The sequence below is a fragment of the Dicentrarchus labrax genome, unplaced genomic scaffold (genome assembly GCF_905237075.1).
Source record: "Dicentrarchus labrax unplaced genomic scaffold, dlabrax2021, whole genome shotgun sequence".
NCBI lineage: Eukaryota > Metazoa > Chordata > Actinopteri > Moronidae > Dicentrarchus > Dicentrarchus labrax.
This window is the reverse complement of record NW_026136722.1, coordinates 12,558,636-12,702,814: the sequence shown is the minus strand read 5'-3', so window position 1 is coordinate 12,702,814 and position 144,179 is coordinate 12,558,636. Positions and strand designations below refer to the sequence as shown.

The 144,179-nt window shown below is 38.4% G+C and overlaps 1 protein-coding gene across 1 annotated transcript; it reads right to left on the bottom strand.

Moving 5' to 3' along the window:
* Positions 1 to 29,132: 29,132 nt before the first annotated feature.
* hs3st4 (heparan sulfate (glucosamine) 3-O-sulfotransferase 4) lies at positions 29,133 to 107,498 on the bottom strand. Its single transcript, XM_051388084.1, has 2 exons — positions 106,506 to 107,498; positions 29,133 to 31,279 (listed from the first exon to the last, which is right to left on the bottom strand). The coding sequence occupies exons 1-2, from the start codon at positions 107,099 to 107,101 to the stop codon at positions 30,625 to 30,627; spliced, it is 1,251 nt and encodes a 416-aa protein (XP_051244044.1). The 5' UTR covers positions 107,102 to 107,498; the 3' UTR covers positions 29,133 to 30,624.
* Between the last annotated feature and the right edge of the window lie 36,681 nt (positions 107,499 to 144,179).

The following is a 144,179-nucleotide window of genomic DNA, read 5'->3' as shown; positions in this document are numbered from 1 at the left end:
CACACACTTGTCAAACAAGGCCGTATTTTCAACGCTCTGACCAGAGGCCCTCTTGTTGTAAGCTAACTTGCTGTGACTCTGGTTGGCTTTGGCTCAACACTCCTAGTTATATAAATATACTGTATTTTATGCTGTCATTGGCATGGAAAAATAATATTCCACCTTCCGAATTTCCTTCAAAAGGTGAAAATAATGTGGAAATGATGGCTGGCTTCCTGCCAGTGTGTCTGGCAGAGTTGACAGGCTTTCCTGTCACTGCCAAAGATTCAGCAGCATTTGATTTGCCTGGTGGCTAGTGCTAATTTGCCGCCCCATACGCTTACATGAAATACTGCTCTTCAAGTCAGGCAAAGTGTCTAATTGCAAAGGACTGCAGCAACCAGGGCCAACCTCATTTGTTTTGATTGATAGACAACCACCTTCATGAGAAGTGTCATAATGAAGTAGAAATTAGGAAAACGCATGTCATTTAAAGAGATGTTACTGCCTATTAACAAACATTAAGAAACAGTTTTCTAATTGTGAAGTTTTGAGTATTAGTATTATATTTTTCTATTCATATAGTTATAAGTAATTATAATTATTTATATATATTTATTATTTATAGTTTATTTCTATACCTTATTTTATTATTTTTTTTGTATCCTGTGCATCCGTTACTAAGGCACAGGTTTTATTATAAAGGCAAAAGGTTAAGGTAAAGTTAATTAAAGTTTGTAAGGTTGCTTATTGTAACCTGCATTCTGTGAGAAGAGGTGAATTCCTCTAATGTGGTTTTAATGTATTTCATTTAACATAATACTATTACTGCTATTGCCACTCTACAAGTTATTTACTGTTATGGCCATTCTACCCCAACCTGCCCACCAAGACACAGTCAGTGAGCAGAAGGGTGAAATGATCCAACTGTCTTCAGAGAACTGAAGTTACAATGCATAACCTTCATTTTATTCTTATAGTCTCTGCTGTGACACCAACATAATACAGGGCCATGACATTGAGTCAGCCAAGTGCTGTAGCACCCCTGACCCTTTGTATTGCCACTCCAAAAGTTTCTGTCTTCCTTATGTGTTCAGGTTTTCAGAGAGGAGGAGTTTTCCCTTGTCAACTTCAGCCCGACCTGGGATTGGAAACCCCTGGAAACCTACATTTTTGGATAGAAACTTTCCTTACTTTTTTAAGTACAATAAATACATAAGCCTCTTATTTATTTTGGTCAGATGTCACAAAATGTGTTCAACAATAGCAACTCAGCTTTATCTTTAGATTAGGAATCAGAGCATTGTTCCATATTCTTTTTTTCAAATTCTGTCTTATCACAAACAAATCCTGCCAAGAGGTCTCTTTGGTGCATCATAATTGGACTCATGGATTTACGCTGGATTTTGCATTACAGGCTCAGCAGAATAGACTTTAGGTTCAGTATCAACACAAGCAGCTGAACACATTCTCCATCCTGATGTTAAAGCAAAAACCATTACAGTGTATACAGGAAAAGATGAGGTCAGCACCTACAGTAGGCACTGTCTGGGTGTGCTGCATGCCTGATGTTTCATTGGTTTAATGTCTGACATACTTCATAAAAAAAATACTTATAGTTGGCCTTAAAGTTACAAGATATTGAATAAATCTCCTGCAATTAATGGGGCAACCTATATATGTTTGAATCTTTTAAAACCTTGCAACATTTAGGATGAGAGGAACAGATTTTTTAACATCTTCATCCTCATCACTGTCCTTTTCATGTTTCCACCTTCTAGGCCACCATCCATCTACATGTTTTTTCTTTTCTCCATTTTTTAACTTCTGGTTTAAAATGTACTTTGATTATACTTTACATTCGGTACAGAGCATGCAGTGCACCAAAGCTGAATTAATACTACCTTAGTAATCACATGTCATTGATCTCCTATTCTATCATAGCTTATATTCAATACACAATGTTTGTATACATAAGCACCCAGTTTATTCCAAAGGTGCTTGATAACACCAAATGGTTTGTTTGCAAATGTCTATCTTTCTACACACAACAAAGTGGTAGAAAAGCAGCAATTCACAGATGGGTGATAAAAGAAAGAAAAAACTTGAATAAATGAGCGAAAGATAATGAATTCAGATGTTTCAGGGCATAAGGGGTCACTGCATGGTTTGATGAGTATGAAAATGATGTGAATCATATGTGATGATTCACTTCATGTTGTTGTTTTTCTCTGTCACTAATATGAATGTGATTACCAGCATAAGTACAGCAAACTTTATGCTTTTTCTTGGACAAACACGTTGTAACTACTCATTACAGTACAACGTAGATGCATCAGTGTCTCTTGAGAAGTGAACCTAATGTCCTCTGTAAAAAGACATAACAATACTGTGTATTTGCACAAATCCTGCACTAAACCCCATAGGCTTATTATGAACTACCTCAAGCTATAAAGTGCACTACTTCTAAAGTGCATCAGATATATTGATTTGCTTTCTTTTTTCTGTTTTTTTTTTTTTTTTTTGGTGCTCTTGTATAAACCATTTTGGTAAACCCCATTTAATTCAAACTCTTCTGTTAATCTGCATATTCCAGTTTAAATAAGTAAAATCAAAATCTTCCTTATCCTACCTGAGAGGAACAGGCTTAATCTCTGGCTATACTGTGCCTCTGTCTAGTGTCTTCAAGTTTTATTTAATAAAGATCAGTAGTGCGGAGCAATGTGGAGAAACAACATCCCGCTGTACTGCAGGGAGTCAGGACAGAGAGTCTTCACCCACTCCCGTCAGCAGGGCAGTGGAGCAGAGCCATAGGGCACTAGCAAAAGGAAAACCGGCCTCAGTAATACTAAATTAGTGATCAAAATAGTAGAATATTCAACACAAAGCACAGGAGCAAGACTCTCTCTCGTTCTGTTCTTTATTTGGTGTAGAGTATCTTTATGTGTTGAACATGTTCATGGGTGCACTAATTAAGCATCTAAATAATACGGAAAAAATGGGTCGGAGAAGCAAAGCACATTTATGGTATTTGTGTTCTTGTCAAATATTGACAAGACATATATTTGTTTATATTCTGTACTCACTTTCTCATGGAATATATAATTAGTGTAATCAAAATATATTAGTGTAATATAAATATAAAGAGCTAAACCAACATTTTCTCTTTGTTACTTGTGTAGCTGCCAGGCTTTACATTACGGCTGAATCCATTTTTAAGTTTTATTCCATGAAACATTGAAGAATAACATAATGTACATAAAGTGGATATTCATTTTGAATACACTGAGATTTAACCAAACTATGCTGATAAGTGAAACAGGCTAAAAAGGCCAGATTTGTCTCTGTTTAAGTAAGAAATTCTGCATTTTAGGTTGTTGAAAGAGCACTGTAGTGATTCTTGAGTAGCATATTTAACTTTAGTTACAATCAATGATGATTCTGGTATTTTTGGTTCTCTCAAAAATGCACATCAAAGAAAACCATTTCCAACATATTAAAAGTGTACTATATGGTATAAATACCATATGTTGTGATATTACAAATACAGTATAAATTCAGTTAGGTCCAGTTAGTATGGAAAACAAACGCATGTAATCAGTGGTGTAGTAGTGCCTGGAGAAGGAGGTATACTCACAATTTATGGCCCCCTTTTTTTTTTTTAAGCATCGTGTCCAGCAAAGGATAAACACTCCACTCTTGCATATTAAGTCCACCAAAAAATAAGCCAATATTATTTGCACATTGTCACTGCTGCTGCCTGACTTATGCAGATTATTACGAATTTAGTCACAGAAGAGGAGCAGATTTTGCAATCAATACTGACCCACAGACGGGTGAGTCAATGGAATTGTGAAAAATTAAGTGACAAATTCTTTATTCCTTACTCCATCCACAAAATTTGACAATTATATCATGCCCTTGCCATCCTAAGAAATCAATCAGCTGGCAGAATTTAGAAATGGGTATACCCAATGCATACTGAAAAATAAGTACACTCTGTATACCTGTGTATACCCTGCACTATGGATACATACAAATAAAGTCAAACCAGAGTGGAGGCAAAAAGCTCTTAAAACTAACAGGAAAAGAATATGTCTGCATTCAGTACAGAACATGGCAAGGCTCTGCTGATTATACTCATTTACTTTGCAATGGGTTTTAAATCAAATATGATGACTTTATTTGAATTTAACTTCTCCTATTACTTCATGTCTCTTAAAAACGGAGAACTTTATATAAAATGGTCACTTTTCCTGTACTGTTCACCTTCAAATTAAAGCAGATAGCCATTGTTTCATTCAAAATCCAATGCTGGGAATACAGAGTCAATACACACACAAAACTATACTGTAAACATACCTTTGTGTCTACACTACATGCATGTGTGTTGCATTAAGGTCTGGGCTGGGATTCCTATTCCCATATGCATCTGGAAGCAGAGAGAGCTTATTAATTTCTTACATAGTTCCTTATGTAACATTAAAGCCTGTCTTGTCCTCAGTTTGACTGCTTGGCCCCACATCATATAGGATCCTCTAATTTCATGATTTTGCTGCTTCAGACTGGAACAAAAAGAATCTAGGTGTGCACTTCCAAGAGTCTGTCATACTCCTTTCTCTGCTTTAACAATGACTAGTGTAGTGCCCGTAGGAAGTATGTATTGCTATAGAAAAGTGGGAGGTTAAGTAGCTTTTTCATGGATGGCCAAATGAGGTTGTGTTTGAAGGTGTAGCAGCTAGCTACAGACGAACATCGACAGATTCCGATTCCAGTTTGTTGTCCTCACGTATCCGGATCTCCTCAGACCGGAACAGACTCAGTCTGGACTCGTTCAGTCTCAGTAACCCACAACAGTCAGTTTAGATGCACAGAACGGGACCGAACAGCCGGCAAAATCCACTGCAGGTATAAAGCCGTTCGCGCCACTGCAGGTATAGATCAGCGTGTTTCTTAAGGTGTGCCGTGGGGGTGGGCTCTGCAGTGATTGGCTCTGGTGCGCACGTGGCTATGGTGGCTATGGTTGACAATGCTAGCGGAATTCTTAAATCATTTATGAAATCATTTATTAATGGTATCTTTGTGGTCCAAACAAAGCCGACGTTGCACACCCTTAAACCACACAGCAGCCATGTTGAAACTCTCAGGTCAGTCTGATCCTGATCTGCAGAGATATTTGAGGCACACACACACACACACACACACACACACACACACACACACACACACACACACACAGACAAAGATTTCTTGCTTTTATAGAGAGATGCTGACTTGTTAAGGGGAAGATGTGCATACAGAAGTTCTTGCAGTACCTTCACAAACTGCATTGATTTTACCATTCAGATATAATAGACAGATCATTACTGTAAATAAAATTGAAGCACATTCATCTAGGGCCATATAGATCCTCTCACAGCCTGGTGAGGAGAGAGCAAATAAATGCCATGCTGTTGTCCAAAACCATCATCTCAATGCTAAAAACAATTAGCTTCAAAGGCCAACTAATGAAAAACTCTGTAAACTCTGCAATCACCAATAAGGCCAGGGTAAAGACATCAGGTCTTTGGATGAGATGCATTTTTCTGACAACACAAGAAAACCACATTAAACCCCAGTAAACTTTCTTCTGTATCACATTGCAATAATTAGAAACTACTTAGTTGCCTGTTTTATGGCTAGACGACAAGATTTCTTTCACACTCTCTGGTTTGGATAAAAAGATATATAAAAGATGGAAATGTGTTATGCGCGGAGGTTTTTCTAACGTTCTAATGTTGATGGGTTGACTCAAAAACATCAAAATATTACATGGACGGCTGCATACAGCAATGCACACACACTAAACAGACCAGCTGTTTCTGGGGGCTTTCATATCCCTCCCCAGTTCTCAGGATCTCCGCCCTGGCAACTGCGAGAATGAGTTCATTCTTTTCAAGGAGGTCAATATGAAGACAATTTTAGCCAATGATATATCCTCAGTGGTGTAGCCCAGCATTTTTCAACTGTCATCACCATCCTGGCTCAATAACTTTGAAAGATTGTCCTGGACAAGGTCAGTCCTCAGTCACCGTGCCCCAGTAGTTTCCAGCAGATCTTACTGCAATCACGGGGAGCTGGAAGGAGCTAAGGAGGCTAAAATGATCTAACACATGCTGGGCAAATTCTTATAGCAAGCAAACTGGATTCGGATAAACAGAGCAATCCCCTGCAGCGAGTGGAGTGACGAAGACAAACCACTAAGAACGAGGGAAGAATAAATAGAAAACAATCTAAGACTTCTCATATATTAGTATATGACTGTGACAATGTACAAATGTCATAATTTCAAAACCTAAATTATCAACATAAAGTAAAAAATCCCTGTTGAACTGCCATGTTTCTACAGTAGCCCAGACTGGACAAACTAAACACTGGCTCTAGATAGGGTGGGTAACGTTTTTTGTGCATTTTGTAGCCACTGTAGTTTCTCCTTTGTGCTTGAAGTGAGTGAGATGTGATCTGCAACTACACTACTAGATGCCACAACACATTGGCCCTTTAAAAGGTACATTAATGTGCTCTTATGGTGTATTGTATTTTTGTGGAAAAATACTAAACTATAATGTTGACGTGCAGATGCTGTATTTCAGTCTCCCTCTCTCTAAAGTCATTATTATCTTTTTGAAAGCTCTGCTTGTATGACCTGACAGGAAGCTGTCAGAAAAGCTTCTGAAATGGGATGAGGCCTTGAATAAATGTCCTGATAAATTCCAACTGAAAAGACTGATTCATGCTGGGTTTACATGCTGGAAACCCCACTGAGTTTCTGCTTAGACTTACTGTAAGTCTGAGACACTGTCAATTGTCAGATGTCTGAAAAGAGGGGAAATCTAAGTGACTTTCGCAAACATTAGCCAACTTCAGTCCTGTCATTTACTGAATGCACTCACAGCTACTGAGGTCGTTGAAGTATAACAGTGCAGCATACAGTACAGTACAACAAAACTCAAGAGAATTTACTGGCAACCTTGTAAATCTCAACCCTACTGTGAAAGTTCTTATATGTGTTACATGCATATTGTGTATATGTGTGTGTGTGCTGAATATGATCAAAAATGTAAAAAGAAATCTCTCTTTGAAACCCTTATGTGTAGGACAAAGCACAGCTAAGGCTCATGGGAATGCCATTCATTTTGCAGGCACTGATAAACCAAAACATGGGACAAATTAAAATGTTGGTACTAGATGAAAAGAGGATCACCAAAGTTATTACAATTTGTCCTGAGAGGGACATGAATGTGTGTAACACATTTTCTGGCAAAACACCAAACAGTTGCTGATACACTTAAAACCGCAAATGTCAACCTCATGGTGCTGGTGCTAGAGGAAAAGTCAGGGAATTACCAATGACAAATTAAGACAGTTATCTGGGGACCATGAATGTCACAAAAATGCATGGCAATCCATTCAACAGCTATTCCATTCTGGATGCAAAGTGACATCATTGCCATCCCTTGAGCCAGGCTGCTAGCACGGCTAAAAGGACAGTAATCTATTCTTGCATGTCAAATAATTTTTATTCCTTTGTATTTTCTGATCTGCTGATATGTTTTGGATTTTGGTTTGAATTGCCACAATAACAGATGGTAAAAATGCCCTTCACACTGAAAAACAATTTCCACCACTGAGCCACAAACACCTCCTGTACGTGCCCTTAGCAACAAAGACTTGGTTCTCAATTGCCAACATTCTCTCCTTTTTTTTCCCAAAGACAAGCAATATTAAAATCAGTTACATTTTGAAAGATCATTGTGACACGGTAGAATAGAAAAACCAGGGTACAGAATTAAAGAATGGCAAGGATATGAACAATTGTGAATCATCCTACAGCGAAACACAAAACAGGCCTGTCAGTCCACTCTGATTTTAGCAAACATGGATTAGCTACAGGATATCAGAAAATGAGAAAGAAGGAACCGCTTAGATAGAAAAAAAAAAAACATTTCATTGACTGGGATTAAATCATTGGGACTTTAAACATGAATAGCACTCTATGCCTCCAGTACAAAGCATAACACTCAATTTCTCAGCAGTGGCTTGACGTGGCCCGTGTGTAGCAGTGACTGTACTCAGCGGTAATGATGTTGCCTTTCACTCTAATAGACAGGACAAAGGTTACATACAGTGATTTTCTTCTGCATGATCTATATGTTTGCTGCAAATTATACTGCAAAATGTTCACAGTAGGCCAAAAAAACATCCATATCTCACCATCCCATAAAGATGGGCGACTGCAGCTGCACTAAACGAAATATGGATCGATTTTAAAAAGGTACAGTGATTGGGCTCTTTCTTTAGTTTATGACATGTTGTTGAATTATTGCAATTGGATCATTAACAGTTTTCACGCTGAGACCACAAGAATAGTGTACAGACAGTAGATGGCAATTCTAAGACTTGGAGTTTGTGTTGTGGTATACTATTAGAAAGAAATACACACAAGCACATACAGACCTTTCTATATCTATGTCTATAAACTGGCACTGAGTCTCATTCTTGTGATAAGGAATGGCAGGCCTTTGATATTAGACATAGCTGTTTGATGTATTATCTGAATAGACTTGTAAAGATGCAGACTATAAAGGAATATGTTTTTCATCCTGGGTTTATGGCACCGTTTTCTTTTTCAAACCTATATTATGGTTATATTATTAACAGAATATTTAAAAAGCATTATTAGTTTTCTCTGTGGGCATAGAAGGTAAGAAATGAAGAAGAAAGAAATGACCATTAGAAATGAAATGTGTAAAGCGTAAACCAGAGGAAAGTCTTTATTAAGAATGTGATTTATGTGCTAAATAATAAAACAAACCAAGGTGCATGCTTTTTTTATTTTTACTGATGCATTGATGTCAGATTGTTATACAATTGTGTCACAAGAGCTGGATTTAATGTGGTTTTTAAAATGTATTATTGTGAGTAAAAACCTGGGAGTGTGTTTATGTTAGTAGTGATGTATGGATTTTGGACGTCTATTAAGTCCAGTGACCTGGACACCCAGAGGACACAGCACTTAAATAAAACTAAATATCTTTGTCAATATAGTTTTACTGTATTGTTCCTGTGTATATTGCTCTGGGCTCTGCTGTAGGAGTTCTGGTCAATCTTTTGCAATCTATTCATCAATACTTAAATGCTGCAATAGAAGAATAGATTTTTTTTAAGCTGAAAAATGTTTACTACACCAATACGTCATTACAAATAACAGTGGTGTAGCAGTGCGCTGAAAAATGCTGTTTTGACAGACATCTGCCCGGCTGAATGCATTAAAACACAAACTGGTCGGTGCTCTATAAAACAGAAGCCCCCCTCCAGCATATTGCAAGTGCTTTTTTTCCTGACATTGTGGGCAAAATGCAGGTGCATTCATTATCCTGTAATTACCCTGCTGTTAGTCTTCTGGTATATTATTCATTACATGCATTCTCCACACAGCGTTGTGACAGGAAAGGTAAAATGAATGAGCGCCATAGATAGGATCAACTACACCAACCTGCACTACCATCATTAATACTGTGCTACAGCCAGGAAGTAACCCACTCTCAAGGCCACTGCTAAGTGACCGCTCTCACACACACACACACACACACACACACACACACACACACACACACACACACACACTAAACCTTGGCAATCTTATACTGAAAGAACATGAGGGCTTGTCCAAAATTGGTCGGTGAGAAAAACAAAACTCTAAAATCTTTTGTTCACATCACGCTGAGAAGATAAAATTTCAGTCCATTATTGTGGGTACAGGTGGCACTTCATTCTTGGAAGTTTTTCATTTTGGTGCAGGGAAGCGCCAACAGCTGGAAAATGTAATGTTTTTGTAAATGATGCTTTGCACTTGATGGTGAACACGATGCTTGCAGACTGATAATGTTCCAGGGGGTTGAAAGCAGGCCAACTTAGAAGGATTTGGGAGGATGTAGGAGAGAGATGGGACAGTGAATCACTCTGTAGGGATCACTGCACAAGAGGAGCAGCTCACCTAAATGCAAGCAAAGCTGGGGGAGCTAGATCCCTGTGAATAAGGCAAGAATACATCCACATTGTGCTGATCCACTAGCGATCCCTGCAGTGAACCAAGCACTGAGAGAGGTCTCATGGAGATGTGACACGTCATTATATGGAAAGGGGAAAAAGAGATTAAAGGTCCAATTGGAAAAAGTGAAGAACCATAGAGAGTGTGTGATATACATATAAAATGTAAGACATATTCTGTACATATTCATTATAACATATATAAATGCAGCTTAGTATCCCCAGGAATTATGCTCATATTATTCCTCACCTTGCAATTTACATCCAGTGCTAACATTCAGTGTCTATGCAGTAAATAGTTTTGCCCTTTATGTAGGCAGGTGGAAAGTAAAGCTGTTGAGGTCAGGATGATGCATGAGCATGTAGAGTGTTTGACTTTAATGTGGGAGACTGGAGTTCGCTTCCTGTCACATGCCTGAAACTAATGTGCGCTTGGTTTAAATGTGCCGTCTTTTAGCTGCCTAGCTTGATTTTCTTGTGCTGTAAACACAACAATGATATATTACCAGTTTTTAAATCCCAACTTGTTAGCAAACACTTCCCTGTTTACACATTCAGCACAATATCAGCATTTCTTTGTTTTTCCACCTGATTAATGGTAGTTCAATATTGACTCTCTTTTACTTCTGTCTTTGGTCTCCACCAACTCCTGAGGGAAATATCTGGCTCTTAAGTTGCTTCACTGTGTCCACCAGATAGTCGCTAACAGTATCTATCTGCCATTTGGTGATGGGCAGGAAGTGTTCAGTGGGTTTATAAGAGCTCCTCCTGCATTTGGAAATGATGCTGATGACACTGAATCCTTAACTGTTCCCAGGGCACCGCTTCCCTCCAACAGGGGACATGTGGTCGTCTTAAAACAAAGAGAAATTTGGGTTGGAAATGATCTTTTTTATAATACTTTAGTGTTTTGATATTGTCTCTGAGAATGTTATAATTAAAGAAATCAAAGTTTTGATGTAAAACCCTTTAGAAAGCAGAAGACGTAAAAGCCTTTGTCCAGACTGCTCATCAGCACATTTCAGCAAAGAGAAAATCATTACAACACATTTCACTTTTCAATGCATTTTTATGAAGTACTGCTGTGACTTTAATATCTCAGTGGTGCATGGCGTTATCACCTACTTGAGATATTTTGCAAAGCATAATCTGAATGACAAAATGTTTCACATAATGACCAATTAAATGGCTGTCTTTGTTTGGCTGCTCTCGGTGTGTCTCAGGACAACATTGATTTTGCTGCAGGTAATCTGTCCAAAGTAGGACTCACCCGTACGTTTTTCCTTCAGCCTTTAGTCCCACTTGAGGTTTGGTTCTGGCCCTCATCTTGTGCCTCTGTCTAGCAGAGTTTCTGCAACACAGCAACATTCATATTTCAACGGCTGAGTATGAATTATGCACAATAAGCAGTGAGAAAGAATTTAATGATGCCTCGCTGGTACAGTCTGCCTCAACAAACGAAGAGTGATTCCCCCTGTCTTAGCTGCGGGGATGGAGGTGCTGATTTGAACAAATCTTTGACCTCATCCTTCTTGTTGCTTAAGGTTTGCAGTCAATGCACAGGTTTGGAGAGGGAGATGGGAATGAGGGTACCTCACCCTGTCAGAATATTGATCCTCTCTGACATCTAATGTAATGATTCTTTGTCAGTAAAGAAATGACTGGACAGGCTGAATTTGGGTCGTATCACCAGTGACTTTTAATTAAGACTCCTCTGCCATCTCCTTCTGACCTCGTCATCTATATCACACTGCAGCCAATGAGAGTTGATTTTTTGTCATCCGATAAGCGAACACTTCTTCCACAGAAATTGGATGAGTTATCCTCTGTCGCTCAGCATAACCTTGATTTATAAGGCTGATAAATCCTCTGCCTTGAAATCAAATATTATTTTGCAACAGTATAAACAGATTCTGGTATGCGCAGAGTGTTTCTCTGAGTCTTAAAAAGCTCTGCACTTGCATCTCTATAAACAACAGAGGGACTGTTTGCGCTTTCTGCACAAACATTTGATTTAAGCTCCAGGACAAATTTAAACATTTAAGCATCCGTGTAAGCTAATACACACTTCCATCTGTAACATCAGTGTTTGTCAAAGACACAGAAAAATTATATCAAAGATACATCTTTGACAAATAGATTTTATAATTTAATTCTTCAACTGATTTTTCATTCAAAATCAAATAAAATATTATTGAAATTTAAGTTTGTTGTAATTTGAAGAAGAGGTCAAAGAATTTAGCACTTTGTATCAGTAATTAAATCAGATGTGACTTCTCATTTTCATAGAAGCACATTTATATTTGATTTTCCATAGAATATAATGGCTGCTCAGTCTCTGTCTGTTAATGTACAGCTAACAGCATTTGACCCCTTTAACCCTGTGAATCTACTATTATATATATTAACATGTGTTATACACACTTTATTTATATTTTAAGGGACGAATTGAGGTAATTAGTACACATAAAAAATGCATCTACAAACACACACACACACAAAATACAGATATGCAAATGTGACAATGTTAGAAAGAGTTGAAATATACAAGGATTAATGACAGTGGCCAATCCGTATCTGGCCATCAATATCCAACTCCACAGAGGCACATTATGTCAAAAAGTGCATTTATCAAGCTATACACAAAACCAATAACATAAACTGACCTTCTCCTACTGTGGCTGTAAGTGTAATGGCTTCTTCTTCTTCTAGGCCACTTGCTGACTGAAAACAGCAAGATTTTATAATCATCATCATAGAATCACCCTGCACAGATGAGTGAACAGAGTTGGAAGTTTATGTTTCACTTGAGGTTTCTTGCTGACACAGACTGACAGAGAATAATACATTGATATGATGCATACAGCTTAATCCCTATCGCTCCTTAATTCTACATATCTGAAGGTTAATATGGCATGAGAAGGTGTCTTTAGCATGGACAGTTGGTACATGCTCAGAGGTTAACATGAGATAATTTCTGCATTAGCAGTTGTTGACATATAATATTAACTATGATGACCTGGATAAAAATATGTAGGACCAAACAGAAGGAAGTGGATGTCTGAAGGAAGATTCATGGGGTTTGATTCTCAGCCAAATCAAACACTTTTAAAATTAGAAGCCGCTGCCTGGGAATCAGTGTTAAAATAGAAAGGTGAAAGGCGGCATGTTGGCCTGGTGTCGTGTTTGTGGAGGTGCTTTTGTTTACCTGTGGTGCAGATATGTATCATGACACGGAGAGCTATAATTATAATAATCGTGCCCCAATGGGTGAATAAATGCATAAATGTGCCACATTACTGGATTTCCTCATTGATTATGTGCATGAACATACGATGTGACTAACAGAGTACCACTGTCCTTGTGGCCAGGTAGCCGCAGCCATCAAGTCATTTTGTTTTTCTATTTTCAAAAATAGGCCAGAAAATAAAACACATTTGAAGGTGTGATGTTGAAGGGTTCTTCATTTTTTAGGAGCTGAAATGGTTTTCAAAACATTTTAGTTTGTCTGTGCATGGCCTCGGGCTTCCATTTGATTCAAGTCACAACACTGTGGATGCCTTTGGACATTTGGCCATAGTGGTGAGTTATATTCAGTTCACTGCAGTCTGCCTTTCTCAGAAGGAATTTTGTCTCAATTTAGGGGCAGATTCTCCTTGCTGTATGTCTGGTTTGCATATCACTGAAACAACAAGGAGTGTTTATGCTCAGAATCTTTAGCCTAGTAGCCTACGCATAGCAAATCTCCTCCTGAAACAGATCAATGACTCAGACGCTGAAGCATCTGAATTATAATTGGGAGGTACACATACTGTAGTACAATTGTGAAAACACTCAGGCCAGTTGTCCACATATTTCTGTAACAAATGAATCTGCCTCAGACAGCTGAGGTCCTACCTGCTATGGATCAAAAAAACTTCCTCCACAACGAATCCCCACCTGCTCTGTCTTTCTATTAGACCTCCATGGGATGCAGTTATTTTGTGTCTTCCGCACATCTTTCCTCATCTTACTATCTGCTGGAATTTCATATGCTGTCAATTTTCTATTCAATTAAATGATAAGCCTTTTTTTTCCCACTAATCAAATGAAGGTGTCCAAACAATTTTCAGGAACAGAGGTTATTCTACTACAATTTAAGGTCTTTTGTTCGAAGAGATTTACCTTTAAACCCCCAAAGTTTCTTAGTTGCGCTTACCTGTAAAAGATTTTATGCCATTTCTGTTCTCTCAAGAAAAAGTAAAATCAATATGTTTGCTGAATCTGTGTGCACCTCTGGTAATATGATTCTGCTTCTTCTTCCTTGATTATAAACTAGGTCTTTGAGAGCCAGTTTCTGCTACACAAATTGGCATCTCCAGCAGACAAGAGATTGTCTTATTTGTTGAAGACATTAACATATCGCTTGTTGTTTGACAGCATGGACAGCAGGCTGGGAATACCTGTGTACAGCAGTGTAATCCCAAGAAGATTCATTACACTAAACCTGCTGAAACCGTGCTCCCAAGAGGACACGTCTAAGAAACACACACACACAACTGCTCGATATCTGAGGTTGTGTTATCTTTATATTTCTTCTGTTTGGAGGAGATTTTTTCTTTTTTTGACTGTTATCCTTCTCTTATTGTCATTCACTTGACATCTATACTGCAGCATATGATGCCATACACTGAAAACAATTATCTTAATTTAAGCCAGCATATGTTTCAGTCCTTATATCTATAAGAGACTAATGATGTCTTCATGCACTAACCATATTTTTCACCTTGGCATTGGTCTGCACTGTTTTGCTTAGGAGTTGAATTGCTTGAGGCGAAAACCTGACATGACTTTGGGTCCTGCATCATTTATGCATTGTCAGCATCAGGATGCAATGGTTGCAACAGACTCAGTCTAGTGAACAAACATATTGACATGTTGCCACCTACTAAAAGATTAAATCAGAGCAATTGTTTGCTCCATATCGTTCTAATGAAAACAAATCAAATTTTTATTTAAAGTGCATTTCGCACTGAAGTCTGTCAGCAAACTGAAAACAAAGGAATTAAGTAAAAGTGGGAAAGTAATGTCATTAAAAGAGGTAGAATAAAGAACAAAAAACAGTCAAATGCCAGCACCAAAAGTATCCACGTGATACATGTGTGCATTGCATGTGTGCACGTCAAGTGAATGTGTGTTGGCGTGTGAGATTTTTTGCAGTGTGTGTTCTTGTACCTTTACGTTTGTGAGAGACAAACTGAGTTGCAGGCTTTAAGAATCAGAACTTTTTTGCTGAAAATTGAGGTGATTTTGGCAGGTACTTACAACTTCAAGAAGCTTTTCGGTTAAGGGTTGAGGTCAGAATTGGAGTTTGGGAAAGGATTAAGTTAAAGTGCTTGAACTGTAATCCTCTTCTTATTTAATTTGAAGTGACATGAACGTTTGGTAAAACATTTTCACATTAAATTATCTTTATTTAGTTATTTAATAACTCGTACTATGATGAGTAATTGTAGTTTGGTATTTTTCATTTGTTTTTCTTTTTTTTAAATTCAGTTTAGTTTCAGTTTCAGTTTTAGTCAAGCAAGACAGGAAATAAAAACCGGAAGTCCTGTATGATGAAACTTAGACCAACAGACCAGTAAGAACAGGTTTTTACTGTACTCTTTAAACATGGTATTTACATGCCTTTATACAACACATAAGTTAGAAGAAACACCCTCGATCTTTTTGATGTTGAAGTGAGAGTAGAGATGATCTGGACTGTAATAATATGATAAAAATGCTGGCTGACCCTTTTGACAAACGTAATGTTTGAGACCAGAGAGCAGATTATTGAGTCTTGATTGAACAAAGTCACTAACAGTTTAAAAGATAGAAGAAGCCCTTTAAGGCGGAAGTATTAATTCAGTCTGAGGTCATCACTGCAACCGTCTGATGTGAAAAATACTGTGTGTCAGCTGTAGAGTGTCTGCATCTCTCGCAGCCTAAAATCATGATTCTGGTCTTATTTGCATTCAGGCCCGCAATGCTTTTCATCATCCTAAGATTTATGCCTGCCACATGTAGGGTCAAGTGTACTCCTTCAAACTTTATCTCCGGGCTGACAGAGGTACTGCTGGTGCAGGAGAGGATAGTATATCATTTAGTAACATTTAGGGGAAAATTTATGTTGATAGGAAATGTAAACTGTTGTCATGACCAGCTGGAAGAGTGAGCAATCAAACATGATGAAAAGATGCAGCTGTCAGCATTCCTGAGCAGCTTTGACTGAGGTTAGATTTAAGATGAAGGAAATAATAACAAGGCATATTTCATCTTTTACTAGTATTATGTTCTGTTTAGTGCCAGCCCATTGTCTCTTATCAATCTCAATATTTTACCCCACCATGCTTTACTTCTCTTCTCTCCTGTACGTATGTGTTATGTTATTATTATAAAATAATAATTCTGTTTTTGAATAATTTAAAGGTATATAACAACATATGTCTGAGTCGCCACTGGCCACTGACAAATGACATTTCCCAGAATTCACACTATAATTTGATAAATTATCTTCTCAAAAAGTTCATGTCGGGGCGCCTGGTTAGCTCAGTAGGTAGAGCTGGTGACCCATGTACAAAGGCTGAGTCCTTACTGCAATGGCCCGTGGTTCGAGTCCGACCTGCGGCCCTTTGCTGCGTGTCATACCCTCTCTCTCTCTGCCCCACTTTCCTGTCTACCTTCGGCTGTCTCTATCAATTAAAGGCAATAAAAAGCCCCAAAAATACTTACTAATTTTTTGCATTCCTGCACTTTTTTTAAACAAAATCTATTTGAAAAAGGAATGCATACACTCTTGACACTTTTTCCCCACGCAAAATAGCCTCATTAGTGCCAGACAATGGGCCACTGGGTGTTGATTCCCTGAAGTGTGAAAGTTGCAGCCTCTCTTTAGTCTTGCTGTAAAGCGACACACTCATTTCTTTCTTCTACCTACGCAAAGCATTCTTCCTCCATGTGAACAATGTTATCTGGTTCCTTTAAGCTATAAACTAGATTTAAACTGAGACATATAGTGTATAAAGTATTTATTTTCTCCTCAGAACATGGCACACTTTTAAGCATTTTATGCTCCACGGTGACATGAATGATGATACTTATTTGGTGTCCCTAATTAAACATTTTCAATGGAAAACGTCTCTTCAACCTCCAGTATGTTGCATTCACCAGTAACTTGACTGCACCATATCAGGCCTTACCATTCTGAGCACATACGCTTTATGTGCTTTTTTTCCAGTTGTCTTGTTTCTGTAAAACTCCCTGTTTGGTGGAGGATTTACTGGACTCCTGTTGTCAGTGTCTTTCAGAGCAGTCAGTAAAAATGAATGAGTGTGTGGAAGCCCATAAACTGAAGAGAGGCTCATGTGTGGAGTACTGAAAGCAAAAACAGTCACTGTAATGTAATTCACAGCATTATGTAGAATATTACCCAATACTCACATGCAGGTTGGCTTACGAGGAAAGATGCCCAGTCAAGCTTGTATTCTCTTGGCTATGAACATTAGAACATTGTAGGGTGATTATGTTGTCAGAGACTCCAGGAGTGGCAACTGTGATTACTATCACTTTAAAAATCTCTTGCAAGCCATGCAGTGTACTGCAGTGACAGCGAGCAGTGATGGCACAGTTTGACAGAACTTGAATACAATTTTAAGAGTAAAGGATTCTTTATTGGATTATTGTTGCTAACAATAGAAAATGAAAGCTGCTGGCAACTTCTCAGAGAAATACAAACTTTGTTGTGGAACCTTTTTTTTTTTAAATGTCCAAAGAGGGAGCTCTGTTAGTGATCGATAGGTTAGGCCTATAAAAAAAAACCTTATCCCCCTTTAAAAGTTTTTCTATGATAGTTTGAGTGTACAGAAAATAACAACAGTGTTTTCTCAGGAGGCAAATAACTGTCTGAAGGATTAGTCCTAATAATAGGTCTGATTAGCAATAAGGAATTCATTTGGAAAAATCACCATTAATACAGATGTGGCCAGAAGCACATGATTGATCTATAAACCCATGTCCATTTACTGTATGCCGATCATATAGAGACAATTTCAATTAAAGCGTTTCAACTTTTTAATGATCAATAAAAATGCCCTTAGTGTCAATGCCTTTAGTTTGAGGGAAACTGGGAAGCAGTGAGCAGGTGCTGTGCAGTAATCCCTGATTGCCTGCTGCAAAGTTATGAGTATTCAGAGCATGATAATTGTCCTCAAAATACATGCATGACTACACAAAACAACACAAATAATCCCCCTTGTCACTTCTGGGACAAACAAACCCTGTATGAGGTGAGAGATTGGAGAAGTTCTGGTGTTGGTGGTTGTATGTGTGTGTGGGGGGGGGTTAAATCGATCATTTGAGTGTAAGAAGTCAGCTGGACATCCTGAAGGACCTCTAATGTCGGTAGCCTATTAATTGTTTTGTTTATGTAGCTCCAATCACAACATACCACACCTCTCCCACAGAAAATTAATGATTACTGGCAAAAGGTTAATATCCACTCAGCTGAAAATGAATCAACAGTGAATTAATGAGATCATTACCTGCATGGATTGATAAAGAAATTAGTCTTCTTTCAAAGCAGGACTTTCTGGGATGCAGAGGTATTGATTTGAAAAATAATGCATCTGTTGGTGAAGCCCTTGACCAGATGGCCTGTGCTGAGCGATCCTGACTGTTGGCGTTTGCAGCCAATGGAAGAACTGTTAGTGCTCGAATGGGATGTCCTTTTATACTTGGTGATACTTAATCTAATTTAATATGATGGATGCGACATGCTGCGTGGACTGACTTCAACAAATAAGTATGGTGTTCAGGTCTAAATTTCACAAATATGAAAGAAATCGTTCTTCCTCCCAACAATGTAAAAGTTATAGTATCAGTCTTGCTGGAGAGATTCAAGGTTTTTCTTGCACTGGCCTGTTTTTAGCAGTCTTGAGGAGCTAAACTATCAGCAGGTCCCCACAGTAATTTCAGGAGTGATTCATACACATGAAATATGTCTCTGCAGAAAATTGTACTGGGTTATTAATTGGCAGGGAGTCAGACAGTACTTAGAGAAGACTCTAGAGATGGGTTGATTCATGTATCAATTCTTCATTTGAGCAGCACTTCAAAGTTAAGCAGAAAAACAGAATTTGCAACAGAACTGAAATTTCATAGTAGTTTCACAAGATTATAGACATAAACAAAATGTTTGACAGCTGGTTACGTTCCTCCCCCTCCCAAAAATCACAAATGTCAAACTTCTCTACTTCACTATAGCTGGGCTGTCATCCCTTGTTTTTCTGTAGGAATTTGGGGGTTTTGGCAACCTTGGGGTTTTTTTTCTGTTTTTTGTTTTATCCCTGGCATTGCAATGATGGCCTGGAAACAACACTTCATGTTGGGGAAATAAAATGGGAATGCTTTGTTTTTGTTTAATATCCTATGAACTTCCTACAGTTTTCTTGGAAATTGTAGGAACTGTTTAACAGTATAAAATGTTTTGGTGTCTGTAGGGTTGGTAAGGACATCCACATTCGGTGAACTATATTTTTTAGCAATAGTGTATGGATAAAAAGACGATTGGTGCATCAACCACATCAAACAGCAAGATGATTGGTATTGATGAATGGAAGAAGAGATCTACAGTGTAGTCAAGAGATGCTGGTTCCTCTGCCTGCTGCCTCTCATCCTATTTTGTGTATTTATGTAAATGATGTAACACAGTACATACACTCTGGCAGAGCAGCAGCTGAGCTGTGCCGATGCTTTGAGATGTGGAGCAGAGGAGTAAAAAGCAGTGTGATCATAATAAAAAGCTTTTAAAGAAAGAAAAGCTAATGTGTCAAAAGGTGACTCAATTTTGACAAAGTTCAAAATAAGGTTTTGTTTTCAAAAGTTGAAAACAGAAAAAAAGGTCAGACGGAGGTTGTGCTAAAGTTCCAGTGTGCATTAATGACACTATTTTTCATTTAGCTTCTTTTTTTTTTAACGTTTACTCAAACTGGTCTTTTTCAAAACTAGATCATAGTACGAAAATATCTGTTTTTCTTATGTTAATATTAAGTCACAACACACACAGCCTGCAATTTACAGTGTAATTTTGTTGTATGAATCAGGTACTCATAAAATATTTATTGCTTCCTACTGGTACTAAAATGTGGGTACAGTGGAAGATACATAGTAAACAAGGGAGTAACAATTAAGCATTTTAGTAGAAAGGAAGATTAAACTATTTTTGTAAATACTGGGTGCTTACAGGATACGTGAATACTGGGAAACCAACTGACTTTTGGGGATAATAATGTTATCAACACTGATATTCCACAGAACCTATAAATATATAACTGCCATGAGCAAAGGGCAAAAGCATTTGGTTTTATTGTACTGTAGTCAATCCAAAGGCCATAAGCTGGTTGGCTTTGCGGTGGGCTAGTGTTAAAGCTGTTAAGTCCACTATTAAGTGCATTGCAGTAAAATGACTAAATGACTGTCCCTCATTACAGTGCCTTGCAAAAGTATTCACCCCCCTTGGCTTTTTACCTATTTTGTTACATTACCGCCTTTAGTTCAATGTTCTTTTAATCTAAATTGTATGTGATGGATCAGAACACAATAGTCTAAGTTGGTGAAGTGAAATGAGAAAAATATATACCTAAAACTATTTTTTAGAAATAAAAAACTGAAAATTGGCATGTGCATATGTATTCAACCCCTTTGTTATGAAGCCCATACAAAGCTCTGGTGCAACCAATTACCTTCAGAAGTCACATAATTAGTGAAATGATGTCCACCTGTGCGCAATCTAAGTGTCACATGATCTGTCAGTACATATACACACCTTTTTTGAAAGGCCCCAGAGGCTGCAACACCTAAGCAAGAGGCACCACTAACCAAACACTGCCATGAAGACCAAGGAACTCTCCAAACAAGTAAGGGACAATGTTGATGAGAAGTCAGGGTTAGGTTATAAAAAAGATATCCAAATCTTTGATGATCCCCAGGAGCACCATCAAATCTATCATAACCAAATGGAAAGAACATGGCACAACAGCAAACCTGCCAAGAGACGGCTGCCCACCAAAACTCACGGACCGGGCAAGGAGGGCATTAATCAGAGAGGCAGCACAGAGACCTAAGGTTCCACAGCAGAGACTGGAGTATCTGTACATAGGACGACAATAAGCCGTATGCTTCATAGAGTTGGGCTTTATGGCAGAGTGGCCAGAAGAAAGCCATTACTTTCAGAAAAAAAAGAAAAGGCAAAACCTGTACCACTCTGTGCGTGATTTGAGGCTAGGACGAAGGTTCACCTTCCAGCAGGACAATGACCCCAAACACACTGCTAAAGCAACACTTGAGTGGTTTAAGGGGAAACATGTAAATGTGTTGGAATGGCCTAGTCAAAGCCCAGACCTCAATCCAATAGATAATCTGTGGTCAGACTTAAAGATTGCTGTTCACAAGCCCAAACCATCCAACTTGAAGGAAGGAACATGGGCATGTTCTGTAAATGAAATGATGCAAATCCTCAAACAGTCCATGTTAATTCCAGGTTGTGAGGCAACAAAACACGAAAAATGCCAAGGGGGGTGAATACAAGGCACTGTTTACCAAAATTTGAGCTTCCTTCCCCAAAGCTACTTTGCTCTACCTCAGCGTTGGTGGTCATTTTGGTAGCTTAAACAATATTCTATATACTGCTCACACGTTTTTGGGGATTTTCCCAAAAGCCCCTTTGAAATACACTTTTTTCAAAACCTATGTTTTGTTTTTTTTCCCAGTTCTGTACCCAATACTTACAAGAATACTTCAAAGTATAGTCCTCTAAAATCCCCTTTTGGTACTTCCTTTTTCCCTGTAATCTTGTTTCCTTTCACTAAAGTACCAATAGGGACCAGTAAGTATTTTATTGGTACATGATTCCTGCAATGAAATCACACTGTAAATTGAGACTGTATTATAAATTGTTACCAATTTATATACGGCTGTGCTTGTAGATGTAGTGGTCACTAGCTCCTTTAAAACTGGCTATATTTTTGTTTTAATCTGTATGGGTTTTTTTTTTTACTTAAACATCAATAAATGTCAAATCGACTGGTGTCAGGAGACTTTTACAATGGCAACGGCTGCATGGTCAGATATGCGGTGAAAGGCTAGAGAAGGTAGCGTGGGGTTTGGATTAAAAAGCAGCAGACCTTGAGGACAGTCCACCCAGCCAGATCAAGTGGAGGGACCAGCTCCATCAAAAGTTGGTGCTGTCGCTCCAGGAGGAGAGGTAGGAGAACCGGTCAGGAGCCATGCAGGCCCAGCTTGGATTTAAGGCTGCTCCTGACTAATGTCCAGTCTGGACAACTGGGACTGAGGCTGGCCAAACATCGGGAAATCAGAGACTGTTGTGCCCACATCTTTACAGAGACCTGGTCCATCAACGTCTCGGATCAAGCAGTCGATGGGCAGATGTGTTCCAAGCCGACAGAGCGCAGGATGAGAGGAGGCGGACTCTGTGTTTACATCAATAATGCTTGGTGCTCAAACACAGGAAAGTGGATGGACACTGTTTCTTTTTATAGGAAGATGAAACCATATTATCATCACTATTTTGTTGCTGCTGTTTACATTAGCCCAGACACAAATTCAAAAGATGCACTGCAGAATTATTTCCTGGGTGTATGTATATGAGTATGTAAATAACAGGTATTTATACAACCTTGCGTTGTATACCGATCAGCCATAACATTATGACCACTAACAGATGAAGTGAATAACACTGATTATCTGGTTATCATGGCACCACGTGGGTGGGATATATTAGGCAGCAAGTGAACATTTTGTCCTCAAAGTTGATGTGTTAGAAGCAGCAGGGATTTGAGCAACTTTGAAAAGGGCCAAATTGTGATGGCTAGATGACTGGGTCAGAGCATCTTCAAAACTGCAGCTCTTGTGGGATACATGTCCTTGTGATGAAGTGTCCTCTATGGTGCTAATCCTAACCCTGACTAAGCTTTTTCACCATAAGTGCCCTTTTTTATTTTATTTTTTTGCCCATGCCCCTCAAACAAGCAGTCCACCGCTGCTTGGGGAAAAAAATCTCAAATCTTTGTCTGAGACCCAACACTAATATTACATCAGGTTCATTTGAGGATAATGACTCCAGTTATGCAAATGTATCACATTTTTCTAGAATTCAGCAAATGCTGAGATTCTTTCAATTTCCTTGGAAAAAAGTTTTTTTTTTTTTTTTCAGACTGTTGATTTGTACACCCCAACCCAAACAACACAACTGATGTTAGCATTCATACCACTGATCATAGTCATTGTGTTTATGGACACATACATCACACTGTTAATGCTGTATTTGTGCTCTTTTTAATTCAAGCAGCTTCAAAATCCTTGGATTTTCCAACACCACCGCTCACGAATACATCATTGTCCTTCAGCCAACTTTGAACTTTTTGATTAAGTTCATTAACACTGAGGCTTGGCTTCTGGATAAGAATCCGACTGAATCCAACCATGATGTAGTTGCCCCAGGCCTCTACTGCCTGCAGTGGGCTCATCATGCTCTGAATTTAAATAAATAAATTCGAAATTATTTTTAAAAGCTCTGTTCTCCAATTTTCTCAATGATTCTACTCTCACTTGCAGAAATAACAGTTTTGAATGAATGTCTTACATGAATACTCATTTCCCAGACATCGTTTGTGGGACTATGTCTGTCCAAAAAGGCCTCAAAAGTTCACAAAGAAAGTGAAATCAACAGAGACAGAACATATTAAATTCTCCATGACTGTCTTGTGCCAAGCCCTCAAGTTCACCAGAGTTTCTGTTTCTGCAGTGTGCTTGTCTTTTCTCAAGACCTTGAAAAACTAAACTACTGCCCTAGTGCTTATATTCTGCTGTATGAAGGCCCTCAATTCAAGGTGACAGGACCACGTTATAGAGCTTTTCTGCCAGTGGAGTGCTGGGCTTCATGACAAGCCCCTGTTTTGGCCTGCAGCCTAGACACTCAATTCTGCTCCTCAAGGGCTGGTGTCCTTCAGGTTTTTGATTCTCCTTCTGATCCTCCTTGATAGTTAATGTGCCACACTAGGTGCCAAGTAGATACAGACCAGGTGTGGCTTGTTGACTGTCAGGGAGGATCAAACATCTGCAGGACACTGGCCCCGGAGGACCAAATTTAAGAACCTAGGGGCTAGAAGAGTAGATTTGTTTCTCCCCACAGAATACGGGGGAGAGTAAATGTAACACGTCTTTTGCCAGCGTTGTTTGCATGTCCAAATCACATGCAGCTTCTTCCCACCAAGACACTTGATTTCAGAGCTGTCGTAATCCATGGATACATTAATGAACAATACTCAGAAGATTTACACGCTGTTTATTTCTCTGCACTGTAAACTCTCATCTCATTTGTTCTCCTGTTTTCAGTCTTCCTAATGTGAGAGTGAGAGAGTGTCAAACATGTCCTATTTGGCAACCAAAACACCTAAATAACTGATCAACTAGTCAGACACGTCGTCATCTTAAATTGTTAAAAAACATAATGTAGTCTGGGGAGGCCATTCAAGCAAATTGTGAAACCTTGATATGTTTCTAAATGCAATATATCAATTTACCCCTCTGGCCATGTAGAATATTTAATTTTATTTCTTATTCTGGAAGATAGTAGTAGTAGTAGTAGTAGTAGTAATACATTTATGAATGTATTCAAGTTTATTAATATTTTTTGGCACCTCTTTTTTACTGCTGCAGTTTACTTCAATGTTTAAGTCATAATATCATAATGAAATAATGCCAAAATGATGTGCCCTTGATTGCAGTTATATCACAATTTTAGGCCTCCAATATGACTGATTTCTCTTGAATGTAAACTAAAAAAGGTCCTTGGGTCTCACCTTATCTTGTAAATTAGGCAGCAAATTTAAGGTTTAAGTTTTTTAGTATAAACTGCAACACACTGGATTATTTTATTTTTTTGCTTTTTACTGCAGTTTTGTGTGTTTAACATGTGAATTAAATAAACAAACCAAAAACTGGACTGATTTTCTTTTTTTCCTTCGAATTACTGAGAAGTACATTAAGACTTAAACCAAGCCTATAACAGGACTATTTTTGAACAACCTTTTAGAGTCTGTACAGCAGTTTCTGCAAGCTTTTTTCAAGAAGCATATAGTGCCTTTTATACACCAGACTTTAATGTTCACTTGGCAGGAAGGAACTAATGTACAGCAAAATGGATCATGTATCTGACTATACTTTTCTGAACATTAAGAAAATGTCTGTAGTGTTGAGTAGGTCCATCGACTTTTGGTTGTAAAAGACTGATTTTTTTAGTTATAATAAACATTTTCTGCAATAAGATAAAAGATCTAAAATGCATTATGTGTTCCTCCTTCACAAGTTGGGCTCCTGGGAGCTGAATGAAAGTCATTTATTTTTTGTGCAGATGGAGGATGAGTTATACCAAAATGCAGTCTGAAAATATGAATCTGATATATGTCAAATTTCACACTGCCTTGCAGAAAAATAATGTGCATTTGTGCCAAAACCTGAGGCTAGAAATACACATTAGACGGACCATTTCTCTACACAACAAATGTTCATTGCAAATCCGATCTATTTAAAATCTTAAAAAAAACATTGAATTTGAAAATATTCTAAATGCAATATTACGGAAATATCCTTGTGTCTCTCATGGGTCATTATTGTGTGTGTAAAGCATTGTGCAGGTCCTTAAAGGTCTTAAATCATTTATGTATTTTTTTGTGGGGAAGAAGTTGGAGAAAGTTACAGCACATGAATGTTTTTTGAAATCCTCGTCCTTGAGGCAGAATAGGGTACTGAGAGCTACTTCACTGCAGTCACCTGGCGGTCTCTAATTAGAACAGAAACCAGTTGGATCCTTAAGACTGGGACTGAACATCCAGCTTTAACCAGTCATGCGTGAGAATTGTCTGAAAGACCGATACACTTTTTAAACCCAGTTGTAGTTGTTGTTGTTATTATTATTACGAGTATTAATAAAGGAGGAGGGATGGGGGAGACTACTGGGTTAATACTATTCAGTTGCAACTGGATTACTGCACATTAACATAGCACAGTGTGAGCAGCCAATGTGATTTTCTGCTGATTTCATTAAACATACATTAATTATGTATGCCTAATTTATTGGTCTACATTATCAACAGGTTTATCTTTCAGTGATTACTGTTTAATTGGTGATTAGCTGATAACTGGGAGCATTGATGCTGACATTATTTTGCTTTTGAAATCATCTTTGCTCAAGCAGACCTTTAAGCACCCCACAATACCTGCACTGAACACGCAGCATCTCATTAATTAACAGAACACAGAAAACTGAATTAATAGTAAACAACGGTAAGGACGGTAAAAATAACTTAGTAAACAATAAGTGTGCTGGACTGTTCTGTATTGCAGTTGCAATAATGAGTTGACCTGTATTTCTGCTAGATTGCTGACAATCAAATTAACGTTCTGGTAAATTTTTTAACACTTTCTCTTTATTTCTTATATCATCTGCATTTGTAAGTAAAATGATCAGAGAGCTCAAAGTGGTATTTTAGAGCCTTCAGGTCATGGCTGGGCATTTGCAAAAGCACACAATATTAAATAAAATTTTAGTCCCTGTAAAGACTTCCAGCTGGCCTGTGTGTAGGCAGGAATCAGAGTATAGTGGGGATGGAAACAGCACAGAGAACAGAAGAGGTTTTGAGTCAAGATTTATGAGAGGATGCTTTTCCTTCCCTGACGTGGTTGAAGAGAAAGTTCCTGATTCAGGAAGCAGCAGCACATGAAATGATTACTCATACCCACTCTGGTCTGTGGAAATGGCTGGAACTGTTGATCTGAGGATATAGGATTGTGATTGTTTTTAAAAAAATATAATTTCAGTCGTGCTCTTTGTAATGGTTTTTACAGCAACTTCAATCCTAGTTTCAACATCAGTGTCAGCTCTTAAATGGATGGAATATAATTTATACTCCACAAAGCAGGGGAACACTTAAATACATTTAAGATTCATGGAAAATTTAGCAAACGTGGAAATGAGCAGTCTTGCTGAGGAAACAAAGGAGATAGACGTTTTATGTTTGGGTTGCGAATCTCAATATGTTCAGTCACCAATGTACAGGTTGCCCTTGGCAACCACTGGATGCATTGTCCTTATTGTCTGACACCTCATCACCTCTCCACACACCTGAAGACAAAGATATTGAAAAACAGAGAAAAGGAAGGTGGGGATTGTGCTTAATCCTTAATTTGGTGATCAATAAGATTTTGGTGCATGGGTAGCAGCTTATGTCAATGACTGTTTAAGCCAACTTAGGAGCATTTCCATGCAGATACAATTGCAGTATGGATGAATGAATGATTTTGTTTGGGATAAAAAGATGAGCATTTTGGTTGTCCTACAGTTGCATTTCTTTTACAGCTTATTTCATTTGAATGGATATTTGTTTTTCAGTTTGAAAAAGCTATGTTAATAGTGAACTAACAATACACATTGTTTTGTTGTTGTTGTTTTTACAGAATTTCAAACCCTTGCCAAAACTGTACAACTTCCATCTGTTATTTCTTTTAGGAATTTGGATGTCAGTGGGCATGCATTAAAAGGGCATTTGGAGATGAATTTAGAGTGGATTAGTGCTAAGTTAGTTGTAGAAGTTGACATCATTGTGCCTCTTTACGTAGATAGTAATCATTCACTCAAATGAAGTGAAAAACCAATTAGTTGGTAGTAATGGAGACTTCACTTCTTCTAAATGTTTTTTTTTGCGAACACTGATGTTTCTACAGACCAAAGTGGTCACACTGGTTTGAGCTTTCTGTACCCTTTCATTATGCCCCTCAGCACTATATAATTATAGATCATATAACAGAAAACTGAATACAACACTTTAAAGCACCTCTCATTCACAGATTATAGCCCTTCAACTAAAAATAAACACACAAGCTGCAATTGCAAATCATTTTTGAGGTACATCCAGGTAGCTTTTCCACGCCATGAATTACCTTTTCAGCTCTTTGCCAAATTGTCAGTAATGACTGACAAATATGAATTAGTTTCACTCTGAAGAGACGGCACTTAAGCAGTGACAGTTTGATGAGCAGCCGATGCTCGTTTATCATCACACTCTTCTTCACTTGATGCTGGAAACAACGATAAACCATGTAACGTGGCATGACCCCCGCCGGGAGGAACACATGAAGGACAGCTTAGCATGTCTTTCATGCGTCGTAACTCTCGCAGGATGTATCACAGTACTCCGCCTGTACCTAAAACAAGCAAGAGGTACAAAAGAAAAAGGTGCGTATGTGTTTGTGTTAATGAGAGGTTGGATCCAAGTTTTCACTTTGGAGAGGAATTCCCTCATGTGCGTGTGATCCTGGAAATGCAAACGACAGTAGCGAGTGCATATTCATGGATGGGAAATGGAGTCCTCATCCGTCCTAATAAAACTGTAGGGTGCCTTCTGTGGATTTCTTTCAGCATCTCTACACTGAGTAGGAGGGACTGTCTGGTTTGGAAGGTGGATTATACATGTTGCTAAAGCTTGGGGGGAAGAAAATGTGAATTAATAAATAATGATAAAGGCTTTTCTTAAATGTATGATTAGCACGTCTTGCTTGCAGTTATCTTTATACAGAGTGCTGAACCTTTGTGAAACCGCTTCCCACCACAGCACATCGGCTCAGAGAATGATGAGCGTGGAGGGGGAGGAAGAGAGGAAGGGGGGGAGGTAAAAGTGCAGAGAGACAGAGAGATTGTCAAGAAAACACCAAGGGATGGCTGCACAAAAAAGCCTCAAAGTGGAAGTTGTGACTCTGGGATAGTGAGACTCAGAGGTAAGTGTTCAGGCTTGGCGCTACAAAGGGCAGTATAGTGCTTACTTTGATTGAATCAATTGCTCTGTGTAAGTAGCTGCTGGTGCCGGCCTCCCCAGGGTGACAGAGAGGTCTGCGGAGAGTGAACCAATCCAGCCATCCATGGCCAGAGAACAGGGAGGATTAACAGAGCAATGCATCATAGCTGTAGCAACCAGTGATGTGTAGCAGACTGTATTTATTGACTCATTGACTGTATTGATTGTCTCAATTGATGAAAAGTCCAGAGACAAAAGACAGACGCACAGCGAGTTATGCAAAATAAAAAATAATAAAAGAAGGGGTGATGGGTCATGTCGTTATTTCATTTCATGAGTATTTCACAGCAAAACCCTGTTATGTTCAACACAAGCATCCGCTCAGTTAGTCCTGCTGATCACAAGTGTTTGGTAGTAAACCTCTGGTTACAGCACATTTTCCCTGGCAAACATAATCTCATTCAAGTTAAGTACATACAGTAATGGCTTGGTAATTTACCTGGGCATGTATGTAGCTTTTCCTTGACAGCAAATTCTCTCTGACATTGACATTGTTCCAGCAGCAGCGGTTTATTTAACACACCATTAATCTCTAACGACAGAAGACCGCACCACAGCAGATGTTTGTTAACAAACTTACTGCTCGGTCCTCCGGTGTTGTTCTTCACCCTCATTGACATGTATTACTGTGACAAGAGGAGGGTCACGAGGCAAACAGTGGATGACTTCAAGAGTTAACTGATACGTTGGGTGCGTTTTGGCAACAGGAAATTGTTTTTGTCAAGATGCAGAATAGTCTGATCCACAGCTAACCCCTGGTATTTGTAGTACATGGATTCATTTGTCAAATTATGCCAAAACTACTGATACTGCACCACATCTGAGTGTGTGGTCATCAGTATGCTAATGTTCAACGATGCAGTGAAACAATCCAATTATTGAATGATGGCTACTGTACATCAGCTCTCTTATTGAATATGTGTGCAATTAATGAGTGCAGAGCAACCAGAATACTGACGCTTAGTAAATTAACACTTTGGTAAACTTAGACTGACAAAAAAAAAGGATTGTCTCCACTCAGAATATGAACAACTGAAAGGATGAGCACATGTCAAAGGATTATTGTACTATTATGTCTATCATTTTTCTCTTTTCTCTTTTCTAAAGCAGCAGGACAGTGTGAAAAGACATAATACAGAGCACTTCATGGCCTTAGCCATTGAAATAGAATATCTTTTTGTACTGAATGCTGGTGAGTGGGTGTGAGGGCAACAAACTGCAGGAAAGTAAAGGGAGAAGAAACAGGCAGAGTTTACCCTTAGGGCTCATGAGGTAAGGACACTTAACTCATCGCATGCATTGCCATAGTCAACATGATTTTTATATCAGCTCTATGCTTTAAAAACAAAATGAATAAATCATCTCATTTTCACAAATATAAATATATTTTATGTTTAGTATATACAATAATGATTTGCCATCATCAACAACATTAGTATTGAAGGGAGAGAAAAAAGCATGTCAGTAAACTCTTGCTAATGGATACAGACACTGCAAAGACAGCCATGATTGATTGGCGTGCTGAAGCACTCTCTCTGAAGACGAAGCGAGATGATAGTAGTTTTATTGAGAAGGCTGGTGGTGTGGCTGCGCCGTGCCATGCCGCAGTCTACTAGTCCTGAGAGCTACGAGATTCACTGTCCTCCTCCAGCTCCCATTCAAAGTTCTGGCCGGTCATTTGGTAGAACATCATGTTAAAGGGTTTGTAGAACTTGTGAAGCCGCCGAATGACGTCCGGGTCTATTTTAGGGTGAGTTCTCCCTTTAGACTTACCGAGGCATCTGGGAGTGCTGCTGTCCTCTGGCTTCTTCAGACACGGAAATCCCTTAGTTTTATTGAAGTAAAAGTGTTTGTCTGTGACGATCCGTTTTAGTCCCAAGAAGTCCTGCACTTTGGCCATCTCACCAGCGGGATCCACAATGAGCCTTTCCCCGCTGACAAAGTGCATTTGGGAAAGAGGGAAATACTGCATCCAGCTCTCCAAATGGAGCGCGTAAATTCCTATACGTAACGCACTCCATGAGGCGTCTATAAGACCCAGCGTCCGGTTCTTAAAAGCCAGAACCTCAAAGGTGGGGATCTCAGGTTTCTTGGACAAAGTCTGTGTGTAGTCTGAAATGGCTCTGGTGACAGGATTACGCACCACAATAATAAGCTTGATGTCCCTGGCCATGGAGTGGATGCGCTTTGGGGCATGGTTAGTCACAAAGTAGCTGGGTGTCTTCTCCATGGTGATCTGCCCCTCCAGCGTTGAAGGCATCAGGTCTCTGGGAACACAAACAGGAGAAGAGAAAAAAGCAGCTTAGCACAGTATTATCCTCAACACCTCTTGCAGTGTAAATGAAATACCCAAGGACACAGTGCAAGCAAATTTGGTACATTTATTAAGCAGTACATTATTTGAAATTACAAGTGAAAATAGCTGTTATTATCACTGGACATTATGTTGTGAGGAGAAACATACAGCTAATTACATCCATGGAGTAATATGCGAGAGATAAAAGAAAGAAGATCAAACGGCAGGCAAGCAAGTATGCTCATTGCTTAATTGACTCCATCTGTGTTACTCCAGGAGCTGTTTTGGAACTTTAATAATGAGTTCGCTGCATATCATTAATACTGGGGTGCCTGGGGTATTGTTTTGTCATACATTTATTATGCATGCAAGGCTCACACTCTGTGCAGGCAGTTTTATTTCTTATGCACATGCACTTCCAATGCAGTGGGTGCAGGCAGCTCTTTTCTTCTCTCTGTACTACGTTTAAGGTTAGGGGCTGTTCATTGAAGGCAGCAGTGATTAATTATCAGATTCAAGGTGATAATTTGTAGTACAATAGAAATGTCCCCGACTTGAAAAATTTACCCCGGGAATAACGGAAAGCCATTTGCCATTGCCACAAATATTATGCTCAACTTAGTCTGTGGAAATGAGTTGTAGGATATGACACTGCAGAGGCAAGTATATCATACGCACAGGAGCAAGTCTTGTTTCTACAGTTTCTATTTTTGTATCAATAATAAAGCATAGCATTTGCCTCAAGCAAATCCTTATCAAATGTTTACTCTGATGTTAATTCCAATCCGTGCTGTTTTCTTTGTTTGTAGGCTATGTGATTCAGTGCTAAATTGGTACATTAAATCCTCTGTGAGACACGTCGTTTATTTAACTACTAACAAATACTAGCACAGGAGCTCCACAATATAATGTAAAGTGAAGCAGAATCCAAGCGTACACACTGTTTTGGCCTCCCCAAACTAAGTAATATTTGCTTGGAAATTAATGTATAAACAGCCTACCAAAATCCAAATTATTCTATCTGGGGACTCACAGAGTTAGTGCAGAAGAATTCTCCATAAATTCTTGGATAAAAGCTATTTCCTTCTCCCTGCAATATCTTTTCCATTAGGCTGCCCTGCACCCCAAACCTACAGTTGTAACGATATAGTCACATCAATCATTTGCATCTTGGACATATTCTAAATTAACTGTTCTCCAGCAAAGAATCCAATTTACTCTGCAAAACATAAGAGCTGTTATGCACATATCGACCACCCTCACACACACATATGCACCCATGGATACTGGGCTGAAAGTCTCACAAGTGGCCTGGTAATTGCATCTCAGTAACAGTATTGCCTTCCTGATGGGTAATTTCCCTCCGGATTATGTTTGTCTCTTGACAGTATAGAACTGTGGTTACTTCTGGGCCTGTAATGGGATATTAAGCATATCTACAGATAGCATAGTGACTTGAAAGAGTATTAGTTTTCATTATATTCCATCACTTTTCACACTTCCTCCTTTACAGTAATGAATGGCTAAAGATTTTTGTAACCTTTCAAGGACTTCAACTCTGTCTGCCATTTAACTAAACTCCAAAGTACAGTAGGTGGTCTGAGGGTGCAGCATCACCACGTAGGTAATAAAAAAGAGCTCAAATATACCACGGAAAATCACCTTGAAACAACCGGTATCCTACTGTATGGACATGAGCTGCAGTGTCTCACTGGTAATATGCTGTGCATCTTTGGAGCATATCCAATTGACAGGACAGATGTACAATGTTCAAGGTTACCTTTTTGAAGGCGTGCACATAACAAGCTATTGTCCTCATTGCGCTCAACGCTAATCATCATACACTTAATTATAAAACAATGGAAACTGCACAAGCCAAACGCTTTGTTATGTTACTGAGGCTCCATTTTGATTGGGAATCAGTCATGGATCATGTACGTCTAAAATGTCAGTGGGACGGCGAGGCGGGACGGAAATCAAAATGCTGATAAACAAGCTAATTTCTCTGCATGGCAAATGACTCCTCTGGCCTTGCAATCTAGTGGAACTGGAGTAAACAAGAGCAAACTGTTAACTTTTTCTTTTTCTCTGCATCAGCTGCACAGCTTAACACAGGTCATTCAGGTGGGTAGGTAACTAAAATCCATAGCGCTAAAGAGGCCCTGTGAACCATCTGCTGTTTACTGCCTCAGACCGAGGACATACCACTTAACATTTACTTTCTCGCATTTCAACACATGTCCAAAGCTTTATTTACATAGAAGACAGAAGTGTGGTGATAAAGGTGCCTCGCGCTTGGAGCGTTGAGTAACATTTAATGATCTCTACTCCGAGAGGCATGCTACAGTGTGCCTGCAAGAGAATTACCTTTGTTGCATTGAGAGATATAACAGATGCAAGTAAATAATATACAGACTAATAGCAGCTCATGCAGAATGTGACTCTGTGATACTTCACTGAACAGAAAATAGTTGAGATCCATTACATTTTCCTGGAAAACATCTGAATGCAGTCTCATTACCATTCTATAATTCATAAAAATGCTGACAAAATCCCTTACAAACAGATCCATTTAATATAGCTAAAACATTATAGAGTCAGACAAATAAATAATGAAGGAGAAAATCAACCTTTGAAAATTTCGCATTGTGGTTGTGTACTATAACTTAGGAAGGAAATCCATTTCACACCCACTCCACATGAAATTCAGATCCGGAGCATGTCCAGTCGTCTCTAAAGGTTGATTCATCATTCAGAACGTGCAGTATACCAAATCACCGCAAATCTTTGTTTGTTAAGACAGAAACTAATCTTCGCAGATAATCACAACTCTTCATGCCTGAACGCCCACCGCAAAAGTGCTCTGGAACATGCCCAAGCATTTAACTCAATGTTTCATTATGTTCTGTCAAACTAGTGCACGGGGAATATTTTGAGGCATGATGAGGTGAGGGATCACGCTAATTTACATTCACAGATACTAATAGGTCCAAGCTGTTTCTGGAGGAATAGCTCTAGTTTCTCCAGAGAATCTGAGTTCTTTCTAATAAACTCTGGCAGAGAAATAAAAGCTCCCCAAGTCTCTCATTTGGATTGATCACGGCTCTGCTGCAGAGTATCAATCCGCCAAGTTTCCTCCATGTCATGTCAAATACAATCAATTATTCTAAAGGAGTCCACTCATAATAAGCTCCTGAGTCACATTTTGGAGACAGCACCAGTGATGTGGACAGACTTCTGTGATCCTCGAAATAATTCCTAAGAAATATTATGATGATACTGAGGCGTGAACTGGAAATATCTAATTTTCTTTGTTTTCTGTCAATATTGACCCAGTGACAGGGACTAATCCCTCTCTTGCAGGAATCTTTGCCCTTTGCGGAGGAAATATAAAGCTACAGTCAATTTAATACACAGTATTTTCAGAAAAACAAGTCATTTTAAGTATCATGGCATTTCCTTAATAAACCAGCACCTTAACTGTGAGTGCAAGCAGATAATAGAAAGTTAAGGAAAGGTAATTGTATTGAGTTGTTACTCCGAGTCCGATTGCAAATGTCAATTGAGGGTGTAAGCGGCTATTCATCAACAACAGTCAGTCAGGACATTTAAAGTGAGAGATACTGTGGTCAGTTTGCAATGAATAATTCCATTATTACACCGTGAGTGACATGTTTGTGATTACAGCACACACAAAGAACAAAGGCACTGGTTTCCTGAGAGGTGGAGAGAGAAAAAATGAGGTTGGTCAAATGAGTCATTTTTCTCTCTCAACAAGTGGATGCGTACATGTTTGGCACACATAAAAAAAAAAAAAAAAAAAAAAACAAGCCTACAGGCCACAGCAAAGGGTCTTAGTGGGTCTGTTATGGAGTGGGAGGCATTGTTTTGTCACGGTTAAGGTGCAACTTTTAGGAGGCAAACAAATACACAGTACGCTGCCATTCTCAGTGATCGGATCAGGCTCAAGTAATGGTGAAGAGTTTGCTTTGTTTATTGTTGTTCTAAACCTGAATCTGACCTCGAGTGTAGAGGAAGGATCCTTGAGGTGGGCTCGCCTTGATGCTATATTGGAAATAATTATGTAACATACATAGACCTATGGTTCAATTGTGGGTTTTTTTTTTTACATGAACATTCTTTTCTGCTAGTGTCAGTCAGAGAAATGTGAAAAACTGACTTTTGAATTTATACACTGTACCTATAATGGCACTGTGGTGGAAACTATAAAGGCACCTCGCCCTGACAATATACTTCATATTCTTCACACATTTATTCACAAACCAGTCCTTTTTTTCTTTTTCTTTTTATGGTTCCTGCTGAATCATTTATCCAGTACCTATTTCTTTGGTTACTTGCAAGTCCTCCAAACTAAATGACAAAATACTCTCTGTTGCCAGTATATTAGGTACACATATAGCTCAAACTACTGCAGTCTAATACAACATCTAACAATGTTCAGTTTGGTTGAAGCTGTTTCAGAGAGGACATTTTTGTGGTCATTGTGGAGGTTGTAGTTTGCGGTGCTGTTGAATTGTATTGCATCATACTGAGAGGTGTTTCTAGTATTTTGTCCACCTTGTTAACATCGAAGAGCATTAACATTCTCCTGCCACTTCTGCCTTCGACTTGACAGAACAATCGCATATTTGCATTTCTATAAGAGGTTCCTGTCAGGTAAATGCATCTTAAAGGCCCTGGAGACTCATTTTCTCTATTACCTCCTCACTGTGAGTGATAAACATAAACTTTTCTGTCAAAGTTTGAACCATTTTGGTGATTTCACATGAGAGATTGCTGCTTTTTTTGGGGGGGGGGCGTCTTCTGGCTGGTTTGAAGTGGGCTGGCTCAATTAAACAAATATGATGTGACTTACTTCGGTGCACCAAATTTAGGATTTAGCAAATATTTGAGTCAGAATCTAATGGGTAGTTTTTTTGGTTACAGTGAAATAATAATCATAATAATAATAATAATAATAATTATTATCAGTGAAATTATACATTAAATAATTTAAAACCACATCAGCACAGTCCTGATGAAGCACATTAACTGAGCTTTTAATGTTTTACTCTTAATATGCCTATTTTTCTCTTTCATTGTTGCTTATTTAGTCAAGAATATTTAGAGTTGTCCTTCAATCCACCCTAACAATGTTTAACTAATTTTGTTTTACATTCTATATGTTCATCACTGTTGTCCTTTAGTGTGCCACAGTATTCTTCTTTCTGCCACCTCCAGTCACCCAGACCTTCACATCTCACAGTAAATAAATACTAAATAAAAAACATTGCTGGGCCTGATGGAGGGATTTAAGCCAAATTATCCTTTCACAAATAAATAATTATAATAATTATTATTGTTGGCCTCTCCTGAGTACATTTAGTTTTAGCAACAAGTAAACCAAGACTGGAATGGCATAAAGAATGAAACGGTAAGACTAATTAAAACACAACACAGCCTCCCCACACTAAATAAGCCCATTATACTTGTACTGCAGGACTGTGGGCTTCAACAGAATAGTTGAGGACAGAAGTGACAGCTGGTCCTGATCAAAACCTTATTCCCCGCTCTCTTCCTGAGATCCCCTAAAGACTGTCCCATTTCCAACAGTGGGCAAGCCAGGTACTTTTCTCCCCACATCACCAGACTGCAGCGCTGAGATCTGAAGCTGTGTTCAGATGCCCTTTGGACATAAAATATCATGAGATAACACGTGGCAATGAGGGAAACTATAAGGGTGTTTGGAATCCTGCATCATTAGTCCACAACAGTGCATATGAGCTGGGAAATGAGTCTATTTTTAACTGTATTAAAGTCCGGGGAGAAAATGGCAGCAATCTTATCTCAAATCAGAGTCTCAAAGGAGGATATTGCTGTTTTCAACTTCAGCATCTAGTTTTAACATCACTGGCTATAAAAAGACACTGGTTTCTCCTCACAAACCTAGAAATAAATATACAGCACAAACCTTAAACCTAAAATAAACATTCTTACATAATGGCTCATCTGTAGCTATGAAACAACAGCAGTCCGCCACTCCTCTCAAAGATGGTTTTCTTCTTTTATTGTTCTTTGCGTGTTTGTTTATTTGCCTTTGGATGAGCTGATGAGAGCACTTCAGGCTACACTCATTCAATTTGATCACAATTGCCCTTAATATTCTGTTATTGATGTTTCCACTACAACAACAAGCAGTCGTGATGTGCTGGTCCCCGCTCTACAGCAGCAGAAAACACTGTCATTGTCAAGTTGGAACGCAGAGAGAAAACTATACCCTGAAATGGCACATACCATCTAAACAGTGTCTAGTATGTTAATTATATGCACAGGATAACAATAATAACAGGTCAAGCAGAAAAAGGTGTCTGGGTTTTTTTTAAATATCTTGTTAGTGGTGTTTCAGTTAAAACTGTAGAAGTTAAAGGTTAGACTTTTATCAGTATTAAACAACTAATTATCTTTCATTAAACAGTATTCTCTCATGGTGCTAAATAACTCTCAGAATATGTATTATCTCAAAAAAAAGCATTAAACGGCCAACTGTAATTGGAAGTCACACCTGAATACTTCAGAGTCAAAGGCTAAAATTTACATCCTGGAAATGTTGCAGATCCGGCTCAGTTAAGCAGAACCAATTAATATGACAGTTTGAACATGATAGATTTCCTTGCCTGAGAAAAATGGCTGACACTTCAGGATCCAATCATTTCACTGAAGTTGACCGCACTCTGTGCCGTGTGACCGCAGCATACGAAGCAACACTTTACATGAATTCTCCTTTATTGCTCATTCGTGACATAATTGTATGAAATTAGAAAGTATGCTTGTATTGAGTGGGCTCATCTGAGGTAACTGAAGTCCAACAATACGTGTAAAACTATCAAATTTAATTTTCAAAAAGAGAGTATTCCTGGCATTTGGTATTTTTGTTTTCTAATTACACACTGTGCACCAAGCCGGCAGTGATACAGCATCTGACAAGATTGAAGGGCATCAATTACTGTGTGGATAAACAAGTGGCTACAGAAGATATAAACTGCTTTCCATCAGAGCAAAGCCATATGGTTAAAGCCATCATCAGAAACAAATGGAATAAAACCGGTCATTAAAGACGCCAAATTAAACAGCATCTGTGTCTGATTTCATTCCTTGCAACCGAGAGCAAAAATGGTTTAATTTTGAACATGATCTGTTGATACAATGCTTGCTTCTTCCTGTATGTTGCCCTGAGGTATGTTGAACTTGGTGTAGAAAACAAAGAGGTTGTCTGTCTTTTTTTGTATCCAAGAGGTTATTGGCAGCCCCATCCGTTACATACCTGAAGAATTAACCTTTCCAGGAAATTACCTATCACAGTCACTTTTTTCTCCATTTTTTCCAATTCATTATGGAGCTGTAGGTCAGTGTGACACCACAAAGGAGGAGGCTGCACAAACTCTGTGCGAGACATAATGCATATATATATCCTGTAATAAAGACAGAACTTGATTCAGAGAATTCTGCAGTTTTCAGTCTTTTGTAGAAATTGAAGGTAACTCACAAAATGTCAGGATTAATATCAGGGCAAAATTACGGCAGGAAAAGCTTGTTACTTTTGCCATTTGTCATATCACAAAAATTGGTCATGTGTGCCATAAAACTGCTGGGAAATGTCAGCATCAGTCTGTGTCTGCACTGAGAATAGTGGGTCTACATATTTTATCAACCTTTAGGTATTTACACTTTCCACCAAGGGATTTGTTCCTTAAATGTGTTTGCTAGCCTACCATCATTATTTAAAGCTATAGTAAACAAAATGTAGCTTTTAAGCTCATTTAAACACACACACACCTACCTACAGACAACCCACACACACCCACACCCACACCCACACACACACACACACACACACACACACACACAGACACAAACATCCAATGAACACTAAATTCAGCAAAGCCACAAATATAAAACTATACCAAATGGACTTTAAATATACCACTCACTACTAGTGTGTGAGTCTAATCATGGAAGCATTTAACCCTTGGTTCTGTGTCTACTCAAGTTTGTATCAATGCTGCCATTAAAACCTAAATAGTGCTGTTCAATGCACATCTGTGTGACAATTCTCTATCATTCTCTGTTCTAAACCTGAAGCAAAACATAAAAAAATCCTCCACCCAAAGCAAACTACTTTCCTGAAACTGCTAAACTGCACATTCAATTTAAAAATCTGTACAAATTTGATTCTTGCTAAAGCTTTGTTTTTATTTTAAAGCAAGAAAATTGTTATCGAAGCATACCAACTTTTAACCCGAAAACAAGCAGATTTTCCAAGAAGATTTTAATAAATTAACAAATTAAACTTGAAAAAAAAAAAATGAAAAAATGAATAGTTTTACTATGTTTGCACTCTATCACAGACAATTTTCAAGCTCAGCAGGGATGAACGGTGTGTGTCTCGTACTTTATCTTGAATTAAAATGAACAGGGAAATGGAGATGACGAAGACACATTTTATTCACAGTCCTAAAAATATATATAGCTAACTTTCCAATTCATTACTTTGAATTCCAAAGTTAAGACTCTCTGTCTATATACAGCCTTTAATTTAATGTTTGAATTCCTCAGTGGACTAATCGCGGTGGTGTTAAATGTCTAACCTCCACAGTGATGAGAGCTACCTCTACCATGTAACTCTCTTTATTCCTGGGCCAGTGAAGATGAAGTCAGGTCTTGATCACTTGCACCAGATTGTGTTAAGTGCTAGTCTGGCAAAGACAAAGAAAGAAAGAAAAAAAGCCCTGGAAGATTCTGTAATGTGTGTGTGTTACCTCATTGTTATGCATCCATTAAGATCATTAGGCCCATATCTACAATGTCCCTTCCTGCTCTGTTCCTCATTTTCTATTAGAATTTTTTTTTTTCTAAATTGAATCATTGAGGTGATTTAATGAAGAACAGTAGTGAAGTAATAACAGAATAAAAATGTAATTGCATTGTAATTCCTCTGTATGTCCACTGCAGTAGGGCCTCCATCACCAGAAGTGCCACCAATGCCTTGTGACTCCTGTTTGACCTCAGGTTATAATGGCCACACGTGCAGCAGCAGCACACTGACATGAAAGATGGGTGGAATGTGTATTGATCCTACTATTTAAATAGTCTTTAAAATGAGTTTAAAAAAGCAAAATGTATGTGAAGCATTTGGTCAGCAATTTACAGTTGCAACTGGTCAGCAACTAAATGTGACAAATGGGAATGATTTTCTCTATTCAGAGGGGAGGAAGTCTATTGTAGCGGGTGAGTGTGGAAACCTGCTGGTGTTTTGCATCATTTCAGAGAATCCACCATCATATTCATGATCCTGTGCTGATAGCGCTTTGTAAACAGCGTATTTCATTTTAAACATGGTGTGAATCATGTGTGATAACTTATTGTACAGCATGTTGATACTGTCACTAAGTTGTCAGATGGGTAATTGCATCCTCACTGTGTTAATCCTTTTAAATATTATCTAGACTATGAGTTATACATTCCACATACGTATGCTTGTGAATGTTTTGTACTTGTATCTGGAAAGCCTCCAAGATTTTTGCTCTCAACAGAAAAAAAGAATAAAAAAGAGGAGAAATACATCTATTACTTTTGGTATTGGAGCTACCAGCTCCCTCTATCTCTATTTATTTGCCCAAAGATCTCCCACATATGTTTAATACACACAAAAAGCACTATGGTGTGTAGTGTGCAGCAAAGGCACCTTAAATACCAATCAAACACTGTGGCACAAGTTAAATTCTTTTCAGCGGCTGTGGCAGGTCATCTGAGCAGGTTGGCCCAGCACAGTACTCACTGTAAAATATTGATGTGCGCTGTAGCCATAGAGGAGAGAAAAGAATGAAAATGGGTCCTCAGTAAATATGGGGGAAAAACTAAAATGTGGTGAAACTGATGTCAGGAGAAAACTGGTTACCAGAACTAATTTTAGAATTTCCAGGAGCTTCTTGGATTCAGGATTCGTTACTGTTTTTAAACAGCACATCAGATCATTTCGTACATTAATTTGAGTCTTGTTTTGTTTAGACAATATTAAACATTCTAGCATTAAAGTTGCAGACAGTAATGCTTCTTGCAGGTGAGAAGGAAAATATAAACTCCTTCCTTATTTTCCCACTATAGAAATCAGATGTCGAGCCTAAAATATTTACTAAGTCATACTGATTAGAATAGTCTTATTATTCTTGATGCCAGTAATGTGTTTCAATCTAACTTCGTTAAAGAAAGAAAAAAGTAGGCTATCTCAAATTTAGAAAAGGGGATTGCGACCTTAAAGGTCTAGAGTGTAGGATTTAGTGGTGTAGTTGTAGATTGCAACTACCTCGCTTCAATCTTCCCCTTCCAAGCACGATGGAGAAACTATGGTGGCTGCGAAACACACAAAAATTGCAAATAGCCCTCTCTAGAGCCAGTATTTGGTTTGTTTGCTCTGGGTTAATGTAGAAACATGGCAGTTCTCCCTCTGTAGATAAAAACAAGTCATCCTAAGGTAGTGAAGGCTATTATACACTAATGAAATAATACCTATGACTATTACATTCCATTTCTGCCATTAGATACCCCTAAATGTTACACACTGGACCTTTAATGAGTCACTCTGTTAAACTGTATCCCTCATAAGGCCTAATAGTAATAGCACTTCTTGTATGGTTGTAAGTGAAAACTCAAATCATTCATTCAATCAGTCAATCAATTAATCAATCAGACACGACTGAAATATGTATGTCCAAATGTCAGGCAGTTAGCATTGCACCCACCTTTTCCAAAACAACAGACATTGATTTTTTTCTTTTTCAAAAACTGCAAAGAGAAATAAATAAATGATCCTGATTAACTCGTGCAGGATAACCTCAGCATTCTGAGAGCAAACAATTACATTGTGCATCACAATATTTATCTCGTTTCTACCCGAATGTTCTGCATTCATAAGGCTGTGGGCTGCCCTGCAGCTATCTGCTGGAGAGGTGTTGCTGCTTGCGTGTGCCGCTCATAAACATTCACTTTAATATCTGAAGCTTGTAAATAAAGCTTGGTTTTTAAAAGTACTTTTTAGTGGTAAATGCACCAATAAAGAAAAACGTTTGTTGATTCGTTGACTAATGTGGGGAGGGGGGATTGATAGAAATACCATACAGTATGTATATTCCTTTTTGTGAGAACCTCTTCTTTAATAGTAGTTAAAGTGTGTTCACTGATATGGTAAAAGTTCTCAGAGTGAAACGAGTGATCAGAAGAGCCTAGGAGACTTTTTAAGCCAGACTGCACTTTGAAAATGACTAAACCACACAGCAGTTCACAGAAACATTTGGATTGTCATTTGCAAGAAAAAAAAAAAAAAAACTATTGATTTTTCAGGTAATCTCCTTTTCAACTAATTTCCATCATTGACAACAGCACTTATGAACCGTTAAAACCTTTCACTTTGTCTTGGCCTGTTGTACCTGCTTATTGATTGTGCTGAGAAAGCTGCTGAGAATCACTATGTATTACTATTAACAATACACCCTTGAATCCTTGGTGTAGGTGAGGTGCACTGAGATTTACAGACACACACACACACACACACACACACACACACACACACACACACACATGCAGTATCTGTGTCTCATCAGAACAGCTGGAACAGTTTAGAGGAAGCTCTAATTTAAAAAGCAGCCACAAACTGAGCTGAAAAGAAGAAAATATTGCTAGAGTTGAATTATAGTTTATGAACAAGCATGTATGGCTATTTAAAAGCAAAGTGTGATGACTGAGCTGCTAAATACTTATTAACTAAAAGAAATATGTGATGCCAAAATTTCTCAACAGAGTGTCACAGCTGAAAAGTCTGCTGTATCTAAAGTTGTAAAAAATGTTGTTAAATTTGACATTGATGTGACGCTTTGATTCAGCAAACAGATGAAACAGCAAAATCATGTCCAAGATAATAACTTTCATAATAAATTAAATGTGGCAAATAAATGAGAAATAAGTATTGCTTGAGATCTCTTTGGAGCTACCAAAGATGATTTATTAGAAACAGCAGTACAGCTCCAATTAGGTTTCTTGTCAAAATGCATCATATATGCAGGGATATTTTTAAAAGTGCATCATTTTATGTCCCTATGATCTAAATTTGTGTTGGGCTTAAAGGGAGGCAGAGATGTTTGTACTGTAACATCTGGATGCAACGAAATAGGCTGCTAAGAATGTTATAATCATGCAGACAAGGCCTAAGCTGCTCCATTACGGGCTAAGCTGACCTATCAGTGGGGCTTTTGCTAATCCAAATTGTGCTTTAGCTGGCAGAGATTGCTCAATTCAGACAGTCTGCTGGGAGAAAAAAAAGCCGATATAGTTCACCTGCCATGTGAGCTGCTATCATTTATAAGATATTTATCTCCCAGTTGCTATCATATGTGCAGAAAAAATGAGTTTATTTATTTTTTTCATTTAGAAAAGCTCATTTTCATGGTGGATATTCCATTTGGTTACCATATAAATGCCAGCTATGACCAGTCTGGAGTGCCTTAAGCGTGTTTTCATTTGACACAAGCTTAATAGCTTCAGCTACCATACTTAAATCATACTCAAATGTGCTGAGTGACAGCTGTATTTACGAGTGCAGACAGGGGAAAGCACAGAAAAGGTTGTTTTATGCAAGATTTACTTGTAGAAGCACATGAACATTTCTCTTATATCTGACAAAAAACCCATGTAAGGTATTCCTGGTTTTCAGGGTGTCATTTTTGGGAATGTAGAGTTTGGCATCCTTAAATTCCTGTTTGTCTTTGGGGGTTTTATTTTTACTGTGACTTTTGTATAGAGGCCAGCAACTAAAGTTATATTTATTTTTAGGTTTTAGCTTTTATTTCCAAAGCTGGTATGACTGCAGCTAATATCAGCAGCTCACAGTCGGCTCCACAGATACAGTGTGTAAGCCAGGCTGACATGACACTGGGGAAATTAATTTGCTACAGTCATATAATGGTCGGTTATTTAATCACTGTTAGATTTAATCTAACACCTTAATCTCAATGGGTTGCTTCTCCTCCTGGAGTTTCATAGTCGCAAAAGACTGAAGGGATTAGAGACAAAGTCCACTAAAGGACCAAACTCTGCAGTATGAGTGGGTTCACTGTGCTGTCAGGAAGACAGTGGTGACTAAACAACCACTGCATTACATGTCTCTCTTTCTGTCATGCATAGTTAATTCTCAGGATCAAAGCATGTCAAATTCCCACTTTCACTGACTCAAAGATTGCAAACATATAGTGGACACACCAACCAAAGAACTGACTGCACAGAAGGTCTCTGCAGGACATCTAACCTGTTTATTGAGGCTGTTCCGCATTATTTCTGCTGGTTACAGTCCCCAACTAACACACAGATATTTTTTATTGTTGAGAAAATGGACAGACAAACACCTCAGCTGTGAAATGGCTGTTGCAAGCCATTGAACATCTCGTTGGTTTTCAATACCCAAGATGGGAGGAGATATGAGGATGTAATCCTTGAATGGATCTTGGTATAGCCCTCAGCCCTTTGAGCAGCTTGTTTGAGGACTTCTAGTAAACCCCTGTACACACCCTTAATCTCCCCAGCAGAGGTAGTTTGATACAGCGAGTGAATCTGCCATCAACACACATCACAAATGCAGGATAATGTTTTAGAGATAACTTGTATAATCCAGGCTGCCAAAGGGAGAGCTTAAAGATAAATGTGTCAAATGTTTATAGATAGAATAAAACCAAATATTAAACCTTAATCTCCAATGGCTTTTTCTATTGTTGTCATGCAAATGTTCAGCTCTATTCTGGGAGTAAAGGGAACATCAATTACAATTCAATTAAATAGAAATTATGTCCTAAATAAAACATATTTTACAGAATAATTATGAGTGTATATACCAGTTTAAATCAGCACAAAATACAAAATACTTCTTTGAATGTCAATGATAAAAGAAAATCCACGTACAATAACAAAATTTAGTGACTTAAGTTAAATGATCTTCATCCAAATGGTTTTTCCAAGTAATTTGAGGGAATGACTAGGTGCTTCAGTGACACACAGCAATTTGCAATTAATTTAGAAGACAAGGGTGTTAAACACAAAAAGATGTCGCCTGCCCTAAACACATAAACACAAGTTATCCTGTTGGGAAATGTGCAGCCACTTGACTGCTGTGTCAAGAGCAAAGTGATAAAAATGCAGCTATCAGTTTTAATTCTCATGTAGCTGGAACAGAGAATAACCTTAACAAAATCTGTTGTTAAAGCCATTTTGACATCTTAAATATCCCTTTGATGTTGGTTTTATTTCTGCTCTTTTTAAGTGGGAAACAATGTCTATCATTTAAATATTTGGTGTGCCTTCAACATACATGGTTTTGTGAGTATGAGGGTTTATGTTTTGGTATTCTGCATAGAGCATTTGGGAGAGGGATTGGTGGGTAAAGATAATGCATTTCAAAATAAAGCCACTGATTAACTCCTTAGATGGAACAGTCACACTTGATTGCTCCCACAAACAGCTTTGAGCATCATGAGGTCACATTTTCTCTGACAGCAAGTCAGAGAAATAAGACTAAAGCAACTTCTGTGTTTCTTGTAATGTTTTGTCTGGAAGATAGCTATGGCCAGACTAAATTATAGCATAAACTTTGTGCCACATGATATACTGGCGTAGTTGTCTTAGAAATGGCTTAACAGGTTTGGGCCATCACCATGCATGTTTCACCACACCTTTACAGTCAGAGGCATTGGGCAGTATTAAAGTAAAGAGCCAAGATAAGAATTAACAGCTGAGGGCCATACAGTATATGGTGTGTGGCTATGGCACTGGGGGAACCATTTGGTCTTAGGTAACATATGGTTGATGCTTAGGAAACCACACAGCCTGCTGTAGCAGCACTACTTGCACCTGAGGGTGGCAAGCATATCTCAATACTGTACCTCAACCTGCTGCTCAGCAAGTCCATTGGAAGCCTAATATGTCTAAACAATACATCCAACCAGTTTCCTCTTGGTTGAAGGTATACATTTAATTCTGCCCAGTTGTAAGCCACATCAGTTAATCCCAACAAGTGTTGATGCAAATTTGACATCATTATTACCCACCAACTCAATACCACAGCTTGGCTGTTTATTTGGCCGACATCTCTGCCAAAGAAAACTTGCTGACTGGATAATGCACTGAGAGACATACTGTGTACCACACTGCCCCCATGCACATACTTATTAACTGATAAATGCATGTTTGCAAAGCAATGTGTAGACTCTATGGTCTGTTGAACCTAAGTTCTTCCTGTCCTTGTACCATGTTAGTATTTACTGAGTTAAAATGTGGATTAACAGTTTATTTCTTCTCTTCAGCTACCAAACACATGCCTGTACACTGACTGTATCTGAATGCTTCATGTAGCCAGAGGGGGATCGCTGCGATTAAATTTTCTGATGGAATATATTTCACAAGTCTACCTGATTAAAATCGGCTAAATTATGAAGCTGAATAATAACTTCGTTTCTGCGCAGTTCTATATGTTGACAGGTGTGCAATCATTTTCTGAGATGCAAACATATTGCTGACCATGAAAATCCCTTATCAATAAACCAACACTTAAAGCAGATACACTTCCAGCACAGAGGATAAATAACTCAAGGCAAATTATCCATATGCACTGAGTAGCATGTTTTAATTACTTGTGAAACCTGCTCTGCTATCTGTAGCTGTCTGCATTTCACATCAGTATTCAATTAAGCACTGTGATCAGATGATTTGGCAGAACAAACTGCATTGCGGCTTTTGGTGCTTCTCCCACTGTAACATGAGATAATCTTACACTGGAGGTACCAATACGACATTTTTTCTAATGAATGTGGTCATATGTGGATACTTGTATCTGCATGTAATATCTAAATATGTTCTTTTTGAAACATGCCATCTTTAATAACACATGGACAATTCAATGTTTGCTCTTTTAATGACTTTAATTCCCTTTCTATCTTTCAAACAAAGGAAGACTGGACTTGCCCAGGTTTCATTCAGTGAGGCAATGAGTTCTGTGTTATTATCGTTAACCACTGTGAGCTCTTTACTGATTTATCATCCAAGAAAAACTGTCTTTGGTGTGTACACCATGTGAAGATGACCAACTCTTGAACTCTCCATGTTACGCTGCAGTGGATGTGAACCCTCCCCTTAAATGAAAGATGTTCTGGCCATTTGAAGAATATCATTTTAATATCAATCTGCCCTCATAAATCGAATCGGACACCGGGGTGTGTAAGTTATACAATAAATTAATTGCCTAATGACTCTTGCACATACAAGCAATATATTATCATGATAGCAGTGGGCTTCTGAAAAGCTTATGCTTTAGCGGAGAGCTAACAATAGAGCCTGTTGTAGCTCCCTGTTAGCAGACGTGCCTTGTAATCTTGTAATGGCATTTTGGATATCACTCACAACACAATGTGACTTCATGTTTTCTTCAATGAGGATCTATTTAGGTGATAAATGTGCAAAGAAAGCTCAAAACAACTTTGACAATCAGTTCATTCAAATGCCAGAAATGTGTTAAACGAAAACAGTTTATTTCGTTCAGTGATATATGATTATCTGTACCAGTCAGTCAGATATTTTGTCTAAATGAGGCTCAGGAGTGAAGTACAAAAACTGCTATTAAATTTGACTGTTACACCTATTTTCTGAGGAAACTGTTGCCAGAAAGGCAGTCGTTTGTGTTGTTTTAATAATTACAAGAACAGTGATACTTTTAAAACACTTATAAAAACGTATGGCTGTATGCTTGGGCTAGGCTACTTGTAATAATACAACATATACAGTAATGAAACCAGTCATTAGCACTCTGCACCATTGCACTATTGTCTACTGTCTAAAATGTTTGTTTATAGATATGTATAAGTGCACATATAAGTCTGTCTTTTTTTGTTGAACTTGTTCTGTTTATTTATACTCTTAGACTGTGTTTGTACATTGAGAGCAACGTAAAACCGGAGTCAAATTCCTTGTATGTGCACACATACCTGGCCAATGAAAGTTATTCTGATATTATTACATTTTATTAATATTAATATGGTTGGATTACCCCCAAATTAAAAGCCAGATTAAAAATACAGTACTTTAATTTATTTTTATATAAATATATATATTCCCTGGGTTGCTGTTCTAAAATCCGGGGGAAGTGCCAAAAGAGCAGAAAGCTATTGAGTCATTAGTTATATCTAGAAGAAAGCCAGTGGAATAGCTCAGAGGTCTAGTTGGAATATAAAATGAAAGGTAGTCACTGTAAGGCAGGGGCAGAGCAGGGACGTGGCTTCTGGGGCTCCAGAATGTTTTCTCCAAAGCCCCGAATCTTTTACGCTTTAAAAATTACTTTAACTTTGTGTCATTTCCCCTCAGTCTTTATGGCTGGAGCGTAAAATCAATGGAACAAAAGTTATATTATGATGTATTTAATTCACACATGTCATCTCAGTGAGCAAGCTTGCTAGATTGCTAGCTTAGTTTATGGTCATAATAAAACTGAACATAAATTATGTGAACTTTACTCCAGCATAATGCTGTTTACGTCACATTTCTACCCTGCCTATGCAATGCAACTTAAAAATACTAACACCAGACATTTTTTGCCTTTTTAGGCGACAGGAGTAAAAATAAATGGGTCATGGTTTCAGAATGATGAAGACAGCTGGAGAACAATTAGGTACAAAATAGGATGTACACTCTGCAGGATGATTTTGTTTTCCTGGGCAACTATTGTCTTTTTCCCAAATGATGTACAGATTTATAGGCATTCTATATGTCACCTGGCTAGACAAAATAGTGTATATATCTGCTGTAAATGGGGAAGAATATCCCTGCGGTGCTTTTCCCCGGACCCCCATTTGGGCTAAACACTGAATGTTCTGGCTCCACCCCTGCTGTACGGTTCTAGGTTATTTAGGGCTTTATTCAGAATTACAATGACAGTCACTGTTTTTTAGACAATAGTGCGCTTTCCAGTTTAGAGAAGGTCCTTTCCTGTGACAAAGGTCAACAACGATTAGTATAGAAGACGTTCACTGTCCTGCACAATCTTGTAGAAAGCCTTCCCAGAAGAGTGGGGGCTGTTATAACAGCAGATCAACATCAGCAGACATGTTCAATAATCACATATGGGTGTAATGTTCAAGAGTACACATATGTTTGGCCTTGTATTCCTTTGTAAGAGCAGCAGGCAATATTTGGAATTATAATCCACTATGTTCTTCACGCAGCCATTATGCAGATTATTATATGGTTGTTTTTGTTCCGTTTTAGTAGAATTGGATTCACAGTACATTCATTTTTGTCAGTTCCTGCAGTCTCTCTGAACAGATGTTGTTGTAATTAATATTACACACCACAGTCGTCTCTCACACAGCAAGGATTTATGCTTCATGGTTTAAACTGGAAATTTTAAACTGTTCTCTCCCACCACTTGTGTCTCGAAGAAATTATGAAACTAAGAGCGGTTTCAACAGGGATAATCTCAGATGAACTGACCAAAATGGGTATAGAATTATTAATGCTTTTAATGGACAGTTTTTATATCTGAGCATAGCAGTTAAAAGCCTGTTGAAAAGAAATTCCCCCTCAATTAATCCTCCGCTTAGTTCTTCACATGATCACATTTCAAATGTATGTTTTCAAGTCAACAGGCACTACTAATCTTTACAAGTCCATCTGAATGTCGTGTGAAAAACCGTCTGCAATTTGCATGATTCATGTTTATAGTCACACACTGCAGAAGCATGCAATGTGGTGCTGTTTTTTGCCAGTTGTAACAAGCTCAGGAAGACTTCTGCTGCTTTTCTGGGGGAAGGTTTGTGAGCCAGGAGAATTTCAGGGCATATTATGGAAACAATATTATCACGAGGTCCACCTGATGATTGCCTCATTATAAATGGTCTCCACATTGACTTTTACCTCAGCAAGACAGAAGGCTATTAAAAGATGCTTTATTCTCCTTCTGTATGTTCATTATTTCTCACAGCTAAGGATGCTGACATCTCAAACAAAAACCCTGAAGTGACCAGCCTCAGGCCTGTCAGAGGCAGTTGAGATAAGCCTTATATGCATTCAGTTTCTTCCCCTGTTAATATTTTGTTTACATGACCAAGAATGATGAGATACCATCATCATAATGCCATTTTTTGCACACTTCTTTTACACATCGCATTTCTTAAACTGATCTCTGTCTAACCGGGTTGCAAAGAAGGGGAAACATAGGTCTCTTTGCTGTTGCTTCAGACATTTCTGGGACAGAATGAGGAAGTCAGAGAGAAAGACTTATATTACTGATAAAGATATGGTACAAATCCCAATTGGACAGCTATGTATTCATGATGTCTTAATGTGCAGCTTGTGACAAGCACAACCAATCTTGTGACTAAGTTGTCAGACATTCCCAATACAGCCTGTAATTATTCATGTTGCTTAAGTGCTCCAAAGTAGAAAAAAGTGTTAGACTTATGTTGGGATCCAAGGATACCTTTAAATATGAACTTGTTCATTTGAAGTATTTTTGCTGGACCAAAAGGGATGTTGGGCCTGACCATGTGCTCAGAAACAAAGCAATTCTCCTGTGTCCTTGTTGTAAGTCATGAAACTTTCCTAGTAGTGGTTAGAAACAAAGGCAACACGCCTGCCAGATAACAGACCCCTCAAGAATGCAGCCAAGGTGTGTCTTAAAGGCAATAAATGGCCAAACACCAGTCTTTCATTGGTCAAGATTCCCTCTGACATCAGACCTGTCATCACGGCTATATAAACCAAAGAGATGCTCTTCCTCCCTCTCTCTTCTCTTCTCCCTTCACCTCGCTCACACACACCCACACCGGGTGATAAGTTTTGGACCTCGGTGCGGCCTGACCCGCCAACGACGCACAAACAAGGGATTATAGCATGGCACAAAAGCCTGCTTTTTCCTGCGATACCTGCACCAGCAGACATTGCACAGCAGAGACTGTTTGGACTTCAGAACCACAATCCTATCAGCCTGGCTCACAGGACCGCCGGCTGACACCCGCAGCTCACCCGCAACTCTTTTTCATCTCCATTGGACTGTTGGTAACATACTGGGCATAGACAGACAACTTAACAGAGTTAACGGCTAAACAAGGACTGTTTAATTATTGTTAATGTTGCTGATGTGTTTTATTCAGGTTACTGTGGTATTGTGATGTTGATTTGATTAACTGAGGTTACTGTAGTAACTGTAGTCTTTGAGACAGTGCTAAGGTGATGTTAGGAAATGCTTCACACAGACATCGTCTTTGCATACACTTACTCCCTTTTTACGGCACCGTTAATCTAAAAATCCCACACACACATATTTGGTCTAAGTACATACACGTGGAGAGGGATTCAAAACCTCCCGCCTCTCTATTGGTTTTGTCCCTCACCAACACGTGTTTCACACCCTGAAACATCTGGTCGGAGAACACAGGACATAAGCCTTTTATGACCCCCCCATGCACGCACGCACGCACACACGCACACACACACACACACACACTCCTTTTTCCTTTTAAGTTAGATTGTATATCTGTATTTTTCCTCTGTTTGCTTTTATTATATCTGGTTAATAAATGTTTGTGTTTACATATGCTGGCCTATTTAATTTCGTACAAGAGTGAGTGATACCAGCCTCTTCTATGTAGAACTCCAAAGGTCCCACTCTGGCTTTTATTAATGATTTTGGTTGTAATTATTAATTTAATTATTAATCTGACTTCTGAATTAATAGTTTTATGAGACTGATCAATCGATTATTGGTTATCGTTTCCCCTTATATAAGGGTGGTGCCCCGAGGATCTTTAATATTAATTAAAGTAATTTTCTATTATTTTTTGATAATTATAATTTTTGATAACCATTAATTGATATAAACTAATACAGTTAGACCACTCTAACACCCTACGTCGTAGAGCCCGACACTTACTTACTAAGTGAACCGGATGGCAAGAGAGAATGGGGCTTTTTTTCTTCCCAGCCCAGTTGGAATCCTTCATCCATAAATTTCTAAACAGCTTTTTGAGGTAAAACACAACGTGCTGGCAAACCCAAATCTTTAAAGGGATGAGGTGTTGACGCTGGACAGTACTTCTCGGTTTATGATGCTTTCTAATTGCTCCCAGGTGATTAACATGTCTAACAAGTGTGTTTACCTTAAAGGTTAATTTGTTATCCTAGACTGTGTTTTTTGATGTCCCTGACATGCTAGTAATCAAATCAGACACTTATTATGTTGATTTGATTAGTATTTAGCAACATAGTGCACCCATGATATTTCTCTGTTATTCTCAGAACAGATGTTCAGTGTAATCTGATGGAGCACCGTGGGCATGTAAAATAAGCTGTTAAAACAAATATAATGGGCTATTATATATAGGCTGCATATTTACACACTGAATATTCAGATACAAGGGGTATAATTAAAATAAATTAGTTTTTAAAAAATCCTTTTTTTTAGATAAATACTTAATTGTCATAATATTTTTCTATACACAGTGTGTTAAACTACAATATATCATCCCCAAGAATACTATTACAACATAATATTTTTAGTGTATCTCTGAAAAATCAATGCTGTAGCAAAAATAGTTTGGCCTAAATCCAGCAGGCCAGATAAAAGAAATGGGTCCTTAATATGCACTTGATGGCTATATACAGGATACCATGCAAAAAGACAGAAACTAAAGCAATTTGTCCCATCCAGCATCTTCACCAGCTGATAATGCAGCGTAGAACTATTAATTATTACAGTAGTACTTATGTAATTAAACTCCTTGACAGTTTGTTACATGTCCATGTATTTCCATTGTGAGAATCCAATGTGCTCTAGCTTTATGCTTTAATGTTTGTAGACTACTTTAAACTCTACATTTACAAGAGAAATGGATATTAGGATGAGGAATACTTTATGAGTTTGACAAATGAATCCCATCTAAATCAAATTTCTATGGAGTTTTGGAGTGTAAACTTCTACAAACCAAATAAAGGCAGAGCTGCTATGACATCGTAGCATCTTGGCTCCCATGCAGTGGATGTGTCAGTCCTGGATGTTTTCTAATGGAACCTCTAACCTCATAAAATAATGTAGCTACTAGTGCTGTCAGTTAAACGCGTTATTAACGGCGTTAACGCAAACCCATTTTAACGGCGTCAATTTTTTTATCGCAAGATTAACATTCTTTTTGGCCTAGCACACTTTGTAGTTTTTTTTACATGCTGTTGCAACAACTAGTAACGTTAGAAAAACACCACACCGGATCTAGACCGGAAACAAAACAGGCACGCTGCACACACTTGTTTAAGAGTAAGTAGTAGACGTTACGTTTTGAGTGGATGGCGAGCGCGAGACGCTGAAATGGATGCCAATAATATTCTGAATGGAAAGTTTACTTTTAAAAAGTTGCCAAATGGTTCCATTGACAAGACCAAAGTGATCTGTGTGTTTTGTCGTTGTGAACTGAGCTATCATCGCAGCACGTCTGAAATACCACTTGATGGCCAAACACACAGCTGATGCGAATTCTCCGCCCCCTCGTCAAAGCCAGGCGACAATGGATGATTTTTCAATAAAAACAACATTTGCACAAAGCAAGCCGATCCACTTTTCCATGTTGATAAGAGTATTAATATGAGAAAAAAAAATAATGGGACAAAAAGAAATCAAGGGACATTTAGAATAGATAAAAACGTGTGATTAATTGAGATTAATTGCTAGTAATAAATAATAAAAATAATAGTGTTACTGGCCTAGCTGGTAAGCTAATTAGCTTGACATGCTATTGTTTTCAGCTTAAATTAGAGCAGAAAAACACATTGTTTTATCCATTCATTACATTTTTGCCCTCATATTTCAGCTTTTGGAAAGACCGACTAGACTGACAGAATATTTGCTACACTATGATTGAACAATCATTATTTGGGTGCGGAGTTTACCAAATTATCAACTGGATAAGTTTCAACCCTAATAACTTTTATCCATTATTTATCAAAAAAAAAAAGTCTCCTTGAAGTTCTCCACACGGCTTTAAAAACATCACTTTCACTTGCAGCGAGGGTGTTTTGTGATGTTTTGATGATACGACACTCTCTCTTGCCTTGTTTTCAAGAGCGTGGTTCTTGGCCCAAGACAATCCTCCACCTCTGCTGCGAGCTGAGTGACAGAGAGTCCCGTCTGGCTGTCATCTGACCTGACCATGACAGAGAAGCACATGGCTGCTGGCTGCATACACATTCCTCTGCGCCGAATCTGCCTGTGACACTGACACTCTATCTCAGCTGGAATGAGCTGTGTTCAGACCCTGAAAGCCAACGCTACTGTCTATAGTAGAAGTAGGTTTAAGGTTGCTCTGAATACCTGTCAAGACACATCATTGTTGTTACTTTTAGAAATTTTAACCAAAGCAGCAACACAAGAAAAACACAATGGAAGCTCATACAGCCCAGCAAGAGCCCCCTGCCCCACAGCTGATAGACTCATCAAATTATAATTTGTTGTACTTATTCATAGAGGAGCTATCCCCCTCACACTGGCATTTCCACATCGCTACTCTAGGTAGAATAGTATAATCCCAAACAAAAGTAGTAGCATATTCTCATAATTAAATATTTTTACATTCAATAATTTCTTTTAGTCTTACTTCATTATAAGTACAATACAACATTAGCTTTAGTGTACCAAACCAGACTTTGCCAAGTGTATGTTAACATTAATGAAGTTGTTCTAGTGACCTCTAAATCTGATTTGATTTCAATGCATCATTTGCCAAGACACTCAGCATTGTTGGCAAGAAAGTAGCACTGAGCTAGTTGTCACTGTTTTGTTTCAATTAACATAAGCTGTCCTAAATATGCTGAACACTAGTCTTCCTCAATACCACCCCAGGGGCAATGCCTTAGAGAACAAAATAATTAACAGCTGTGCTGACACTTAAATCTGTGGTGTTTTACTGTTTTCATTATCTGTGTCAAAATCATTTAGCCTTGTCATCCCCACCATAAACAAACAGGAAATTGTAAACATTTAACCATTTTGAAACAGCCTACACCTTTTGAAGATAAATAACTTGACTTCATGGTTTAATCTTGTTATCGGTGAGCTGAATAATGACACCCCAGCATGGATATATTGTAGGACATGTTGGACAAGTAAGAAAAACAACAGTGAACTGGCCTAAATATGGAGCTTTTCTGTCACAAACAATAAATCTTCATAGTGAATAAAGTATTAAACTTTTTTTTTAATCTTCTTCATTGAGCGTTACATAAGCAGATCCAGATCACTGTCATGCATGTACGGTAAATATGTAGCTACAGCAGCAGTTGGCTAACTTAGCTTAGCATATAGAGTGGAGACAGGGTGAGACAGCTGGCATGGCCCTGTCCAAAGGTAACACAATCCACCTACCAGCACTTCTAAAGCTCACTAATTAACAATATTTTGTTGTTGTTTAATCTGTGCTAAAACGGAGGTGTGAAAAAAACAAGTCATGGTTTTACAGGGTGATATGTGCCAGATTATTTCTTGGCCAAGCATAGTGAACCCCTGGAGTGCTGTCATAACAGTGGGGTTGCTAGGAAACCAGCAGAGTCTCCAGGAAGTTACTGGAACTGGCCAAGAAATAGTCCGGCACAGAACCTCTTGTAAAACCATGTTGTTTTTACGGTACAGTTTTTTATGGATTACACAAACAAGTATTAACATGGTAATTGGTGAGCTTTAGGGTGCTGGTTGATGGAATTTGTTACTTTTGGACAGTGCCAGGCTAGTTGTTTTACCCTGTTTTCAGTCTTACTAAGTTAAGCCAAACGGGTGCAAGACTTGTAGCTTCATACTGACTGTGCAGACGAGAGTGATAGCAATCTTCTCATCTAACAGTTTCTTTAAATATCATATCTTATGTCTAAAGTTGAAATGAAGGAAAGGATTGTCCACAAAACAAAAACTGATTACCAATTACAATCACTCCACTGGTGACAGATAAGTGTCAAAGGTCCAGTGTGTCACATTTAGGAGGATGTATTGGTAGAAATGGAAATATTCATAGGTACATTTTCATCTTTCAAATAAGAATCATTGTGTTTTTGTTATCTTAGAATGAACAAATGTATCTACAGAGGGATTGGGTCCTCTTTTATGAAGGCAGCCATTTTTCTATTGAAGCCCAGAACACTGGCTCTAGATAGGGTCTTGCCACCGTAGTTACTCCTACACCCTTGGACTAGGGAGGTTGTAATCTGCAACTACACCGCTACATGCCACTAAATCCTACGCACTGGTCCTTTAAACCTCCCAGACTAAGGTTGTCGCTGTGGCACTAATCAACCAGCTGCCTCTCACAAAGTCTAAGAGTTATATCTTCTCTCATTAGCATTGTTGGCAAAGCTTGCTGTGCCAAAGGTAAGAGTTCTGCTATTTACTTTGCTTCCTACACCTAGATATTGTGGATTGACTGCTCATGTCACAGAGTCTCATAGTCATTAGAACAACAGTCAGAAGAAACTGATCAACAAACTCAGGATTTCTATAGGGAATAGAACTCCTTCATATGAAAAGATGAAATAGCCTACTGGTTCTGCATAACAATTACCAATCTAAGAGTATTTTTAAATCTGTCAAGACATAGCCAGAAAAAAAGAAAGAAAAAAGACATTGCTTATGTTTCTGTCTTATAAGCATGTTTATAGCATACTGTCATTCTGCCTCTGTTGTATATCCGAAGGCCACAGAGGAAATAAGTCTGACTTTTGTGTTATTTTCTTGAAGGTTATCCTGTGTTTCAGTTCTTCCTGCACTTACATGAACTACTTGTTGTGCTTTAACATTTGAATAAATCTGGTCTAAACGGCTGTCATTTCTCCATAGTAGAGCCATTTCAAAGGTTGCACAAAGGAGATGCTGAGGCTATTACCCGAATAGGCAGAAGTGTTTCGATAGCTGTCTTGATAGGGCGATCTTGTGAAATCTTGTGAATAAAAGTATGAAGAAAATGTCAGTCAAAGCAGTTAAATGTCATCTAAAATACAGCGTGGATCAGGGCCTAAAACTTCATTGCAGCCAATTAAAGATAAATATGCCACGGACTGATACAAGAGACGTTAGGTTATCAGGTCACTTCCATTTCATAGCAATTAGTCTGCTGTACAGTCAGAGTTCTTGTGAAGGCTGAGCTGCTCGGCACAGTGTGAGTAGCTCTGCAGACCTGGCACATGACATCAGTTAGCTCGAATCAAAGTCTCTGACCTTTGCTGCCTCAAAGATTGTCGAGTTTTCTGTACAGTGCTTCTTACGACTGTAGCGTGTACATATCACAGTGAGGGCAGATCCTGTGACCTCTGGGCCACTTTTTACTCCTCGCTTGTTGATGCCCTTCATGTTGTACAACACATGGCTTTCATAAGGTAGAAAAATAAAGAAATACCTCATATGACCTTTTGAATGTTCTACCACTGCCATTAAAATTGACCTGCTGTTCCAATTATTTGCCTCCCTTGTCTTCCAGCACACAAGCAATTGCAGAAAAAAGCTAAAGTTTAAGGGCATGAAACATAAGAGTGGGGGGATATTGTGTGAATTAATACACAATAACAGCAACATTAGCACAGTGATTGATTCACTCATACAAAATGACATCTTTTTCAATATACCTACATTGCTATTTAATTCACCTTAGCAGAAATTAGATGATATATATTGGAGGTCAACATCCGAGCCAGGCAGCATGTTCAGTTTCACCTTGTGCTTGTTATATCTTCTGTACTCGACTAACCTTTGCTCAGGTTTAAAATGATATGTTAACATTGCTAATATACATACAGCAACATTGAAGGGAATTTGTACAATTTGGACAGATTATCAAGGCCAATTCAACAAGGTCTCTGTTCCTGTTCTGCACAGTTCTGAAATAATGAATGCCATATAGAAGTGATCACATACTTACACTTCTGTGACGTTATTACATTAGTGGCAAAGAGCCATTTCTAATTTCATCAGGAGAGACTAATTGAAAAAAGCTTTATTGAATCAAACTATTTAAAACTTTGGCACTTGAAGCAAGTGGGGAGACAAACAAAAAGTAACAACAGGAGTGACAAACAAACTGATGGAAATAAAAATCCGTTTGTCATTAATTCCCAGTGGGCGTGAAAGAAGCTAAGCTGGCTGGATGGTTTAAACTGAGGGGATGCTGCCTTTTTGAGATTTAAACTGATTACATAATAAGTAGCAATCGCATGGTTAGAGGAATAACGGGAATAAAAGAAATAAACCTTGATTGATTTTATAGGAGAGGATGGATATTTAAATGAAGTGTTCTTATTGATTGAACCGCTGCAAGGATTCATTTGACAGTTCTGCTGAAATGCACTACACACATTGCCTGATTGTTTTTTTTTAGCTTCTTCTCTCATTATTGTTGAAAATGATATATGTAATCTAGGCCTGAATATTTTATACATGATTGTTTTTGCACTGGCTCCTGCAAAAATCATACCCTGATGCTCCAGAGGCTATTTTTTGTTATATTTTTTGTGCAATATCAGAGTTTATGTACTGTAATAGCTACAACTAAACAAATAATCCAACATTAATCTCCAGCCTGTAGCATTCAGCACACCAGATACTGAATTATTGATGTCTTTTGTCAGTGTTGTGAGGCAGTCATCCCACTCTGTCTGGAGTTTAACAGGTTAATCATTCAGCCACATTAAAGCTCAGGTTGCTGCATCAAAATGCACTTGAATGTGGATGATCTGATGCCATACATACAATACGCCAGTTGGGATGGCACTCTGAAGAAAAAGAAAAACAAACAATATCATTAAATATGGATGTTTGTCTTCTCTTCTAAAACAGCGTATTTGACCAAGTAATGGATTGTTCACATAGCGATTGAGACACAAAGACATAGGCTATTCAAGCAAAACAATGCGGTCCTTTGAGAGGATATGATCGCGGTGAAAAATATCTTAAACATTACCGTTACTTCTCTGCGGTTGGAAGATACTAGGGTGGAAATGCCTGGGAAGACTGCACACACACTCACAGACAAGGTTTGTCTAGAGCAAAATTTTAACTTGTGATGAACGGATTTCTTTGATGTTGTATTCTGACATCCAATGTTCATCAAGTCTGCTACTTAAAATCGTCTTTTTCAGTCCTTCAGCAGTTAGATGTGCTTTTGTAAGAAGTGCCTCTTCCATTTTCCTCCCAGTCCACTAATTGGCACAAGTGAATAATACACTGCACCAATGACACTAATAGATGTGAATGTATTGATTTTTCAGTTACTACGATGACAGTAAAAAAATGCGAATATCTGTGAGAGATCTGCTCACTTGATTGAAAAAGTATTTCAGCTTTAAGATATAGCAAAACATATTGAATATGTGCCACTAACTAAGATATAAGATATCTTCTGCATCAGTGTCGCTACTGAGCCTTTAAGTTCATATATGGTGGGGTCAAAAGTCATCTATATGGATTTGACTGCTATCAGGTATTACCATCACGTTTCTTTCTTTATGAGGTGTGATATTTGCCTTCCATGTTGCAATTTAATGTACAATCACAATTCACCCATCAAGATTATCTATAAATATTCTCCCTCTTATTTAATCTTTTAACATGAGAGCTAGAGGTAGCCTTTCCTTATTTTGCATTACTTAATTTCATGATCAACACTAGAGTATTATGCAATATTTCTTCATAATTTTATAACCTGTTTCATCTCTCTGGAAGACGTAACCTCTGTTCAATTTTACTTTGAGACTCTGCCTGAAGTGAGCAAAGCCGTGGGGCTTATTTACTCCTCTCGTCCATCATCGACATGTCAAAAGCACTTTAAAACTCCTATCACTTCATCGGGGGAAGGAGGAATTTAATGGCACAGCAAAATGAAAAAAAATATGCATGATAATGGAAGCTGCGATAAAAGGCGTGTGAATACACAGTACACTGACATGTCTACTGACAAGTGTGGCCATGTTTAAAAAAAGAGCAATATATGTACATATCCTGTATATATAAACCTGATCAAGTCTCATATCCACCAAGACCTGGGTGAGAGATAAGTTTGCACCTGCACTGTGTGGTTACCATGGTAACGATAAGAAAGGATCATACCAGGGCCATCTGTTTATTGCATAAAAAAAGACAGGAAGAGAAAGAAAAAAAAAGATTCAGATATACTAAATATAATGTGTTTTTCTGGCTAGAAAAAAGTCAGCTGATGTGAGGTTCAAGAATGGGCCAAAATTTAAAAATAAAATAAACAAAAAATAAAGTATGTGTAAATAATTGAATTTAAGTATCAGCCTCTTAAAATGTGCATTTATAATAATCAGAAATACATTTTTCAATAATGCCATACTTATTATACAGTGTAGAGTTGATACCTTGCATTATATATAAATAGCATGAATAAAAAAAGTCCACATATTTACAAACTAAATTCCCCCACTATTTCAAGCTCATGAGAGTCTCAGCTGAGGCCGACCTTCAAATTGAGTGACAGTTCATGATCATGAACAGTAAAAAGTGGATTCCTTTGAGTTGTACATGTTATCACAGTAACTTTCCAAAGCTTTGGAATGGTCACATTTTCAGTTTAATGCCTTACCATTTATACTCAAAATATAACAAATGCAAATCAGAAAGAAAACAAGGATTTAATTACTGATATAAATATACAACAAATTAGCTCAGTGAAATGAGACAATATTACAGCTGTTTTGGGAAAAGAACTGCTGTTTCATACGCTGTAATAAAGATGGCACTAATGACCCACCGGACCTGAGCAAAAGCAGACACTGATAATTCAGAAAGAAAGAAATAATGCCTCTTCTGGCAGGGAATTCCTTTGTTTAAACATTTTGATATACGGTTGTGGTTACTTAAAAGTTCTTTAAAAGCACAATGTACTGTAATACCCAGTTATTTCTGTTAATGAGAAGCCCTGGTCAATATGAGAAATAGTTTGTTTATATTTATAGGAACATAAACGGACTATTCATTGATTGGACTGAAGCCTCATAGCATTCATGCCTCAAGCTAATTTGCTTGCCTGTCCCTACATTGCCGTTAATTGCTAACTGCTGCTTAAATGCTAACACTATGAATTTTTCAGCAACCATTAATGAGCAATAGCTTAGAGAAGGCATTTAATGGATCGTCGTTGAATTATAAACCTTCATGAGTTTATTTAAGAGTGTGGCTGTGAAGGGTAATGTACATTAAGTAGTATATGAACTGTATTTACATTTTCTCAGGGAATGGTTTTATTTCAAAGGCCAAAAGGGAAACGCTATCGTTCCCTCCAAAGTTGAATTATTATGGAAATAATCTTGTCTCTCTATAAAAGAAATGAGTGTGTCACGCAGCTGAGTCATGAAATGATGGCTTACCCTTTTCGGCCAAAATCACCAGTTACTGTGAGTGTTTTATTAATCTTAGATATTATTTTTGTCTAGACAGACAGCAGAAGACATATTGCAAACTCTTGTTTTCACATTTTGAGGATTTGTTTTGGGAGTGAGGGGTTTATACATAACCTAAATATATATTTCCAGACATTAAAAAGCAGCCAAATATTTAAAAAGGTTGTAAATATCAATCATTACAAATCTGGAAATTTTAGAGCAACACTGAGCTGTGGTGTGTACTCCCTGGTAATCCTTTAAAACCCAACAAATTCAGGGAATTTCAGAAACTAATGCCATGCTTGACCGCTCTGATATGCCTATGCTGTTTTAGCACAGCAGCGTAGTGAACAGAGCCGGTTTTGACATCTAAAATCACTGTTTGTCAGCACATGTGTGACGAGACAGTCGGTTGTAATGTGCAGCTATAACAGCCTATTGGAAAATGTTCTGCTGGGGAGATCACACGCGTTCAGCGGTTTGCGGGAAGGTTGTGCTGTGTAAGCCATAATTATTTTATTTGAGAATGAAGCAGACAATAATCATTATTAAAATGAATGACAGCAAAAACAGACCAACTAATTGAGCGTGTTAAGTGTCCTCAAACCAAATGAGGTATGACTAAATGCAGCCTTGGGAATATGAAGCTGCATTAGGTTTTGGAAAACAAAGAGTCATTGCATTCTTTACCAAACACCGCAGCATGCAGAGGCATATGGTTGCGTGCCAGATACATAAAATCAGCAATCAGCAGAAAACTGCTTGCCAAAGAACAGCCCCATGTCTCCTAATGTGCTGTGACTATGATGGAAATCCTAAATAAGCTGTGTGCTGTGTTTGCCTGTCTTTTTCATTACACTGTGATGTACTGTCTGTTGAGCTTCAAACAAGCAGTGATGGCAGTCAGACACAGGAAATACAGATGAAAATACTATCACTAATTTACAGGGCTGATGTCAAACATCCCAGATAAGCCTGAGAAACAGATCCTCCAGATTTCCATACCACAGTACAGAGTACTGGTCTCTTCATGTGCTCTATTAGTTTTACTTCTTGGTGACAATGAAAGACTGTAAAAATAGACATGGTGATCAAAGGCACATGTGGGACTGGTGAGAAGAAAAAGAATTCATCAGCAGTCGGAGAAAGTGGGTCTGCTGCTCACGTCTGTCTAAAAGCAAAGTAGAAAAAACCGGAGCCGATCCTCGCACGTCTCCTCTGAGAGCCAGGTGCTCAAAATCACCTGAGGTCACCAACTCTCCTCCCACATGGGCAACCGTGCCCTCAGCAGGCGCTATCAATGTTTAAAAGCTTTATAAGCGGGGAGAGACTGAAAGGCATAAGAGAAAATTGTCATATAAAACTAAAAGCCAGAGAAAAAAAGGGGACTAGAAACTGGATAGAGAAGCGGTGTTCACTTTCCCACCTATACCTCTAAAACCACTATTTCTGAAACCTCAAGTGGGTTATTCATCTTGGTCAGATTGTGTCAGCTAATCAACAAATAATCTAATTCCCTACTGTAGTTAAAAGGACACAAATATGAACGATTGATGGGAAACACAGGATAGAAAAATAAGCTTAAGTGTCTGCTAAACATCGGACAATAATTTTATTTAAGCATCGATAGATAGATTCCATTCCATTGTCTATTATCTATTGTCCTCCCTGCCTTTACTGAGAGCTGTTGTACAGTCTGATGGCCAGGGGGACAAGTTTTTGACTTGACAATTTAGCCAGAAGGAGCGGTGCCTCACAGTGTACAACTGATATAATTAAATACTTGCTTCATATGCAGCGGGTTTAATTGCTCCCCAAAGCTGTAGATTAAGAGAGCATCGTTTTTTTATTAGGGTGATGTAGCACTTTTGAGGATGACGCTCAGCTGTGGTATCTGGCCCAGTAACCATGTAACACAATACAGTGTTATGTGTGCGCCTCATACAGAGAGTCACTTTTAGCAAAACTGAGATCCAGAAACCTGCGGTGTAAATTACAACAACCACAGCCGTCAGCTAGAAGTTGGTCAGGTGAGAAAGCCATTACTGATCCATTACTGGAGATGTTACAAGTCATTACTAAGTGCCAGGGTGTTCTTGGTAGTGAGCAGCGTGTGTGTAAATAAGTGCTTCTGATTTGGGAAAGCAATGCGGAGACATGAGATGAGAGGGTTGAAGCTCGCTGTATGTTTTCTTTGACAGAGTCTGAATCACAGCTTTGCCTCCACAAATAGAGTCCGATACACCGGGAAGACCTTTTACCTCCACCGCCTGTCCTTCAGATGAAAGTGCCAGGGAAATACTTGACAATATCTTAATCCAGCATGCAGTTGGAATATCAAACGGTCACTGAGATTCAGAGCTGATGAACTTTTGTCCTGCTGTGTGACATTACAGTATACTCACCCTGAACACTTGACTCGGCAGCCGGCATGATGGTGTCAAGTATTTGAAATTCTTCAAGGATGTTGTGCCCTTCTCAAACCTCGGTTTAACTTAAAGGATTGATTCAACCAAAATTACTAGAATATTTTCATGCAGCTGCAGATCAAGCAGTTTCCGCTGCTGAGAGCGTTGCCTTCACCCAAAGCACCTCAATGTGAGCAGTTTTCACAACAGCTTTTTTTTTGGTTGAAACTATTTCCAATTTAACAAAAAAACTGTTGACAGTGAAGTCTGTGGTTTTATACTCTAGGAAAAAGAACAGTTTGCATGAAGCTTGACTGAGCTTTACATAAATTCATCAATACTGACTTCATCCTTATGCAGTAAAATCTGAAAATAATTGAATTGATCTCCACCTGAAACACAGGCGGGTTAGCATGTTGAGAAGCTTTTCATCATTTCCATACCAGCTGTTTATATTGTATGTATGTAGAGTGGACCTTAAATACTGTGTCATCAAACTTTGCCTCATTAACGGTGGCGTCATTACAGGCTGAAAGCTTTGGGAGCAGTACTCCGCCCTGTGACAACACTGTCAGAAATGTGAGGTACGACTGCGATTAGCGGAAAAATTTGCATCTCAAAACAAATCTTTCTCTATGAGGCAGGAGTCCGGCTGCCGACTCTCGTTGCGTTTTATGTACGTTTCAAGTTGTCAGTGTTAGCCATGTCACATTCCTGAGCATAGCACTGTGAAAGCAACCCGCTGTGCTGTAAACGAGATGAGATGAGTCCTGTTGAGAGGTGGCCGCACAATCTGTCTCTTTTTGTGTGCCTCTGACCTTCTAATGATCGGGTCATGGGCCTGGGATGGCAACCTTGTTTAAAACTGCAACTCAAGCCAGAGTCTGAGGAGGGAGATATGAATGGTTAAGACTATGGCGCACTGAGACTCATTTCATAGCACCTTGAGGAGCTGATAACAAAATCCCTCTGACATTAGGGAGGTAGCTGCCCTCCCATTTTAATTACCTGGGAAACTGCAAGCCAAACAGTATTACTATAGCCTCCAGATTCTTTGATGGCATTTGTCATTTTAGAGAGATAGGAAAAACTGTCAAGTAGGGCTAACCCCTCTCTAAACTGGCCCATAGATTTCAAGCTAATCCGGGTGGGAGCGGGAGACTGAATGGATAAACACTGAATAGAACTGAGCAAGCAAACAATTTTAGCTGCTGCTCAAAGCATGTCTTCAAGTAAACACTCCCGTCAAAGTTGGTGTTCCTAAATTGTCATACCTTGAAACAGAGGAAGTACTACAGTGGTTTTAGTTCCAGCTGGGGGGTAAACCACAAACCAGTATGTGGTTTTATTTATTTATTGTGCTGCTTTAGTTGTTATAGGATGGGGAGCATTTTTTACAGGGGACTCTTCTCTTCAGAATGGCTAAAAATATGCCTTGAATAAAAAAGAAAAAAAAAAAGTGTGTTCTGCCATTGTAAGCAACATGCCCGGGGTGAAAAAGGCGCTAAAAGCCAAGGTCTGCTCAAAGCTCCTGTCTGATCCACAGTATGCTTAATGGCATGGAAACACTTAAGGTCAGGGCTGGGGTTTTCTTTAGTTTGTTTTGGTAATGGTCGGGCATCTCCACTGACATGTGCTCGAGTAATTAATGAGGTCACAGGATCAAAATGCATTTTTATTTTTTTACTTTTCAAAATAAAGCAAAATGGCATCTTTTTAAATTACACCGCAGTCTTCAGATGGTTTACGGGTAGTTTTCAATAACGTCAAAAAAAGTCAAATTCTTGCAATAACATTTTCATTTTTAATAACTCAATTTATAACATTTGTAAGAAGATGACTGCACAGAACTATTTATATAAACCTACAGAGGTTTTGCATTTCCTTTAAGCTTGACAACATTGCCTCAAAATCCACGAAGAAAGAATTCATAATTGAATATATTACTATCACATGAATATGCTAAAAATTAAGTTTTGCTATAATTCTCTGTATATTCTCTATAAAATGTTTCCTCGTCTTCTTACTTCACTGGTGTGAAGTAATGTAGAATAAGCCACTTCCTGTGTAGATATTAAGTTGTACAATTTGACTTTTCGTGTTAGGTTATGACTTAATCTAAACTTTACTTTGATTTATACCACTGCAATATCACTGTCTCCGATGGACACAACGGCTAAAATAAAGCAAAAAGTATTTAAAATTGATTTTACCTATTATATGTTTGTAAGGTATTTTCCAAAAATAATAATAGCAACACATTCTTTGTTGTTGTCTCAGAGATTTGATCTTGACAACAATTTGATCCTATATTTGATCCGATCCAGACAGGAAACATGGGAGGTCAAAGTAAGACATACAAAAATGGTGGAATTGAACAAACTGTGCTTATATAGCATGCATCTTATTCGCTAAACCACCAGTACGCCCTGCGTTGTGCTACTGCGTTAATGGAGAAGCAAGCTCTTACACAATGTGCACCAGTCTGCTGTAATGGAGAAATTAAAGAGATTTTGAGATAGACAGATACAATCATGTAATTATTCCGGTTTCATAAAGAAAGCAGGTTTTGTTTGTAGCACTTTTATTCTAAACAGTAATCAGTGTTACGTATCCTTTAGAACCGTCTGGACTAAGTAGCACAGCGAGGTGATGATGAACGACTCCGAAGGAGGATCCTATTTTTCTCCTTGATCAATGTTATCTCTCCCTTTTCGGTGATGTTTTCGGCACTCTGTTCTTGTCCACTTGCAGTAAGTCTCACTTGAGATAGTGTCAGTGGAAGGGTATGCTGAGCACTTTAACATCCCCTCTGTTCTTGAGACACTCTTTGTCTCTCATCAAGTATCCAGAAAGACATGGACAAGCACGCGCTAAAGGTTATCTGTGGTCATCACATACCACCATTAACGATAACACCTTGCGCACTGCCATGGTTCCAACAGCGGTAGCTGCGTACATGGTGGTGGTTTTAAAGAATACAAAGCAAAATATAAATCCATTTTGTTTCAAAATTCTGTTTAAAAAGTGTGTATTTGTTTCACAACAGATTTCCTCCCAAGCTGCGTTACTACTGCAGTAAACAACACCCACAAACTCTGACTAAACTGTGTGATTTTCAGAAAACTGAAACAAAATATGTCTCAGGAGAGGAGAAAGAGAGAAGTGCGCTCATTTGATTTACTGCAGAGACTGCAAAGAAGAAAACTTGAAAGACACAGGTTTACTAGAGTGAAGCAAGGCTTCCCCCGGCACACTATAAATTATATTTTTCACTTTGAAAGTTAGAAGCAGAACTAGAACTGGGAAAACAGCCTTTGGGGGAAAGATGGACATCTGTTAGCAGTAATATATTTCTAGTAGAAAATTATTATTTTATATAATTATAAATTGTGTTTAAGTAGGAAATATTACTCATCAATATTTTTCATACCTAAAAAAAAAAAATTGCACATCAATGTGATCATTGATTGTATCACAGCTCTTGTTTTTGACCTTGCCATTTTTTTTTAATCACGCAGGCATTTAGTTTATATTAATATGCCACTGTACCTCAACCCCAACATCTTTTCAGTATGTTTAACTACATTCTACAAAGACTGCTGCTTTTTTGGTCGTGACATTTAGCGGGGTTTAAAAGCTCTGCTACGTTTCACAGGTCTGTCATTAGATACAGTGAGAAACCCTTGAGTAAAGGGTTTGTGACTAAATTGTGCAGTGAGCGGTGCCAATTGTGTGCCGATGCTAGTACTTACATTTTCTTGTAGAGTATTTAAACTGCCTGCTAATTAGGCCTGAACAACACAAATGTAGGAGACAGTGAGTAACGTTAAGACTTTATCTTAAACATAAAAGTAACATTTACCTTGAATGAAAAAAGATTCATATTCTCCTTAAATTTCTTGTTATAAAGTTCTTTAATATCCCTTCAGTGGCTGATAAAGAGGTGAAAAGGCCTTTCCTGTGATAAATTAAGATTCCTCTCTCTGCTCCTGACATGTGGTGATATGGCAAACGTTCTCTACATTTAACACTTTACACGGACTGTGGTCTCCAAAAGGTTCTTAAGGAATAAGAGGTATTTAGAAAAAGTGAGATAAAAAGGGAAACCAGCCGAGCATTTAGAGCAAATGTCTTTATCTCATACAAATGTATATGTGGCACTGAATGTGCGTATATAGAGTGGAGAGAAAGCTATGTGAACGCTCCTGCTTTGTTCCATGTGAGACTTCCAACTGAACCAATCTGTCACCCGTTTAATATCTAGTACATGTCAGACTTTTGAACTCATAAATATGGTAACCTTATTCAACTGGGACGCACAGCAAAGGGCCACAGGTCGAATTCGAACCCATGGCCGCTGCACCAAGGAATCAGTCTTGGTTCATGGGACGCCATGGTATCAGTCAAACCCTCACAACAACTATAGATTTTGATTGCAAAACGCATGAAAATAGAAACGAATGGTCTTATTTTTCTTTGGCAAGTGACCATGGTATGAACGGGATAATGGCATTCAAGGTGTCCATAATCAGGAATTAATGGATTGATTCCTGATAATGAGCACGTCGTTGGGTATTATCCCTTACTTATTTGATTTTAATGAGTCATTTTGTCTTTGTTTAGTTAAGTCTAAGAAAGACAAAAGATGCTAGCAGTTCCATCAAAGACATACTTCCCCTTTTAACTTCTCAGGTAGTTATTGTCAAATAAGTAAAATGAATGAATGAATGAATGAATGAATGAATGAATCAATCAATCAATCAATCAATCAATCAATCAATCATCCCATGACTTCTCATATTACTCTTGTGGCCCTTTGGATTCCTAGCATGGGAATCAGCGAATTAAACTGCCAGACTGTATAAAGAAGTTAAAACTAACTCCACATTGACCAGATACAGCTTTAAAATGCTGTGTACACACTGTATTAACAATTAAGAATGTCATATTTGACCGGGGACGTTTTACTGCAGTACTCATACCTTGATATTTTAAGTACATTTTGCTGATAATACGTTTTTAAATGCAGGACTTTCACTTGTAATATAGTATTTTTAAATTGTGGTACTTATACTTTTACTTATGTAAAGGATCTCCATACTAGTTTTCAGATTGTTCTGTGTTTCAGTTATGCCTTACGGTTTACTTGATTTAATGAGCAACATGGGCATAATTACTCAAATTGATAAGATATTTTGACAAGATTTAATAGTATGCAATTCAACATAAATATTCAGTAAATGTAAATGTGCCTTCACAAACTAATTAAATGACTGGAGTGGGTTATACTGGGTAGAGCACACACAGATGATGAAGAAGGATACTGAATAGACAATGAATGCTAGGTTCCATTTTTATAGAGAATATAGTAGTTTACTTTGGACCAGAAATGGGAGAATCAGAAAGTGTCACACAGCAGATATACAGTTTGCTGTCATTATGGTTGGCTAACAAAACAAAAACAATGAATACCGACCTACTTTTTCTATTGAAAGCTTTAGTGGTTGTTTAAGTACCTTGTTCATTTCGGGGGAAAAGCAGAGATAGTTAATTTTTAAACATCTCTCTTCATTTATTTATTTTCTGCATGCGCGGTCCTTTTGTGTCATCCATCCCAGCTTGAAAGGAGCTCTATTGTGCACTATCATAGGGAACCAGTCATGCAATGTAATGTTGCAGCAAGTGAAGGCTTGTGTGACACACAATAATATGTTCTGGCATAACAAACTGCATGGTATCCAAGTTGAGACACAGGATTTTTGTTTTAGCAAATTTAAATAATCTCCCCTTTCATTTTTTCATCACACAACAGATGCCCACAACTATTAAACTATTAGTTAAATTAGGCTAAAAGCCCATGTTCAGCCCTGTTCCCTCCTTATGTGAAATGTACCCAGTGAGTAAATCAGAATCCATTTAAATGACTGCAAATGCATTTGAAGGCAGTCTGACAGGGATGGAAAAGGGTGATAATTGTTGGTAATCCTTAGAAATTGTCACATCAATCATGATGAAAAGATAACACTGATAAACAAAAAGCACCAGGATAATTGTGAAGTACAGAAATAAGCAGTATCATCTTACACTACTTTATGATTGTTGTGTTTGTTCTTTCATTACATTTCATCATCACCTATACACTTGGGATTTTGTCCAAGTTGTCCAAAACATGCAACACCTGAAGAAATCATCTCATTCCAGATCACAGAAACTGCAGCATCGGTATGGCCATTTAAAATAGGGAATGTGTGAGAGAGAGCATGTGCAAACAGCATAAACATGTATCAAAAACGGATCATCTTCCTGTTACGAGGCAATATATTAGACTGCATGTTGTGTAAGGCTGTAATGAATTGTCACAGAATAGCAACTCGTGTGCCTTCTACACAGGATGAGAACAAAAGACATAGGGATAACAGAGCTAGTTGTCTCTGATATTGGATATTACACACTATGCCTGCAGAATCGCTAATGAACTTCATCCAGTTTCATGCTAATGGTTATCAGGGTGATTTCATTCCCCCGGCCTTTGTGTGTAATTATTGATTGTCCCAAGAAAGGTGGGGTGTACAAAGCCCAGTAAACAGCAGGTAATTAGTATTTTGCTCCTTTGGCAGGATAATGTCCTGTGTTGCTTTTATTTGTATGCATGAAAGCAGAGAATGTAAGAATTCTTTTCACCAACCTAGATAACTGGGACTATACTCACAAGCTGCTACCTGGATCTTCATTTTATCTTCCCTCTTAAACATGTTAACAATTAGAAATGACTATTGGAAAATACTTAAGTTTTCAATTAAAGCTAGTAAGATAAATAACCTGCTAAGCATCCGTTTTCTATGATAAAGGGAGTGGTGCATGAAAGAAATCTTCCTTTAAGCCTGAAAGCATGAAAAGGAATACTATTACATGTTATTCCAATATGCCAAAATTATTCTCATTATCATGATTTATCTGAAGCTCTTCTAGAAAATACAATGTGTGAATCCTTATTCTCCCAGAGGATAAATAGCACAAATTAAGTATAATCTAGAAGGTAGGCTTTCATATTCATGAAGTGTCGCAGTTTGAGGACCCAGTGGTGGTTTGCGGTATAAGCGACGCAGGCAATTGCCAAGGGCATCAGTGCATGGGGGGTGAAAAAATTGTTCTTCTCAGACTCATAACTCAGACAAATCTGAATACGCGGACATGATACACATAATCCTGGAATCAGCCTACACCTTACAGACACAGTGGTATCTCAGTGTTCATTCTGTATAAACATCCATTAATTTACTTAGAAATTTCAGAAAAACATTCTTCAGATCTTTCCTGATGATCATCATAATAACACATTTTCTTCAGTCTGCACTGCTGATTATTTACATTACTGATTAATCATTTTGACTATGTAAAAAGGTGAAAACAGTGAAAAATACCCATCATAACTTCTCAGAAACCAAGATGACATCTACGAAACCCAAAGATATACATTTTCCTACTTTTTCCCCAATCGTCAAAATAGTTGCTGATTAAGGTTTTGTCTCATGACTAATTGATTAACCAACTAATTGTGTCAGCTCCAGTTGTCTGTGCATCGCTGGTAACCGTTCAAACAAGAACTGTTACCCCAGGACCACTGTTTTGAATTAACAAGCCAAACTTTCACCACAATTCTCTCATTGCGTCTACTTTTGTAGAGCTTTTGCAGCCTTAAAGCAATTAAGGTTTTTTCGGAATAACAACTTTCTGTAGGCAGAGGGACTTGGCCAGTCATTGCTAAAACACTAAGGTCGCATCCACATTAACTGTTCTTTCCTTGAGGGGCATAGGGAGCAAAATAATGGCTTGTTTCATATCTATTAAACTCCATTTAATAGCTCCCATCCCTCCAGTCCTAAGCACTGATTACCAAACACTCTGCAGGTGGGATGCACAGTGTAGACTTTGCACCAGCAGATCATTAATTCACCATCATGGCAATGTGAGACTATGACCATGTGGTTGTTGCTCATGGAAGTGGAAGTATTACTTTTATTTCCATCATGGGAAGTAGCCACTTATCAACCGGAAACCATTTTTCAAACAGTATCTTTCATGCAAAGTGAAATAGAAAGCTGATTTGTGCAGCTTGGTGAAGCATCACCTCTGCTGGCATGGATGGGATGACCTGTGCTGGGCTGGAAAAATACAACAGGCTTGCATGATACACAACACACCATTAATGGAAATTTGTTGTGGATCACTCACTCCAAAATGTCAACACGGTTACAGGCAGCTACTCCTCCCCTCCCCCCTTCCAGTCCTGGGAGCAAGGCTACGCAGGGTCACTATTAGAAAGCCCCTGCAGCTCTACATGTGCATGCATCATTCATGGACTGGCATCAGTATACACACACCAAACAAACATGACGCCAGGAAAACAGGAACATTACAGCAGGTTGTGAAAAGGTGATTGTATGTTTAATTAAAAGGAGCTCTATAAACCATGTTTGTTTCCTGAAAATATGAATTCTAGTATTATTTTGATCCTGCAGCCTTGCGTTCCAGCCTGTCCTAGACCCTGAATGTAGGCGCATTTCCTAAACCCAAGAAAACTTTGGCTGTCTAAAGTTTTGGATACCGGGTGCCAGGTTTCAGAAGAAATATGCACAAACACCCACACGAGTCAAATCTCTTTTTGTCTACACAGGTGGTAGAAATTCATACAGACTAAGTTTTAAAAGAATTTCTGACTTTCTCCTTTAAAAGGCCTAAACCCTAACTGCATGATGAAAGTCACAGGTAAATTGTTGGTCTATTTATTTAATAATGAGGCTTGTGTTTCTTCTTTAATGATTTATTTACAGCTAAATATGAATTTTGCATGCATTTTGGGCTATAAAGAAACTGTTAAAACTCTGACTGTTAATGGATTTCAAAAGGTCCAGATGTGAAGAAACAGATGTAGCAAAACAAATGAGTATATATCCAAAAATCTAGTGCGTCCTTTCAGGTGTGGAAAACTGACATGTTGAATGTGTTTTAACATAGCAGGGATACAGAAGCTGAAAAGCACAAAAAAAAAAAAAATATTGTTTTATTGCCAGTGTTTATTTTCTCAGCTGCAACTTCAAGATGTTTATGTGTGTGTTTATTTAGTAGCGACAAAATCCAAGAGGAAATTTGAATGGATTTAGTTTTATAGTCTTGCTGTTGGGTGGGTTCATAACAAACACCACCTGCAATGGCATATGTTGTCTCCATCCTTCTGCTAGAATAAATCAAGTGCAATGATCTCAAAATAAATCCAAATTGACTACACAACTTTAACTACACACTCTCTGCGCTGTAAAAAGGTGCCTATGATAAAAATAAGTCAACCAAAAAACTGCTGGATGATTATAGCTTTGTGGGGCTTCAGTGTTCTAACCACTGGACATTTTTTGTTAGTTTATCTTTGGATTTTTCATTTAAAGTAGCCGTATTATTGCTTAATAGCACCCCACTGAACAGAAACCCCTTCATAAACTGAACTAATAAAACTGATGTCTGAATGAGTTTCCTATGAAGTAGGCTGAAACCGTTACGATCTAAAAGCTTCAGAGCAAACTGTTAAATCTTTCAGAGATATTTGCAAATCCTCTGAGTGGGAGCACACAAACCTACTCTTCTGTGTACCTGATGCATTATTTAACCACCTTCTAATGACACTAAGTGGTTTGAAAATTGAATAAACATCATGGAGGCACCAACTAATTAAAACAACCTTTTCATTTATGCACATGTATGGAGGTACGTAGTGTAGGTATAGTCCCATGCCCCTCTGATGGCTGCCATGCTCCCTGATGGACAGACAGCCTCTGGGCTCGGCTGTCTCCCCCTGACACCAGATGACCTGATTGATTACGGCTACTGCCAGTCTTCCTGAGAACTGCCAATATCCTATGTCTTGCCAAAATAAAGGCATCAAGTGTGTATCTACAGTTGCAAAGTGGACTGCAGACCGCATCCCCACCTGATGCCTGAAATTTCTTATGTTCCAGGCTCCTTTCTCTTGAGTTTGGGCCTCTTTTTAGGAAGATTAAAGTCATCAACAGCTTGATGTTGCTTTTGGTGCAGTTAAAAGAGAGCAAGATAAACTGGAAACATGATGATAAGGAGGTATCCATAGAACGCAACAAAAAACAAAAATCTGTTCAGCTCTAGAAGGTATAGGATAATTACTCCACTTTTTTTTTCCATCCTCCTTTTATCCACTATGGTGTTAGATGTTGCCTCTGACAGAATATGGAGTTCAATACATCATAAAAGGAAAGCTAGAAGTTATACCTGTGCTCTTTAACAACTTTTGGAATGTTATTTAAAGGTGAAAAAACACACTTCATTAAAAAGACGAATGTGAGGAGTGGTGAGATGTGAACAAGGTACAGGAGTGTGTATTAAGACAGCACACCTCTTTCTTTAATTAATTCTGCCACACATCTCTCACTATAGCATCTCAGATTACAGAAAGAAAATTGCTATGTAATTACATGCTAAAAGTTACAACAATTACAGCTATGCTCTTTTCTACAGTAACAGCTGCATAATCACATGTAAATTAGTTTTGGGGGCTGTTATCGCTTACCTATGTGAATAGCATGCTGAAATCACTGAGGGGCAATTTAACTCTCAAATCACTTATTCTGCCATTAGGACTAACTAAGACTCATGTACGGACAATGATGAAGAGTTGGGTTTTTAATGCACCAAACACTTCTTAAGGTTAAAAAACGTCTGGGGTGTGATAACACCGATGGTAACATCGTGTTCTCTAAATAATGAAATTCTAATAGTAGCAGTGATGTGGTTATTTGCTTAGTTTAGTTCCCCAAACGTCTCATTGTGGAGAATATGGAACAAACCCGAGGAGGGACCTCATTTTTACCATCTTTTTGTTTTTATTAAGGGATGGGGAAACAGAGCTTGCTTGGCAAATTCAGGGAAGACTTCTTTTTAGTTTCTCCACTGCGGTACCTCCTGGCAATCACTTATCAGCAGGCAAATCAGCTTAGTCATTGACCTTGTGCCCTCTGGCACTCATTAGTGCAGCGTGTGACAGTGATAGAAGGGTGGGATTGTCCTGGAGTACGCTGCGCACACAGGGAATACATAGGTCACAACTGGTGGGTGGCCAGATTAGTGTGTACCAGAGAGAGCTCTCTGGTGTGCTCTGCCCCAGGCAAACTTTTGCCTGCTTCACCCCCCTCCCGACCCTGCCCCCTCTACCAAAACTGGTATTCCACCTTTTTTTTTTTCTTCCAGTTATTATGTTCTTGTTACCCTGGATATCAGAAGAGAAACCAGAACCGGAGAGTGGCTGAGCTGAGTGATGCCATGTAGCTCAGGCAAGCACTCAAGGCATTATGGGCCCAACGTGCTGAGTGCACTGAAATGAGAAAGGATCAGCCGCAGCTTTCAAGCTCTTTCTATAGCATCACGGGCCATTCACAGTGTGGCATCTTTGGAGTACCCCCGGGGTCACTGTGGCAGTGCATATGTGGTGTTGTTGCTATTGACTATAGACAGGCAAATAGGATGGTGTACCTCTAAAAGTATAGACGGGTCGACAAAGTAACAGCCCTAGCTTTAAATATCCAATGCAGCAGACCATTTGTGAAGCCTACATTTGTCTAAAATTCATATCGTATTATCATATTCCTAACAGGGCTGCACGATATGGTACAAAGGTAATACTGCAATTATTTTTGACAGATTACGATTTTTTAAAATCATTTTGCATTACAATTTTCATTTTCACTGAAAAAAAAACCCAATTAAAACTATGCAGATGTAAGAAAACATGTTTGTTTGGTAAAGACCCTAGGTCTTTACCAAACAAACATGTTTTCTTACATCTGCAGAGGTAGATTTGTAGACATTTTATCTTTATTTTTTTAAATCTGTCAGTCAAAATGCAATTTTGATAATTCATTATTGTGCAGTCCTAATTCATATGCTGAAAAGAATTATTGTAAAGCATTACTGTTATTTTCCACTTGCAACCCCTCATATTAGAATACCAGTTATGCCTTATATAATCCAGTTATTGCAGACAATTATGTTGAGTGCTTTCTCATACTGCTATGACTTAGAATTTATTGGTTATACAGTGTTTTTGTGTTTTTTTGCTATAAATACCGAAATTACCACTTATTATCACTGACTTAAGTACTGACAAACAACTACACAAATAAAAAGCATCCGTAACACACTCTTACAGTAAAAGTCATATGCTTTGAGTGAGACCATCCCATTTGTCTTATCCAGCAATTTATTTTCAGATTCACACATCCCCTCCCACTTCCTCACAATTCCACCTAGGGACTGGATTTACAGTGCTGATACTACTGTAGGTGACGCATTTGGAGGAATCCTCCTGTAGCTTTAGGTGTCTATTGGCTGCACTTCCCTAAATAACACAAAGTGCGATGTTAACACATAGCTTTCCACAAATGATATAATGACAGTGTGACTTGAATATGTGGGATGTGTGGCTAATTTCATTCTTCAGTATAGGCGGGTGTGAACACTATGGAATAGTGTTCACCCACATACTGTATTGTCCAGATTAAGCTGGTTGGACAGACACTCCCATGGTATTTAATCAGCTTCCCCAGGCCATTACCCCAGTATGGGGGAGTGCAAACACCCAGTATTGTCTTTTCCCTAATTCTATGCTATCGCTTATTAAACCAGCATGACAAGAGCAGACATGGCAGCAGTGTGTGTGTGTGTGTGTGTGTGTGTGTGTGTGTGTGTGTGTGCGAGGTGAACTCTAGTAAAGCTTTAAAGAATGACAAGAGCAGACAGTCCACAGAGAGAAGGTAAATAAAGGAATATCTCAACCTCTAACAAGGATTTTAATTGGCTATTCAATGATATAATTACACAGACTTTAAGTAATAATTATTTCAAATACATGACCTTCAATGTTATTAACAGTAACCAAATAGGCATTGGGACTCTATAGTTGTGGTGTCCTTAGAAATAAATTATTCAATAATGAAATGATTATTATAAAACAGAGTATGAAGATAAGAGAAAAGGGATTTTTCCTTTCAATTTACCTCTTTGACTTTGCTTCCATTTGCTGATCAAACACCAATGACCTAATAAAGTTTGGAGTTTTCGTTATTGTGTCATACCTTGAGATAGATTTTTTTTCTTACAAGTTAAATAAGAGAGAGAAATGTGCAGTGTTTGAGAAGTTTTAGTTCAGAGTGAGCCGGCTTCTCTGAAATTATGATGACTAACCACAATCTTTGGCACAGTTTCTTACTGAAAATGCATTATTATCATTATGTGCCACTTTAGGAACAGATGTAAATTGAGGCAATAGTGTACAAAAGTTCAAGTAATAAAATAGTAATTTTAAGTATATTTGAAAGTCAAAATATTGACTAGGATGAAGTGTGCACCACGAAAGACTACCAGTGTATTTGCCAGAGACTAAAAAGGACCAGTGTGTAGGATTTAGTGGCATCTAGCTGTGTACTAGTGGATCGCAGCTCCCTCGCTTCACCCTCCCCTTCCTGGCACAATGGTGGTCAAGATGCACACACAAAAAAACAAACAAACATGAAAGCCTCTATCTAGAGCTAGTATTTGGTTTGTCCCTTCTGGGCTGCTGTAGAAACACGATGGTTTAACATGACGGACTCAATGGCAGGCGACCCATAGTGTCTGTAAATATAAATGGCTGATTCTAAGGTAACAACACATTACATTCCATTTCTGCCTATAGAGCTTCCTGATTGAGGTAATAAATATTTGTTTTGAATATGATTACAGAATCTGGGATTGAATTTACACCAATTATAACAGTAAAGAACATTGCCACTGTAAGAAAAACAGTCATTACCAGGTAGCCAAACCCAAATTGTTTAGCTCTTCTTCTGTTCCCTTCAAAACAAGCACACAGCTGAGCTACAGAGCAGTCAGAGGCAGTTAAGACGTTCTGGCAGAACTCACTCAACAGATCAAAGAGTGAGGCTTTGTCCGGTGTTAAGATCAGCCCCTGAAAATGGGACTGGGGACTGGGGACTGGCCGACTCAGCTCTTTCCCTCAGTATTGGGTTAATGCAGTTGTGCCACTAAACCTGTCAGAGCCTGTAACAGCAGGGCAGATGTACAGCTGCAAGCTGTAAAATGCTATTACTGGCACCACAGTCAACAGCGATAAAGCTATAAATGTCATAAACCTGATGGTTAAAAAGAATCCACTTAACATTAAACTATTTTTCATTGTGGACAATTTTACCAGTTGACAGAAAATGTTGAATTCTCTCATTGTTTACTTTTGAATAATGCGATAATTGTTTGTGTACAATTTGGACAATAAGAGCTACGGTAACACTTTATAATGAGTACACACTATTAAACATTAGTTAAGCATGAATAAATACTGAATTCATCATTTATAAAGCATGAATACACATTAGTATGTAGTTTATAAACACAGTTAAAAATGTTTGATTCATCATTGATAAGCACATTAGTTATGGATTAGTAAATACTGAATTCATCATTTATAAAGCATGATTCTGCTGTAAATAGTCATTACTATGTGGTTTATAATCAGTTATAAATGTTTTACTCTTCATTGTACTGTACATTTCTGCATGCACTTGCACATCCACTATTCAGACATGGATTAATGATTAGTGACTGTGTTAGCAGATGTTTTATAAAAACTCACAACAAATTAATTTTCTAATGATGGCCTATAAACAGTTATTAATGCAGGAATTCACAGTTACAAAGCACTTACTACTCGTTAATACTACAAGTATTTTGTGCGAGCTTATCTAAAGTGAGCACTATCTATGGTTTATAAAGCATTTACAAATGAGATTTAAAGGCTGGCAATGCCTCGAGACTCACAAAATGTTCAGTTATCTTAACAGACGAAGTAGAGACACAACACAAAAGGATATAGAACATATTGTATTGATATTTATTGCAACTTCCCAACATATTGTATGAAGACGAACAAGGGTGGTTTATGAAGACATGCTATTGTTGTGATGTTATCTGTTTCGGACGTGTACGTTGAGCTTGCAATCGGGCGGGATGTTACGTCATATTTACGTTAACTAACAAAGTCTGGCAGTGCGGCCGGGAGCATGAGCACGGAGCAGTAGTGGAGAGTATGTGTCTTTGTTTGGTAGCACACATTATGGTTGAAAGCTAACGTTAGGTTGTCAGCAGCTGCAGGTGTTTGCCCTCGCTCCCCGATTAACGTTACTAACGTTACCGACCCGCCCGCGGTGGCTAAGCCGACCCGCCGCTGCTAGGCACTCACCACGCCCGGCTAGACGAGACTAGACTAGGTCGGCTTAGCCACCGCGGGCGGGTCGGTAACGGTAGTAACGTTAGTCGTTAATGACAAGCTAACGTTAGCTTTCAACCATAATGTGTGCACCAAACAAAGACACATACTCACCACTAGAGCCGCTGACGGTGCTTCTCCATGCTCCCCTTGGCTGCACTGTCAGAAACTTCTGAGAGTTAACGTAAATATGACGTAACATCCCGCTTCCCGCTTCCCGCTCTCAGAACGTCATCAACGTGCTGAAAGCGGGATTGCAAGCTCAAAGTACACGTCCCAAACAGATAAGATCACAACAATAGCATGTCTTCATAAACCACCCTTGTTCGTCTTCATACAATATGTTGGGAAGTTGCAATAAATATCAACACAATATGTTCTATATCCCTTTGTGTTGTGTCTCTCCTTCGTCTGTTAAGATAACTGAAAACTTTGTGAGTCTCGAGGCATTGCCAGCCTTTAAATCTCATTTGTAAATGCTTAATAAGCCATAGATAGTGCTCACTTTAGATAAGCTCGCGCAAAATACTTAATTAACGAGTAGTAAGTGCTTTGTAACTGTGAATTCCTGCATTAATAACTGTTTATAGGCCATCATTAGAAAATTAATTTGTTGCGAGTTTTTATTAAACATCTGCTAACACAGTCACTAATCATTAATCCATGTCTGAATAGTGGATGTGCAAGTGCATGCAGAAATGTACAGTACAATGAAGAGTAAAACATTTATAACTGATTATAAACCACATAGTAATGACTATTTACAGCAGAATCATGCTTTATAAATGATGAATTCAGTATTTACTAATCCATAACTAATGTGCTTATCAATGATGAATAAAACATTTTTAACTGTGTTTATAAACTACATACTAATGTGTATTCATGCGTTATTAATGATGAATTCAGTATTTATTCATGCTTAACTAATGCTTAATAGTGTGTACTCATTATAAAGTGTTACCAGAGCTACTATTAAATATATTGACCGTCAGGTTTACCACAGACTGCAGACTTCTTCTGTGTTGCAGTATGATGTGTCTTTGTTCTAAAGATGAGAAGATTTGAAAGCTATGTCACGCTTTCATCTCAGACTGACTGACTTCACAGGCCGGTCTCCACTAGTACAGCATCAATTTAAAGAAAAAATGTTTTAGTGTATAGATCCATCCGTGTGTCCAAAACAAAGACACACTAAGATAACATTATAATGCAGACAGAAGCTACAGCAAAAGGACACCATACCCAAGAGCATTTCTTTCCTCCAAAACCATTTCTTTCTGTAGCCATTATGTTTCTAATGCAGAGGCCCTCAGAGGGGAAGACAAAGAAGATTTACTTTGTTCAATACGATGTAGGCCATAAGCCTTAAAGCAAGGGTCAAGCCCCACAGAGTACAAAAACACCAAACCCTGACTCGTATGGTGGGGTTTTTCACGCTCTGCTTGCTTATTACAAGCAGTGGTAAAACAAAAAAAAAACATGAACACAAATAATTACAATTTACTGTTATGTAAGAGATGACTTCCCTTTTTTGGTGTGTCTCTCTTCTAGGATCTGGAAAAAATATTTTAAAGTCTGTCTCCACTCAACACAAATAGGGTTTTCATCTTGTTCCTACAGTTGGATGTTTGAGCTTCACTGTGCAAAATGATATATGTATATATACACAGTTTGACACAAGAAGGATGTTATCACATTGATCTGCTGAAAGCTGAAAGTTTCTCTGTGCTCATTGAAAATCTGGTTCTAAAGGGCAGGCCTACGAGCATGATTTGTATCACAAATAATCTGAAAGTCAGTCCTGGTCCAGTAATTTATACAAGTGTGATGTAGAAACTTGAATCTGCCAGTACACATGCACTGACAATGGACTTTACATTGAAGTATGTAAATGTGCATATTGAGGATTTTTTTGATAATGTGGAAATTATACTTATGCGGGGAAAAAAAACATTGAAGACACACATTATTTTCCCAAGCAGACCATTTATATTTGTCTTAATACATGACTAGAGAGTTTTCTTTAAGTCATTTAAGTGTATTTACCTTTTTCTTTCCAAAGCTTGATTAAACCATTTAAACCACCACTACAATTTGTAATACGTTACTAGATGCTAATCATGGTTAGAACACTAGTATTTATACAGGGTTTCAGGGCTGTTAAACACATACAGAATAATATTAAATACAGATACAGATATTAAACACATTTTAGAAATTACTTCTAAATAAACAAATCACACACAGACATTAGTTTGGGTGTATTTCAAATCTGAAAGGGATTACAGGTTTATCAAATAATTGAGAGCCACATGCTTCAATGAGTTGTCAAACATTTTGACATGTTGTATTGTTTTAATCAATACTGTATATTATATCTATGTTAACATGTTATTATTACTTGTTGGGAATGTGAGGTATTTAGTTGTATGTTGCTGTAAAACTAAGAAGGTAAATAGTGTAAGCCATTTAAATAAACAGGTATGTCTCTGAAATACCCGATAGGGCAAAAGTCACTTTATTCTAACATTAGCTCCAGGATAATTACACTTAAACTTGTCTTGTATCTACTAAGCAGTACAACAGAATAGATTCCATGGATTTCCAGCAAATTTTGCATTCATATGCAGCTCTATTTACCCTCCATCACAGAGTGGCAAATTACATGAACATTCTTCAGCTGAATAATGTGGCAAGCAGCGAGACTCATTACTTTCCTTGATTCAAGGGTAGTTCTTTTGCTAATCTATTGTGCAGTGTCAAGAGCTGATTATGATTAGCTGGCTAGCAGAGTGAGAAAGTCAGTTTACTGTTGCCATGGAAAACCCTGTTTCACACATTGATCATCTCACCAGTTCAAAAGTAGATTTCGCTCCAGTAAAGTTCTAACGATACTGAATCAAAGTCATCACAATGATCAAGACATTTATAAACCAGATGCCCTGTGCAATAAATAAAAGAACAAGAAATGTGTGTGCTAACATGTGCATTTTTTACTACGGTTCTTATTATGTTCATTAAGATTTAACATTCAAATCAGAATCATCCCATGGAGAGCTGCGATCTAAGTACTTTTCACACTTAAGGTAACTTCATTACCATAAAACCAGCTGTAAACAGGAACACAAGCTCTTTGCATTGCAAGTGTTACAGAGTAAGGGTTTAAATGAGCATTAGAAAAAAAGAAAAAAAACATTATGTACCTATAATGCACTTATTTTATTTGCAAGTGAAGATACACCTTAATTTAAACTAATATCAATAAAACACTGCTATACTTAACCATTTAAAGAAGTTATTAGTTTGCACTGGGTGTAGGGTAACTTACTTAAATTGACTAGATATTTGTTATTGTTTATGTGGTATTGTACCACTCAAACTTTAACAAGGAAGTGGAAGCCAGTTAGGTCTGCGAAAGGGTTAAGTTCATTCCACCTTTGGCTCTGCTCTGACAGCGTTACTGTTAACAGTGACCGGGCAGGCCGGCCTCTATCAGGAGGGATACAGCGGGAATTACCACAGACAGGTATCACTACAGCCAGGAAGCATGAGGACAAGAATGAAGGTGGATATTAACATATCCTCTCATTACCATATTAACAGTGTGCATGAAAATGTGGCCCAAGCACTTACCTCAATTAAACTATAGTTGAATTCCAAGGTCACTGCTACATTAACTCTGAGCCTTCAAAAAGTCTAAATAAATCATTTTTTCAAAGCAGAATATGCGATTTATCTTCACTCTTAAAAACTAGGGTCAACAATGTGAGGGTTTTATTTTATCAGCTAAGTAAGTAAGTGTTTTTGTGTGTGTGTGAGGACGTTTGTTTTATTTTCTGATTATTTTCTCATGCTTTGTGCTTGTGCTGAGAGCAGAGATCACTGGTGGTTATCGTAGACTCAAACGTTTCTGAAATATTCACGAAAATAACAAAATAATATCTTCAAGTGATGAAAGTGTGACTAAATGCAACATGTTGTAAGCAAAGAGAGGGTGTCGTATTAGTAGGGATGTAAGAAAGTTTCAGATTTGTCCCCTTTACTGATTTGTCCCCTTCACTGTTTTGAAGAGTAGAGTTTGACAGATGGGAGGACCGAGCCAAATACAGGTTAACATACGCTAAAACAGGATGATAATTCCCATATCTGTACAGAGGCCGGCTGTTTACATAATATTCTAAGGGGAGTTGTGAACCACGTACTGCATTTAACATCATACACTCCACAATTTCCACATTACTGGGCATGCAAACAGCTCACTTTTAATCAGTGAGTCATACAGTATATAAATAAAGCATGAATGTAAAGGCAGGGTTAAAAGGTTCAGCTGATGTGTATCACAAGGCTAGAACAGGCACAGAGCGTGTGATTGCAAGTTTTAATGTGTCATGGCTGTTGGTACTAGACTCTCAGAAACAGCTGATCTTTATGTATTCTGTAATGCTGTAGAATATATATATATATATATATATATATATATATATATATATATATATATAGATAGATAGAGAGATGGAAAAAGAGAGAGAGAGAGATTTAACTGAATCATAATAAACGAAAACAAACAAACAAAAAAAAATGTAGTCAAGGCAGCGTGATGAATGAAATAGTGCAGGGAATGTTTTCTTAACGCAGTTTGGGCTCCCCTGTATGAATTGACAATCTGAAAACCACATTTTACCTTAGAAAATTCTGATACAGTTGTATGCAAAGGTTTGGCCACCCCTTGACCAATAACACATTTTCATTGATTTTTTTCATTGAAAAGATGTAAACACAGCTTCTTGAGGGTATGGAACGTGACAAAAAAATAAATATTTGCAGCATACATTCATGAATTGTGTTATTTCAGAAATTGAACAAAAATAAGAAAAAATAAAAACACCATTGTGGTATGTGCAAAGTACTACATTGTCAGTACTCATTTACACCCCTATCAAGTCTATCAATTCTTGTATTTGGGAACTTTTGTCTTGTCTTTGTCTTATTCTTGCAAAGGACTTCTACTTCTGCAATATGGCATCTTGCAGGCACAGTTCTTTTTAAGATCTCCCCACAGATTTTTAGTGATATTTAAGTCAGGGGACTTTGAGGGCCATTCCAAAACCTTCGGCTGGGTCTCTTGAGGTAGTCCATGGAGGATTTTGAGGCAAGTTTAGGATCATTATCTTGTTGTTGAAGCTTTACTCTTTTCAGCTTCAAGTTGTGTTTTTTTTTTTTTTTTTTAAAAACACAGATGCTGTAATATCTGGTTCCAGAATTTGTTGGTGTTTAGTTTTACCTGTGCAATGTTTCCTGTGCCACTGGCTGTAACACAACCATAAAACATGATAGCTCCACACCCATGCTTAACTGTTGGGGAGGTGTGCTTTTCATGAAATACTGCCCACTTTTTCATAAAAGATCCCTATGCTGATTGTGGCCATAGAGTCATATTTTAACTTCATCAGTCCATAGCACTTGTTTCCACAACACATCAGAGTTCTGTAGATGATATGTTGAATACTTCTGACTTTGGATTTGGGACACAGGTAAGGTTTTCTTCTACTGACTCTTCCATGGTTTTGTTTGCACAGGCAGCTCCAGACAGTGGAACTCCTGCATCTGCTAAATCTTCCTGCAGGTTTTTTGCATTCCCATGGAGGTTCTGATTTGCCTTTCTGACCAGCACACAAGCAGTTCTCTGAGAGTTTTCTTGGTCTTCCAGATCTCATCTTGATCTCTACAGTTCCCCTAAATTGCCAATTACATGTCACACTGTGGAAACTGCAAGGTGGCCAAGCTTTGCTATCTTCTTGTTGCCTTTTCCTGCATTATGGACATTAGTGGGCATCAATAACTTTATATTGTCAGAGTCTTACATAGCTGCTTAGAGGAACCTATGGTTGGGGAGTGTTCGCACAAGGTTTAAAAGGGTCAGAGTATTTGATCCGGTTGATTTGGTTGAAATCTGCATCAGCTGTCATGTCCTAATGACAATTGTTCACATGCCTAACAAGCTGAGACCTTGTAAAAAGAATCTCAATGCATGCATGAATGTTTACTGCAAATATTGTGTTTTATGTTCTATACCCTCGAGAAGCTGTGTTTACATCTTTTCAATGAAGAGGTGAATGGTGTGTAACTTACAAGACAACACATAATGAATGATAAAAGCTAAAATTGCAAGGATATACGTGTTGCTGAGAAAGAGGGGAAGAATACAATTGTAGACTGCTGTTCTAATTGTGCTATGCAAATATCCCTTGCAACGCATCTTGTTTCAAATATTCAGTGAAATTGCACATTTGTCGATGTGTCGCTACGACAGGCTGTCAGCTTGAGGAATGGTTCGTCATAGTCATGCCCATGGGCAGTGTGAATTGAGTTGCACAGCTGGAGTTATGTTAAACGTAAGGCGAAGTGACAGAAATGCTAATCAAGTATCAAAACTGACACTGCATTCCCATCGATGCACATCAGACCTTCAATGATTTATTAGTCAAAGTGAAAGCATGTGCCACTGTGTTGAGTGCTCATGGGTAAACACGGTTCTCGCCAAGGTGCACCACTTAGCAACTCCCCCCTCTGCTTCCCATTGAGCATGAACAGCACTCTCCACAAGGGCTGCTGATAGCACAGCTGAAGAGTAACTTTCAAAACAGGTAAGCCACACGCAATATATCTAAGCAAGTCACTTAAGAGTGTTCTAAAGGGCTATTATAAGAGCAGAAGGTAGAAGGGTGATGTGTGTCCCTACTTCAAATGGGTTCTTCTGCTGAGTAAGCCCTTCCCTCCCCCTTCCCAACTCCCATTCGCTTCCTGTCCCCAGATCAGAGAGAGGACGGAGTGCTGCTGCAGACCCCAATTATCAGACCGTCATTCACAATCCTCATTTACCTCCTCAATCGCTGCTCACTACTGCATTAATTTTAGTCAGGATATTCCTGCCAGAGCCTTGGGGAACCAGAGGTGAAGAGGTTAAAGACTCCGCAGAGCAACAGAGTTTTGGCATAAGAACCGAGGGGACGAGACATAAAAGACAGCGAGCTCCCTTTTTCCCCATACTGGATATTATTTGCATCATGGACAGAGGAAGAAAGTTGTCTGTTTGCTGTGTCTCCACTTTGGTGTTGCCAATTAATTCTGAATTTCTTTGTGAGTGGATTGCTGAAACAGGGTCCTGGTTTGATGGATAAACAATGCTCCAGTGCATAATTTAGTTGAGCATGGAAGTGAAAACAAGATTCATTCACTCTCACTCTCTCAGTTGTATTCTTAGCATCCATTTAAGCTGACTGCAGGGTTGAAATGTGATTATTGATTGAACAACTGATAACTGAAAACTGATAATTGGACACTTTTTTACTTATTCAAACGTTTGCAACATCAGCTACCAGTAATTGTGGAATCTAAATATATGACATGTAATCACGCCTGCTTCTCCCCATGCAATAAAGCATATCACGTATAGTGATAAATATTGGAATAGCTGCTTTCTGCATAATTTATACATCTTAACATCTGAGAGAATGCCCGCCCCCGCCAAGACATTTCATTGGCTGCCTTGCAAATCAAGACGAAGTCCCTGCTGCCAAGTTTTGCAGCTATAGTGGGTCTGTTCATTTTTAATAGCAAGGGGAGAAAAATAGAATGGCTAATGATGTTGATTATTCAGCTGGGCAGACCAACATGTTTGGTTTTCCTTGAGAAAAGCATGAATCATCACAGAATCATTGACTTCCCATATAGAAGATGCTTCATGTCCACACACACACACACACACACACACACACACACACACACAGGATCCTATTTGCATTAAGTTTAGTCAGTAACTTTGATTGTGTTTATAACCATTAGCAAGATTCCTTTGTTCATGTATATAATTAATGCAGACTCTTTGATTACCTCAAAAAAGGTTTAAATTAATACTCTAGGCAAAATGTATTTCCCGAGAATCAGAATTATGTATAATAAGAACCCCCCAACCATGAACTGTGGTGTCCTATGTATTTTTTCCCCCTATTCTTTTACTCTTGGGGAGCAGTTATGTGAATGTGATGCCTGTTTTTCTCTCTTACAGTATGGACAGTATGCGCTGTTGTTGCATGAGAGTAGCCTGGAGCAATTTATGCTTTCATGTGAAAAGTGAAGGGGAGAATGCAGTGGGAGATTAATGGTACATAAACAATATAAATGGCTGTGTAAGAATAGAACTGCTGTCCTGTGTATGTTTTTTTTTATCTTTATGCATTTATTTTTGTATTTGGTAGAGAAGATATTTGGCATAATTCAAAGTTTAATCTCTAAAGACACACAAGGGTTTTGATGGCGCAGAAAGGTGCTTGCTGGGTAAGGTTGATTATACACGGCCAAATCAAAATAAACACATGCTGACAACAATAATAATTCTTCTGTCTGACCACATCCGTATCATCAGATGATGAAACAAAATCTGATATGTGCAGAAACCAGGCTGCTGCAAAGGCAGATCTCTGGCACCGTACTGCTCACTGAAAATTAGTCATTTTACCCTTTGTTTTATTTCAAAAAGGTTAGTTATGAACTTGAATCACACATCCTGGAATACATAGGCACATTTACTATTATGTTTATGTATTATCATACATACATAATTTTACATCAAAGTCTTGATATGGTGTGTTTGTTTGTCCGCATTCTTTCATGAAAACACCTTAAAGAAAAGCTGGGGGTTTTTATTTCAGAAAAAAATCATTTGTTGAAGGGTTTGCCAAGTGAGTGAACGTTACATGGTCTTATGGATCCTCCAACAATCAATTTGAGGGCCTCTGAGGGTTTCTAATGGAATGCAAATGTAAGTAACCCATAGGGAGTAGTACCTTTAATTAATCTGGACATGGACCACACGTTTTGGACTTTGGATTGAGGTGTAAACAGATGTTTGGCAGTATACCTCCTCTATGTAATAAAGATGTCCCTACAGCACTCCCAAATAGCTCCGATATGCAAGTGAGGAAATTCAGTGTGCCCTGATTTATTTGCTGTTATTAATGGGGCGGTGTTGAAGGAAGTGGTCTGTGGCTGCCAGCACAATATCTGACCTCTGAGAGTGCATTAAATCAAGGCATTAGGGAATGCAGTAATAAAGAGGCCAGCTAAGGCACTGAACCCACTCCAAAACAAACAAACCACAACACTGGCATAGAGGAAGCTGAAATCACACCCAGAGGCTTCCATCATACACAGGAAGCAAACATGGTCCAACATCATGTGTCAGTAACGGCATCAGCTGTTCATTCTCAAATTTTGTAAAGTTAGGCATCATGTGACATAAAACCTCTTTTTACGAAACGTTATGAAATAAAAATGAAAAAACTGGCTCTATAAGATAACTTGTACCGTTTATTGTAGCAGTGGAACAGCATTTTGAGTTATTTCGTCAAATTGGGCAGTAATATTTGTTTAAAAAAAAAAATTAAAAAAAATCTACAGCCATGCTAGCGGCAGGTTTTTCTAAGACAAAGCAGTGCTTTTGACAAAACATCATCATCAGCATTGCCGACAATGACATTGCATGTTCACTATCTTAATCTAGCATGAGATAACCTGATGATTGGCGCTAAATGAAAAGTCATGTGATCATCAAGACTATTACAATTCCTCATGTGGAGAACATACATGGCAAAGGTTCAAAGGGACACTTCACCCATGTTTCGGAGAAAGTTACAGCAAACATAATTTTGTATCATCCTCTCGAAACCATGAATATTAGGAATTCCCTCAAGTCATATTTTCTCACTGGAAGGTAAAACTGGTCAGATGTGGCAATTAAGGCACACCCATTTGGATAGCTGTCATCCTTTGCATCATTCCCTCACTTTCCCTGAGAGGGGAGAAATATGGATTTTAGTGTTGCACTTCCTGCTTCCAATGATGTAAAAATCGTCATTTTGCGTCATTGGAAGCAGGAAGTCTCATATCTCTGTAGAGGGGGTGAGACTACAAACACTACTTCCTTATTTTTTTTCCACTCACGCTACAGACCTATTACAGATCAGTGGGTGGGACTTCACCTGCAGAAACTAAAAAAATATAACCACCATCTTGTTTGGAAGCTAAGCGGAGGCGCTGTTGAGCCAGTCGTTACGACTATGGTAATCAATCTAATATGGAAGAAATTTCGAAAGTATGATGGTCGAATCAGATGTTCGTGGCTACCTTTATGAGCCGCAATATAGCGAGCAGCGACTGAGGCTTCTGCAGCCGAGGCAGAGGACCTGCCTGTCGCGGACGAGGAGCCCGGACTGGCTCGAGCTGGGGCGGACTGTTGGTGCCTGTGCTCTCGCTGTGCGCCTACGGACACACGGACGTCTGACTGTAAAGTGAGTGTTTCTATTTTCTGTCTTATAACAACGTGGCATGTATGTACACAATTTGTTCAAGTGTTATCACAAAGTTATTCCCAGGTAATACGTAACGTCAGCCAACTGAACTAACGTTTCCTTCTTTACTGCACAAACAGCTTGCAGTTGCATTGCGAACTACTGTGGCACGCTAAACACAAAGACCATGCATCGCCAACTGTGTGCTCAATGTCTTGTAGACAATATCGCCTAACAGCCTTTCTGGAATGGGTCTTGCAAGGCGAGAGATTGGGACAAAGCATCGTTTTACCCGCTTATGTGTTGCAGGCTATCCAACAGAAATATCCAGCTCCAGATGGCCAGTACTGCGGCACCAAGAAGTTGAGGACGCTCAGGAGGAACAGTAACTGTCATTGTTAACATATTTCTTTTTGTTGTTGATATATTTCTGTAAATAAATGGTTTACTTTCACGTTGTTGTAATCTTTGATAGTGTTAGTGGGAGCGGCTTGCAGAGCTGTGGATTGTGGGAGTTGTTTTTAATACAAATGGGCCCTAAAGTCACTTTCTGTCTTTTCTCGGTCAAATAGGCACCAAATTCAAAATGTATGTTACATTTCGACTACATATATAACCCACTTTCAATAAATATTAAAGTTTCCACGGGTGAAATGCTCCTTTAAGGGATCACTAGAATCATCACATTTTGAGCCTCTGGGGACTATGAATGTCTATAAAAATGCATAGAAAGCCATCAAAATGGTCGACAAACAGACCAACATTATGTTCCCTATATAAAAACCCTATTGGCTCTAAGAATAGCAGGAGCCAAGAGTGAATATGGAACTATGCCACTGTGTAGAATACCTAATCTGTCTGAAACATTTTGCTTGTTAAGCCTGTTGAACAAGTTTCATACTGGTAGCGACAGCAATTTCTCAGAGGTAAATTCACAATTTTAGTTAACTATATCAAGGAAGAAAACTCTCCAGTGTGTCCTAACAAAAATGTTTAAAATCTCATGATAACAGACAGCCAAACAATTGACAAAATCTGGCAAACCTGTTTAGTCAACATATTTTTATCTTCCACAAAGATCATAAAAATGCCTCCAGATTAGTTTTTCATTTGTCAAGACTTTACAGTGACGCTGTGTTAATTTGGTTAAATGCCAGCAGTAGTGCGCACACACCCGGCAACCATCTGCTCCACAACTTTTCCTCTCACAGACTTACTAGTCATTATGGCCAAGACCGTGCGTCACCTCACTTACTGTACTTCCCCAGAGCTGTCTATATGCTATATGGAAACAACAGTCTTAAGATGCAGCCTCCACATTGCCAAACGGTCTCTTGACTCATCTACTTGATCTGTCTGTCAACACACAACGTTTGCATGAGCCTTTACACTACTATTAACTCACACACTCTGCCAATGCTCTTTAAAGCATATATGCTCAGTATGAGTTTATATGCTTCAGCAGTTATTGTCTATACATGTAAAAAAATATCATGTAAAGTGTTGTAACAACATCACCAATTGGCTGTTTCATTCTCCATGAGTGAACAGTGGAATTATGCTGCCCATCAACTCTTTGTGCATCATGGCCACAATTAAAAAGGCACGTCACTGGAAAAATGGTGAGAGTTTTGCACTTGTCTTTGGGAATATCACATGAAATATCATGATATCAAGCAAGATGTTTTCACTTGTAGCCTTTAAAAGGCCCGTGACCTCGCCATTATGTTACACCATATGCTTTTAAATTTGAAGAGATTAAGTAGCAGCTATTTTTGCACATTATAAATAAGCTGCATTTGAGGCTACATATTTGACTTGTAAATTAAATGTATATTTTGGTTGGCCGAACTACATTTACATTGAATGGACAATCAACACATTTCGCCCAAAAGTAAAAAAAATAATGGCAATCATTAATCCATCCTCCATGGCATTCATATGCCAAATATAGTGTGTGTGTCTTCTGATGTGTAGTGAATGAGGGAGGTTGCCTACATTTAAATGCATTCATGCTCGACACATTTCCCCCTTATAACTCTTCACTCTTAGTGAAAACTCTTCTGTTAAAACAGTGCTTCTTATTTCCTAAACATCCCCCAGTTACAGATTGTCTACCATATACTCAACAGTAGTTGTGATCTTTCACGGTTTTACATTCTCATAGCTCCAAGATCATTTTTCTTTTTTAGTAATTGCGTCAAAACAATGGGAGGTTGGATGATTACATTAATTTTCACCACACGATTTCTCTAGCGACTTTCAGAAATTGACAGAAACTGCGGTGGACATTGTTGTGCTTTTCAGATTTTAAGCTTTCACAAGGCGAAAAAAATGACTCCGGAAACAAAAAGCAATGAAGTCATGGAGAAAAAGAGCCATGTCTGACTCTGTGGGTTAGCACTTATCCAGGGCAGGGGGCACAGCCTCTCTGATGTCAAAGTGTGTGTGCAACCCACTGTCTCATTATAAGTCAGAATAATTTGCCACCGCACCTCTGCAGACATTCCTCTGTGAACTAAAGAATGGCAAGCTTCAGAAATACATATATTTTTTGTTGACGTTATTCTAAGTCTAAAGTCTAATACCAAGTGATGTTTTTTAAAGAATACATTTGCTGAATTTCTGTAGAGCAATTAGAGTAGATTGGTTTGGAAGTAGATGAGTGTTTAAGGCAGCAGTTCTCAATCCAAGCCCTCTGGACCTAAATGCCTGCTGGTTTTCACTCTCAACATGTAATCAGGAAGTGGTTTACACCTGGGACACCAGGTGAAGGCAATTACCTGCAATCAACTACCTGGCATGATAGAGGGAAGCAGTGCACAGGACCAAAGAAGCAAATGGTTTTACAATGAAAATAGTGGTGAACATTCTGTTAAGGTAGTTTATAATGCCCTATTTACATTGATTTGATTTGATTTTGAGAAATTCTTTGAAGACATTATTGCACTGAGGGATGCTGATGACTGCTTGAAGGCAGTACTCCATTAGTTTGCAAAAGGATACTTAAGGATACAGTCTTCACATACAAGAAAAGTATGAAAGTACAATCTGTGACAAGTATCCTTTAAAGTCTCTAACAATCATGGGCAAAATATACATGATCAATTCTTTCAAACATGTTATGTGTAGACTAAAATATCCTCATTAATAAAGATGTTTTGAAATAAGTAGCAGCCATTGTGCCAGTATGTGATGATCCATCTGTTGAGATATGACAGTGTAACACCAGGACCATGAAATAACGTGAAGAAACATATGCACATTTCAACCAAGGCAAATTGCACTATATATTATTAAACTCAAGGTGTGAAATTCCTTCCTCTGGCATTGCTCCATTGGTTAACTAATTATCATGGCACATTAATTTTCAAAACCCTGAAGCCTTTGTTGAGTTTACCCAATGTGCAAAGTGTACGTGTTTATTCCTGTGTATTACAAAACAAATTTAAGAGAAAGCAATTCGCTCTGAGCTGAGACAACACAGAGCCAGTAGCTGCTGGGACAGCTTCATTCGTATTCTACAGATTGTATCAGAAATTTGGAAAATGTTAATTGGACACAATATGTTAAGAGGCAGATATGGTCTGACATGTAGCCAACATAATAGTATTAAGGATAAATTAATTATAACAATATGCTAAGGGTAAAAACAGAATGCCATCCTCAAGCCATAGAAATACATAATAGATGATAAAGATAGCAGTGAATGCTAAACATTTGCTTGGACAAATATGCTGGAGTGCCTTTCAGCTGATACTTTCAAATCAAAAGACACTGCTTCCTTGCATCCAACAGTGGACATGTTGACAAAGCCCTCATTTATTACAGATTCCCAGCTCGGTGAGCGTAGCCCCAGCGTGACGCTGATTACAAGGCTTGTACGAAATAAGCTTGAGAGCCCCATTTCAACACAAACCTATATTCATTTAGTTCTGCAGATTTATACATCCAGCTATCTAGGCACGAAAATGCAGCATGACATGAGAGCGTAATCTGCCCTTTTGAAAAAGGGGTTAATCTCTCTTTCTTTCATGAAGAAACCTCCATCTTACAGTGACCAGCATGTCTCATATGATGCAGCGGCTGAAGCAATAAATTGAATTAAATAAACCCATTAGTTACAGCAGCTACCTTCTCACCTCGGCCCAGATACACTTTCATGGTAAGTTGGTCCTTTATAAAGACCAGAGGACACAGCTGAAGACTGCGATGGCAAAGTGACCTTGAGTCAAAAGACAGAGAGCATGTCCTTGTTCATTACTTACATCAATTAAGATAGCCTGTTTGCTGCAGCACAGCCTCAGTGTGTTCTGCAGGTGTTTAAAAGTAAATGTATGCTCATGCAAAAATCAATTCATACTTAGGATTCTGCCTCCTCCTGTCTTGTAGACATGAAACAAACTAGAGGTCGATTAGAGTAGAGAGCGACTATCCGGAGATTCACCATGGGCATACTTAAAATGCATGGAATGACTAACGGAGCGCAGTTCACATGGACTTCCTTATGAAAAAAGGCCCAGAGAGAAGTCAAGGATCCTAATCCTGCAGTTTTTACTATTTTGTCCCTGACAGACTCCACAATAAAACACATACTGTTGTTGGTAGTTGCACTCTGGGTAGTCTAGGTGCCAGGTCTTAACAAAGAGGAAGAATGTGTGGAATAAAAAAGACGATATCTCTGGTTCTGCTGCATGGATTTTGATAATTTTGTTTCAACAAGTGTGACAACAAAAGTGCAAGGCTAAATTGGTGGTGTGCTCTTTTATCTTTATCTTTTTTAAGGTATCAGGTTCAGTTTCATGCGTATGGCATAACAGCTACATGTGCTACCTAGGCCTGCATGTCACATATTGTTTTATTTAGAATAACTTAGGAAGTAGTTAATAGACAGATGCCGCAGCTGTATCCAGTATTAGGGTTCCCCTTAGCCTTTTTTATCTTCTAGACCTGACTATATTATCAGTTTTAGCAGTTATGAACCATGGATGTACAGACACATTCTTATACTAAAGAAAAATGGCTGAATTTGTTAGCTTTACCAATTCTAAACAGGTTTTTATACATTTATACTACATGAAAATAAAAGAAAACAGGTATTGCTGGAGTGAAAAAATAAATCTGATCCAGCAGCATGTTAACACTTGATTCAAAAGGCTTCAACTAAGTGCTAGGGTTCAAGAAGGACTTAAAATAAAGTCAAATGAAGCTGTTTGCATAAAATTCAAAAAGTCTATTAGTGTTTAATATGATATGATTGTAACTGTATTATTTTATTTTTGAAAACATTTTAAAAATATACTTCAGCAGTGTAGGTTATATATTTTGGTGTATGCAAACATGGTTTGTGAATGCTGTCTTGAACAAAACAGAGCCTTTGAAGGCCCTGCTAAATTGGGGCAGCACTAATGCTGTATTATGAACACTATTTCAACTAAAGGTGTTACCAATTTTTCTCTTTGTCTGAATCACAATTCATTGCTGATTTTATTGTGAGCAGTTGCATGGTGCATTATGCGTAGAAGACAATATATCACCCATATCAAAGCCCCCACAAGGGAAGAGTTGGCTTCATGGTTCAGAGCAGGTAACAACCTTTTTAGAAAGGCAGAACACGTCAACTCTCTCCTAAATCTCTAATGCCAATAATCTAAATTATCCAAGGAAAACAAACCCCTCCTGATACTGCCATTAGCAATTAACATAATCCCTAAAAGCGTTCTTTTGAAGTCATTAATACAAGCTGTGGCAAATGCCACAGCTTGTATTAATGACTTCCAACATACTAAACACATTGAGAGTGCTGGTGGCAGAGACGTCAGCAATATGTTCCATCACAGAGTTAGGAAATCAGGATTTTAGTGATTTTTTAAATTTTCCTCTTCAAAAAGTGCCAGTAAATCCGGCACAGCAGCGTCTCTACTGTATGTAAGTAAGTGTGTTGAGTGCAGTTTACACATCTAATACTCAGCTCATACATTGTTTCACACTGTGCTAAAATTATTCTAACGGAATACCCCATGGTGATTTGAGGGAAAGAAAGAGCATGAATAAGTAAACAACATAAAGCGATGAGAAACTTCAAAGGCGATGGGACAATCACAGCAAACAAGATCCTGGAAGCCAATGAATGTGTTTGTCTTTGTTTGTGACAGTGACTCAGGGGTGTAAACAGAGGAATTAGCTCGCACCTCCGGAGTCTCAACACATCACACAGCCATAATTGAATTAAGTCTGTCAGGTTGTTGCTGAACTGTAGATGCTGTGAAGAGCATGAGATGCATTGGGCACCAAAGATCACCTCAATAAATGGTCCTAACTTTTAATTTCCATCAAACCCTTGAAAAAAATAATAATGAGAAGCTTAAAAAAATGGCTGAAATGGCATCTGTATCTGGCAGCAGCGTTAGATGCTATTTTCTGTGCATTCACAAAACGACCAAGGTTTTCTTGATGGAAAAAAGCTATATGCTGCATATGTCTACTGCACAACGGTCATATGATAATTCTGCCTATATTAGTGGGAGAAGCCAACATTTTCTCAGCACAACACACTACAGAGGCACCTATCAGCTCATGGACACACATTTGAAACATACTCCCAGCAGTCCCCGTATCTTGGCTTCATGACCATTCCTGTCAGGGTTTTCCTTTTGACTGAACAAATGCATCAGCTTGTGTCATGAGACCACATCCCTCGCAGCCAATAAGGAGCATGAGCAGAGCAAGTGCTCCAGGAGATGGGGAAGGAAAATTGGAATCTTGACAAGTATGATTGACATGCGTATTTGTCCCAAGGTAGTCTTATTTGCAGAGATTTAAAGACGTCGGTAAACCAGCATTCTGCAGAGCAGAATCATTGTTCCTCCAGACTAGAAGCACATCACGGCAATTCTGTTGCATGCAAATAATCTTTTGGGAGAGACGAATCCCTTTGAGCATAAAATGACTTCAGCTTATACTTTATTTTGGGTCCAAAATAAATAATTTAACAGATGAAGCTATGTCTTTCATTTTCAGACAATCTGTCCATGTCGTGGAACAAAAACACAAGCCTAAGTCCTCCCTTCTATCCTAGAAACCATGCAGGAGATGGCTGCTCTGAATTTTATCTGCCTCTTTTGATGGACACAAAAATAAAGTGGATATGAACCTTGATGGTGAACCATAACCCACGGCCACTTCATAGCAATGGAAGGGGAAAAAAACGGTGAATTAAATTCTAACCATAAGTAAAATAGACTTCCACTTGAAAGCATCGGAGTGTAGCCACAGCAGGGCAAGAGAAAGAGATGAATGTGTGTGTGTGAGAGACACAGGAGGAATGCACATGAATTCTGAACAGGACCAAAGGCAGGATGAAATTGGCTATACCCATTAACTGCTCAAGAGGGTTTTTTTTTCTCCATATGCAAAAAGGATGGCGCCGTATTACTTCTTCCATAATTCCCATGTTACAATAGAGATCGCTAGAATAAGATCAAACCAATCTGTAATCCTAGAATGAAATGAAAAAAGGAGTCTCTATTCAGCCAAAACAAAACACCACTGAAAGGAAAAACCTCCTGAAAGGTAATTCAGCACTGTGCTCTGAACAGTATGTGTTGATCCACCGTATTAGGATATTTGCTGCAGAAAATATGAAACCTGGAGAATAGTGTTGTAATGGTTGTACTAATTAGCTGAGCTGAAATAGATGCAGCTTTGTGGCTGTACTTGTTGAAATTCAAATCTACAGTGTATTACAAAAGGACATTTTCACCTTAGATTTCAATAATTCAAAACCTGATGATGTTGACATTTTGTGTAAAATCTGCAATGGTCCATCTGCAGAAAATGGTATTTAACTGGTAAACAGTGCTTCTAGTGCATCCCTGTCTCCTACAAATTACAAATGAAATGTATTTTGCTGCCTGAATAACGTATTTAGGTACATAATTAATGTTTTTATTAACCGTATAAACATGAGTGGCAAAATGGTGATGTTGCACATCACAAGCATTTGTTTTATTCCAATATCCACTGTACAGCATGATTCGTGTTTGTGGTCTTGGTAAAGATATTGGAAAAATGATTAATACCACTCACCCCACTAAATATGTTGCTCGAGCCAGATTCCAGTTAGCTTAGCTTAGCACAAAGACTGTCAACAGGGGGAAACAGCTAGCCTGGCTTCCACCTACCAGCACTTCTAAAGCTCACTAATAAACATGTTTGTTTAATTTGTACAACAATAGAACCAATAAACACTCTGTAACATAAATGTAAAATGATGACTTGTTGTGTTTACGATTAAAAGCAAAATTTCCCTCCGTTTCCAGTCGTTGCGCTAACCAGCTGTTGGTGAAGGCTCTATATTGACCTTACAGACATGACAACAGTATTGATCTCCTCATCCAACTCTCAGCAGGAAAGCAAATAAGCGTATATATGTGGATGGAGAAAAAAAATAAAAATAAAAATAAAAATTCATATAAACAGTGGACCATAAAATCATCCAAAAGACAAAGTACAGAAATGACAGAGACAATCTAAGATATTGAGCAGTCAAACACACTCCTACACAGACCTCCAGGAGCCAGGATAATCTTCATACAGAGATATTAATAACCAGAATCTTTAAACGTTCCTCATCAATATCCAAAATATGATTAAAACCTGACAAAACCAGGACATAAGAGGAACTAGTGAGCATACAACGCTGATTGAAGTTGAATAAAGTTATAAAGTTGTTTATAAAATATTATAATGAATGGATGAATACCCTCAACATTTCCTATGAATATCTGGCAAAGGGCACCAACATGTCTGCAATTAGAAAATATTGAACTGACTTCCACTGACTTTATAAACCCACACATACATACATGCAGAGCATACGATTAATGATTCATGTAACTTGATAAAGTCCTGTAAACATTTTCCATACAAGAGACAATTCACAATGCCAGTAGGAAAATAGTAAGTGAAAATATGTGAATGTGCAGTTAGTTTTGAGATTGCGCAGGCACTTACTGGTGCTCCATGATTACACTTGACAATCAGCTGCAAGTTTGAACATCACTGAGGAGTGCCTTATTACAATAAAAAGTAATTTCTTACTCATGGAGAAGATGACTTTACCATAATATTGATTCAACAGTAGGCTTATTGTTCAATACATTGATTTATAAAGTACGGTATCTGAGGTAAAGAAGGAGAAAAAGGATGCCCTTGCTGTCCATAGGATATAATGAGTAATTTCGTGCGCTGTGCTGCATCTAAAGCGATTCTCAAACAAGAAATAAACATGATTGCTCCTGTGGTAACTGGAACCTCAGAGCTCCATGATGCTTGGGTGTTTAATCAAGTGGAAAGAGGGTGGGCAATGAGAAAGACTGTACTGAAGCAGTCCACTCTCTTGACAGCGCAGGGGTATGCTGCTAATTAAAAAGTTTAATTCCACAACTGCAGCACTGGCATCACAACACTCAGAGGTGCGTCCTTGTGAGTCTTGGCGCCGTCTTATCAGGCGTAGGCAGATTCTGCCATGTTGGGGAAGGTGCGGGACAGGGAGGCACTGCAGCAGTACACAGGCCCAGCTGGAAGGGATGGCATCCTGCCTACTCTGGGATCTGGCCCACCTTGCTCTTTCCCATCTCCCCACTGAGTGAAGTCACGGGCTCCCAGTCAGGTGGCAAGAGTCAGGGGCTAAGCTGCCCATGGAGCAGCTGAGAGAGGGAAAGCAGGGCTAAACAAGGGATAAACGCTGGATTTAGACTTTCTGCTGCTGGGCTCGGCAGTGGATCCATGTCTCCATTACACACCTCCTGTCACCAGGTCCTGTCTTACGACCAGAGGTTGCAGGTACACTAAAGCTTGTGCTGGAGTACACACTGTTCCTTCAAAGTCCCATAGAGGCTGAATCAAACACGATACACTGACACTGCCTCCTGAATAGACTTAATTATTTTTTTTTTTTAAACAGATGAATTCTTCATACTACAGTGCAAAGAAAGGATACATTCTTTTGATAAGGTAAGGAGTGAACTCACTCTATTGTATGGCCTCGGTTGAGCTGGAAGTTTTTGTAGCTGTATAGAATATATTGATTAGAGCACATTACAACTCACACAAAAAGAAATGTCCTTGGGAATGGCAAGGCTCATTCTATGACATCTTTCTAAATGGCCACATCTTGTGAGGCATCAAGAAAAGATGATTGAAAAAAGTCGGCAACGAAAGTCAAATAGTTTCGGACTGTGCTGGAATAAAAACAGTGTCTACTGGGACTAATCACCACAGAGCTGGAAGCTATCGCTGACTCGTTTCTCTGCACAGGGACACAGCCCTGAAAGAATAAGAACACCACTCTGAAGATTTATAGGCACTTCCCCTCAACTTTTATTGCATAGGGGGTTAAAGTGTCATTTTAATAACACAGAGATATTAGAGCTTGCAAACTTCAGTAAAACTTTGATTTTGGTCCACAGTTAGCTGATTTATCCTATGTATGAATACTTAGCTGAGCCGACAAAGGACACACTAGGTCACTATTCACATGCAGACATTTGCATAAGTAGTAATTTTCTCACATGTTGACCATGAAGCCTGAAATCTAAATTTCAGTTAACTATCGGGGATTAGCTTTTACTGCAGTTTTCCAATCTCTTTTTATTCATTAACGCTATAAATCAGGTTCAGGATTTTGAGTAGTGCGATGAAAGTCACAAAACTCCTTCAAACTAAAGTTGTTTAGATTATGACCTGCTGTTGCTTCGTCTTTTTCTCCTTAAAATATGCTTTTAATTTAGTGCTGCCAAGTCCCGACTGTGGGGCTGTGATTTTGATAGATGATGTATTCACCTCATAAACAGGTGAGCTTGGCAATAACTCCTTTAACACTGGGTCAACTCCACAGAGTATGTGGTGAAACTGTGGTGTTGCACAAGGTGGCAGCTAGTGTGTTGGCAGTAGGCTGACAGAGTGATAAGTTATTCAGGATGGTGCTCTCATATGCAGGATCTACACTCAGTTTAAGGAGAGGGGCTTCTTAATACATGGCTCTACTGCCTTTTCATCTGGCTCTCACCATACTTATATACTCTTAGTGGCAGTTGTTTGATGAAGTACATTGTATACATTGATTTTATATCCTGTTAAGTCTTATATTGAGAAACTTTATGAGATAAGTATAATTTATGGCTTTTGGGCAATAATTGTGGGATTGGACATAAAACTATAAACAGGCTTGTTCATACACAGATTAAATGGATGGACAACTCATTTTAGTGGATTGTATTTCAACTAATTTTACTGGATTTGAAAAGCAGTGAGGCCCTCCCAGATGATTTAATATGCATAGTTAGCTACATAGTCCACAATCTGATACAATACAGATAAATTTCAATGTGATCTAAAGCTGATTCAACAGGATTCTACCATGTAATTTTACCTTCTGGAATTAGTGACAAAGCCAGTGGTGCCACCAGTGTATTTTACATTATTGTTGCATTTTATATACATAACAGATTTATTTAGTTGAGGTTTCAGCCAGTGTTGTACATGGTGGAGTCTGACTTTCTTCCATGTGGGATCATATTCAGGAAGTGGATGTCTTAAAGTAGGTACTGTATGTTAGAAACGATCCTAGCACGAGAGGGGTGAGTTGCACACTTGGACACACACGCACCAGAAGCACAAGGACACAGAGACAGAGTTACTTGAAATTTTAAGATCTGCGTTTCACAGCCATATAGATTTTTGATGAATTCCACACATAATTTGGTTTGGATCTGTGGTTCTGTGTCGATGTAGCTGTATCTCTGACTCTTGTATCGATTTCCTGATAAGTATCAGTTCAACTTTGCACCTCTGGCAGCTACACCGATCGTACCAAAGCCTAAAGATAGGATACCAACACATATAGTATAAAATGCACTTTTCAGTGCCTTGAATTGTAGCCTTTGCTCATAAGTTACAGAGACGTTTGAGGGTCATATTCATGCTTCAGGATTTTAAATTTTTTAATTACATATTTATTACATAATACCGTTTTCACATAGCACATTTCTCAATACAATTGCTCCATATCAGGTTCTTTCAACGCCATTCTTACTCCTTGTGAAAAGAATGATATAACTGCTCCCACTTTGCTGAGTGTCCAGTTCACACATCAATGTAGAGCAGAATTCCATTGAGCCTCAGTAGATGGGAAACCTCATGCCTCCTGCTGTATTATTTGATTTGGTCACACATGCTTTTCAACTGGAATTAATCTAAAACGGACAATCTGACACTTTCCAAAAATGGCGTTACTTTTAACAGCGTGGTAGGCTGATACTGCCACTGTTAATCTGCAAGTTTAACTCAAATGTCAAAAGCTTTCAACTGTTATATCTCCCTCCTTTGTAATGTCATAATTTTTAAATCAGAAAAATGGATGCTTTGTCAACACGATTATGTTGTAATTGATCACACCATTTTCTCCTACCTCAAACACCAACTTTTATAATTATTTTTGTTCTCTCTAGGTTCTTGCTCTGGCAGTTGCTCCTTTCAAAGTCTGTTAGTCTAATGTAAACACTATTTGTTTGGCATTTTGCAAAAATACCAAGCAGTCAACCTCACTAATAAGCCCTCATTAGGCCGGCCCCTAACTAGTGTGAATTCCTGCTGAGAATGCTCCCCCACAGCAGGCATAAATCTTCATGTATGATCGATAGTCAATGACATTCTTTAGCACAATTTATGAGGCACATTATCTTTCCACTAAAGTATGCAAACACTGGCACAGAGCTGGAGTAACATTTGTTGTATTGGTCATCATGCATCAAACGTTTTCTATTCCAGGTTGAGGCATGCTCAAGAGAACAGATAAGTTAAATCCTCGTGGTGGTGGCTCATCCTCTTTACTCAGAAATAGAGGCAACATTAGAGGCGCCAATTGGCTGTTGAAAGTCCTCTGTGTACGGTAATGATGGCACTACATTGCTAATTGCTTGTTCAAGTAAGCCCAAAACACACTGGAGAAACTGTCCAAGAGTGCTAAAAACAGGAAAGCAGCACCGATCACCAATCTGGGCCCGTCTATGGAGGTTCATACCAGACGCACAATAAACTTGGAATCCTGATGTGAATATTAGATATGTGCTGGATTTGCACAAAATCGTATATAGATATGGAACTCTGTGTTTATACAGAAGGCTAAGACCACCTTTATGCCACATCCAGACGTGATTGCCGTGAGGAATACTTAACAGATTCAATTTAAACTTGTTCAGAAAAACAACCAAGACGACAACAAATTACTACAAAATAGAAAATAAAATAAAAGGTCTGAAAGCATTGTTTTCTTTCTGCATCCCCAGTTTGAGTTACTTTTGGCTGCTAGGACTTCAGTAACTACTGACATATATAGAGAAATTAGCAACTGGTACCATCAAATGTTTATTTTATCTTATTTTATTAATTGCAGATTACAATAAAGTCTGCACTTTACTTCCCCAAAAGGTTTCAGTTGCAGTTTTCTATGGCCAATTACTTTTTTCTTTTTTAAATTACTTGAAACTAGGATTAATCCTCTATATTAAAAACAAATGTACAGCCTTAACACATTATAAACTGACAAGATGAGGCCTGTATTTTCTTCAGTGAGAGAGCAGTGGCTGTGGAATAGGAGGGGGCGTTCGCTGTTGCCTACATAAAAGAGCACATATTTCCTTTTCTCCTACAACTGTCACTGACGTTTGACCATGTCAGACATTTTCCAGGATAATGATAACACCCTTGGAGGAGCTGATTCTTTATGATATATTGTGTAACTCATAGGGAAGTGACAAAAAAAGCCATTTACTTTATAAGAGGTTTATTTTTCTAAATGAGGTGTCTAAAGCAGAAAGGTGGCAATAAAATGTTGCATAAAATGGGATACACACATGTTCACAACTAACAACAAACTGCGTACTGTTTTACAGTCTTATTCAGTTTGACTAAACCTACTAAACCCCACTTCCACTTCAGGGAACCAGAAAGTACTGCAGTGAATGAATCCACATTGTATGATCTCCCTGCGTGGCAGGTCCTTTAATTCACAGCACAAAACTCAATGGAAACTCTTCTTCATCCTTTCTCTTTTGTTCCGTGCATCACACAGTAACAGAAAAGTAATAAACACATACAAACAGCAAAAACAATCAAGCCACAAACACACAACCTCAATTGTTTCTAAAGATCGCTACACCTGAATATGAAACTTTAATGGTTAAATATCAATGGTCAATATAAGCTTCTAGTGCAATAACGCAGACATTATTGGATTCACTGTGTTGAGAACAGAGTGAACGAGCATTTAAGTACATGTTAGCGCTTACAAGATGCCTTTGGGTTACATCCCCCCATAGTTTATCTATCATATCCATCAAAATGTGGAGCAGGTGTTTACTGAGACAGGCCCAAATTTATGAATCATATTTTATGAGATTACTGGTCTCGTTCAACTACACCAATGTCAAATGGTTGCAAACATCTGTAACTGATCATAATTTCACTTCCATTAAGTGCACATTAGCTAGAGCATCACAGACAGAGAAGAGAGATGCAGTATAATTCATAATTTAGAAACAAACAAACAAACGTGGTCTGAATGAATTTTTATATCAGCGTCTGAAATAGTGGCTCAACTCATAATTATTTTTGAACAATTAAACCAATAACTTTGCATCCATTGGTGCAAAATGTGCCCTGTGTGTTTCCTGGTTTCCAGAATGCAAAATTCTGAGGTGAATGTTATATACAGGACAGTGACAGATATAAAATGAAGGCTTCTTTAGGGATATTTTTGGCTCAGAGGCTCTGAGACATACGGGCACAGTTATTATTATTTATGTAAGCATGTCATCCTCCTGTCTAATGAGCCTTTCACCATAAGCGTAATGAAACAGCTTGCATTAACACAGGCTAAATGAACAGCCAAGCACTCCCATGTCTATGCAGCAAGATGAAAGCAGATGCTTCCACAACCCAAACACCAGCGTAACAGACCCGGGTTTCTACAGAGAAACAAAAGGGACTCTGAGTCAGTGTCATTCTCGTCAGCTCATTGACTCCGTTCGCAAATTTTGGATTCCCCTGGTCAAACATCATTATGTGAGAACAACGCCTAACCAAGCCATGACCAACTGACCATGAATGAACCCTCAAATTGATTTTTTTTCTCCCATAAACACGGCAATGATAAACACAGGCTAATAAACCTGGACTCAAATTGAATGTCAGCCGTCACACAAGAAGGGTGGCGTTAACAATTTACGCTCCTTTGAGAACCAGCTGCAATGCCTAGACAAGAGGTGTTTCAAAAAATACAGCCCTTACAGCACTATCATGTAAGATTATATGCAATTTAAGTAAATGATGTGCTCTTGGAATTGATGGGTGGAATGTGCAACATAATATATGTGATATGCAGTCCAAATGGGCTCTTATAAGAGAACATTTTCCCTCTGTTTTAATCTGTGAGTATGACTATGCATGTGTGTATGTATATGAGTGTGCATATGAGTGTATGGGGAACTAAAACTGAGGATTAACTATGTACTGGATAATAAGCCAATTTCTCTTGGTCAGTGTCAAAACTGGCATCTAGAAATTACAAACATAACATTATTTAATGAGCATCACATGATTATTCTCTCGCTGTGTGTTGTGTATTTATTTTTATTTTTTTTACCAGCAGATACCAGCCTGAAGCACACAACAGCTCTGTCAAAAAAAACGTTGCCTTAAACTACCCAGTGACACTCCTCTATGTGTGTTAGCTGCCACGATGTGTGGTCAAATATTGTGTAACCCTATTGAAGGACCAAACTTCCAGTAACTTTGTGACAGAACATCATTTGATACACGACAGACCTGAGGTACCATGCAATTCCCTTTAAGACCACAGTGGATCTTCAAGTGGGGTTCAGTATAACAATACACACCTTGTGATTCAGAAACAAAGTGGAAACTGTTCAGCTACTCAGTTCACACACAATGTGCTCTGACAATAAGAAAACAAGAATATAGAACTCAATTCATTCAGTTAGTCTGTTAAAGGACCTTTTTTTTTTTTTTTTTTTTTACAATTTCAGTCAATCATATATGCATGAGGCTACTATCCACTTTCCAAAGCAGCCATTGTTTTCCATTCCTGTAATTATAGGCTAAATAAAAAATCTAAAAAAATCAACGTGCATAGACTTGAAAATTGCTGGGGTGAGATCACACATAATCCAATCCACAGTGAGAAAAAAGGCTTTTATTTTCATCAGAAAAAAGGCAGTATGTAATATTGTATCTCTAAGCGCAGAGATCTAAAAAGTTACAATACAGTTTGACAAACATGTAGGCGGAAATGATGTTCGCTGTTGTTGATCTCAAGCAGGTTTTAAGTCTCTTGCAAATTGATTTTACCTCCCACAAATGAAAGAAGACCAAGGTGTGATGCGAATATAAACGCATTCATAAATATAACACACATTAGGAGTTCTTTGAAAAATGTGTAGCCCAAAGTGTGCACGATTCTGTAACAAGACAGACAAAAACTACACACTGCTGCTAGATAGGGCTGAAATATCAACTCACCGGTACCAGTCCAGCCCCTTCTCGTAGTTCCTGTCAAAGAAATGTGGCTCATTTCCAACGGCTCTGACGTCCGGGTGCACCCTGAGAGCCTCCAGCAGGGCTCTGGTCCCCCCTTTCTTCACCCCGATGATGATGGCTTGAGGAAGTTTCTTCTCTCCATAATCCATGGTGCAGTTCGCCCTGAGTTCGCTGTCCGTGGTGCTGATTTCCTGGTGCTCCCTCTCCAGCGCGGTGGTGTGATACGCCGCCGCCGATTTAGTTGGAGACGCCTGGGTCCTAATCCACTCCACCGTCCTTTGTTCGGCCTCAGCATGATCCTTCACGGTGGAGACGGCGGTGGTTCTCTCGGCCTCGGTGAATTCGGTCAAGCCCGGGGAGGCGGAATAAAGTTTCTCCCTCAATGTCACAAAAGTTGTCTCCTCTGTCACCAGCCTCCCTTGATACACGTAGTTCTCTTGCAGGGGGAACTGCAGCGAGTTGTAGCAGCTCATCAAGCTATAGAACAAGTAGGTGACAGAGAGGGAGAGGGTGAACATGAATAAGATTTTCCGGGGCACTTTAGAGGTGAAAACCGAAGTGCTGGACCAAAATGCCATCTCTGATAGCAGTGATCCTCTCAAAGAAGTGGCCAGACATGTTTCCACCCCGAGTCTTGCATGGACAAAAATCAACAGCAATAATCAGTCACTATCAGCGCTGCTCCAGCTAAAAAGCGTGAAGCTGGACCAAACCAACCCAATCCAACCAAATCGCATATTTATGAGGATGGCGGGGGGAAACAGTCCGTTAAAATTCCGGAAGAATATCGCGTCCCTTTTCTTGAGTATCGATTTCTTATTCCAAGGCTGACAGACAATGTCACAATTTATTGGACTGAACTTGCAGATTTGGGAGGCTGAAGGTCTGGCGTCCTTCCAAATGAGCAGCCTGGCTTGAACTGGACACAATATGATAAACGAAATCCTGGCATTTTATGAAGAAAGGGAGAAAGAAAAAAAAAACAGAGAGTTGAAAGTAGGCTTCTTCTCATCAGCCGCTCAGCCCGAAGTCCAGTCCGGTCTGCGATACAAGAGTGGATTCACATCCATCCAGGCAACCTACAAATCCACCGAGTCTTTCCAACAAGAGGCGACCGGGCGCACAATCCTTTACGCTTCTCTCCCTTATTTACTTTGTGTAGTAGAAAGTCGGGCAGCCTTTGCACAAAAGCAGCCACTCTTCCCAGTGGCTACCGGGGCTGCTGCTCGCCGTCCTTGCGCCCTCTCAGATTGGTTGGATCCTACGATGTGCGCATCGGCTGGGTGAGCTCATCTGAAGTGAAGCACACAGAGCACAACTAGTGTGTACACCCACTTTTTCCTCTACCCGTGCACAAGTAGGGTATTTAAACGTCAGATGGCCTTATCTGAAACATTCGTGTGGAAAGCTGCTTCTCCTCATTCACGCGGCCACTTACAGATAAATGAATTAAAGAGCCGGAATATGTGAGAGCGTATTACACTGTAAATTGTTTCATACTGTATAAAGTTCTCCAATAAAACTCCATCTCAGAAAGATTATTTTGAAAGAGATTACATTTTACTGAAAGCTCATGTCTGCACCCTGCTGGTTTTCGGTGGAGCATTGCATAAGTTCATCTACAAAAAGAGAAAGAAAAAGAAGTTTATCCTGATAAATATAAAAGCAGGTTATATGAATCAAACTGGATAATGAGCAACACTATGTTCTGAATTAAAATGATGAGTCACTGGGGGTGTAGTTCTCTACATATTTCTAAATGCAAGAGAGCACATGCAGAAAACAATCCTGTGTTCTGCATTATGCTGAGGATTGGGATGCTGCTTAGGCGTATTATACACTGAATTTATTATACATGGGTGCAGACTATAATTACTGATGAGAATATTCACTAGACCTTAACTTGTACACTTTGTTGCTGCAATATGAGGATTTAAAATTGGGTGCCACTGAAATGTCTCCCTGTATTACAGAATCTCATTCATCACACACCTCCAACACACCAGGAGAGCCAGCGTCACACTAAGTACTGGGTCACAAATAATTTGCAATGCCTTGCTTTCAGAACAGCAAGCCACTGTTATATATAAAGTTCTGTGTTTGATATATATTTATATGTATATGTTGCTTGACCAAATTTGTTCTTCTTAACTGTCTGTAGCCAGCACGGGATGAAAACCAGGGGTGACACAAAGTCATTTTATTATAGAGTGCTGCAGCCTTACTAAAGGACAACAATATAGCAAGGGAGCTCTTTTGCATTCAGCCAGTGCATTTCCACCAAATCAGAAAATGAGAGCTACCAGAACGGGAAAATGTATCTTCACATTGCTCACACTTTCCTAACACAGAGACAAGACTTTTGAACCAAATAGAAATATAGTGCAGGCAATCAATAATTTTATAATAACAAAATGACAATGTTAAAACAATTTGAAGGGGGTCACTTATAGTGATGAACCGACAGAAAATTATCATCTGAATCAGGCAGCTACCCTCGGCCTAATGCAGCTATATATTGAGTTTCAGCTCATTGTTTAGCTGTCCGGTCCACAACTTTCCTGCTTTGGTTCAGACTCACTGCTTGTATAGTTTTTTAACTGTTTTCATGAAGAAAGCTCTAAAAAACCCACTGGACACTACCTGCTCAGCACCAAATGGCAAACAGACACAGTTATCAACAAGCTGGTGAACACAGTGGAGCATTTAGGAGCTAAACTGCCAGATATTTCCCTGAGGAGTTGGTAGAGACCAAAAAAGAGAATAAATATCAAATGTAAGGGAGCAGTGTGTAGGATTTAGTGGCATCTAGTGGTTCAGTTGCAGATTGCAACCAGCTGAATACTGCCCATCTTCCAAGCATCTAAACTATGGTGGCAGGAACACACAAATGCCAGTATCTAGAGCCAGTGTTTGATTTGTCCATTCTGGGCTAATGTTCAACATGGCAGACTGCATAGATAAAAACGGCTCATATTAAGGTAATGAATTATTTTTAGGTGTTTACACCCAAATGAAAACGCAACTATGAATATTACATTCCATTACTTCCAATAGATCCTCCTAAATGTTACACACTGGACTGGAAATCACATATGCAGGTTTTTCTTCTTAACTGACTGTTGTATATGTGTGAGATGCAAATGTCTAATAAACAGTATGTTTGCTATGTACTGTATATCTTCCTCTGTGAAAATACTTTTGCATTATTCTTCTTCTGATTTTAGTTCCATTTTTATGTCCCAACCAATATGACAAATTAAGTTATTTACAAACTGTACATAAGCAATGCAGGTGATTGGATAAGGGGGAGGAAAGCGTGAACAAGTGCTTGGAGCACAATGGTTCCTGGGTGTTTGGCAGTCAAGAGAGCGTAGGAGAACTCAATGGGTTTGTTGAAATTGTTGTATTCGTAAATTGCCACTCGGAGAAGCAGAGAGCTCTCTAACACGAACTGGCCCGTTTGTAAATTCTTGCTGTTATCTGTGAGAGATTTCTGAGCATGCTCAGAAATTCTTGCTGTGGAGCAGTTGCAGCAGAACATTTTACTGTTAATAACAACACAAGTGAAGTGGTATTAAAGATGGCTGCCGCCACTCAATGCTGATGATAAGTTATTATCAGAGGACAAGAGAAAATATATTGACCTGTTTTATCTTCCCTTTGTTGTGTCTGTTATCTGAGCCATTCATAAATCGTTCAGACACTGTCTGTCCCTGTGGAAGCTGAGTGCTCACATTGTCTTTATTTGCATTTACAAACAAGCAGTCACTTCAGAAAAATGTAGTTTATTGAAGTTAAAGTCCAGGCAGCTGCTTTGTTAAAATGTGAATTTACTGGTTGTGTCACAATGCCAATATCAAATGAGCCTTTTCTACCTTACCTACTGGCAACAGGTGAAGTTTAAGGTTTCAAAACAACACTGTTTGCCACTTCAAGTCAACTAACAGTAATTTAGTCACTCCAGGTCAAAATGACTCATCTCCTTGTTTCATGTAAATATGGCACAATCTAACCGCTCTCGTCTCAGTCTACTAGCACACACTCACAATGTGACTGTGAGCCGCATGAAGCATCGTGGCCCTCTTTGCAGCTCACATTAACATTCACCTCATGTCTAGATTGTATTCAGATATGAATTATCCATATTACATTTATACCTGGAATTAAAAATGTGTCTCAGCTATCCAATGTGTCTGCACTTCTATTGCAATTATGATTTTCAATCCTCACAATATCCACTCACAGTTAATGTAGAATTATTCATCTAATTTGTTATAAATATCATCTCACTGGCTTTAGAGGAGGCTGCTTGAATATTATACAGAGAAGACACATTTATTTCACAGCATTCATTGGAACTACAGCTGAATATTAAAACAACATATTCTTAATATCAGTATATAGGGGTATCTGCAGAACTAGTGCTGTATATCATCAGGTACAGATATGGATCATTTTCCGGAGTTTTTAGCTTTTCAAATCGCAACCAAACAGCTCTACCTACACCAGTAATTGATGGTCAGTGCATTGTGCTCTGTGGCGCTTGTGCTTTGGATGAAGCCTGGACCGCCTGGAGGCAGTTAGCACAGACAAGGTTAAGGACTAAATTGCATCTTATACAACACTTGTCATCGCTTCTGAATAGAGCCAGAGACAGAGCTCCTACAGTGTCTGATTCATCATCAAAAGGTGCAACACAAAGGACTCTAGAGACTGTTTTATGCAAAAAATCCAAAATCCAAATGTAATAATTCAAGTTTTATGTTTCAAATCCAAATTTCTAAGATGCACCACACAAGAAGTTCCTGTGCTGTTAATACAAAATACATCAGGCCTCTGGCACTTTCTCAATATAGCTACAGCTTAGGAGCTGCTGCACTACCTTAAGATTTGGGTCTTCTAATATGAAATGACCTGATTCTGAACTCTGCCACAGTCTGAGCCTGTCTGGTGGAGCTGAGATGAACGGCCATTGTGGGGAGGTTTTGGCAGGTAGCTACAGCCATGCAGACTGTCACAGTGCTCAGTGTAATTTAAGTCAGAGTATTACCACACCCCGTTGTTCCACTGGGGCTGACAGAAGAGATGGTTTATTGGGCTGCAATTAGACAGAAGATGACAGAATGGATACAAGTGACCATCTCTCCATCAGTTGAATCGACCCAAACAATGACAAAAGGGAGTGTACTAAATAGCAAAGGAAGAAGTTTCTCATAGGCCCCAAATGCAGTAAAATCTACTAACCAAGTAACTGTAAATCAATATTTATATGATCGGCTCATTTATTGCGACCAGTGAGTCATGAAGTCACAATAAAGTAACCTAGACATGTTACATTCTCATGAAGAAATATATAAAGTTAAAAAAGAAAAAAATTTGGATAGAGTATGTGAACTTACACCAAACTGTATAGTGCTGGTCTGGGTAATGCATATGTGAAGGTAAGCTGAGCAACAAAATAGGTGACACAAAGACAGGAATTCCATGCATCCAGAGACCTGGAGCCTGGGGCTGTGCATATAAACAAAACCTGGGATCTATAAACACAAACACAATGTCCAAATATGTTTTCCCCTTCACAGCTGTATATCCTCGGTATAAAGACCTACTGTTCATTTTGAATGTGATTTGGGTGTGTTGGATGACAGCATTGAGCAAGGTTTGGATAATGAGAGGAATTAAAAACTATATATACCTCAAAGTGCATGCTAACATGCTAAAATTGGGAGGAATTTAAAGACAATTTACGCAGTAGGTATTTTTAACTTAGCACCTATTCTAATGTTACTAGGTACATGAGCGTGACCAACCTTGAGAGCGGCATCAGGTCATGCACTGGGACAGAACATAAAATCGATCATCTTCTACAACTGCCTTGGCTGTGAGTTGGACACTCCTGGTTTTCAGTTTAGCTGTACTGTAACCTCATCATCTACTTCTTGTACTCCATAACAAAAATAAACAGCACCCTGTTTAACAACAGTGTCAGTCCACATACCTACACATAATTGGTCACAGGGGGCAGGACTTGATCCCAGCTGACATTGGGTAAGAGGCAGGGTACACTCTGGATAGGTTGCCAGCCAATCAAGGGCTGACACATAGAGATAGACAACTATTCACATGCACATTCTAGAGTTCCCAGTCAACCTAACCTGCATGTTTTTGGACTGTAGGCGGAAGTTGGAGCAAGGAGAGGAAACTCCACAATCAAACTCAGCTGATAATTAGAACAGGTGACTGTTTTTAAAAAAAATCCAACCTCCAATATAAATTATTTTTATGTCTCTGAGATTGTTAACCCCTTGCCCCCTAACTTCTCATCTTTTTCCCTCGGTAGGTATACTGTACTGGTACACCCTTAGGGTTATATGTGGCCTATGGGTGGTGTTTGTTAAAATTCGAGCTGCAGCATTCTGCACAAGCTGAAGGCGAGCTACTGAAGATTTACTGAGGCATGTGAACAGAGCATTGCAGTAGTCTGGGTGCTAGAAGACAAAGGCATGTATAAGCCTTTCTAAGTCAGGACTACTCAAAAATGGTTTAACTTGGGTGATTTCTTAGTTGGAAGAAGCAGGATTTAATGAGATTGTTGATACATTACATTACATAATGACTAACTGGCTTTTCCACGATAATAATGTAATAAAAAAAGAACTGCCATTATGACTGCTTTGGCACAAGGGGTTTTGCAAGAAAGTGGATTTAGACATTATAGTGATCTTATTGGTATTACTTAAGAGATTTAATATTGCAGCCTTGGGCAAAAAAAAAAAAAAAATCAAATGTCAAAGAAATGATGTCCTCTTTTGTGAGGACCCAAATTTAACCCACATGATCTGCTTCACAGGAAAGGTTTTAATATTTAGGACTGTTGTTCTGAGTTATGTGCATTCTGCTGACAGAAAGGAGTGAGTGGACAGATAAACTAAAAGCCAACATGGAGAAACTGTGGCATTTAAAGTAATAACAAATTATAGCTAATTGTAGGAGCTGACAGCTATTGATTGTTGAATGTACAATTTTATCTCATAGTGATTTATAACCACAATCATTTGCACTGATGAGATAATTCTATAAAAAACTGTGTGTAGAGGTTTGCCCTCTGATGTGTGCACTTGTCCTCATTGGTCATTCTTCACAAACATTCATACCCTGACAAATCCTCTGATCCAGCATTAAATAAAAACTGTTTTGCAGAACATGCACATATTCAGCACTCACACTGGATAGTAACACTGTCCACCGTCCTCTTGTTGTGATTCTTGCATAGCTGCAAAAACTCCAAATTCCTGAGTTGGCTGTTTAAAACCTGATAAGTTATCTGTCACTTTAGACTAAAATTGTTGCTAGAAAGCTGTTTTTGAATTGCTGAACTTGCTAGCACAACTCAACAGGGTCAACTGGCAAAATGACTAATTGATGCTGGGATTGACAGTATTGATTTGTTTGCTCCAACATTTCAGATCTCATCGGTAATGTTTGTAACTGTGTGCCAATTCAGGAGTTGCCTTTGTCAAAATGTACTATTCCAAAACCAAATACTTCGTAACTTGGGCCAGTCCAATTTCCAAATGTGGCTGAGACAGGCAGCCTTGTTTAACGGAATTTGGAGGACACTTTTGAGTCACTCAGTATTCTGTGGGCCTCAAAAGATGTCATTGTTTCCTGGTTACCAGGTATTTATGTTGATTTGTGTCGACATAAGAAATCCACCAAAATGTTTAACTGATTTTGGTGCCTGGGATGCTGAAACATCTTATTTGTGAAAGAGATGGAGGTTTAATCTTGCAAAAGATACAGTTTGCATGTTTTATCATGTCATGTGCTTTATGGAATTTACTGTTGACTCTTATCATTATCTTTAGGAAAATATTTATGATAATGTGCCCACGCATCAATTCCCTGTTTGTTGTTTTCATAGCATCCCCCCTAGGTTATGGCAACATGCACACTTACCATAGATCGTATTTACTGTACACACCTAATGTCTTCATTTGAGAAGAGAAATGGCTTCAGATGGACTTTACCTGACCAGTCAGGTAAAGTCCAGTTTTCAGTGTTAATAATCAATACTAAAATATCAAAACTAAACACCATATCATCATTTTATATTTCACGTTGCCATATTACTAAGTTTTGTCACACCGTGTAATATAGAAAAATTAAAAGTATCTTATTTAAGGCTGTATTGATAGAATATATATAACCTCTATTTCTGTACAAAAGATAACAAGATAACTAGGACCCATAAGAATTATGAGTTGGCCCATAAAGGTATTCACAAAGTGATATATATCTGCAGTTACCTGTACAGTGCACTTCAACTGTTAATTATCAATATTATATTTCACATAACAATTCTAAATAGAGATTGCAATGTTTCTTCTTGGTAGTTGTTGCACTGCAAAATTCAGAACAAGTCTATTAGTCGATGGCCTAACCAAGGAGAACAAACAAATGGCCTCTGTTTTGAATGACGTACATGATTCTCATCGCATTTTGCTGCGGTTATATTGTCTTCCCTCTTTTCAAATGGCTGGAGTGTCGATGCTGAGGTGAAATGATAGATACTATCCTTTACTTGATCAATAATTCTGCTTCCCTCCAATGTTGTCCAGGCTGCCACACCACGGACTAATTAGATGATAAAAAGTGATGGATGTGTATTAAATTCTGCTGGCCCTTAAGAGAACTCCTTTGGGTTTTGTCCCATTTCCAGCTGACCTTTTGGATCCTAACTTTATTGTACATAGATGCAGTTATATCAATTTGTTGGATTTTTGTGATGCAGCAATTGGCTTGTGTTTCATTGATTCACACAGACAGAAAAAAAGAAAATATATAGATAAAGAAGTCTGACAAAAAGCACAATGGGGCAATTTTCACATCCAACCTGTATGAATAAAACAAAACATGAATGTGTATTGATCCTCATTTCAAAACACAAGATAATGAGATTTCACAAATTTCCTCCTAGATAAGCCACAGTGGCTTTGCTGCAAGAAAAGGAACAAATTATCCCTTACGGAGTTTGTTGTGCCAGAGAATCCAGTAACCTCTATGAATGGGTCATATGTTCAATAGCATCCTATGAGGACGTGAGGACCAGTCGACCATTGCCGGAACGAAAATGAAGAAGGTGTAAATCAAGGCAGCTCTGAGTTCACATGGATCGAGTATTCCCAGCAGGATCAGTGAGAGGCCACTAGAACGCCCTCATAAAGTAACTGCAGAATATTTTAATGTGGCCTATTTTACTGTCAAGATACTGTAAATTCAGAAAATTTGAAGCACATTTAGTTTAGTTAAAAACGGATATTTATATCTCACATGGGCAAAAAGCAAGATTTATTTTTCCAACCGCACAAAAAGACCATTACTCTGTTTTAGAGTCGAAATTCATTTTAAGACTCTTCCAATCTCCTCCCCCCATCAACTACTCCCCACACATTCTCAGCTGCTCAGCGACAACTAAAACACCTTGTTCCCAAGCCAAAGAGGTAAACCCAAAACAATCCTGTTTCTGGTGTACAGTGTTGTGCATTATTAATCTAAAAGGACATGAGCTCTGTTTAAGTGGTTTAAGTTCTTAAATCTAAAGATACCATGTTTCTTTGTATTGTCTAATCAAACAGTTTGCAGAGGATTTGGTGCTTTTCCTCCTTTTCCCATATAGTGTTTACTCATGCATTTTGATCACATTTTCTCTTTTACTCATCCTCCCATTGTGCCAGTGTGCTATCTTTAGGGTGTTGATGTTAGACTGATGCAACTCTTTGCCTGCTGTGCTTTTTTCTTTTAACATGTCAGACCACAGCAAATAATGGGGTACAATTAGAGCAGTGGTGAAAATGTTCTGTTTGAGGCATCATCACAGAAAAAGGAACGTCTTGAATGGGTTTCCTTTGGAGCTGGTATAAAAATCACTTTCCTCTAATGACCTATCAGTGGAAAATGTCTTGAATTGATGACATCCATTTGCCCTTTCTGCAACTTCTGCTTTGGAAGTCAGCCCCAGCTATAATGTCCTCCATGGAGTTGCTCTAAAGGCTCACATTTCCCAAGGCGTTACAGTTGCGCCTGGACTGGAGGCAGCTGCCTGTAGACCGCAGGACTTCTCCTGAGTCGTTGTTCCTGAGTTAGCAAGACGTCCCCCGGCGCCTCCCAGGTGTGGCTCCCTCAGCATAATTAAGGTGGGATCTGCCAGGCCTTCTAGGCCAGGGTCATTCATCAACTGGATCACCCACAAGATTAATGTGCACTTGCTGCAGCGCTCCAATGGATTGCTGCCACTTGCTGAGATCATTAGCGCTGGCCTCCGTATGACTGCAGAGGGCTCCGCTCAGTGGATGGGGAGATTTGCAGCTTTGCATACTAAATGAATAGTCCATCATTGCCTAATTAAGGGATTATTGGAGACACTTGTGTCCAGTCCCCCGGACAGTAAACCATAACTGAAGGGCAAACTAGATAGATTAGCTCCACCTGCTTAGTAGCAAAGTGCAAAGTAATGAAACTGCTGACAAAAGTAAGCTCAAAGGAGAACGAGGAGGGAGTGCGTCATTACACAGCATGTAACTCCCAGAGGGACTCACTGTTTAATGACTCACAGTTTTTACAGCGTAAGGAGTTGAGATTGCAACATTTCACCATTCAAACACACTTTAGCTATATTGCTAAAGTAAAATAGCTACATTGATCCTGCTAATAGTCAACTTTAAAAAGACACATAAAGTTTGAGAGTGTTACCTTCCATCACACAGTAGTAGTGTTTGTAGAGCGTTAACTTTATACTAAGAAAAATAAAAAATTATTCACACTAGACCATTCAGGTTTTTGACAGCATCTAAATCTGTTTTTGGTGTCTACCAACTCCTGAGGAAAATATCTCGCTCTTTAGCAACTCAACACTCCTATGTTCAACAGTTAGTGCCTAACTTTTTCTGTCTACCATTTGGTGCTCAGCGAGTAGTGTACTGTGGGGTTTTTGCAAGGCTATGAGAGCTGTGAGAATGAACTAATGAAGTGAAGTTGTGGCTGGACAGCTGAGCTGAAACTCGCTTCATCACTAAGATGGAATCCTTTCCCATTGTCATTAATAGTTTTCACTGTAATTTGATAGATCGTTACTTTAAAAATATAAATAGTCACCTAATTAAAAAATATTAATAATACCCATTTAATTAAACACTTAAACTTGAAAAAACATGCAATTATCATGTGTTCAGTATACTTTATCCTCAGCTATAATAATAATATATAATATAAATAATATTTAAAGCTCAAGCAAATCATCTCTGAAGATACAGAAACATTAAAACACTGATGTATAATTGGTTTATCAAGCCCTTATAGCTAACAGTATCACCATTTAGCAAACAGAGCAAAATGAGCATCTTACTAGAGTCATATTTTTAGCCAACAAATTAACGAATTAGCTCTGATTCTATTTCTTTAAGCTACTATGGAAAATATCTAGGTAATAAGCTTGATAATTGTCCACATTCCTTCACTGGCCATATATATGTCTTATATCTTTGTGGTACCATGATGGTCAAAACTTTGTCTGATTTCATTCAGTGGAAATAGCTGCCAATGGCTTTATATTAGGGTTTAATGAGAGTTTGGAGACACAACTATGTGCGCCCTGAGAGACCAAAACATAAAAGCAGCCAACCTGCACAGTGCTGCAGAGTTGGGTTTATATTGCTTAAAGGTTAAAATTACATTGGTTTGGAAGACAATTTTTTCCCAAGAGACTTAGATTAAGCGCATTCAACCTCCACACAAACAACAGCTACATGTCATCAAAAATATAAAATGATAATTTTCAACAACACAAATTTGAATATGTCAAAATGACCAAAAGTGAGAGGAGCTTCCATTTCTTGTGTAAACCATTAAACAGTTTCACATTGAGAGGCGAGGGGAGGGCTGAGCATGGCTTTTCTGGCTGTAAGCCTCCCTGTATATGAGGCTTGTTTTTCATTGACTGTGTCAGGAATCAAGAGGGCTAATCCCTCAGAGACTTCAGATGAAAGTTTCAAAAGAAATAATGAAAGGCATACTGCCTGAGGGTGCATATCGGGGTGAACGTACAGCAAGCTGGAGAGAACAGCAACGGCGCACGACAAGCAGCAAAGGAAGAACATAACAGCTTCCCTTGCTGCCACCCCCACCAGTCTAACTATAAATCACATATTCTGTCTCCAAGACATAAACAAATACGCAGCAGAGCACATCAGAAACTTGGCACAGCATGAATACTTATAAAACGCAACATTTTGCAGCTTGTACTTTTAAAATATCTGAATGATCCGTAAAAATGACTAGAGACTTCATAAAAGGGAACAAGAGAGAACTGTTTATTTCTATTGGCTTTGTATCAAAATGTCTTCTTCCAGTATTATGAAATCTTCCAATATGAGGCATTTTTATATTTTGTGACAAAGCTATAAGTAATTACAAGGATCTCTATATGATACAATGGCATTGAATCAGATTTGGCAGCAATGTTTTGAAAAGGTCTTCTCTATGTGGTTGTGTGTTTGTGTGTGTTTGCATTTATTTTTTGGTGCCTGTGTGGGTGCATGGGTGAGTGCCATGTGGAATGTGTCCACAGTAGGTAGATATAAATTTAAAGACTCTTGGCTTCACACTTTGGGAAAAATAAAACAATGTACAGAAATGTAACAGGATTATACCTGATATATCATTTTGCTATTAAAACAACACATTTGTCTGTTAAATTAATAAATAAGAGTGATTTAAATGGAATGAAAGCTGGGTAAATAAGTGGATCTGGTGGACAAATCTCACCACAGTATGGCTGCATCACTGTTACACCTGTTAGCCGACTCTCTGTTAATGCACACCATCTGTAGACTTGCAACAGGCCCCAGAGTTGTTTGGGGGACTGCATGTGATTCTTTACTGAATGGGACCATTGCTTCACTTTCAGATTGACATTCCAGCTATTGGGAAAGACATCATATCTTTCTATACTTCCTTTGAGCTGAAACATAAAACGCTCCACCAAGAGACACCAATTTCTCCTCGCCATTACTTCCAGTTGGTTTTATGGTTTCACAAACAAATCACTCCCGTGCCCTCAACTCCTGCAGCAGATGAGACATGTAGACTCTGACCTGGGGGATTGAGCTGCATAGAGTGCACAACATACCTCTGAAGTGACCAAATTAGAATGCCATACTGTTCACGAACCATGTGCAGTGAATGGAGAACACCCTTAATAGTGCTGGCAGAGAAATGCATCTGCATTCTGCTGGTCATGCATATGTAAATGCCCGCCACCCCCCTCCATATAGTGATGATTTGTAGGAAGGGCCAGGCAACTTGGCCAATAACCCTTGCAATTATTAACCTGCAAATAAGATTTTTTGAAAGATGCTGTAAAGTAAAATTTCTTTACACAGTGAGATCAGTTTGGATGGTTGGCCAGCCACAGGCAGAGCAGGCAAGACACAGTTTCATAGAAGCTTAAACCATTGCTCATAACTGACCTTATTATAAAACATCCACTCAGCTTGGTTGAGATTACTCTGTCCACAATAATTAAAAAATAATTAAATGGTGGTAAATCCTTTGCCTAGTTACTACAGTTACTCCCAGTTGCAACCAATTTCGACCCATATCTCTATTTTATGGCAACAGAGATGAACACTGCATTCTGCTCACTCCATATAATTTACCTTCTAGCCCAGCATCCAGCACACAGCCAGCTTGTAAAGTACAATGGTAATATGCTTGCTGCTGGGAACAGGTGCAGTGTGACCGGTCGAATCGGCTGCCTCCAATCAAATGCTTCTATAATAGCATACTGTATAACACTAATTTCTTACAATGGTTTTGGTATAAGGACTTTTAACCATAGGCTTATAATTTTCTTAATCACCTAAGCACCCCACTGCTGTCAAAGGGAGTTTTGTTTAGTGTAATGTTTTTCACTGGCACCCTTAGTGCAACAAGCTGATGATGCTCAAAAGACATTTTGAGCCACACTAGTGGTGTGGCTCTAGGACTGGCAATGTCAGTCTGCTGGTCTGTCTGTCTGTCTGTCTGTCTGTCTGTCTGTCTGTCTGTCTGTAGATCAGTTGGTCCACCTCTGGTCTAGACTGAAATATCTAAACAGCTATTGAATGAATTTCAGTTAAATTCAATAGAAATATTCATGGTGCCCAGTGGATGAATCTTAATGACAGGGGTGATCACCTGACTTTTCCAATAGGACCACAAGAAGTGAAATATCTGTACATCTACTTGACAGATTTAGTACAGACATTTATGGTTCCAGACACTAGACCCTAATTACATTTCCTCTGGCAGCCCATCCAACTATTGGACTCAACTGCTGGATGGACTGACAGAACATTTAGACATTTGTGTTCCCCACCAAGTTAATTCCAATTACTTTGGTCATCCCCTGACTTTTCATCCAGCACCTTAATCTGAATTTGAAATACATTAGTTTATGACTAAAAGGCAGTAAAACTAATGACCCCATCCTCATCTGACGTTTATGCTTAGTGCAAATTAGCAAATGCTAACCTGTCGAAATAAGATGAACATGATAAACTTGTTAAATAACATAACATAATACAGTGGCAAGAAAAAGTATGTGAACCTTTTGGAATTTCATGGTTTTCTGAATAAATTTGTCATAAAATGTGATCTGATCTTCATCTAAGTCAAGGGTATTGACAAATAAATTTTGATCTTTCATGTCTTTATTGAGAACAACCAAAAAAACCTCATAGTGCTTGTGGAAAAAGTATGTGAACCCTTGAGTTAATGACATCAAAAAAGCTAATTGGAGTCAGATTTTAGCACACCTGGAGTCTCGTTAAGTTTGGAGGTGTGGACTACAGCTACTTTGACAGATAAAAACCCTTCAAACTTTTGGAGTTTGCTCTGAACAAGAAGAACACGCTTATGTGAGCCATGCCTCGCCAAAAAGAGCTTTCAGACGATCTACAATCAAGAATTGTTGATTTACATAAAGCTAGCAAGGGTTACAAAGTTATTTCAAAGACAGAATTCATCAGTCTACAGTTAGGCAAACAATCTACAAATGGAGACACTTTGGGACTGTTGCTACTCTACCAAGAAGTGGGTGCCTAGTCAAAATGACACCAAGAGCACAACAAAGACTCATCAATGAGGTAAAGAAACAACCCCGAATGACAGCCAAAGATTTGAAGGCATCATTGGATCTCTGTTGATGAGTCTACAATACGTAAAACACTGAACAACCAGGGTATCCACGGCAGGACACCACGAAGGAAGCCACTGCTTACTAAAAAGAACATTGCTGCACGCCTGAAGTTTGCGAAAGAGCACACTGACACTCCACAGCGGTATTGGCAAAATGTTATGTGGACTGATAAAACTAAGATTGAACTATTTGGAAAAAACACAAAGCACTACATCTGGCATAGAAAGGACAAGGCATATCATCATGAAAACGTCATCTCAGCCGTAAAGTATGGTGGAGGAAACATCATGATTTGGGCCTGATTTGCTGCATCAGGGCCTGGCCAGCTTGGAATCATTGAGGGGAAGATGAATTCCCAAGTATATCAGACAATTCTTCAGGATAATGTGAGAATGTCTGTACGTCAGCTCAAACTGGGTAGAAGGTGGGTGATGCAACAGGACAACGAATAAAAGCTCATCATGAAAGATCAGAATTTTTTTTGTGTTATTATTTTTAGACACATTATGTTTGTCAATACCCTTGACTTAGATGAAGATCAGATCACATTTTATGACAAATTTATTCAGAAAACCATGAAATTCCAAAAGGTTCAAATACTTTTCTTTGCCACTGTATATTGGTAAACAATAAACTAGCATAATAAATACATATATAAAATATTTAAATTAAACATCAGGGTGCAATTGTGTCTAAATGTTGGTGTGACAGTGTTTTGTGAAATATGGAGGCCCAGATCATCTGTGTGGAGAGTTGCACATTTTCATGCACAGAAAGAATAGTGGAGGCAGCTGTCTCTGATTCTCCACCTGATTTACCAATAACTGACATGCAGAGCGGGTTTCCACGATTGTTCTGCTCTGCTGGTCTGGGATTTAGTTTCGCACATTGCATCAGATGTCAGAAAAACAAGAGGGTCAGTGTTTATTGCAGGCATCAGAAAAAAATTCAGATTCAAGTCTCCCCTTAGGTGCTTTCATCACTGAGCCTGATTCTCATCTTCCTCAACACCTCCTCCTCCTTTCCACAGCAATTCCTCTAAGTAATATAGTGTTGTTGAGCATGAAATTCACAAAGTCAAGACAGACGTTCTCTGGGATGACTCTCCTCTATGTTCACATCTGGCCCATCTCAACGTACATTAATTCTAAGGTTGAAAGTGAAAACCTCTGTGCTCTGTTTTCTGTCAGTGTACTTGTTAAGACTGATGGGTGATGAAGCTTTAACTGTGGCAGCCCTGAGACTGTGTAATAGAAAAGCCTTCCCCAAAGTATCAGATCAGCCAATGGTTAAACTGTTCTTAAACCCTATTCTAATTCAATAGCTTTTCACTGTGTCTGACATGTTCTTTTTTTCCCTGACGTACCTTTTTTAAGCTTTATTACCCTTATGTCTTAATTACACTGTTGGCATTTTAAATCCAATGTCTTTCATATAGTGTATTGTCTTTAAAGTAGACATTACTTGGATTGAATGCGTTTAAAAAAATAATCTTTTCTGTGAATGCTTTTTGGAAATTGAATGGGACTCTTGTACATTGCTATTTTGGAGGCATGTTTGCACCACAATTTGTTCATTATAAGTTATATTTCTTTGCCATGTGTTGAACTGTGAGAAAGAATGTTATGTTTCTTCCTGTGAACAAGCATGGAGTAATTTAAAGGATTTATTATAGGCAAGACATGCTGGGTGCAAAGGGAACATTTGTCCAGACGTGAGATTCAGGATATACAGTACCTCTCCATTCAGAGAAGACCAGAGGGTAAATGTTCACATGGACAAGAAATATGGTCCTGCTCACTGGAGTTTGATAACACCCAGACAGAGGTTAAGTCTATCCACTATGTCCAGAGATAAAGTTTCTGGTTTGGTTTTTCCATTTCTTCCAGGATATGCCGAGTTCTTATCACTTAAGTGTGACATGGTGGAAAAACAGAAAGCCTAAAAGTGTCGGTTGTTGCACGCTAAAGGCAGAGCAGTCATGATTACACATTACAGTCACACTGAGCATAAATAAAAAGCAGATGCAAGAATTTAATGATTGATATGATTTTCCATTTTCCTTGTTCATTTTTAGCAACACAAACAGTTTTCATTTAATTTCATTACACCTTTTATTGTAATTTCACCAGGTGTCTCTTTTTAATTAGAGCAGTACTATAATTGTTGCAGATACAGGAATCTATAAAACACTTGTACTTCTACTGACTTATTTGAATGCACTCACTGAAGTTAATGTGCACAAACTACTTCAACTTAAATGCAAATAAACATGTAGGATATTCATATATTTGCATAATATTTTCAAAAATGTTTGCTCATTGTCTCTGGTCTCTGTAAAATATCACTGCCATAATGGTGCCCTTAAGTGAATACATGTATTTATTTGCAAAAGTACAAAACTCTAAATCAGCTTGTATTTATCTAATTTATTAAAATTAATTAAAACTAGATAGAACACGCTCTCTTTTCAAGCATTATTTTGTTATTGATTGGATATTGAAAACATATTCCTATATTGCCAACCAAAATATCTCTAAAACAGCCACAGTCAATGCCTTGAGGTACAGACAAGATATGCTATATGATCACTTGATTAACAATATTGTCATAGAAAACCATGTTTTCACCTTGCATGTGTAAGTGTAGTGTTTCTGAATGGCCAACAATTTAAAATATAAAACGCAAAAGAAAAATATCAGTCTGCGGCTCAGTGAAGGTCACAGTCAAGTCGCAAAAGCTGCAGAGGGACCTTTACCGATTCATGCCACGTTTTGAATGAAAAGCAACTCAAGCTATACCATCAATCCTTGAGACTCTCCACTGTCTAATTAGTCTTATCTGTGCTTTGCAAGAACAAGAATGTGTCATTTAATAGAAAAATGTGATAGAAATGTGTGAATGTAACTGTCCAAAGAATCAAGAACAAAATATATCATCAATTTAATACCTAATTATATAATAATTTTATAGCTGTGCTTGTGTCAGAGCCTGTTTTATGGGGTGCCACTGGTGATTGTACCCAAATGACAAATGAAGATTTCAATTAAAGATGGCTTTGAGAAGGAAAATTATACTGGTCTGTCTTACAGAAACAGTGCTACACAGCCAGTAGGTGTGTTATTTAATCCTTAATGACGCATCACATTGCAAGAGAAAGTCTTCTGAGTGAAACGCTGAGATGAATCAACCTCCTAATGGGCAGCATAACAATTTAGAGAGGAGGTATTATAAGGAGGTGTTTTAGTTTGACAGATTTTCTTTTAGTATAACCACAGCAGAAACTTACAAGATTGTAATCATATATTATACAGGCCATAATAGCTGTATGAAGGTCCATTTGAACTTTTCCAAATATTCAGTTTGCTCTTATGCATGTTTTTATGAGAGTGATGGCACTATAACTGCAATAAAAACGGACTGGGGTGTACAGTCTGAATGAATGAATAAATAGGACAGCTTCTTTATCAGATGATAGACATGTCTGAAATGCGTCCTCGGGAAATGTTTGCACAGTATTCCAGCTGTTGAATTTCAGACATCAAACAGTGTCATTACGTCTGCTGGCATCAAGGACACCTCTCGCTTGAAACAATTCTACACTCCTCCGCGGGCAAGTTGTTACTTCTCGGCAGGTGCCTGTTGCGATTGGAAGTGTATAAATCATGGAGCGGGAAGGCTGTCAGCCATGATGGCACTCCTCATAAACACTGCTGACCGCTGGCCATGGCATTGTACTTCTTCATCAGCTCTCCCCACCACAGACGAGTTCTGAGGGCGTCTTCCGCACCCTCACCAGAAGGGAGCACCAAACTATCTGGCTGACAGAAAACTGCTCTACTCTGGAGTGTAAAGCTTTGAATTGTAGTGATGTTTCCTTGGCAAAATTTAGGCCCAAGTGCCCGTGGCGTTGATGCAGAAAAACAAAATTTGATTGCAGCAAGTTTACATCACACTGTAATGTGGCACAGGCTTTTATCAACATAAGCAAGCTGGGCCACTATGATTGGCTGTTTGATTCAAATTAATATTTCTCTCAAGGCTATTATATTAATGAATATGGAAGAAAAATACAGACTATACTGTATGTAGTTCGACAGAGTTAATGCAGGGTGATGATAATTCAGCAAGACAGCAGCAATTTGATTTAATGGTTTTCAGAGATGTTCTGCTGCACTGCATGATGCAGTGAAGGTTTACTCACATGCTTTAGGTTATATTTTATTTATTTATTTTTACAATAAAATGTGTGTATCTAGATGAAGTGCAGTAATGACAGTAACAGTAAAATATCTAATCTGTCTCAAGGAGGATTTCCTGAGTACCTGTAACATCTGAACCAGGTGCTGCTTTGAGGGAAGGGTTATAAGGTTCAGAGGCACTGCCAGGGATTTTCAGCCTCGTTAAAAAAATATCATATTGGGCACCACCACCACTGCGCAATGTCTGTTACCCCACATCTAGAACCCAATCAACCCATTTAATCATTTGATATGGTGCCCTTGATGAAGTCACCTGTTTCATCTTGTTGCTGGTGTATGGGTTAATGTTTCTGTTCAAGTTTCATTTGCCTTCTGCAAATCAATGCTGGTGTTGGGGCTCATGAAATGTCAGTCAGTCCCCCACTGTGGTCCAGACCATAGACTGTATAAATAAAAATAGACGTAGTCTCTGTGACATCACCCATAGATTTCTAGAGAGTCATTGTAAAACTCAGAGTGTGTTGGCTCGATGCCATCTTGGCAGTCCTGCCTCAACCAAGCTCCCGGCTAATCCAAAAATCGGCAAATACGTGGAGCGTCGGTGGAATTGAGACTGGCCTGGTTACCGAAAATAGCAGCCTGTGATGGCACCCACCTGTCACTTAAAGCTGCCACATCCTTCATTTTGCATAACTTTAAGCCTATTGGATAGACACGTAGGCTAATTTGGTACACATATTCATGGTCATCAGTGGACAATTCTTTTGATGGCTTTTCATCTATAACCATACCCCCTAGAAATGATGTGAATACACTACTAATTCTTATTACCAATTATATTTTGTTGGAGAAATACAAATGTGTTATCATACATAATTTCTTCATTAAATTGAGAGTAAACATAATCCAGGCAGCACCACGTTTACCTCAAAATGTAATTGCTTTTGCAGAGTAGTAGCATATAAACATGTTAGAGACAGCGTTGTCATGTGGTATTACCAGCAGGTCAAATTTTTCCAATTATGTTAAATATCTCAACATTTTCTAGATGGACTGGCACAACAGAGACAATCATGGTTCTAAGATTATGTATCCTGAGACTCCAGCATTTTCATGAGGTTACCATTTTTGGTCCAGAGTGACATGTCTTGACTGGATGGATTATTATGAAATTTGCTTCTGACATTTATTTCCCCCCAGAATGAACTGTTATAACATTTGGGATTCCTTAACCTTTTAGCTAGTGCCATCCTTGGGTCAAGATTAAAACTTGGTTTATGACAAAGCATCCATAAAAGTGTCTTAGCCTTAGCTGTACTTTGTGTTTACTGCTAAAGCTAAACAAAGGTGGTGAAGATGGTGGATACATACCTGCTAAACATCAGCATGTTAGCATGCTAACATTAGCATTTAGCTCAAATTATTGCTGTACAGACACACACAGCTAGCATGGCTGTAGACTGGTATACAATAGCGTTTGTGACGACAGATGACCCATACATATTTTCATATTTTAACATAGAAATTTGAGTGCTATGTTTTTCTCTGCTGCCTGTGGTGTATTTCAAAAATGGACTAAATGTCCTCGTATGAACCTATTGAATGGATGAAACTGTTTTCTGTACCGAGTTCTGAGTAAAGAATGTGAACAAATTCTTTTTTATTTTGTCCGTAGGTTAGGAGTAAATCTCTGTTTTCTGATTGAAAGCCTTATTCTCTGATACCGGGGCTATGACATTCATTATTTTCATGTTTTCCTTCTTGCACCAACAGTTTGATTTCAAGTATATACTTTAATAACTTTCCATAAAATAAATGAGATGTGGATTGTGTTAGCAGTAGCCGCTTTTTCCTCAGGGTATCAGGGACAAAGTGCTCGTGATTAATAATTCATGTGATCTGTCTGATCCCCATCATCATAGAAATAGTTTCCTCCAGCTTAATGCCCATCAGTCCAAAATTAAATAATTTTATAAATCAAATAACTGCTGTCTCTGGAGGACAGTACACCTCGCCTCTCCTCTAATGTCTCTATTGCACTCTGATATGTGCTGTATTTCTATGACCATGTGTTGTCAGGTAGAGGAGGGAATATCATTTCAGAACAGACTTCAAGTAGCTGGATTAGATTTTAGCTGGCAGGGTTGTTAACAGAAGTACCCTTCTTGTGTTGGAGGCACAGAAGGGAACTAACTGCAAAATGAATGCAGGCCTAACCAGGTTGCTGCTCGACATTTATTCACTCTGGGGGAACATTTCCTCTAGCGCACTTCAAGGACCTGGGACATTGTAGAGGGGTGAAGATGAAATGGACTGTAGAATGAAAAGTAAAGTTTCATTATGAGGTGTGAGCATCATGTTGCAGGCTTTTATGCCAGACACTGGAAGATCAGACTTCTATTCCTGTCTCTGTGCTATTGTGTATCTTGCTAGAGGGATAGCTTCATTATTTTATGTTAATCAATTCAGTGCTATTTATTTAGGGCCGTATGCACTAAAGGCATGACACATGTCGGTTCTTGCTATTGAAATGCAGCAGGCTTAATGTCCATGTTTCTCAGGCTTAATGGAAAGACATTACGCAAAGGCGGCGATAGAGCATTAAAACAAATAGGTGCATTTATAAAACAGTCCAAACAAGGTCTGCAACATATTGGTCATCTGGCAATAATTTCAAGCCGAAGTCTATAAACAACAGAGGAAATTATGTGTCAGATTGGGTGATCTCAATTTTTTAAACAGCAAAGCGTGACAATATTGATTGGTGTTCTGTGCACTTAATCAAAGCACAAAGGAATTTAAAGTGTTTGGCAAAGTGTGTAATAGCAGTACATCCTATATGTGTCTCTTTAAGGAGGTCTGATAAGTTGGGAGCTATGTGCTTATCAATGGCCATTAATATTCTTGTGGCTGATTATTATTCAACTGTTTAATATGTATATCTTGACCTTGTTATGACCATGTATTAAATGCAGCTCCAAAGATATTTTGTTTATTATAGTGAGTCCCACATATCCTTTGTGATTGCTGCAAATGTTTGTTTCTTTTTTTTGCAACATATAAAATAGAAAATGAAATATATAAAGTGTTAGTAGTTAGTAGATAAATCTTTTTTGTAATATTCTATTGTGCGTACTTTCCTAAGTTTAAGGTTTGGGTAGGTTCAGACATAAAAAAACATCCCGGTGAGAGTATGTTCATGAATTGTCTATACACGTTAAACATCGTCAAAGAAAGCAAAACAGCTGAAATCACACAAATATATTATGAACATATAAACTATCTGTAGGCAGACCAAACAAAGTGTTGCCTCTTCATTTTAAACAAACAGAACAGAAGGAGAATATTGTGAACATTGCTGAAGTTAGTAGAATGTCAAACATAATCTAAACTTGTTACAGTATAAAGAACAATACTGTGAGTTTTAGAAATTACGGTCATATTAACAGCTACATATGTGAGGGTTTGACATGCTGCACAAGGTTTTTATGTTTTCCCAGTATCACTCAATGCTAATAACCCTGAACTCGCCAATTCATTTCAAGAATTTTGCAAATGAGAAAGCACTGAATTCTACAACAGTTGTAATAGCCAGTTATTGTACAGGGCTTTTACAGAGCCGTCAGTATTGCACAGCCATGAATACCTTGAACTCTCTGAAAAACCTGATGTTTGTTCAATAACTAAGTTGTCCTCAGTTCCGCATGGAACACTTTAGTAGTTTATTTGTTAGGAAACATAACTGGATTCTGTGTTTTCTCACTAAATTTACAGCTTCAGCTCTTTCTTTCTTTCTTTCTTTCTTTCTTTCTTTCTTTCTTTCTTTCTTTCTATCTTTATCTATCTTTATTTATATTTAAAAAGTACTTGATTTTTTTTTACCAATGCACCAAGGCGGATTCCTTGTATGTGTAAAAACTTACTTGGCAATAAACCCGATTCTGATTCTGATTCCGATTCTAGATTCTTTTTAAAAGCAGATCTCTTCTCCTTTGTTCCAAATGATCATAGGGAGGTCATGACGCACACGCTGCACATTATGAAATCAAATAATTCATCTATGTGATGAGGAATGATTTTTAACAGTACAAACACAACTACAGTCTCTGATTTATTTAATGATTCGTAGTATTTACAAGATTATAAACATTTGACTTGTTGTTGAAAGAGGTGACTCAGTCTTTTAAAGACGTATTATCACGCTTCTGCGATTTCCCTTTGCTTAACTGCAACTCTCATACAGACCCATGGTGTGATTGAATGGCTTATCCTTCATAAAATGACTCAACCAACTGCCACCTACACATCCAATCGAGAGCAAACATAAGCCTGTGTCACTAATGGGGGAAAAATATCCCCTGATGTTGTAATCTAGGTCAAACAGAAATGACTTCCAAGTGGTTGTTAGCCTGAATGAAGTTATCATTCTGGTTTTAATGCCATAAGAACACCACAGAGTAAGACAGTGTGTGTCTATTTCAGGAAAGATTAATACCAGAGTCCCCTGAGCAGTCAAGCTGATTGGGGATTTTCTTTACTTTAAACTCAGGCATATATAATCTCCTATAGTAAGATAAAGATTGCTGACAACTGCTACACAGTAGGTACTGTACAAATAAGTCTGTAGATTTGCAGGAACTTAAGTACTTTTGAGAGTTAAAACCACATGCATTTGAAGCAGTCCCGTTCCATATTACATTAGTAGGCAGGCAGCAATGTTGGTATTGCTATGGCTACAGTGTCGAGCTGTGAAGGCACCTGATCCTCTGCAGGGACTGGATGCAGTTGAGCAGCAGAGAGGAGCTGACATGCACCTTTATCACATGGCTTAAGGAGACTGAGGCTGAGGAGAAGACAGGGCTGGTGATGAATGGGCTGCAGGCCTTGCCTCCCGTCTTCCTTTGACAGAGCTGCTGTAATCTGTTACAGAGCCACCGTTGCCTCTATTAACTTCTGACACATGCACACCTGCACACTCACCACCACTGACCTTCTACTCCTCCCCATTCAGTCCCATTCATTCTGACTCCGAGGAGAGGGAACGAGACGGAGCGGAGCTAAATATTTGCATGTGTTTACTGTGGGATCGCTTTTCACGCCGGTGATCACAAATGCAGATTTTTCTCTCAAGTGGAATCATTCCATTGTTTTCGCTAGAGTAGTTCAGAATGCACTTTCACAGCAAGGTGCTGTTTACTTGTAAATCTCAAAAAGTTAAATAACATCTTTTCAACTGCTGATTAAACCGCAGGGTTAAAGACTGGATTTAGCCAAACACTGCAAGATGTCTATTTCTATAATCAAGGATACACAATACTATACACTCAGGGGTGCCAATTGTTTTCCTTGTTTTTGGTGTCAAGGAAACTGAAATTATTGTTTCCATCTGCAAATTCGTCAACGTACTATAAGATCCAAAAAACCAAACAATGAAATGATGATGATGATGATGATGATGATGATGATGATGATGATGATGAAAGTAATAATGTGCCAAGTAGTAAGTAAAAAGAGACATTAATAACTTTGAAGCAACATTACAAGTTTAACTAAAAGGAATAACAACATTGTTGATGGTAGAGCACAGTGTGTATTTTCTCATTGTTAACTCAGTGTACGTTGTAGGTTTCAAAGAGAAAAACAATCACCTCCTGACTCTTTTTTATGATTCATAAAAAAGGTCTTTATCAGTACCTCCAACTTCCATTTTGACTTCTATAATAAGATGAGACAAAATAATAATGTCTTGTTTTTATTTTGTATATCAGTGAGGTGTTTTTCTGACCTGTTACTGTCCCTCTGACACTGAAGACAAATAATAATATCTTAGTGAATCATCTATTCTGCCTTCCATCCTTTATTGATACAGTATGTTGACTATGTGAATGTGTTTATTTATTAATCTTTTGACATGATCATATTTCACAAGTCAAAACATTTTATGCCATCCTGTATTTTTTTTTGTTTACGATAAAAAGGTATTAAATGATTGTAAAACAGAAACAATTGTTCAAATGAAAGTGTTAAAAAGACTAAATATAAGAGAAAATGCATTAGAGATTAAAAGTATAAAGTACTGTCTATTTTGACTCTTTTAATCTTTCCTCTCCTGTTAGTAAGCCAGGCGTGTAGCTACCTTACAATAAGTGGAGCAAAGGATTAAAATCTGATAGCAGTCGACACTCAGTGGCCTTTAAGTACCTTATCTACCGTCTTAATGGGATTGAGAGCGTATCCATTACTCATATAGAATTGCGAAAGGGTCAAGGAGACAACTATCAGAAAGATCTATGTAATGAATCTACAGAAACCACAAAATTATTTTGCTGTGGTGCACTTTTCTTCAGAAATTCACCGTCACTGTATTCACTGTGAGACACAAAGTAATACTGATTTTTTATAAAGCCTGTTCAGGTTGCACTGTATCCGCATCTACTTTGATCCTTTAAAAAGAACTGGCAGATTTACTGGCTATCTTTGTTTGAAGTGCTTAAAGAAGTACGTTTGCTATGAATTGTTATTATGTACAATACATATAGTGTTCTAGCTTATAGCCAATATAATAATGTGTATAGTATTATATTGAGACATCTTTTAATGGCTAGTAATGAAAAGAAATTATTGGTTGGTGGGTAGAAAATGGTGATGACATTTGTCATTTGTCATGTCATTTGGTAGTACAAAACAAGATCTAATTGTAAGGCTGCTGGAGAGAAAAGAAGTCACACCATTTAATCTCTGCATAATATTATGACAACATTGAGGTATTCAATAAATTGAGTCATGATGTTCACCCCGTAATTACACCACTGAAGTACACAGTAGCGGCACGTCTACCAGGTCAACCTAATCCCCAAAGCCTACAGAGGAAGTCAATCACGGTGAGGAGGTGCAGCAGCTGCAGGTTACAGAGGCTGCTACCTGCATTTATTTACAGACACAGACATAATTAACCTGAATATGAACTAGGGTTATTGAACTCATTCAGTTTCAGACATCACAGAGACAAGCTCCTCAGTGAACTGACTTGGTGATAGAAATCTCTGTTGAAATTTAATCTAAAAATCCGGATGGAAATATTGACAAGTTAAACCCCACATTGAACTTTCAGTAACTTTAGAATTGTTGACCATATGATAAAAGTCACACATTATAAGGTTTTGGATCAGTCATAGCTTAATATGCAGATCAATGTAAAGTAAAATCTGGCTTAGAAGTTACACATGCAAATATTGAAGGAGAATCCTTTACAATGCCTTAATTCTTCTGTAAATGGGGAACTACATAATGTTGAGCACATTGCCTCTAAACTTCTGTTGTCCAGTTGGTGTGGTGTCATCAGTGGTGGATTATAGATTATTATGTATGCTACTTTATACTTTATACTGACATTAATAGTTATTAATGCAAAAAAAATCAACTAATAAATTATGATTTATTATTATGGATGAATCTACCCTGCAGCATATACAGTTTATATACAGAAATGGCTCTTTTCTGAGAGCTTTTACTTTTAGAACTGCAAGCATATTTTGTACTTTTACTCAGGTTTTCAGTGTAGTATTTCTACACTGTGGTATTGCTACTTTTACTTGAGTAAAAAATCTGAGTTTCTTCCATCTCAGGCAGTCATTGAAGCAAGACTATGTAACATTGGGGGGGACACACATTTGTATTAAAAGCAATAAAACGCACATTTGTTCAGTTCAATACATTCAGGGGTGTTAATGCTACAGCCTGATTTGGTCTGGTATGAGCAGTATGATGACTACTGTTAGCAAACATTTTTATAGAAGTTGTTGTATAATGGACATTGTCAGTTCCAGACTCTTCTGTTACCCTATGCTTTCATTTAATCAACAAAACAACAACAACTGACGGATGATAGGATCGTACTCAGGTTAATTGCCTGTGAGGGTTGAGTGCAGGGAGCACTGTAACATTGTTAAAAAGAAATAAACACACACACACACACACACACACACACACACACACACACACACACACAATCTAGCATACTTACCAAGTGCTAAACTTGTTTACAATGTGTGTGATGGTGTGTATCTTGCCTAATCAGATGTCTTTGTAGCCATGTCCCCAAATCTCAACAATCACTTTGGTGAGTACATTATGATCGTAAGTAAAAGAAACAATGCCACAGATATGGTTAGAAGACCCAAGTTGTAATAGACTGGAATGATTCTCCTTTTGTAGCTTCATTCTCATGTACAGTATGCTGCAGACTGATTTATAGTAATTCAACCACAGTATATTGATTCCACTATATTGTGCTGCCGGTGAACATGGACAGAAAGATCTTCTAAATCACTGTTGTAAATGAGGAAAAAACAAACAAAAATGACACATTTTTACTCAGTTGACAGAAATAGATAGATGAGGCTCCAACACTCATTGTTTCTCTTGGGCGCCGTAAATGTTCACATAAAGATGACAGACATGTCTATCCCACAGTGTTTCAGCCACTGGCCACATGGAAACACTGATAAAGACTGTGAAATCAATAGGCCACCCAGTGCTTTATGATCTTTGTTCAGCAGGAGTGCTTATGCAGCATCTGGCCTCTGACCCTCAAGTGAATTTCCAACACTTGCTTTCTGTTGCTGTTTTTTATGTAGTCCACAAACCCTGAAGGCCTAACATCACTAGACATCAGAGGTCACTCAGTATCATTCACTTTTCTTTATTTTTTTCCCACCTCATCCAATTTTAGTGGAATCCAATCAAAAGTGTACAGAGTCTTGATCCGCCCCCTAAGGGAGTGGTGCTCAAGAACCCATAACAACCCCAGCATCCTACAATGAATTGTAGCCTCTAACAATGTTGCACGCTTCCTGGCTGTAGCAACAAAGGTGAGAGTTCATTTGTTTTCATGAGGTGTGTCCAGAGGAGGAGGAAGACAAATTGCAGAGCTGTGTGGCGTTGCTATTTGGCTGAATGCCTCGTCCTGCTGAAGCCTCCCCAGAGTGTCCTGCTGCTGGCGTCAGGTTCCACGAGGGGAGGGCAGAGGGGGTATCAGCTCCTGCCCACACAATCAAAATATAACATGCAGCATGCCTTTCAGTGGCTGACTCAAGTAACTTGGTAATCCAACACTCAATGTTGCACAGATCATTAAGGTCATGCTCTGATCTTCGAGACGCAACAAACAATTGGTCTTGGCAGTATGATATGGCTATGTTTCACCGTGACGGATTTAGCTGTGCAGCATTTGACAGGATGGACAAACTTTGAGTCAAGACAAGACTGTAAATCTTTGGCTCGGTCCCTCGTATAAATCTTTTATGCTCTGGCTCCCCTAATGCTTTTAAGAATGTGTCTTTTTATTTAGGTTGACCCCCTCATTTGTAGCCAGTGTTGACTTGGCTGATTGGCTCCTTGTTCCTTCCTTAGAAATACACTCTTAATTGGCTTTGCCTTGCACTGCTGACATGCTGTTATTTAGTGCATGTAGTTAGATGCTTTATGGAACTGTCCTTATACAGCACATTAATGCATGAACAGATATGGCATGTGTAACCACATAGGAGTGTCTGCAGGATAAGGGCATGATGCAATATTCTTCATGCTTTGTGTTCTCTTGAAGCAGCAGCAAGTGTTTTTTTTTTCTCTTGTCAGATGAAGGCCTAGACTTTTATGGAAATGAGGAACCCAGCCACAGGGTGTACATGTTGAATGAGGCACTAGATAGAGTCAATCTATATTGGCTGTTCATCATCTTTTTTTTTCTGCCCTGTTTTAAGTTCCAATTTGAACTTTCTTCAGCTCTGCCTTTCATCTCTCCTAGAGTTGCTGCAATTTACACTTTGTCTTTCAATTCCTTCCTGTCTGATGTAGTGCTTGGTTATCAGTTCACCTCATGCCTTCCCTCAGTCAGACTTCTAAAAGGTTGTGAGGTTGTGGGATGAATCACACGGGGCATTCACTTCGGTGAATATGAGGCAAACTCTCTTTTTTTTCTATCACCCACCAAAACACTCTCCTCTTTATTTAATGTCTGCGCACACATTGCATTTCATCTCAGACAAGCAGCAAGGGAGAATTTTCCCTCTGTTGACATCATAAATCTGAACTAGATTAAAAGTACTACTACGCTGTTGGGGAAGCTCTATGTGCTCATCTGTCACCTGTGGAGGAGTTAACGTTGGAGACAAAAAAGCAGAGCACAGCTCACCTGCGTATGCCTGTTCAACTACTGCCATCTACAGTACGTTGCGGTCACAGCCGACTCTCTCTTTCTCCCTTCCTCTATTCAATTACAGCTCTAGGAAATGTGCAGTGGCTCAGTGATTAGCGTCTATTGTATGCAGAACCAACAGGCATGAAATATAGAACAGAGTAATTACAGCCCAAACTAAGCAGACCTCAGGCATAGTATGCAGAGAAATACCTCATAGCTACGAAAAACATTTAGCAGCCATGATTTGGCTAGAAGAGCATGCTGAAAAACAAACAGCCCTTATTATGTCTACTTACTGTGTCGGGCCAGTGTAATTTGTTAGTGTGAACAGAATGAGAAGAGACATGACCTGTAATGGCGTAAGAAGGGCAACTCATTGGGCATTGACTTTGCTGCCTTACACCTGCTAAAATCCTTGAAGAAATGCTTAGCAGTGGGGATTAAAGATGTTTATTCATGGGGAAAAATTCAAAAACTCGAACTGCAAATGACACCAGCACATTCACTTCTTTTTTTTTCAAGAGTCACAAGAAATGTCTCTTTTCACAAATCAGGATCTAAAGGAGAAGACAATATAAATTTTCAATTTATATTCTGTCTATCACAGAAATGGGACCACAGTGGCAATGCTGTGAGGACACATGAATCAGAATATCTGGCTGTATAAAACTAAAAAGAGTCTAAAAATATTCATTGTATTTGTCTGTGCATGTGTGCCTCTAAATGGAACGCTAACTCGCTAACTGATGAGCAAATTCTCTGCTTATTGCCAAATCTCCCACTTAGAATGCCGACTATTTAGTGACCTTGATGCCTCCGCTTGATGTTGTTAATACAATAGTAAAACCCTTAACCTTGTTGCACTTAGAATATGAATGAGTTCAGAAAACAAATGGGGCAGTCGCTTTTTCAGGAGGATTAAGGGTCATTAAAATATTTAATAGCTGTGTGCCTTTGCATATCACTAAAAATCAGTGGAATAATCCCCCTACTGTACAGTCTGTAAGCCTGAGCGGATTTAATCTTTGTTTGTGTACACGTTTGGGTTGAAAGAGCAGGTCAGCATGACCACAATCCCATCTAATCTGTAGTGCAGCTCGCTGTCTGACTCCAACACTGCTTTTCTGGCACCTCTCTTTGTTTGGATTTAAACCCTCAAGCCTGGATGTGCTCCCTTATCCCTGAATCCCAGGACTGCACACACAGCTTACTGACCTCTGACCTGCCATACATACTGTACATGCGCTTTCTGACATTTTCACATTTCACACCTGTTTAAATCTGAAAATAAAAATGCCACTTGTATCTGCAAGGTGAACGGTCAGATGTGACTGGTAGATTGCGAAGATAAGATCTATGTTATTCATTGGCTGGGGAGGCCTGTCAACACTGGAATAACCTACATATTTCTGGCATCTGCACGACTTGAAGGAGAGGAGGTGCAGAGGGAATAAATAAAAGGAGGAAAAAGTACAATGAAAATTGTGTGTCATTTTCTTTCCTCCTGGCCTGAAACAAATATTAACATCCAATATTCCCAGGCTTAAACGCTACACCTTTTACCAAAAATGTCTACACATACAGAATAATTTATGCAGTGCATCAGAGAACCAAAACACTGATTACACAGTACTTGTGCAGATAGGCATCAGTTTGAACTTTGCTCCTTGCCAGGTTTTTCAGGCCTCCAGATATAATCAAATTCCCCAACTCATGCCAGCTCCTACAGATTGAATGAACAAGCACCTGCTGTGCCAGTCTGGGAAGGGGACAGAGCTGGCAGCTTGTAGATTAAATAAAGCTGTCTAGTCTGTGCCAAGGTAATGGCTTCTCAAACCAGAGTTAAATGTAATACTGATTCCATGTCAGTGTTGCTTTGTTGGATAACTCTGTCCAGGGTATTGAACGAGGAGACCGCTGCACATGTTGCCTTTAGGGCTCCAGCTGAGATCGCCTCAATTCTGGGTCCACAGGGGCCCCAAAAAATGATCTCTTAGTTTCGGTTGAGCACCACACCAGCAACAGAAAGGTGTTCCGTTGTTCAATAAATGTTTTAATACATTTATGTTTCTTTCACACAATCGTCACATAGCACTTTATATTAAAACATTTTATTTTTTTTGGTTTATTCATATCTAATGCCATCGCCTACATAATGTCAGTGTCAGTTTCTATTTGATTCATTAGTTTCTGGGACCTCTACATCATCAACAAGATAAATAATTACCTGAAAAAGCTGTTGGATACAATCTGGCACCAGATAACTGCCCTGCAGTGGATCATCAGTGCAATGCAAGTGGAGGTCTCTTATTTATCAAATTCAAAATGGCTTCCTTCTTGTTGTAACATGAGTTACGTGACTTACCAAGGAATTAATTTAGCTGATTTTGAGAAAATTATGGTGAGATTAATTAAAACTAATATTTTAAGATGAACAACTGCTAGATTGAAGCAGCATATAATTGCAAAAATGTACTTTATTTTGTCATGATATCATTTTGAAAATGTGTGTATCAAATATAATACAGTAGGTATTTTAGGAATTTTATTTTTTTTAATCCCTAAAACATCATTTTAGTTTTTAATGTAATTTACTCTTTTCATTAGTAAATTAAACCAACTAAAAGGTGGGATCAGTCATTCTATACAAATGGGGGTATTTACAGCTTTTTTATTCATAGATTCATAGTCATATGTGTTAATACCTGATTCTGGATCTCTCCAAAAGTCAGCAAGGGGTAAAGTAAAAGGTGAAAAGAAAAAAGTGAAGTTGGAGAAAAAAATAATATTTTACATAGTATCTTCCTCTATTATTTTGTTGGCTAAAAGTTAGCCCACTGAGAAAGTAAGACTGGCTAATCTGTTCATAAAGTTCACACTCCTCACTGTTAATCTTCTAGTCTACGGTATAGACAGTTATTATGGAGTAATTCAATCTTATCAGACGGGATCCCAGAGACTTCCTCTTATCAAATATGGGTCTGCAGTCCAATCAATTTGGGGGTCCTTGACACCAAAAAGGTTGAGAACCACAGGTGTAGAGCAAGAACATGAGCACAAAAAAAGTGACAAAACTGATAAAGAGCTTTAAATCACATTCAGAACGGTACAGTATACACAGAGACAATAAGTAGAGGAGAGTGAATTATAATGAAAAAAAATAGAATGTTTTGCTAATTGTTTTCATGTGTCAGGCTTCACAAGGTAGCGTTGCTCAATTCCAGTGATGTTAACATGAATAAATAAATAAATTTAGATGCAAAAAGATAAACCAAAGACAGTCAGAGGAAAGGTTGTTTTATTTAAACCAGTGCTTTGCACGGATTAGGTTTTGGCACCTTTTTTAGAAATACAGTAACACCTCTTCACCAGTATCCTCTCCTGATGGGTTGCACAGGTTTTGTCTTTGGAAATGCTGGGAAAACGGGGTGTTCACTACGTCCCACGCATTCCCTCTAAAAAAAGCACTCACCCTTATTACTGAAATTTAACATGGATTTAGGCTGCTTGTATTTGGTCTGTTCCAATACGATGGGCTGGGAAACATCTATTTTTTGTCACAGCTTCCATGAAAACACCAAACCCTATATGCACATTTATGAATTTACAGCTTCAGTAGCTTCATACATGAATTAATGCATTCATGTATGAAGAATGTGATATGATACAACTATTTTGATCCGACACCAAGGTCTCTGTCACATTGCAATGTGCTTGTTTTCAGCAGATATTTAGATTAATGTGCTGCATTGTCTAAAAAGATCAAGAACGGTGCATTCTATCTGCTAAAAAAGACCCCTCTCACTAGGCAACTGTGGAAGAGAATACATATTAAAATACTATAGTACTTTACAGACACACATTTTGTAGGAAGGTCTTTGCTATTGAACTTATTACATTAAAACTCACTGGAGCTAAATTTATCCAATTTGGCTCAATGTAGGACCACTGGATTAACTTTAAACCAAACTGTAGCTGATGAATAGATCTGTGTCAGCAAATAAGACAGTTTGCTGTTATTGAGTCTTCTGAAAATTATGCAATTTAGGAAGGAATTGTCAATGTAATTTTGAATAGTTGGATGAATACAATAAAGAAGTAAAATAGCTTGGAAAGACTGCAGGTCCAGGATAGATGATAAAGCCTCTGAAATGATGATAATGTCTACATTTACTCACTTATTGATACACAGACACACACCTATGTGTTCTGGGTCACATCTCTATGAGACTCTGTCGAAATGCAACTGTTTTCTTTTTTCTTTAATCAATTTTCGTTGAGATAATGCCATTTCTTATTTCATGACCATACACTGGTGGTTGCCATGACAAAGAATCAATCCTAAACTGTAACAAATGGCTTCAATTCATAAAAGGGAAATGGTTCCCATTTGTCCCCAGCTGGTCAATACACATTTGAGGTCCAGTTGAGAGCGCTTTAATGAATGTGTGCTGGCTTGTTTACCCGCAGAGACAGAGACATAATTTTTGACTGCATGTCTCTGGCCACATTTTGCTCATGTGCTTCATGCCATGATTGCTGCAAAGCCGGTTTTCTACAAAATGTTCTGGACTGATCAGGCCTTTTCTCTTTGGCACGCTGTATCACATTCACCACCAGGGTAAAGGATGGAGATAATCACTGCAGCTTTGTATGCTTTACTCGCCTCTCCATTTTTAAAGGGCAGAGCTTAAGGATGCCTCACTGTGAAGACATGCACGCAATCTGCAATACCGAAAATAGATGGAACGCCGTCGAGCCTGACCTATACTGTATATTTCTCTTGTTGTGATAAAAGGACATAAAGCCCTCTTTGCATATAAACCAGTTAAGTGCTGTGAGGGAGTTCAAGGGCAGGGGCAAATTCATAATCAATAACTGCTAAAGATCTTAATTTAGCACATTATTCATGTTGACTACTTTGCTCCATGGTTATTGATCGATGGACAATGTCGTTGAGATGACAAAGACAAATAGGTGAAATAAGAGTACTTATTAAACAAGGTGACAGAACGACTACTGGTAAATGGAGTCCACATGGAAGGTATCTCAGTGAAAGAAACTCGTAAAAAATAAAATATTACGTGTGCCTTTTTGTTCATATTTGCTGTTTCCTCCCATTGTTTATTCACACAGACTCGTTGCAGGGACGTCTCAGTTAATGTTATCGATCTGTGATGTTGAGGGTTGGTCATCTTGGCCTCCACAGTGCGCTTGTCAATAAGCATCCATTTACAGCGGCATCCAACAAATGGGGAAGGAATTCAATTTGCCAGCATTCGTTCAAAACTATTTTGCTCTATGGTCTGGCTGACATCTACCATCAAGCAAAACCAATGTGGTGGAACCCACAGACAGGCTGCAGGCTGACAGTGAATGCTCCCCACTATTACTGCAGGAACAGATCAATCCACAGCCACTATTGAGGGAGTGCACACAAGTGACAATAAATATGTATGTTTTTTTTTTAAACTATACTGCCTGGTGGATATTTGTGTAGACATTGGTCTAACACAATACATGCTAAACACATCGACACTATCCTCTGATCCTCAACATAGCTGCAATGTGACCATGATCATTTTATTCTCTAGTACACCCACAACCAATGATTTGCTTGACGTAGTTCAGCTTCTGTAATGTTAAAAAGAATACTCCAACATTGGGAATTTAGCTCATGTGATAGAATTCACTAGTTCAAGATGTGTTTTTTCTTTCAGAGCTGTAATATGTAGCATAGTGACGCCTGGGAGAAGATGAAAATGAAGGCAGTATAGTAATTTTTTGGTTTATTTGTTGTTGAATTATCGCATAGGTATATTGCTGCATTTTACAAACAAAGTAAGTCAACAACTGAGATAGATTTTTTTTTTTAATTGTTTCTTGTTTTGTTATGTAGGTATAGAAACGTGTAAACATTACCACTATCTCTCAGCCCTTGCATTGGATTTTTTTTGTGTTGCACACATGGCATTTGCAGTCACTTGTGTTGCATCCCCCATACAAACAGCTTGCAAGCAGTGCAGAAGCTAATTCCTCAGTCTGGTATCTGTGCGATTACCATCTCCACTCACACAGACTGACTATGAAGATGTAATATATTGACCTGTCTATGGGTGGCACTACATCAACATCAACAGCAGAGGAAAAGTCCTGCCTGCACACACAGGCGACAGTAAATTCTGACTTAACACACCACACACATGCACATGCTGTATTTATGTATTTATGTGTGCAGCCCTTTCTTTGCTGCACATTTTAATTTTTTCCATCATATCTGTTTACAAGAACTGTTGATGAAGTGTGTTGTACGGTAGCTCATTAAAATCCATCAGACACTCCATTAAGCCACTTCCCATACCATCATTTCAAACGTCTAACGGTTCAAAGCATGGTTGATGTTTAGTCTTTCATAAACTTTCATTAGTATATAAGTTTTGGAAGCAGAGACGTGCCATTTCCTGTGTTGAAGTCCCAGTTTGAGCAAGCATCTGTGACACTGAAGTGCTGTTAAGCAAGACCTTAAACCTGCTGTTCTGTCTCTGACTGTGGGGCAAATAAAAAGAGAAAAGTGTCCTGGTATTGTAATATAATCATCACATCTTTAATAACATATTGAAAATACTGTAGTAACAGACAGTAACATATCAGTTTTACTTTTATGTACACTAGTGCACATAGGATAGAGACTGTTAACCATGCTATCAGCATATTCTATTATCTAATTGTGATGTATACAGCATGACTCTGTTCTGTCTTTCATAAATTATATATAATTTGCATAACATATACAGTTAGCATGAAGTGCTCCTCGTTCACTACTCACAAAGTTAAATTACTCTAAAGTAAGCAGCAATCTAACAAAGTGATGTGAGGAGAGGTCTCAGTGGGCATTTATTTATATTGGCATCTGTATGAAGGAATGTGAGGGCCTGGGATGCGGTTGCAGGGGTTATTCTGAGCTCAGCTTCCTCTGATCGGTGAATTGATTAGCAGTGAATGAACCCCTACAGAGGTCATTGAAATCAACAAAAGGACAATTGAGCTCCTACTTCCAGCCCATCAGTCTCACACCCACGTTTCTAACAATAGACCTCACTCAGTATATGGAAACCTTCCACTGATATGGAAAATGTCATTTGGCAGTAATTAAAAGGCAAGTGTGTGAGAATCACATGTTGAGGCACATTTTTCCCAAACATTTAAAAATCTTTCATGAATTACATTCTGGACAGAATGTTAATGTGTATATTGAATTTGGACATTTAAGAGGGTATCTAATGAACACAGGCAGCCTGAAAGTAATGTAATTAATTGTTTGATAGGAAGAAAAAAAAGCTTCAGTAATAGACTGTAGAAACATCACTACAGTACCTCAAAGGGCATAATCAAAGATCACTATTTCATTTAATGACATTCATTACTGTTACTCCACGTGGCCCAAACTGCGAGTTAATGGTATGAGTGTATGGTACATGTCAACGTGTCAGTGTAAGTGTGAAAGAACCTGTGAAAATATCTCACTTAAAGGACCAGTGTGTAGGATTTAGTGGTATCTAGTAGTGAAGTTTCAGTTAAAACCAACTGAATAAGTGTGTAGGAGAAACTGCCGAACTTGTGAACAGCTCTATCCGTGTGGTTTGGGCTACTGAAGAAACATGGTGGATCATAGCAGAGGTCCCGCGCCCCCTGAAGATAAGATAGTTTTAAGGATTCTTGTTTTCAGGTGATTATACATTAATGAAGACACCTATGAATATCATATTTAATTTCTGCCAATGGATCCTTCTAAATGTTACACACTGGACATTTAATTCTTAAAGAAATAAACATTTATACAACATCTAAACAAAGAAAAAAAATACCTCAGAGGGAATATGCTGCAGCTTTAGAGATCTGGACGCTAAATGCTGAGTCAGATATTTGTTTTTATAGTTCTATTATCTCTGTTATTAAAGGACGATACTAACTGTTTTTAAATGAATATTGTTTTAACAAAACCTTTATATAATAAA

What these genes read in the sequence shown, in the direction of transcription:
- hs3st4 (XM_051388084.1), bottom strand. Translation starts at nt 107,101, where the DNA reads ATGGCATTTTGGTCCAGCACTTCGGTTTTCACCTCTAAAGTGCCCCGG. An exon ending in AAGGGGCTGGACTGGTACCG is followed by an intron (nt 31,280 to 106,505) that starts GTGAGTTGATAT and finishes TTGTGTTCCCAG; the next exon opens with AGACCTGATGCCTTCAACGC.